General features: G+C 49.6%; 1 protein-coding gene and 1 long non-coding RNA gene across 2 annotated transcripts; both read left to right on the plus strand.

Moving 5' to 3' along the window:
• Positions 1-37,714: 37,714 nt before the first annotated feature.
• LOC127056661 (zonadhesin-like) lies at positions 37,715-112,716 on the plus strand. Its single transcript, XM_050964767.1, has 26 exons — positions 37,715-37,732; positions 38,160-38,234; positions 38,520-38,570; positions 40,099-40,346; positions 40,688-40,865; positions 42,708-42,816; positions 43,650-43,741; positions 44,052-44,228; positions 46,458-46,660; positions 77,145-77,289; positions 94,005-94,246; positions 95,010-95,174; positions 96,155-96,282; positions 97,003-97,271; positions 98,244-98,452; positions 99,199-99,343; positions 101,023-101,273; positions 102,675-102,804; positions 104,232-104,400; positions 105,842-106,021; positions 107,979-108,109; positions 108,379-108,578; positions 109,665-109,803; positions 110,266-110,394; positions 111,315-111,426; positions 112,450-112,716. The coding sequence occupies exons 4-26, from the start codon at positions 40,167-40,169 to the stop codon at positions 112,592-112,594; spliced, it is 3,828 nt and encodes a 1,275-aa protein (XP_050820724.1). The 5' UTR covers positions 37,715-37,732; positions 38,160-38,234; positions 38,520-38,570; positions 40,099-40,166; the 3' UTR covers positions 112,595-112,716.
• On the plus strand, positions 58,294-61,033 carry LOC127056690 (uncharacterized). Its single transcript, XR_007775873.1, has 4 exons — positions 58,294-58,355; positions 59,061-59,111; positions 59,702-59,752; positions 61,013-61,033. It is a non-coding gene; the product is annotated as an uncharacterized LOC127056690 (long non-coding RNA).
• Positions 112,717-115,240: the final 2,524 nt, after the last annotated feature.

The following is a 115,240-nucleotide window of genomic DNA, read 5'->3' on the forward strand; positions in this document are numbered from 1 at the left end:
GAGAGAATCCAGGTCTGTGGAAATTCTACATTGATCCAGATAGGGTGTCATCAGGAGGAGGGAGAAAACTTGTTCACCTTAGCCTCCAAAGATAGAACAAGAAGCAATGGGCTTAAACTGCAGCAAGGGAGATTTAGGTTGGACACTAGGAAAAAGTTCCTAACTGTCAGGGTAGTTAAACACTGGAATAGATTGCCTAGGGAGGCTGTGGAATCTCCATCTCTGGAGATATTTAAGAGTAGGTTAGATAAATGTCTATTAGGGATGGTCTAGACAATATTTGGTCCTGCCATGAGGGCAGGGGACTGGACTCGATGACCTCTCGAGGTCCCTTCCAGTCCTGGATTCTGAGCTAGACAGTCTTTCTCCATCTCTTGATGTCTTCAGATCAAGACTGGATGCCATTCTAGACAATATACTTTAGCCAAACACAAGTTATTGGGATCAGTGCAGGGGTAACAGGTTAAAATTCTATGGCCTGTAATGTGCAGGAAGTCAGACTAGATTATCTAATGATCTCTTCGGGCCTCTGCGAATCTGGCCCATCTGCCCTGATCCTGCAAGATTATGAGTATCATCAACTTCCATTGAAGTCAACATCTAGCTGAGAGCGCTTAGCAGCTCACCGAGTTGGACACGTAGGTCTCAGCGGGAGTTGAGGGAACCCCTTGCAGCATCAAGCCCTTGCTGAGTACTGAAACAGAAATGCTCAACACGTACCAGGTCTGACACTTATCTCATGTCAACACAGCTGTGATCCAGTTCCCGCTATACCACCAGCCTGCAGCCCTGCGCATGAGTATGAATATGAAGAATTCTGCAAAGTTATTTTGGCAAGTGGAGGGCCTTTCGAAGCTTGCCATTGGTATATCCCCCCTCAGCTGTACTTTGAGAGCTGTGTCTACGACCAGTGTGCCACAGGAGGAAATACCGAACAGTTTTGCTCATCCTTAGACGCGTATGCTGCAGCATGTGAAGGTAGAGGTGTAAGTCTGGGAGACTGGAGAAAAGAGACATTCTGTGGTAAGTAAAGAGGTGCTGTTAGAATGTATCTCATCGAAATGAACCACACCACATTTTAGGGGCATATATTATTTTCTTGATATTTCCATTCATGATTGTTTCATCTCTTAACGTGATTTTCTCTATTCCCATAGCAACCACCAATTCCACTGTGGAGCCTTCGACATCATTCACTACCACGGATGTGACAGGTGTGTAGCAAGTTTTTGCTCCGGGAGTTAGTGTTGGAAGACAGGGCGAACCCTCCTTTGGGATCATGACAGGAAAGATCACCTCTCTTCTGTTCCTTTTCCAGTTCCCTCAGCTCATTGTAACATGTCCTGTTCATTTGACACTGACTTCTGTAACTGGACACAGTCAGTCTCTGACAGCGTGGATTGGAAACGACACCGGGGGCCAACCTCCTCGGCAAACACAGGACCCTCGTACGACCACACTACAGGAGGTAGGGACTGCAGCCTACACCTAGCTCTGTTGTATAACGACGGGGCCGGCAGGAAAGCAATTCAGGAGCAGGCTGGAAGGGCCTTTGGGTCAAATACAGAGACCATGCCTCTAGGGGCAGATCCAGAGCCCAGTGGCGTCAATATGACATCACAAAAAATTGCCAACTTTCTTCATTGGAAGAGAGCGGATAATTTCTTTAGCAGAAACCGGCTCTTACAAGAAAAAAAAGGTCTCCCTGTAGGCTGCAAAGCAAGGAACCTAGTTGACTGGATAAACAAATAGAAAGGAACTAGCTGAGAGCACTGTCTGGAGTCTCTCATGGAGTTGTGTTTGCTTTCCTCAGACCCATTGGAAACAGAATTCCATATCGCTTGTGTTACCTTAAGGATCTAAATGTGCCTGTGGTGTTTATGCTGTTAGGAGTGTTGTCCTTGTTTGCCATGGCCTAAGGCATGTACATTGCTTTGTAACACACGGTTTGTTTCAGATGGTTACTTCATCTACCTGCAAGGAAGCCAGGCCAGCTCTGGAGCTGTGGCTCACTTGGAGAGTCCTGTGTGCAGTGCCAGTGGAACCCATTGTTTCCGCTTCTGGTATCACATGTACGGAGTGGCTCATGCAATGGCACTGAGAGTTTATGTCACTGAGGATGCAGCGCCACGTCTGGTCTGGTCAGAGACAGGAAATAAGGGCGATAGGTGGAACTTGGCAGCAGTCACTGTGTATAACAGAGGAGATATGCGGGTAGGTGAAAGCATTTGCCTTGGCTCTTATAATGAGAGGGCTTTGAATGATGAAGAACTAACGAATGCGAAACAAACTAACTCTGGCAACTTCCCCTTCCCCTAGATCCTCCTGGAGGGGGTGCGTGGTGAAGATTTCCGCAGTGACGTAGCAGTGGATGATGTATCTCTCGTAGACGGATATTGCCCAGGTACAGTGCATCACGTCAGAGTTCCTGTTTTTAAGGACAGGGCTACTTGGTAATAATGGTCAGCGTTACCATTGTCTGGACCAAGAAGATGTGAGTTACAGCAAATTTCTATAACATTGTCTCATTGTAGGCGATGGATCGACAACAACTGTGAGCTCCACATCAGTCATCACTCCCACTTCTACAGGAACCACCACGTCACCTCCGTTGCCAAGTTCAGGTGAATTTCTCTGACATAAATGACAATTAATTAGCATGTCACCCCGATCATCAGATTCCGCACAGCTCTTCTGCTCCTATTCGATATAAATGTGAGGGCAAAACATGTCCCAAAGGTGTAGAAATCATCTAGGTGAATAAGAGTGTGGTTGTAGCCGTCTCGATCCCAGGATATTGGAGAGACAAAGGAGGTGAGGTTATATCTTTATTGGACTAACGTTTGTTCGTGAGAGAGACGAGTGTTGGACATTTCAGCTTCTATTCTACAGTGACACTCTGAGCTGGTCTGGCAGAGCTGAAGAGAGCATTGTGTATACTCAAGATCTTGCCTATCTCTCACTGACAGAAGTTGGTCCAATAAAAGATATTATCTCACCCCTCTTAACATAAGCACGGCCATACTGGGTCAGACCAAAGGTCCATCTAGCCCAGTATCCTGTCTTCTGACAGTGGCCAATGCCAGGTGCCCCAAAGGGAATGGAACAGAACAAGGAATCCTCAAGTGATCCATCCCCTGTCACCCGTTCCCAGCTTCTGGCAAACAGGGTAGGGACACCATCCCTGCCCATCCTGGCTAATGGCCATTGATGGACTCATTCTCCATGAACGTATCTAGGTCTTTTTTGAACCCTGTTATAGTCTCGGCCTTCAAATCTTGTCTCTCTGGATGAATAGCATAATTCCTGTCAGGAAATGGAGGCAGCAGGTGCAATAGGAAGTATTCTAATCATGATGCCTGGTGGCCGGTGAAAAGCTCAGGCCTGGAACGAATGTTTCCAAACCAAGTTGTCCGACGCTAACAGGACAAGAAGCCATGGTGGAGGTGATTGAACTAAAGCTGTGATTTATTGTGCTTTGCATCCCCCCAGAAGAGTCCTGTGTGGTGTCAGGGGACCCTCACTACTACACCTTTGATAAACAAACCCATCACTTCATGGGGACCTGCGCCTACACCCTGTCCAAGCTGTGTGATGGGAACAGCACCCTGCCCTACTTCAATGTGGAAGCAGCGAATGAGCACAGAGGAGGCAACACTCGCGTGTCCTATGTCCAATATGTGGATGTTGATGTTTATGGCCTGAGGATAACACTAGAGAAAGGGGGAGTCGTGAAGGTAGGTTCAGGGAGGGGGGCCGAGTAGCTTGCTGAGAATGAGCTTGGAAGATCATTTATTTACAAGCAGGGCTTACCTTCTTCATGTCTAGGTAAATGGAAAGGGAGAGATCGTCATCCCCTTTGCCCCATCGTCGGGTGTGCAAATCTCCTCCAGCGGGCTTTATGTCGTGGTCAGCACAGACTTTGGGTTGACCGTGAAGTTTGATGGGAACCATCGAGTGGAAGTGACTCTTTGGAGCTCCTTCAAAGGAAAAGTTTGTGGGATGTGTGGGAACTACAACGGGAACGCAGCAGACGACTTTCTGAATCCAGATGGGGTGCTGGAGCCAGACTCTACCAGCCTTGGCAACAGCTGGCAGGTCTCCAATCACACCAGGTTTGTAGCTCTCATGGTGGAATTCTCTGATAAGTATCAAATGTCAAGGGAAAGCCACCCAACAAACCTAGGACTTCTCTCTTTTCTCTCAGTTGTCTTCCAGGAACGGGCCATGATCCAGTCTGCGACGAGAGTGATAGGCAAATCATTGCCAGCAGTGCTTTCTGTGGTCTCCTGACAGATGTGAATGGCCCATTTAAAAAGTGCCACCGCGTGCTAGATCCTACCATTTACTTCAGCGGCTGCTTTTATGACCAGTGTGAATTGCAAATGGATCCTGACTCCCTCTGCAAGAGTCTGCAGTCTTACGCGGATGCCTGTCGGTCCAGGGGAGCTGAGATAGATGCTTGGAGGAATGCTACCTTCTGTCGTAAGTACAAGCAAACGTGAGATTTTCCACTGTGAGTTTCATGGGCGTGGTTGGAACGGCTTTCATAGCTCAAGAAAAGAAATTGTTTGGAACCAGGGCAGTTGGAAAGCATTGCACACGCTGACTCATTGTTTTAGGTGTCACTGGGCATCATGCTCTTCCGCAGTTGCAGTGGAACTTTGAGATCTTTTACTTCCGAGAAACCAACACGGTGTCAATTGGTGCAGCTGATACTGTAACTAAGGAGAACTGAAGCTGGCACATCATCGCACTGCATGTGAAATAATTGGCATGTGATCAGAGGGCAAAGAGCATTGATTAGTATAATACTTCCTCGTGTAATTACAAAGCTTTTGTTTTCTGCAGCAATTGACTGTCCACCCAACAGTCACTATGAAGCATGCACAGCAGCCTGCCCTGCCACCTGTGTCAACCCGATGGCTCCTGCCAGCTGCAGCCTGCCGTGTGCGGAAGGATGCGTGTGCGACAGTGGTTATCTTCTCTACAACGATGGCTGTGTCCCCAGCAGTCAGTGCGGGTGCTGGCACAATGGCAAACACTACCCTATTGGCGCCGAATTCTGGACCGATGACACCTGCTCCTCTAAATGCACATGTCTCTCTCGGGGGAGCAAAGTAACCTGCTCTAACGCAGCCTGCCCAGCCGATTATTACTGTGGGGTTCAGAACGGGGAACCTGGCTGCTACCGTGAGACTTACGGGATCTGCCGAGTCCACAACGACCCTCATTACAACACGTTTGACAGAGAGACTCACCACTTCATGGGGGTCTGCACCTACACACTGGCCAAAGTGTGCACCAACTCCAGCTCTCTGCCTTATTTCAACGTAGAAGCCAAGAACGAGCATCGAGGGTACTCTGCAGTGTCCTATGTGCAGAAAGTCCTGGTGGAGGTTTATGGACAACACATAGAAATTCTCAGAAACCATCCGAGCCAAGTGCTGGTAAGGAGCCTTTCCTCAGTAGGGGGATTCCAGATCGGGATTGAGCTTTGTTCTGTGTCCTTCTGTACAGGTGACCGTGTGTCACTCTCCTCTGTTGAATAGGAATCCGTGACTCCTGGTCTTTCAAACTTTAGATGAATATTTGCAATGAATGAGTCAATTTGATTGCTAATTTCTCCCTTACAAGTGTCATAGAGCCTCACTCTGGGGAAATCACATGACATGTTTCCTTCCTTTTCCCATTAGGTCAATGAAGTGTTAACAACCCTTCCTGTCCGTGCAGCTGGTGGGTCAATCACAGTGAGCAGGAGCGGACGATACATTATGCTGGAGACAGATTTCAGACTGAGGGTTTCCTATGACACCGATCACTCAGTGGAAGTGAAGGTGCCCACCACCTATTTCAACAGGACCTGTGGCATGTGCGGTAACTTTAACAATCGGAGAGGGGATGACTATATGATGCCAGATGGGCAGCAAGCCAAGAACTCTAATGAGCTGGGAAACAGCTGGCGTGTCAAGGATGACGATCCTTCTTGTGATGTCATTGTCCCACCCGAACCCTGCCCTGCAGACCAGGAGAACCTCTACAGAACAGACAGATTCTGTGGCCTGATAACCAAGAGGCCTGGCCCCTTTGGGATCTGCCACTCCGTGATCAATCCTGAGAGCATCTTTGAGAGCTGTGTCTATGACCTCTGTGCGCTGAATGGGAGTGAGGCGCTCCTGTGTAGCGCTCTGGCGACCTACGCTGATGCGTGTCGGGAAGCTGGGGTGATGCTCCCCCCCTGGAGAAATGCCACCTTCTGCCGTGAGTAGCAAATCTGGCGCATCCAGTCCTTGTTCAGCAACCAAATTTGTTCTTTAATGACCTGAAGTGATTGTGAAGAACCCTTGTCACCGTGACTGTCTCCCTGTGGGGTGTGTTTCCAATGGGGCTTTGTTGGTTCTAATTCTCTTCCTCTTGTTACACTTGCAGCTCCCACGTGCTCTGCTCCCAACAGCCACTACGAACCTTGTATGACTGCCTGCCCTGCCACGTGTCTGGACCGCCTCACCCCCGAGAACTGCAGCAAGCCCTGTGTCGAGGGCTGCGCGTGTAATTCTGGATTTGTTCTCAGCGGAGGCGCCTGTGTGCCGGAGGCCAAGTGCGGCTGTATGTTCCAGGACAGATACTACAGCGTGAGTGAAACCACTGAGCTGAGTGCACTGGGTGGGAAACTGATATGCCAGCATCACCCTCTTTAATGGCATTCGTTTATGTATTTCTTGCGTGTGTCTCCCTGCAGGAAGGAGAGAGCGTCGTGACGGAGAACTGCACGAGCCGATGTGAGTGTCTGGGAAATGGCAACATGACGTGCAGTGAGCTGTCTTGTGGTCCAGATGAGATCTGCAAGATTCAAAGTGGCCTGCGGGGATGTTATCCAGCCGGCACCGCTATCTGCCACATCTACGGTGACCCACATTACACCACCTTTGATGGGAAACTTCACCACTTCCAGGGTGCCTGCAACTACACCGTGGTGGAGACCTGCGATAACGCCTCTGGCAGCTTTAGGGTTACCACCCGAAATGAACACCGGGGCAGCCCCAGCTGGACAGCCATTAACTCCGTCGCCCTCACTCTGGATGGCGTTCACATTGCGCTCGGGAAGAAAGGAATTGTCTACGTAAGCACCTTTCTCATCCTAATCCGAATGTATTCCATTTCATGTCATGTGAATCTGCTTTAACTGGCCTATAGTCTGTCTTAAACTCTCAGTGCCTTACAAGAAATAGACCCCTTGCTATCTTAGAATCCATGTCAGCAAATACTGTCTAGAGATTTGAATTAAGAACGTGGAGTCAGGAGTCCTGATTACTATCTGAGCTTGGGTGACCCGCTTACCCTCTCCGTTTCTCAGTGCACCTATCTGTACAGTCAGCGTAAAAATTCATTCTCCCCTCCCAGTGATTAGTGAAGTTCCGTGATTGGAGATTCATATTGCCTGAGAATAGTGAATTTCTTTCCAGGCCATTCATAACTAAAGAAGGTGTAAAAGAGCATGTACTGAGGACAAAGGTTTTTAAATCAGGAGGCCCTGATCACTTGCAGCCACGAGTTCTCAAATGGCTGGCAGAGATCTCTGGCCCACTGAGGTTCATTTTTAATAAATCTTGGACTACCAGGGAAATCCCAGAAGACTGGAAAGAGAAAAAGTTGGGCCAAGAGTTAAAAGTGACAAGTGGTGTGACCCTGGTAATGATGTGGGGAATCCTCATCATTTGGGGTTACATCTACTGGGGTTCTGCAGGGATCAGTTCTAGACCGGGCACTAATCAGAATTTCTATCAATGATCTGAAAGCAAATATAAATGGAGAGCTAGTTCAAATAGCGGATGATACGAAGATTGAGGACATAGTAAAATAATGACCGGGACAGCGCAGTCATACAGAGCCATCTGGATCCTGGTAAGCGAGGCCCACTCAGACAAAATGTAGTTTTGGGGACATACACACAGAGGGAAGTAGTGAGTTGAAGCAGGGAGGTGATTTTACCCGTGAGTGCGGCATTCCCGTGACTGATAGGAGAAGCCTGCGGACACCAGTTCTGGTGCTCACATTTTTAAAAGAATTTACAACACGGGGAGAGGGCGCAGAGAAGAGCCCCGAAAACGCCAGGGGGCTTGAGTGGTTTTGATGTGGTAAATATTTCCATAAATTCCAGTGCTTTTTAAAAGCCAAGAAATGTTCCACAAATGGTTTTTGTTTATATTTTTCATATGCCATGTCTAGAAAAGTCTGTGCCCCAGAATATTTTTCTTCATTCTGCACTATGTGCAAGATCCAAAAAACAAAGGGTCTTTGGGAACGTAACAGTGCAGAACATACACTTTTCACTTTGGCGCGTCTTCCCAGTTTCATTGTGTCGTTCTTTCCCATTCAGATTAATGGTGCCCTGGCCTCTCTCCCTGAAACTCCTCTTCCTGGAGTGAGCGTTTCACTCATCGGACGCCACGTACAAGTTACGACCAACCTGGGCGTCCAGCTGCAGTTCAATGGGGACCACGAGCTCTTTGTAAGAGTGACTGAGAAGTACAAAGGGAGACTGTGCGGATTGTGTGGGACATACACGGGGACCCAGCAGGACGACTTCAGGAGACCTGATGGGGTCGTGGTGGCAGACTTCAATGAATTTGGAGCCAGCTGGAGGGTGCCTGACGATGAGTGGCCGTGAGTAGAGGGATATATAGTATGGCCATATATTTAATTAGAAAATTAAGGGAACCTGCAGTCCTTGGAATCACTGAGACTTGGGCACGTATAATGGAATCAGCCATATACAATGGATACCAACCTGAACATTAATCCAGCTGGTAAACTTCACAAGGTGTAGGGGAGTTTGGATCCAGGGTTTTATTTTGGTCTCATCTCTAGTTTTATTCCATGAACACAGGTGTTTATGTTTTTGTTTTGTGTTAAGCTGGTAACTGGGTTGCTTTGCAGTAGCTGTGGCTGCCTGGTGTCCAATTCAGCCTTATCACCATCCCTGCGCTCTTCTGAGTATTTAACCCTTCTGCTTTTTGTATTTTAGTTGCAATTCAACTATCGTCCCGCCTGTACCGTGCGCTCCCTCCGAGCAGCAGGCAGCCGAGGAACGGTGCAGAATCCTAACGGACCGCGAGGGCCCATTCTCACCGTGCCGTTCTGCGGTGCCACCCGCCCTGTACTTTGAGAGCTGTGTCTATGACCAGTGTGCCACAGCAGAAAGCTCTGAGCAGCTCTGCAATGCTCTGGAATCCTATGCGGCAGCCTGTGCAGCGGCAGGAGTCGCTCTGGGAGAATGGGCGGCAGACACTATCTGTGGTAAATTTCAGCTGGTATCAGTTACAGTGACCAGACAGCAAATATGAAAAATCGGGACGGGGGTGGAGGGGTAATAGGAGCCTACATAAGAAAAAGACCCAAAATCGGGACTGTCCCTATAAAATCGGGACATCGGGTCACCCTCGTATCACAAGATGTGTATGTGCCAAATTCAACGCTCGCGGCATTCGTGGGGATGAGCATTTAGAAGGTAGAAGGTGCCAATTTTCTTGCCGATAAGAACATCTCGAATACAGTTGCACTGGCCGTACCCACAGGGGAGCAAGAAAAGCCCTTTACCAATGTTTTTCCTACGTTTCCTGTCTGGCTGCAGGTTTCTTCTGAGTGCTACATTTCCTGGCATTTTTGTACTGGCATATTAGCTATAGCTACTTCCACTTGGCAAATGCTATACTTTAAAATGTCTGTAGTCTGAGGGAGAAAGTTCTTTGGTTTTAATTGTTTCCTCGCAATACTCGCAGTTTATTGATTCGGTTTGAGAAGCTCTGTCTCTGATTTCCTGAGAGAAGCTCTGTATGATCCCTTTTCCTTCATAACAGATCTCTTACTTGTTAACAGTTTTTGTGACTTACTTGAAAGGCACAGCCATGGTGGGATATAGAACTATTTCATATTAACTGCAGTAATAGAATAATCTCCCCCCTCCCCCGATACTGCCACATGGGTACGATATGACATTACACACACATATGACATTGACGGACTGTTTGATCTCTGTTCCCATAGCAGCCACCACTTCCACTGTGGAGCCTTCGACATCATTCACTACCACGGACGTGACAGGTGTGTAGCAAGTTTCTGCTCCGGGAGTTAGTGTTGGAAGGCAGGGCGAAGCCTCCTTTGGGATCATCACAGGAAAGATCACCTCTCTTCTGTTCCTTTTCCAGTTCCCTCAGCTCATTGTAACATGTCCTGTTCATTTGACACTGACTTCTGTGACTGGACACAGTCAGTCTCTGACAGCGTGGTTTGGAAACGACACCGGGGGCCAACCTCCTCGGCAAACACAGGACCCTCGTACGACCACACTACAGGAGGTAGGGACTGCAGCCTACACCTAGCTCTGTTGTATAACGACGGGGCCGGCAGGAAAGCAATTCAGGAGCAGGCTGGAAGGGCCTTTGGGTCAAATACAGAGTCCATGCCTCTAGGGGCAGATCCAGGGCCCAGTGGGGTCAATATGACATCACAAAAAATTGCCAACTTTCTTCATTGGAAGAGAGCGGATAATTTCTTTAGCAGAAACCGGCTCTTACAAGAAAAAAAATGTCTCCCTGTAGGCTGCAAAGCAAGGAACCTAGATGACTGGATAAACAAATAGAAAGGAACTAGCTGAGAGCACTGTCTGGAGTCTCTCATGGAGTTGTGTTTGCTTTCCTCAGACCCATTGGAAACAGAATTCCATATCGCTTGTGTTACCTTAAGGATCTAAATGTGCCTGTGGTGTTTATGCTGTTAGGAGTGTTGTCCTTGTTTGCCATGGCCTAAGGCATGTACATTCCTTTGTAACACACGGTTCGTTTCAGATGGTTACTTCATCTACCTGCAAGGAAGCCAGGCCAGCTCTGGAGCTGTGGCTCACTTGGAGAGTCCTGTGTGCAGTGTCAGTGGAACCCATTGTTTCCGCTTCTGGTATCACATGTACGGAGTGGCTCATGCAATGGCACTGAGAGTTTATGTCACTGAGGATACAGCGCCACGTCTGGTCTGGTCAGAGACAGGAAATAAGGGCGATAGGTGGAACTTGGCAGCAGTCACTGTGTATAACAGAGGAGATATGCGGGTAGGTGAAAGCATTTGCCTTGGCTCTTATAATGAGAGGGCTTTGAATGATGAAGAACTAACGAATGCGAAACAAACTAACTCTGGCAACTTCCTCTTCCCCTAGATCCTCCTGGAGGGTGTGCGGGGTGAAGATTTCCGCAGTGACGTAGCAGTGGATGATGTATCTCTCGTAGACGGATATTGCCCAGGTACAGTGCATCACGTCAGAGTTCCTGTTTTTATGGTCAGGGCTACTTGGTAATAATGGTCAGCGTTACCATTGTCTGGACCAAGAAGATGTGAGTTACAGCAAATTTCTGTAACATTGTCTCATTGTAGGCGATGGATTGACAACAACAGTGAGCTCCACATCAGTCACCACTCCCACTTCTACAGGAACCACCACATCACCTCCGTTGCCAAGTTCAGGTGAATTTCTCTGACATAAATGACAATTAATTAGCATGTCACCCCGATCGTCAGATTCCGCACAGCTCTTCTGCTCCTATTCTATATAAATGTGAGGGCAAAACATGTCCCAAAGGTATAGAAATCATCTAGGTGAATAAGAGTGTGGTTGTAGCCGTCTCGATCCCAGGATATTGGAGAGACAAAGGAGGTGAGGTTATATCTTTATTGGACTAACGTTTGTTCGTGAGAGAGACGAGTGTTGGACATTTCGGCTTCTATTCTACAGTGACACTCTGAGTTAGTCTGGCAGAGCTGAAGAGAGCATTGTGTATACTGAAGATCTTGCCTACCTCTCACTGACAGAAGTTGGTCCAATAAAAGATATTACCTCACCCCTCTTAACATAAGCATGGCCATACTGGGTCAGACCAAAGGTCCATCTAGCCCAGTATCCTGTCTTCTGACAGTGGCCAATGCCAGGTGCCCCAAAGGGAATGGAACAGAACAGGGAATCCTCAAGTGATCCATCCCCTGTCACCCGTTCCCAGCTTCTGGCAAACAGAGGCTAGGGACACCATCCCTGCCCATCCTGGCTAATAGCCATTGATGGACTCATTCTCCATGAACGTATCTAGGTCTTTTTTGAACCCTGTTATAGTCTTGGCCTTCAAATCTTGTCTCTCTGGATGAATAGCATAATTCCCGTCAGGAAATGGAGGCAGCAGGTGCAATAGGAAGTATTCTAATCATGATGCCTGGTGGCCGGTGAAAAGCTCAGGCCTGGAACGAATGTTTCCAAACCAAATTGTCCAACGCTAACAGGATGAGAAGCCATGGTGGAAGTGATTGAACTAAAGCTGTGATTTATTGTGCTTTGCCTCCCCCCAGAAGAGTCCTGTGTGGTGTCAGGGGACCCTCACTACTACACCTTTGATAAACAAACCCATCACTTCATGGGGACCTGCGCCTACACCCTGTCCAAGCTGTGTGATGGGAACAGCACCCTGCCCTACTTCAATGTGGAAGCAGCGAATGAGCACAGAGGAGGCAACACTCGCGTGTCCTATGTCCAATATGTGGATGTTGATGTTTATGGCCTGAGGATAACACTAGAGAAAGGGGGAGTCGTGAAGGTAGGTTCAGGGAGGGGGGCCGAGTAGCTTGCTGAGAATGAGCTTGGAAGATCATTTATTTACAAGCAGGGCTTACCTTCTTCATGTCTAGGTAAATGGAAAGGGAGAGATCGTCATCCCCTTTGCCCCATCGTCGGGTGTGCAAATCTCCTCCAGCGGGCTTTATGTCGTGGTCAGCACAGACTTTGGGTTGACCGTGAAGTTTGATGGGAACCATCGAGTGGAAGTGACTCTTTGGAGCTCCTTCAAAGGAAAAGTTTGTGGGATGTGTGGGAACTACAACGGGAACGCAGCAGACGACTTTCTGAATCCAGATGGGGTGCTGGAGCCAGACTCTACCAGCCTTGGCAACAGCTGGCAGGTCTCCAATCACACCAGGTTTGTAGCTCTCATGGTGGAATTCTCTGATAAGTATCAAATGTCAAGGGAAAGCCACCCAACAAACCTAGGACTTCTCTCTTTTCTCTCAGTTGTCTTCCAGGAACGGGCCATGATCCAGTCTGCGACGAGAGTGATAGGCAAATCATTGCCAGCAGTGCTTTCTGTGGTCTCCTGACAGATGTGAATGGCCCATTTAAAAAGTGCCACCGCGTGCTAGATCCTACCATTTACTTCAGCGGCTGCTTTTATGACCAGTGTGAATTGCAAATGGATCCTGACTCCCTCTGCAAGAGTCTGCAGTCTTACGCGGATGCCTGTCGGTCCAGGGGAGCTGAGATAGATGCTTGGAGGAATGCTACCTTCTGTCGTAAGTACAAGCAAATGTGAGATTTTCCACTGCGAGTTTCATGGACGTGTTTGGAACGGCTTTCATAGCTCAAGAAAAGAAATTGTTTGGAACCAGGGCAGTTGGAAAGCATTGCACACGCTGACTCATTGTTTTAGGTGTCACTGGGCATCATGCTCTTCCGCAGTTGCAGTGGAACTTTGGGAGCTTTTATTTCGGAGAAACCAACACGGTGTCAACTGGTGCAGCTGATACTGTAACTAAGGAGAACTGAAGCTGGCACATCATCGCACTGCATGTGAAATAATTGGCATGTGATCAGAGGGCAAAGAGCATTGATTAGTATAATGCTTCCTCGTGTAATTACAAAGCTTTTGTTTTCTGCAGCAATTGACTGTCCACCCAACAGTCACTATGAAGCATGCACAGCAGCCTGCCCTGCCACCTGTGTCAACCCGATGGCTTCTGCCACCTGCAGCCTGCCGTGTGCGGAAGGATGCGTGTGCGACAGTGGTTATCTTCTCTACAACGATGGCTGTGTCCCCAGCAGTCAGTGCGGGTGCTGGCACAATGGCAAACACTACCCTGTTGGCGCTGAATTCTGGACCGATGACACCTGCTCCTCTAAATGCACATGTCCCTCTCCGGGGAGCAAAGTAACCTGCTCTAACGCAGCCTGCCCAGCCGATTATTACTGTGGGGTTCAGAACGGGGAACCTGGCTGCTACCGTGAGACTTACGGGATCTGCCGAGTCCACAACGACCCTCATTACAACACGTTTGACAGAGAGACTCACCACTTCATGGGGGTCTGCACCTACACACTGGCCAAAGTGTGCACCAACTCCAGCTCTCTGCCTTATTTCAACGTAGAAGCCAAGAACGAGCATCGAGGGTACTCTGCAGTGTCCTATGTGCAGAAAGTCCTGGTGGAGGTTTATGGACAACACATAGAAATTCTCAGAAACCATCCGAGCCAAGTGCTGGTAAGGAGCCTTTCCTCAGTAGGGGGATTCCAGATCGGGATTGAGCTTTGTTCTGTGTCCTTCTGTACAGGTGACCGTGTGTCACTCTCCTCTGTTGAATAGGAATCCGTGACTCCTGGTCTTTCAAACTTTAGATGAATATTTGCAATGAATGAGTCAATTTGATTGCTAATTTCTCCCTTACAAGTGTCGTAGAGCCTCACTCCGGGGAAATCACATGACATGTTTCCTTCCTTTTCCCATTAGGTCAATGAAGTGTTAACAACCCTTCCTGTCCGCGCAGCTGGTGGGTCAATCACAGTGAGCAGGAGCGGACGATACGTTATCCTGGAGACAGATTTCAGACTGAGGGTTTCCTATGACACCGATCACTCGGTGGAAGTGAAGGTGCCCACCACCTATTTCAACAGGACCTGTGGCATGTGCGGTAACTTTAACAATCGGAGAGGGGATGACTATATGATGCCAGATGGGCAGCAAGCCAAGAACTCTAATGAGCTGGGAAACAGCTGGCGTGTCAAGGATGACGATCCTTCTTGTGATGTCATTGTCCCACCCGAACCCTGCCCTGCAGACCAGGAGAACCTCTACAGAACAGACAGATTCTGTGGCTTGATAACCAAGAGGCCTGGCCCCTTTGGGATCTGCCACTCCGTGATCAATCCTGAGAGCATCTTTGAGAGCTGTGTCTATGACCTCTGTGCGCTGAATGGGAGTGAGGCGCTCCTGTGTAGCGCTCTGGCGACCTATGCTGATGCGTGTCGGGAAGCTGGGGTGATGCTCCCCCCCTGGAGAAATGCCACCTTCTGCCGTGAGTAGCAAATCTGGCGCATCCAGTCCTTGTTCAGCAACCAAATTTGTTCTTTAATGACCTGAAGTGATTGTGAAGAACCCTTGTCACCGTGACTGTCTCCCTGTGGGGTGTGTTTCCAATGGGGCTTTGTTGGTTCTAATTCTCTTCCTCTTGTTACACTTGCAGCTCCCACGTGCTCTGCTCCCAACAGCCACTACGAACCTTGTATGACTGCCTGCCCTGCCACGTGTCTGGACCGCCTCACCCCCGAGAACTGCAGCAAGCCCTGTGTCGAGGGCTGCGCGTGTAATTCTGGATTTGTTCTCAGCGGAGGCGCCTGTGTGCCGGAGGCCAAGTGCGGCTGTATGTTCCAGGGCAGATACTACAGCGTGAGTGAAACCACTGAGCTGAGTGCACTGGGTGGGAAACTGATATGCGAGCATCACCCTCTTTAATGGCATTCGTTTATGTATTTCTTGCGTGTGTCTCTCTGCAGGAAGGAGAGAGCGTCGTGACGGAGAACTGCACGAGCCGATGTGAGTGTCTGGGAAATGGCAACATGACGTGCAGTGAGCTGTCTTGTGGTCCAGATGAGATCTGCAAGATTCAAAGTGGCCTGCGGGGATGTTATCCAGCCGGCACCGCTATCTGCCACATCTACGGTGACCCACACTACACCACCTTTGATGGGAAACTTCACCACTTCCAGGGTGCCTGCAACTACACCGTGGTGGAGACCTGCGATAACGCCTCTGGCAGCTTTAGGGTTACCACCCGAAATGAACACCGGGGCAGCCCCAGCTGGACAGCCATTAACTCCGTCGCCCTCACTCTGGATGGCGTTCACATTGCGCTCGGGAAGAAAGGAATTGTCTACGTAAGCACCTTTCTCATCCTAATCCGAATGTATTCCATTTCATGTCATGTGAATCTGCTTTAACTGGCCTATAGTCTGTCTTAAACTCTCAGTGCCTTACAAGAAATAGACCCCTTGCTATCTTAGAATCCATGTCAGCAAATACTGTCTAGAGATTTGAATTAAGAACGTGGAGTCAGGAGTCCTGATTACTATCTGAACTTGGGTGACCCGCTTACCCTCTCCGTTTCTCAGTGCACCTATCTGTACAGTCAGCGTAAAAATTCATTCTCCCCTCCCAGTGATTAGTGAAGTTCCGTGATTGGAGATTCATATTGCCTGAGAATAGTGAATTTCTTTCCAGGCCATTCATAACTAAAGAAGGTGTAAAAGAGCATGTACTGGGGACAAAGGTTTTTAAATCAGGAGGCACTGATCACTTGCAGCCACGAGTTCTCAAATGGCTGGCAGAGATCTCTGGCCCACTGAGATTCATTTTTAATAAATCTTGGACTACCAGGGAAATCCCAGAAGACTGGAAAGAGAAAAAGTTGGGCCAAGAGTTAAAAGTGACAAGTGGTGTGACCCTGGTAATGATGTGGGGAATCCTCATCATTTGGGGTTACATCTACTGGGGTTCTGCAGGGATCAGTTCTAGACCGGGCACTAATCAGAATTTCTATCAATGATCTGAAAGCAAATATAAATGGAGAGCTAGTTCAAATAGCGGATGATACGAAGATTGAGGACATAGTAAAATAATGACCGGGACAGCGCAGTCATACAGAGCCATCTGGATCCTGGTAAGCGGGGCCCACTCAGACAAAATGTAGTTTTGGGGACATACACACAGAGGGAAGTAGTGAGTTGAAGCAGGGAGGTGATTTTACCCGTGAGTGCGGCATTCCCGTGACTGATAGCAGAAGCCTGCGGACACCAGTTCTGGTGCTCACATTTTTAAAAGAATTTACAACACGGGGAGAGGGCGCAGAGAAGAGCCCCGAAAACGCCAGGGGGCTTGAGTGGTTTTGATGTGGTAAATATTTCCATAAATTCCAGTGCTTTTTAAAAGCCAAGAAATGTTCCACAAATGGTTTTTGTTTATATTTTTCATATGCCATGTCTAGAAAAGTCTGTGCCCCCGAATATTTTTCTTCATTCTGCACTATGTGCAAGATCCAAAAAACAAAGGGTCTTTGGGAACGTAACAGCGCAGAACATACACTTTTCACTTTGGCGCGTCTTCCCAGTTTCATTGTGTCGTTCTTTCCCATTCAGATTAATGGTGCCCTGGCCTCTCTCCCTGAAACTCCTCTTCCTGGAGTGAGCGTTTCACTCATCGGACGCTACTTACAAGTTACGACCAACCTGGGTGTCCAGCTGCAGTTCAATGGGGACCACGAGCTCTTTGTAAGAGTGACTGAGAAGTACAAAGGGAGACTGTGCGGATTGTGTGGGACATACACGGGGACCCAGCAGGACGACTTCAGGAGACCTGATGGGGTCGTGGTGGCAGACTTCAATGAATTTGGAGCCAGCTGGAGGGTGCCTGACGATGAGTGGCCGTGAGTAGAGGGATATATAGTATGGCCATATATTTAATTAGAAAATTAAGGGAACCTGCAGTCCTTGGAATCACTGAGACTTGGTTACATGTAATGGAATCACCCATATACAATGGATACCAACCTGAACATTAATCCAGCTGGTAAACTTCACAAGGTGTAGGGGAGTTTGGATCCAGGGTTTTATTTTGGTCTCATCTCTAGTTTTATTCCATGAACACAGGTGTTTATGTTTTTGTTTTGTGTTAAGCTGGTAACTGGGTTGCTTTGCAGTAGCTGTGGCTGCCTGGTGTCCAATTCAGCCTTATCACTATCCCTGCGCTCTTCTGAGTATTTAACCCTTCTGCTTTTTGTATTTTAGTTGCAATTCAACTATCGTCCCGCCTGTAACGTGCGCTCCCTCCGAGCAGCAGGCAGCCGAGGAACGGTGCAGAATCCTAACGGACCGCGAGGGCCCATTCTCACCGTGCCGTTCTGCGGTGCCACCCGCCCTGTACTTTGAGAGCTGTGTCTATGACCAGTGTGCCACAGCAGAAAGCTCTGAGCAGCTCTGCAATGCTCTGGAATCCTATGCGGCAGCCTGTGCAGCAGCAGGAGTCGCTCTGGGAGAATGGGCGGCAGACACTATCTGTGGTAAATTTCAGCTGGTATCAGTTACAGTGACCAGACAGCAAATATGAAAAATCGGGACGGGGGTGGAGGGGTAATAGGAGCCTACATAAGAAAAAGACCCAAAATCGGGACTGTCCCTATAAAATCGGGACATCGGGTCACCCTCGTATCACAAGATGTGTATGTGCCAAATTCAACGCTCGCGGCATTCGTGGGGATGAGCATTTAGAAGGTAGAAGGTGCCAATTTTCTTGCCGATAAGAACATCTCGAATACAGTTGCACTGGCCGTACCCACAGGGGAGCAAGAAAAGCCCTTTACCAATGTTTTTCCTACGTTTCCTGTCTGGCTGCAGGTTTCTTCTGAGTGCTACATTTCCTGGCATTTTTGTACTGGCATATTAGCTATAGCTACTTCCACTTGGCAAATGCTATACTTTAAAATGTCTGTAGTCTGAGGGAGAAAGTTCTTTGGTTTTAGTTGTTTCCTCGCAATACTCGCAGTTTATTGATTCGGTTTGAGAAGCTCTGTCTCTGATTTCCTGAGAGAAGCTCTGTATGATCCCTTTTCCTTCATAACAGATCTCTTACTTGTTAACAGTTTTTGTGACTTACTTGAAAGGCACAGCCATGGTGGGATATAGAACTATTTCATATTAACTGCAGTAATAGAATAATCTCCCCCCTCCCCCGATACTGCCACATGGGTACGATATGACATTACACACACATATGACATTGACAGACTGTTTGATCTCTGTTCCCATAGCAGCCACCACTTCCACTGTGGAGCCTTCGACATCATTCACTACCACGGACGTGACAGGTGTGTAGCAAGTTTCTGCTCCGGGAGTTAGTGTTGGAAGGCAGGGCGAAGCCTCCTTTGGGATCATCACAGGAAAGATCACCTCTCTTCTGTTCCTTTTCCAGTTCCCTCAGCTCATTGTAACATGTCCTGTTCATTTGACACTGACTTCTGTGACTGGACACAGTCAGTCTCTGACAGCGTGGTTTGGAAACGACACCGGGGGCCAACCTCCTCGGCAAACACAGGACCCTCGTACGACCACACTACAGGAGGTAGGGACTGCAGCCTACACCTAGCTCTGTTGTATAACGACGGGGCCGGCAGGAAAGCAATTCAGGAGCAGGCTGGAAGGGCCTTTGGGTCAAATACAGAGTCCATGCCTCTAGGGGCAGATCCAGGGCCCAGTGGGGTCAATATGACATCACAAAAAATTGCCAACTTTCTTCATTGGAAGAGAGCGGATAATTTCTTTAGCAGAAACCGGCTCTTACAAGAAAAAAAAGTCTCCCTGTAGGCTGCAAAGCAAGGAACCTAGATGACTGGATAAACAAATAGAAAGGAACTAGCTGAGAGCACTGTCTGGAGTCTCTCATGGAGTTGTGTTTGCTTTCCTCAGACCCATTGGAAACAGAATTCCATATCGCTTGTGTTACCTTAAGGATCTAAATGTGCCTGTGGTGTTTATGCTGTTAGGAGTGTTGTCCTTGTTTGCCATGGCCTAAGGCATGTACATTCCTTTGTAACACACGGTTCGTTTCAGATGGTTACTTCATCTACCTGCAAGGAAGCCAGGCCAGCTCTGGAGCTGTGGCTCACTTGGAGAGTCCTGTGTGCAGTGTCAGTGGAACCCATTGTTTCCGCTTCTGGTATCACATGTACGGAGTGGCTCATGCAATGGCACTGAGAGTTTATGTCACTGAGGATACAGCGCCACGTCTGGTCTGGTCAGAGACAGGAAATAAGGGCGATAGGTGGAACTTGGCAGCAGTCACTGTGTATAACAGAGGAGATATGCGGGTAGGTGAAAGCATTTGCCTTGGCTCTTATAATGAGAGGGCTTTGAATGATGAAGAACTAACGAATGCGAAACAAACTAACTCTGGCAACTTCCCCTTCCCCTAGATCCTCCTGGAGGGTGTGCGGGGTGAAGATTTCCGCAGTGACGTAGCAGTGGATGACGTATCTCTCGTAGACGGATATTGCCCAGGTACAGTGCATCACGTCAGAGTTCCTGTTTTTATGGACAGGGCTACTTGGTAATAATGGTCAGCGTTACCATTGTCTGGACCAAGAAGATGTGAGTTACAGCAAATTTCTATAACATTGTCTCATTGTAGGCAATGGATCGACAACAACAGTGAGCTCCACATCAGTCACCACTCCCACTTCTACAGGAACCACCACGTCACCTCCGTTGCCAAGTTCAGGTGAATTTCTCTGACATAAATGACAATTAATTAGCATGTCACCCCGATCGTCAGATTCCGCACAGCTCTTCTGCTCCTATTCTATATAAATGTGAGGGCAAAACATGTCCCAAAGGTATAGAAATCATCTAGGTGAATAAGAGTGTGGTTGTAGCCATCTCGATCCCAGGATATTGGAGAGACAAAGGAGGTGAGGTTATATCTTTATTGGACTAACGTTTGTTCGTGAGAGAGACGAGTGTTGGACATTTCGGCTTCTATTCTACAGTGACACTCTGAGTTAGTCTGGCAGAGCTGAAGAGAGCATTGTGTATACTGAAGATCTTGCCTACCTCTCACTGACAGAAGTTGGTCCAATAAAAGATATTACCTCACCCCTCTTAACATAAGCACGGCCATACTGGGTCAGACCAAAGGTCAATCTAGCCCAGTATCCTGTCTTCTGACAGTGGCCAATGCCAGGTGCCCGAAAGGGAATGGAACAGAACAGGGAATCCTCAAGTGATCCATCCCCTGTCACCCGTTCCCAGCTTCTGGCAAACAGAGGCTAGGGACACCATCCCTGCCCATCCTGGCTAATAGCCATTGATGGACTCATTCTCCATGAACGTATCTAGGTCTTTTTTGAACCCTGTTATAGTCTTGGCCTTCAAATCTTGTCTCTCTGGATGAATAGCATAATTCCCGTCAGGAAATGGAGGCAGCAGGTGCAATAGGAAGTATTCTAATCATGATGCCTGGTGGCCGGTGAAAAGCTCAGGCCTGGAACGAATGTTTCCAAACCAAGTTGTCCAACGCTAACAGGATGAGAAGCCATGGTGGAAGTGATTGAACTAAAGCTGTGATTTATTGTGCTTTGCCTCCCCCCAGAAGAGTCCTGTGTAGTGTCAGGGGACCCTCACTACTACACCTTTGATAAACAAACCCATCACTTCATGGGGACCTGCGCCTACACCCTGTCCAAGCTGTGTGATGGGAACAGCACCCTGCCCTACTTCAATGTGGAAGCAGCGAATGAGCACAGAGGAGGCAACACTCGCGTGTCCTATGTCCAATATGTGGATGTTGATGTTTATGGCCTGAGGATAACACTAGAGAAAGGGGGAGTCGTGAAGGTAGGTTCAGGGAGGGGGGCCGAGTAGCTTGCTGAGAATGAGCTTGGAAGATCATTTATTTACAAGCAGGGCTTACCTTCTTCATGTCTAGGTAAATGGAAAGGGAGAGATCGTCATCCCCTTTGCCCCATCGTCGGGTGTGCAAATCTCCTCCAGCGGGCTTTATGTCGTGGTCAGCACAGACTTTGGGTTGACCGTGAAGTTTGATGGGAACCATCGAGTGGAAGTGACTCTTTGGAGCTCCTTCAAAGGAAAAGTTTGTGGGATGTGTGGGAACTACAACGGGAACGCAGCAGACGACTTTCTGAATCCAGATGGGGTGCTGGAGCCAGACTCTACCAGCCTTGGCAACAGCTGGCAGGTCTCCAATCACACCAGGTTTGTAGCTCTCATGGTGGAATTCTCTGATAAGTATCAAATGTCAAGGGAAAGCCACCCAACAAACCTAGGACTTCTCTCTTTTCTCTCAGTTGTCTTCCAGGAACGGGCCATGATCCAGTCTGCGACGAGAGTGATAGGCAAATCATTGCCAGCAGTGCTTTCTGTGGTCTCCTGACAGATGTGAATGGCCCATTTAAAAAGTGCCACCGCGTGCTAGATCCTACCATTTACTTCAGCGGCTGCTTTTATGACCAGTGTGAATTGCAAATGGATCCTGACTCCCTCTGCAAGAGTCTGCAGTCTTACGCGGATGCCTGTCGGTCCAGGGGAGCTGAGATAGATGCTTGGAGGAATGCTACCTTCTGTCGTAAGTACAAGCAAATGTGAGATTTTCCACTGCGAGTTTCATGGACGTGTTTGGAACGGCTTTCATAGCTCAAGAAAAGAAATTGTTTGGAACCAGGGCAGTTGGAAAGCATTGCACACGCTGACTCATTGTTTTAGGTGTCACTGGGCATCATGCTCTTCCGCAGTTGCAGTGGAACTTTGGGAGCTTTTATTTCGGAGAAACCAACACGGTGTCAACTGGTGCAGCTGATACTGTAACTAAGGAGAACTGAAGCTGGCACATCATCGCACTGCATGTGAAATAATTGGCATGTGATCAGAGGGCAAAGAGCATTGATTAGTATAATGCTTCCTCGTGTAATTACAAAGCTTTTGTTTTCTGCAGCAATTGACTGTCCACCTCAACAGTCACTATGAAGCATGCACAGCAGCCTGCCCTGCCACCTGTGTCAACCCGATGGCTTCTGCCACCTGCAGCCTGCCGTGTGCGGAAGGATGCGTGTGCGACAGTGGTTATCTTCTCTACAACGATGGCTGTGTCCCCAGCAGTCAGTGCGGGTGCTGGCACAATGGCAAACACTACCCTGTTGGCGCTGAATTCTGGACCGATGACACCTGCTCCTCTAAATGCACATGTCCCTCTCCGGGGAGCAAAGTAACCTGCTCTAACGCAGCCTGCCCAGCCGATTATTACTGTGGGGTTCAGAACGGGGAACCTGGCTGCTACCGTGAGACTTACGGGATCTGCCGAGTCCACAACGACCCTCATTACAACACGTTTGACAGAGAGACTCACCACTTCATGGGGGTCTGCACCTACACACTGGCCAAAGTGTGCACCAACTCCAGCTCTCTGCCTTATTTCAACGTAGAAGCCAAGAACGAGCATCGAGGGTACTCTGCAGTGTCCTATGTGCAGAAAGTCCTGGTGGAGGTTTATGGACAACACATAGAAATTCTCAGAAACCATCCGAGCCAAGTGCTGGTAAGGAGCCTTTCCTCAGTAGGGGGATTCCAGATCGGGATTGAGCTTTGTTCTGTGTCCTTCTGTACAGGTGACCGTGTGTCACTCTCCTCTGTTGAATAGGAATCCGTGACTCCTGGTCTTTCAAACTTTAGATGAATATTTGCAATGAATGAGTCAATTTGATTGCTAATTTCTCCCTTACAAGTGTCGTAGAGCCTCACTCCGGGGAAATCACATGACATGTTTCCTTCCTTTTCCCATTAGGTCAATGAAGTGTTAACAACCCTTCCTGTCCGCGCAGCTGGTGGGTCAATCACAGTGAGCAGGAGCGGACGATACGTTATCCTGGAGACAGATTTCAGACTGAGGGTTTCCTATGACACCGATCACTCGGTGGAAGTGAAGGTGCCCACCACCTATTTCAACAGGACCTGTGGCATGTGCGGTAACTTTAACAATCGGAGAGGGGATGACTATATGATGCCAGATGGGCAGCAAGCCAAGAACTCTAATGAGCTGGGAAACAGCTGGCGTGTCAAGGATGACGATCCTTCTTGTGATGTCATTGTCCCACCCGAACCCTGCCCTGCAGACCAGGAGAACCTCTACAGAACAGACAGATTCTGTGGCTTGATAACCAAGAGGCCTGGCCCCTTTGGGATCTGCCACTCCGTGATCAATCCTGAGAGCATCTTTGAGAGCTGTGTCTATGACCTCTGTGCGCTGAATGGGAGTGAGGCGCTCCTGTGTAGCGCTCTGGCGACCTATGCTGATGCGTGTCGGGAAGCTGGGGTGATGCTCCCCCCCTGGAGAAATGCCACCTTCTGCCGTGAGTAGCAAATCTGGCGCATCCAGTCCTTGTTCAGCAACCAAATTTGTTCTTTAATGACCTGAAGTGATTGTGAAGAACCCTTGTCACCGTGACTGTCTCCCTGTGGGGTGTGTTTCCAATGGGGCTTTGTTGGTTCTAATTCTCTTCCTCTTGTTACACTTGCAGCTCCCACGTGCTCTGCTCCCAACAGCCACTACGAACCTTGTATGACTGCCTGCCCTGCCACGTGTCTGGACCGCCTCACCCCCGAGAACTGCAGCAAGCCCTGTGTCGAGGGCTGCGCGTGTAATTCTGGATTTGTTCTCAGCGGAGGCGCCTGTGTGCCGGAGGCCAAGTGCGGCTGTATGTTCCAGGGCAGATACTACAGCGTGAGTGAAACCACTGAGCTGAGTGCACTGGGTGGGAAACTGATATGCCAGCATCACCCTCTTTAATGGCATTCGTTTATGTATTTCTTGCGTGTGTCTCCCTGCAGGAAGGAGAGAGCGTCGTGACGGAGAACTGCACGAGCCGATGTGAGTGTCTGGGAAATGGCAACATGACGTGCAGTGAGCTGTCTTGTGGTCCAGATGAGATCTGCAAGATTCAAAGTGGCCTGCGGGGATGTTATCCAGCCGGCACCGCTATCTGCCACATCTACGGTGACCCACACTACACCACCTTTGATGGGAAACTTCACCACTTCCAGGGTGCCTGCAACTACACCGTGGTGGAGACCTGCGATAACGCCTCTGGCAGCTTTAGGGTTACCACCCGAAATGAACACCGGGGCAGCCCCAGCTGGACAGCCATTAACTCCGTCGCCCTCACTCTGGATGGCGTTCACATTGCGCTCGGGAAGAAAGGAATTGTCTACGTAAGCACCTTTCTCATCCTAATCCGAATGTATTCCATTTCATGTCATGTGAATCTGCTTTAACTGGCCTATAGTCTGTCTTAAACTCTCAGTGCCTTACAAGAAATAGACCCCTTGCTATCTTAGAATCCATGTCAGCAAATACTGTCTAGAGATTTGAATTAAGAACGTGGAGTCAGGAGTCCTGATTACTATCTGAACTTGGGTGACCCGCTTACCCTCTCCGTTTCTCAGTGCACCTATCTGTACAGTCAGCGTAAAAATTCATTCTCCCCTCCCAGTGATTAGTGAAGTTCCGTGATTGGAGATTCATATTGCCTGAGAATAGTGAATTTCTTTCCAGGCCATTCATAACTAAAGAAGGTGTAAAAGAGCATGTACTGGGGACAAAGGTTTTTAAATCAGGAGGCACTGATCACTTGCAGCCACGAGTTCTCAAATGGCTGGCAGAGATCTCTGGCCCACTGAGATTCATTTTTAATAAATCTTGGACTACCAGGGAAATCCCAGAAGACTGGAAAGAGAAAAAGTTGGGCCAAGAGTTAAAAGTGACAAGTGGTGTGACCCTGGTAATGATGTGGGGAATCCTCATCATTTGGGGTTACATCTACTGGGGTTCTGCAGGGATCAGTTCTAGACCGGGCACTAATCAGAATTTCTATCAATGATCTGAAAGCAAATATAAATGGAGAGCTAGTTCAAATAGCGGATGATACGAAGATTGAGGACATAGTAAAATAATGACCGGGACAGCGCAGTCATACAGAGCCATCTGGATCCTGGTAAGCGGGGCCCACTCAGACAAAATGTAGTTTTGGGGACATACACACAGAGGGAAGTAGTGAGTTGAAGCAGGGAGGTGATTTTACCCGTGAGTGCGGCATTCCCGTGACTGATAGCAGAAGCCTGCGGACACCAGTTCTGGTGCTCACATTTTTAAAAGAATTTACAACACGGGGAGAGGGCGCAGAGAAGAGCCCCGAAAACGCCAGGGGGCTTGAGTGGTTTTGATGTGGTAAATATTTCCATAAATTCCAGTGCTTTTTAAAAGCCAAGAAATGTTCCACAAATGGTTTTTGTTTATATTTTTCATATGCCATGTCTAGAAAAGTCTGTGCCCCCGAATATTTTTCTTCATTCTGCACTATGTGCAAGATCCAAAAAACAAAGGGTCTTTGGGAACGTAACAGCGCAGAACATACACTTTTCACTTTGGCGCGTCTTCCCAGTTTCATTGTGTCGTTCTTTCCCATTCAGATTAATGGTGCCCTGGCCTCTCTCCCTGAAACTCCTCTTCCTGGAGTGAGCGTTTCACTCATCGGACGCTACTTACAAGTTACGACCAACCTGGGTGTCCAGCTGCAGTTCAATGGGGACCACGAGCTCTTTGTAAGAGTGACTGAGAAGTACAAAGGGAGACTGTGCGGATTGTGTGGGACATACACGGGGACCCAGCAGGACGACTTCAGGAGACCTGATGGGGTCGTGGTGGCAGACTTCAATGAATTTGGAGCCAGCTGGAGGGTGCCTGACGATGAGTGGCCGTGAGTAGAGGGATATATAGTATGGCCATATATTTAATTAGAAAATTAAGGGAACCTGCAGTCCTTGGAATCACTGAGACTTGGTTACATGTAATGGAATCACCCATATACAATGGATACCAACCTGAACATTAATCCAGCTGGTAAACTTCACAAGGTGTAGGGGAGTTTGGATCCAGGGTTTTATTTTGGTCTCATCTCTAGTTTTATTCCATGAACACAGGTGTTTATGTTTTTGTTTTGTGTTAAGCTGGTAACTGGGTTGCTTTGCAGTAGCTGTGGCTGCCTGGTGTCCAATTCAGCCTTATCACTATCCCTGCGCTCTTCTGAGTATTTAACCCTTCTGCTTTTTGTATTTTAGTTGCAATTCAACTATCGTCCCGCCTGTAACGTGCGCTCCCTCCGAGCAGCAGGCAGCCGAGGAACGGTGCAGAATCCTAACGGACCGCGAGGGCCCATTCTCACCGTGCCGTTCTGCGGTGCCACCCGCCCTGTACTTTGAGAGCTGTGTCTATGACCAGTGTGCCACAGCAGAAAGCTCTGAGCAGCTCTGCAATGCTCTGGAATCCTATGCGGCAGCCTGTGCAGCAGCAGGAGTCGCTCTGGGAGAATGGGCGGCAGACACTATCTGTGGTAAATTTCAGCTGGTATCAGTTACAGTGACCAGACAGCAAATATGAAAAATCGGGACGGGGGTGGAGGGGTAATAGGAGCCTACATAAGAAAAAGACCCAAAATCGGGACTGTCCCTATAAAATCGGGACATCGGGTCACCCTCGTATCACAAGATGTGTATGTGCCAAATTCAACGCTCGCGGCATTCGTGGGGATGAGCATTTAGAAGGTAGAAGGTGCCAATTTTCTTGCCGATAAGAACATCTCGAATACAGTTGCACTGGCCGTACCCACAGGGGAGCAAGAAAAGCCCTTTACCAATGTTTTTCCTACGTCTCCTGTCTGGCTGCAGGTTTCTTCTGAGTGCTACATTTCCTGGCATTTTTGTACTGGCATATTAGCTATAGCTACTTCCACTTGGCAAATGCTATACTTTAAAATGTCTGTAGTCTGAGGGAGAAAGTTCTTTGGTTTTAGTTGTTTCCTCGCAATACTCGCAGTTTATTGATTCGGTTTGAGAAGCTCTGTCTCTGATTTCCTGAGAGAAGCTCTGTATGATCCCTTTTCCTTCATAACAGATCTCTTACTTGTTAACAGTTTTTGTGACTTACTTGAAAGGCACAGCCATGGTGGGATATAGAACTATTTCATATTAACTGCAGTAATAGAATAATCTCCCCCCTCCCCCGATACTGCCACATGGGTACGATATGACATTACACACACATATGACATTGACAGACTGTTTGATCTCTGTTCCCATAGCAGCCACCACTTCCACTGTGGAGCCTTCGACATCATTCACTACCACGGACGTGACAGGTGTGTAGCAAGTTTCTGCTCCGGGAGTTAGTGTTGGAAGGCAGGGCGAAGCCTCCTTTGGGATCATCACAGGAAAGATCACCTCTCTTCTGTTCCTTTTCCAGTTCCCTCAGCTCATTGTAACATGTCCTGTTCATTTGACACTGACTTCTGTGACTGGACACAGTCAGTCTCTGACAGCGTGGTTTGGAAACGACACCGGGGGCCAACCTCCTCGGCAAACACAGGACCCTCGTACGACCACACTACAGGAGGTAGGGACTGCAGCCTACACCTAGCTCTGTTGTATAACGACGGGGCCGGCAGGAAAGCAATTCAGGAGCAGGCTGGAAGGGCCTTTGGGTCAAATACAGAGTCCATGCCTCTAGGGGCAGATCCAGGGCCCAGTGGGGTCAATATGACATCACAAAAAATTGCCAACTTTCTTCATTGGAAGAGAGCGGATAATTTCTTTAGCAGAAACCGGCTCTTACAAGAAAAAAAAGTCTCCCTGTAGGCTGCAAAGCAAGGAACCTAGATGACTGGATAAACAAATAGAAAGGAACTAGCTGAGAGCACTGTCTGGAGTCTCTCATGGAGTTGTGTTTGCTTTCCTCAGACCCATTGGAAACAGAATTCCATATCGCTTGTGTTACCTTAAGGATCTAAATGTGCCTGTGGTGTTTATGCTGTTAGGAGTGTTGTCCTTGTTTGCCATGGCCTAAGGCATGTACATTCCTTTGTAACACACGGTTCGTTTCAGATGGTTACTTCATCTACCTGCAAGGAAGCCAGGCCAGCTCTGGAGCTGTGGCTCACTTGGAGAGTCCTGTGTGCAGTGTCAGTGGAACCCATTGTTTCCGCTTCTGGTATCACATGTACGGAGTGGCTCATGCAATGGCACTGAGAGTTTATGTCACTGAGGATACAGCGCCACGTCTGGTCTGGTCAGAGACAGGAAATAAGGGCGATAGGTGGAACTTGGCAGCAGTCACTGTGTATAACAGAGGAGATATGCGGGTAGGTGAAAGCATTTGCCTTGGCTCTTATAATGAGAGGGCTTTGAATGATGAAGAACTAACGAATGCGAAACAAACTAACTCTGGCAACTTCCCCTTCCCCTAGATCCTCCTGGAGGGTGTGCGGGGTGAAGATTTCCGCAGTGACGTAGCAGTGGATGATGTATCTCTCGTAGACGGATATTGCCCAGGTACAGTGCATCACGTCAGAGTTCCTGTTTTTATGGACAGGGCTACTTGGTAATAATGGTCAGCGTTACCATTGTCTGGACCAAGAAGATGTGAGTTACAGCAAATTTCTATAACATTGTCTCATTGTAGGCAATGGATCGACAACAACAGTGAGCTCCACATCAGTCACCACTCCCACTTCTACAGGAACCACCACGTCACCTCCGTTGCCAAGTTCAGGTGAATTTCTCTGACATAAATGACAATTAATTAGCATGTCACCCCGATCGTCAGATTCCGCACAGCTCTTCTGCTCCTATTCTATATAAATGTGAGGGCAAAACATGTCCCAAAGGTATAGAAATCATCTAGGTGAATAAGAGTGTGGTTGTAGCCGTCTCGATCCCAGGATATTGGAGAGACAAAGGAGGTGAGGTTATATCTTTATTGGACTAACGTTTGTTCGTGAGAGAGACGAGTGTTGGACATTTCGGCTTCTATTCTACAGTGACACTCTGAGTTAGTCTGGCAGAGCTGAAGAGAGCATTGTGTATACTGAAGATCTTGCCTACCTCTCACTGACAGAAGTTGGTCCAATAAAAGATATTACCTCACCCCTCTTAACATAAGCACGGCCATACTGGGTCAGACCAAAGGTCCATCTAGCCCAGTATCCTGTCTTCTGACAGTGGCCAATGCCAGGTGCCCGAAAGGGAATGGAACAGAACAGGGAATCCTCAAGTGATCCATCCCCTGTCACCCGTTCCCAGCTTCTGGCAAACAGAGGCTAGGGACACCATCCCTGCCCATCCTGGCTAATAGCCATTGATGGACTCATTCTCCATGAACGTATCTAGGTCTTTTTTGAACCCTGTTATAGTCTTGGCCTTCAAATCTTGTCTCTCTGGATGAATAGCATAATTCCCGTCAGGAAATGGAGGCAGCAGGTGCAATAGGAAGTATTCTAATCATGATGCCTGGTGGCCGGTGAAAAGCTCAGGCCTGGAACGAATGTTTCCAAACCAAGTTGTCCGACGCTAACAGGACAAGAAGCCATGGTGGAGGTGATTGAACTAAAGCTGTGATTTATTGTGCTTTGCCTCCCCCCAGAAGAGTCCTGTGTAGTGTCAGGGGACCCTCACTACTACACCTTTGATAAACAAACCCATCACTTCATGGGGACCTGCGCCTACACCCTGTCCAAGCTGTGTGATGGGAACAGCACCCTGCCCTACTTCAATGTGGAAGCAGCGAATGAGCACAGAGGAGGCAACACTCGCGTGTCCTATGTCCAATATGTGGATGTTGATGTTTATGGCCTGAGGATAACACTAGAGAAAGGGGGAGTCGTGAAGGTAGGTTCAGGGAGGGGGGCCGAGTAGCTTGCTGAGAATGAGCTTGGAAGATCATTTATTTACAAGCAGGGCTTACCTTCTTCATGTCTAGGTAAATGGAAAGGGAGAGATCGTCATCCCCTTTGCCCCATCGTCGGGTGTGCAAATCTCCTCCAGCGGGCTTTATGTCGTGGTCAGCACAGACTTTGGGTTGACCGTGAAGTTTGATGGGAACCATCGAGTGGAAGTGACTCTTTGGAGCTCCTTCAAAGGAAAAGTTTGTGGGATGTGTGGGAACTACAACGGGAACGCAGCAGACGACTTTCTGAATCCAGATGGGGTGCTGGAGCCAGACTCTACCAGCCTTGGCAACAGCTGGCAGGTCTCCAATCACACCAGGTTTGTAGCTCTCATGGTGGAATTCTCTGATAAGTATCAAATGTCAAGGGAAAGCCACCCAACAAACCTAGGACTTCTCTCTTTTCTCTCAGTTGTCTTCCAGGAACGGGCCATGATCCAGTCTGCGACGAGAGTGATAGGCAAATCATTGCCAGCAGTGCTTTCTGTGGTCTCCTGACAGATGTGAATGGCCCATTTAAAAAGTGCCACCGCGTGCTAGATCCTACCATTTACTTCAGCGGCTGCTTTTATGACCAGTGTGAATTGCAAATGGATCCTGACTCCCTCTGCAAGAGTCTGCAGTCTTACGCGGATGCCTGTCGGTCCAGGGGAGCTGAGATAGATGCTTGGAGGAATGCTACCTTCTGTCGTAAGTACAAGCAAATGTGAGATTTTCCACTGCGAGTTTCATGGGCGTGTTTGGAACGGCTTTCATAGCTCAAGAAAAGAAATTGTTTGGAACCAGGGCAGTTGGAAAGCATTGCACACGCTGACTCATTGTTTTAGGTGTCACTGGGCATCATGCTCTTCCGCAGTTGCAGTGGAACTTTGGGAGCTTTTATTTCGGAGAAACCAACACGGCGTCAACTGGTGCAGCTGATACTGTAACTAAGGAGAACTGAAGCTGGCACATCATCGCACTGCATGTGAAATAATTGGCATGTGATCAGAGGGCAAAGAGCATTGATTAGTATAATGCTTCCTCGTGTAATTACAAAGCTTTTGTTTTCTGCAGCAATTGACTGTCCACCCAACAGTCACTATGAAGCATGCACAGCAGCCTGCCCTGCCACCTGTGTCAACCCGATGGCTCCTGCCAGCTGCAGCCTGCCGTGTGCGGAAGGATGCGTGTGCGACAGTGGTTATCTTCTCTACAACGATGGCTGTGTCCCCAGCAGTCAGTGCGGGTGCTGGCACAATGGCAAACACTACCCTGTTGGCGCTGAATTCTGGACCGATGACACCTGCTCCTCTAAATGCACATGTCCCTCTCCGGGGAGCAAAGTAACCTGCTCTAACGCAGCCTGCCCAGCCGATTATTACTGTGGGGTTCAGAACGGGGAACCTGGCTGCTACCGTGAGACTTACGGGATCTGCCGAGTCCACAACGACCCTCATTACAACACGTTTGACAGAGAGACTCACCACTTCATGGGGGTCTGCACCTACACACTGGCCAAAGTGTGCAGCAACTCCAGCTCTCTGCCTTATTTCAACGTAGAAGCCAAGAACGAGCATCGAGGGTACTCTGCAGTGTCCTATGTGCAGAAAGTCCTGGTGGAGGTTTATGGACAACACATAGAAATTCTCAGAAACCATCCGAGCCAAGTGCTGGTAAGGAGCCTTTCCTCAGCAGGGGGATTCCAGATCGGGATTGAGCTTTGTTCTGTGTCCTTCTGTACAGGTGACCGTGTGTCACTCTCCTCTGTTGAATAGGAATCCGTGACTCCTGGTCTTTCAAACTTTAGATGAATATTTGCAATGAATGAGTCAATTTGATTGCTAATTTCTCCCTTACAAGTGTCGTAGAGCCTCACTCCGGGGAAATCACATGACATGTTTCCTTCCTTTTCCCATTAGGTCAATGAAATGTTAACAACCCTTCCTGTCCGTGCAGCTGGTGGGTCAATCACAGTGAGCAGGAGCGGACGATACGTTATCCTGGAGACAGATTTCAGACTGAGGGTTTCCTATGACACCGATCACTCTGTGGAAGTGAAGGTGCCCACCACCTATTTCAACAGGACCTGTGGCATGTGCGGTAACTTTAACAATCGGAGAGGGGATGACTATATGATGCCAGATGGGCAGCAAGCCAAGAACTCTAATGAGCTGGGAAACAGCTGGCGTGTCAAGGATGACGATCCTTCTTGTGATGTCATTGTCCCACCCGAACCCTGCCCTGCAGACCAGGAGAACCTCTACAGAACAGACAGATTCTGTGGCCTGATAACCAAGAGGCCTGGCCCCTTTGGGATCTGCCACTCCGTGATCAATCCTGAGAGCATCTTTGAGAGCTGTGTCTATGACCTCTGTGCGCTGAATGGGAGTGAGGCGCTCCTGTGTAGCGCTCTGGCGACCTATGCTGATGCGTGTCGGGAAGCTGGGGTGATGCTCCCCCCCTGGAGAAATGCCACCTTCTGCCGTGAGTAGCAAATCTGGCGCATCCAGTCCTTGTTCAGCAACCAAATTTGTTCTTTAATGACCTGAAGTGATTGTGAAGAACCCTTGTCACCGTGACTGTCTCCCTGTGGGGTGTGTTTCCAATGGGGCTTTGTTGGTTCTAATTCTCTTCCTCTTGTTACACTTGCAGCTCCCACGTGCTCTGCTCCCAACAGCCACTACGAACCTTGTATGACTGCCTGCCCTGCCACGTGTCTGGACCGCCTCACCCCCGAGAACTGCAGCAAGCCCTGTGTCGAGGGCTGCGCGTGTAATTCTGGATTTGTTCTCAGCGGAGGCGCCTGTGTGCCGGAGGCCAAGTGCGGCTGTATGTTCCAGGACAGATACTACAGCGTGAGTGAAACCACTGAGCTGAGTGCACTGGGTGGGAAACTGATATGCCAGCATCACCCTCTTTAATGGCATTCGTTTATGTATTTCTTGCGTGTGTCTCCCTGCAGGAAGGAGAGAGCGTCGTGACGGAGAACTGCACGAGCCGATGTGAGTGTCTGGGAAATGGCAACATGACGTGCAGTGAGCTGTCTTGTGGTCCAGATGAGATCTGCAATATTCAAAGTGGCCTGCGGGGATGTTATCCAGCCGGCACCGCTATCTGCCACATCTACGGTGACCCACATTACACCACCTTTGATGGGAAACTTCACCACTTCCAGGGTGCCTGCAACTACACCGTGGTGGAGACCTGCGATAACGCCTCTGGCAGCTTTAGGGTTACCACCCGAAATGAACACCGGGGCAGCCCCAGCTGGACAGCCATTAACTCCGTCGCCCTCACTCTGGATGGCGTTCACATTGCGCTCGGGAAGAAAGGAATTGTCTACGTAAGCACCTTTCTCATCCTAATCCGAATGTATTCCATTTCATGTCATGTGAATCTGCTTTAACTGGCCTATAGTCTGTCTTAAACTCTCAGTGCCTTACAAGAAATAGACCCCTTGCTATCTTAGAATCCATGTCAGCAAATACTGTCTAGAGATTTGAATTAAGAACGTGGAGTCAGGAGTCCTGATTACTATCTGAGCTTGGGTGACCCGCTTACCCTCTCCGTTTCTCAGTGCACCTATCTGTACAGTCAGCGTAAAAATTCATTCTCCCCTCCCAGTGATTAGTGAAGTTCTGTGATTGGAGATTCATATTGCCTGAGAATAGTGAATTTCTTTCCAGGCCATTCATAACTAAAGAAGGTGTAAAAGAGCATGTACTGGGGACAAAGGTTTTTAAATCAGGAGGCCCTGATCACTTGCAGCCATGAGTTCTCAAATGGCTGGCAGAGATCTCTGGCCCACTGAGGTTCATTTTTAATAAATCTTGGACTACCAGGGAAATCCCAGAAGACTGGAAAGAGAAAAAGTTGGGCCAAGAGTTAAAAGCGACAAGTGGTGTGACCCTGGTAATGATGTGGGGAATCCTCATCATTTGGGGTTACATCTCTTGGGGTTCTGCAGGGATCAGTTCTAGACCGGGCACTAATCAGAATTTCTATCAATGATCTGAAAGCAAATATAAATGGAGAGCTAGTTCAAATAGTGGATGACACGAAGATTGAGGACATAGTAAAATAATGACTGGGACAGGGCAGTCATACAGAGCCATCTGGATCCTGGTAAGCGGGGCCCACTCAGACAAAATGTAGTTTTGGGGACATACACACAGAGGGAAGTAGTGAGTTGAAGCAGGGAGGTGATTTTACCCGTGAGTGCGGCATTCCCGTGACTGATAGCAGAGGCCTGCGGACACCAGTTCTGTTGCTCACATTTTTAAAAGAATTTACGACAAGGGAAGAGGGCGCAGAGAAGAGCCCCAAAAACGCCAGGGGGCTTGAGTGGTTTTGATGTGGTAAATATTTCCATAAATTCCAGTGCTTTTTAAAAGCCAAGAAATGTTCCACAAATGGTTTTTGTTTATATTTTTCATATGCCATGTCTAGAAAAGTCTGTGCTCCAGAATATTTTTCTTCATTCTGCACTATGTGCAAGATCCAAAAAACAAAGGGTCTTTGGGAACGTAACAGTGCAGAACATACACTTTTCACTTTGGCGCGTCTTCCCAGTTTCATTGTGTTGTTCTTTCCCATTCAGATTAATGGTGCCCTGGCCTCTCTCCCTGAAACCGCTCTTCCTGGAGTGACCGTTTCACTCATCGGACGCTACGTACAAGTTACGACCAACCTGGGCGTCCAGCTGCAGTTCAATGGGGACCACGAGCTCTTTGTAAGAGTGACTGAGAAGTACAAAGGGAGACTGTGCGGATTGTGTGGGACGTACACGGGGACCCAGCAGGACGACTTCAGGAGACCTGATGGGGTCGTGGTGGCAGACTTCAATGAATTTGGAGCCAGCTGGAGGGTGCCTGACGACGAGTGGCCGTGAGTAGAGGGATATATAGTATGGCCATATATTTAATTAGAAAATTAAGGGAACCTGCAGTCCTTGGAATCACTGAGACTTGGTTACATGTAATGGAATCACCCATATACAATGGATACCAACCTGAACATTAATCCAGCTGGTAAACTTCACAAGGTGTAGGGGAGTTTGGATCCAGGGTTTTATTTTGGTCTCATCTCTAGTTTTATTCCATGAACACAGGTGTTTATGTTTTTGTTTTGTGTTAAGCTGGTAACTGGGTTGCTTTGCAGTAGCTGTGGCTGCCTGGTGTCCAATTCAGCCTTATCACTATCCCTGCGCTCTTCAGAGTATTTAACCCTTCTGCTTTTTGTATTTTAGTTGCAATTCAACTATCGTCCCGCCTGTAACGTGCGCTCCCTCCGGGCAGCAGGCAGCCAAGGAACGGTGCAGAATCCTAACGGACCACGAGGGCCCATTCTCACCGTGCCGTTCTGCGGTGCCACCCGCCCTGTACTCTGAGAGCTGTGTCTATGACCAGTGTGCCACAGGAGGAAACTCTGAGCAGCTCTGCAATGCTCTGGAATCCTATGCGGCAGCCTGTGCAGCGGCAGGAATCGCTCTGGGAGAATGGGCGGCAGACACTATCTGCGGTAAATTTCAGCTGGTATCAGTTAGGATGACCAGACAGCAAATATGAAAAATCAGGATGGGAGTGGAGGGGTAATAGGAGCCTACGTAAGAAAAAGACCCAAAATCGGGACTGTCCCTATAAAATCGGGACATCGGGTCACCCTCGTATCACAAGATGTGTATGTGCCAAATTCAACGCCCGCGGCATTCGTGGGGATGAGCATTTAGAAGGTAAAAATTCAGGTGAATTTCTCTGATATAAATGACTCCTTAAAGGTCTGCAATTAATTAGCATGTCACGCCAATCCTCAGATTCTGGTCAGCTTTTCTGCTCCTACTCTGTATGAATGGGAGGGCAGAATATGTCCCAAAGGCTTCGAAAGGATCCAGGCAAATAGCAGTGTTGTTGTGTCCATCTCAAACCTAGGAAATTAGAGAGACAAGGTGGAGGAAGTAATATATTTTATTGTACATTACATATCAGCGATAGATAGTACTGCCCACTGTGCTAAAGCTTATCAAAGAGGTACCCCACCACAACCACCTTTTCCATCTATTTTGCCAGAGCAGTCCACATTTCCTGTGCTCTTGTCAAAATGCCAGAAAAGCCAAACCATTTTTTTATGTTGCCAAAATGTTTTGCTTTGTTTTGACTCAATTTTTTTCTACTTTTGGATTTGCTGAATTTTTTTTAATAACATTTTCAGTTCAGGCAGAAACAAAATATTGTTTCATTTGTATTTTTATTTTGGAATTTCCAGGGAATAAAAAAAAATTTTTATTTGTCCAGCTCCAACGATAATGCTCACTCAAAAGGGGTCTGAAGCAAGGTGGCAGAGACACTCTAAATATTGGCATTTTCCTAACTTTAAAGTGCTTGACTTTGGTATCTTAATGTTCTAATGTAATTTATTGTGTCTAACAATTATTTATATTGCAGTATTATATTTACAGGCCCTGATTTTGTTCTGTATGCATACATGCTCACAGACAATCCCTGTTAGAAGAAACATTATGATTAAAAGTAAAAAACAAAAAAAAACAACTTTTAGTGGCAATTAGGTTGCACCAGGACACAACTGTGCACTAAAAACCTGAAGAGAATGGAAGGAGATATATTAAGGGGAAAAAATTCCTTTCCACATTCAAATTGCCTAAAACATTTTCAAAAAAACTCCAACACTAACTTTAACATCCATCTCCAACAAAAATTAAAAAGCAGTATACATATGGCTTCATCAAATTTATACTCAGCATGAAACTTAAATACTTCTCTCATGATTCTATCTCAGTTATATCAGCGAGTATGCATACCTGACTGTAAGAAGTTTCAGACACTTAGGAATCAGAGGGGTAGCCATGTTAGTCTGTATCAGCAAAAACATCGAGGAGTCCTTGAGGCACCTTAGAGACTAACAAATTTATTTGGGCATAAGCTTTCGTGGGCTATTAGCCACTTCATCAGATGCATGGAGTGAAATTCACCCCTTCCTCTCAACAGTTGAGAATTGGCCACCTCCATTCAAATTAAATTGACCTTGTTAGCACTAACTCCCAACTTGGTAAAGCAACTCTCATCTTTTCATGTGCTGTATATTTTTATCTGCCTACTGAATTTTTCACTCCATGCATCTGGTAATTTACAGTCTAATAAAAAGCTATCCAAGGCTTATCCTATGAAACTTTTTGCAGAACAGAATGCCCAACCTCTAAATGTTTTTTCCTTTGTATATTTTGAGAGAAGTCCTGACTACTTTAAGTCCAACTACAGTAGGCACCAGTCCATCAGGTAACGTGGATCTCTCAGCGCTTTCTCAATCTCTTTGATATTTCCCGGTGGGCTGTGAACTTGGTGGCTGCTTTGAGATGAGGTTTCAAATAACGTAACAGCTGGTAGGCAGAATGGTTCATTTTGAAGAAGGGTATCCAGTTCTCCCCATATATGTTACTGAACCTCACACTGGATTCCTGATTCTCATAATAATAAGAGATATACCTATGTCCTAGAACTGGAAGGGACCTTCAAAGGTCATTGAGTCCAGCACCCTGCCTTCACTGGCAGGACCAAGTACTGATTTTTGCCTCAGATCCCAAAGTGGCCTCCTCAAGGATTGAGCTGGGTTTAGCAGGCCAATGCTCAAACCACTGAACTATCCCTCCCTGCTTGAGTCTCACTAACCAATCCTGTGATCATCTCTTGTTAAATTCTACAACAGTGCAAGAAACAACCCCTCCTTCAGAGACCACTCTGCCCCACACAATAGGCACCACAACAGAAGAAAGTACCACAGGTAAATCTGCTTGGAGACTGTTGCTGAGAATAAACCCTTCTCTTTGCTCACAGACTAGTACTTGGGGGGTGGGGGTAGAGACACATTCAATCTGTTTATTGTGAGGAGTTATTAGAGCTGTTGCTGTTTTGATAGATGCCATGTGCTCTGTGTTTCTAGAATCACCTTTCTCACACATGATATATTCCAGTCTAATAGAAAACTGTACTAGAGTTTTCCTATTCTACTCTGCACAGAACACAATGACCAACCTCTTAATGTTATTTCCTTTGTATATTTTGCCAGGAAAATCCTCGACCACTGCAACTCCAACTACAGTAGAGCCCTGTCAGACAGGTAACGTGGTTCCTCCAAATTGGACAAATCTCCTTCCCATTCACATGTGGGGTGAGAAATTGGTACCAGAATGCAGATTACGAGTAGACCAGTATAACCATTTGAAAACTCCACATTCCCGTTTTAGGAAGGCCAGTCCAACTGTAATGCAGACCAGTCCCTCGGGTAGTGTTATTCCATCGGTGCTACCCAAATCCTTTCCCCCTTACACATGGTAAAGCAACTGGTAGCTCTAGCCAGATGTGGAAGTAGTCCAGGTTTGTTTGAGCTTGTGAGTCTTGCTGGAGGACAACCTGGGGCCAGCCCTAGTGTTTGGGGTCAGACCGGACAAAGCAAAGTCTTGCAAACTCTTCTCAGAGGCATTTAAGCACATCGTATACGCTTCCATTTACTACGTCCCTTCCGGGTGTGGCTCCAATTTAGAACCAAAGCCGTAGTGTTGGAGCTGAGACTAGGTGATTCAACCTGTACAAAGAGTGCTCTTTTTAAAAATGATTGCTTGGTTCTGGGTTCTACATTTCTAGGTAATACAGTTTGAAAAATCCATAACATATTTCCAGAGGGTTTCATGCAACCATAATGCTTTTGTCAGTTTCCCATGTGTTCAGAGAACACATTGCTGGGTGTGGCATAAGAACATGAACCGCTTAAGTCTTAGAATCATCATGGTATTGGTTGTAAAGGAAGTGGTAATTTCTGACGAAAGCAGGAGACAGGGAATCAAGTTATCTTGTTATTTTAACTTGGAAGGCCAATGACTTGCATTGGAGCCTTGTGCTCGTCACTTAGCTACTCAAGTGGTGAAATGGGTTGTTTTACATGGGAGCTTCCTCTCAGTCTGGACAATAATGCTATTGTCAGTTTCCTGTGTGTTCAGAGATCACACTGCTGGGTGTGGCATAGGAACATGAAGAGCGTATGGATTAGAATCATCACTGTCTTGGTTGTAAAGGAAGTGGTCTCTTCTGGCAAAAGCAGGATAGGGGACTCGTCATCCTGTTACTATGCTGTGGGACGCCACTGACTTGCAGTAGAGCCTTGGGTTCGTCCCTTAGCTACTCAAGTGGCGAAATGGGTTGCTTTACATGGGAGCTTCCTCTCTGGAGTCTGCATTTACAGAAAGGAATGTGACCCACCAGTGACCACTCCCGGCTTCTTCCCAAGCCGCACTCCTGCTGTGAGTGCAGGGTTCAGATCTTGTCCCTGATCACAAGGGAAAATGAGTTTGGAAGGTCTCAGCCTAGTTTCCACGTCATCAGATCAAGACTCAAATCAGAGAGGATGACTTCCCTGAGTTTCCAGGGAGCCTCGCAGATGACTTCCCGTTACAGCACAAGGGCATTTCGGGATGGGGCACCTAGCCTGGCTCCTCCCCACTCTGTTCCCGGTTGATGCTGTTCCTGTTAGCTCAAGTGGCGTGAGCAGGAAGTGCACACCAACGTGAAGTGCTTGGTGCAGAGCAAGTGACAGCGCTGCAGTAACGGGGTAGGGATTTGCATGGGATTCATCCACATTTCTTCCTTTTAAGGCCGTGCCACCTGCAGTGCCTCCGGGGACCCGCATTACTACACGTTTGACGGCAGAGTTCACCATTTCATGGGAAACTGCACTTACACCCTCTCCAAAGTCTGCAACGACTCCAGGGGGCTTCCACCCTTTGACGTGTCCACCACCAATGAGCACAGGGGCTCCAATACCAAAGTTTCCTATGTGAAGGCAGTGCACGTGGATGTCTATGGAAGTCAGATTTCCTTGCTGAAGAACAGGAAAGTGAATGTAAGTGGCAGGTGATTTAAAAGGAGTATTTTAATCATCTGACGTCCTTCAACTGAGACCTGGAAAAAGTGAGACATGTGATTAGACGTATAGATCTCCTGGTGGGCTTCTGTTTTCTCGTTGGTTGGGTGGCTTCTTAGAAGTAGGCTTCCACTGAGAATACTCAGGATTGGCAGCTGAAACTTGCTTTCTGTGAACATTCTGTCATATTTCCTCCAAATTCCCAGTGTGAGTGAGAACAGTCCTGCCAGTGAGCTTGTTGGCTAGACTATTCGTGGGGGATTCACTGGGAATTATGGGGGTACTTAGTCATGACCAGATGTTTCCAACTTGTTGTACAGGTGAATGGCACCAGAAGGAACCTGCCTGTGGTGATTGAAAACAAGATCAAGGCCCAGATCAGCGGCGCCTACGTGCTCTTGGAAACTGATTTTGGACTCTGGGTCAGATTTGATGGAAATCACTACGTGGAAGTCTCAGTGTCCAGTTGTTACAAGGGGCAGCTCTGTGGTCTGTGTGGTGAGTATCCCTGTTCTTGAGAACGTCAATCATATGATCTGGAGCTTTTCAATTCATCATGAAGTTTGGGGATTGGTTGGGTTTTTTGTACGCTGTTACGTTTATCCCAGAGTAATCTAGTCTGTCTTGTATGGGCTGCGATTTCGGGCATTGGAGATAAGGAACCATCATTGTTCGGGTACCTGGCAATCGTAACTTACAAGAACTCTGGTTATACAGGAGTTAACTCGAGTGTCACAAATGACAATTGCAGATGTCATTCTTAGCAGGAGAGGTATCTTACATTCAAAACTACAATCTAAATATTATCCCAGTCCTACCCTGGATGCCTCTGGTCAAGGTCCCCTCATATCTTTTTTCTCTCACTTGCATCGCAGCGCGTCTGTCTCTCTTTGATTGGGACTATCTGGCCTAATCTATGCTTTTCCTTTCTTTAAACATGGAAGCGATAATAAAACTTTAAGGCCCTTCTTGTGGCTAAGGACAGATTTTCAAGTCACTGTTTACCGGCCATCCTGAGCTTTTGTGCTCTGCTGTCTTGTTCCTTGGCCTCGCAGATCCATACTGTCTCCGCACTGTCGTAGTTACAGTCCGAGCACAGGGAATGGCTCCTCTGATCACCGAGCCTTCTTTTTAGAGTTGCTGTTTGTTGTCCAGCTGCAGTAGAGGTGGGTCTGCTGCAAGACAAAGCATTAGAAAATATCCCCTAGGGAACAGTGCTGAAGTAGCCGAGGAGATGGACTAGATAACCCAGTGTACGTGTTTTTCATGTTGAATCTCCACAATTATTTGACATTCTTTGTCAAGCGCAACCAAATGTTGGGTTCTGTGCAGCAGGCAAACCGCAGCGAGCCCTTGAGAGTCCAGCAAGCCAGAATAGAGCAGATGCCAGACACAGGTCAGAGGCGTGTATTTGATGCATGTAAGAGACCCAGTTCTGATCCAGTGACACAGCAAAGGAGACTCCAGGTTATCGCACGTGGGTGACGAGTGAGAAACTCCCCTCTGGAGCGAGCAGAGAGCAGTTGGCTGGGAGAGAGAGAGAGGAGTCCTGCCCCGCCCTGCACTACAGGGCTACTGGGCCCGGGCCCTTACAGGGGCGGTGTCCTGGGTTTTCCCATCCAACTGCTCATTCCCTACGACCGCTGACTCTCTTCTGGCTCAGACCATCTCCTTTGCCTTTGTTCCTTCTAGTATTCCTGGAACGGGGTCTTCTGACTGCCTCTAGGCTTAAAGGGCCAGTGTACCCCGTCACATGGAATAACCATCCAGCGGCCCAGATGCTTATCGGACGCTCATCCACATTTCTCTGGGATGAAAATGGGGCTATGAATCTTGGAGTGCTAGAGTTGAAGCCAGAAGGGACAAACTACATCATCTACTCTCACCTCTTGTAGGTCAGGGGCCACCAACACCACCCAGCCACCTGCACATTAAACCCAACACCTGGAATTAGATTGCAAGAGCAGGTTGTGTTGTGAGGTGTCTGGTTCTCCCTGCATCTGGATGGACTGGAAGTTGCCCGTGGGATGACATTTCCTTGAGTGTTACCGACATGGCTTCTAAGCCTCAGAAATGATAGAGTTTGCGTGTAAGGGTGCAGGTTAGTTCCATTTCCCCAAAACCACAGACCCCTACCATTTAATCTAAAGTGGAATCTTCATCAGCTGTTCACAGCGCGGCACCTGAGAAGCGTAGGGAGTAATTCTTACTCCTTCTTGCAGAGGGCACTCGTGCACATACACCCTAGCCAGTTCCTTAAAATCTCTTTGACAACCTCATGACCGTGTGCATTCTGTGGTTGTGAATTTCACGTATTCTGCACATTTTTCATTTTTATAGGTAATTACAATGGTGATGCAAAGGATGATAACATAAAGCCGAATGGCAGCAGTGCAGGAGATTCCACTGAGCTTGGAGAGAGCTGGCTAGTGGCAGAGAATAACACCATGTATGTACAGAGGGGAGCTAATCAGTTGGTCTTTGCTACAAAAGCTCTAGGAAAGCGTGCTGCATACTCAGCCACGGGGCGCCCATCCATGACTCCACCACCCAGTCTCCTACTAGGGCTGAGCACAACTCCCATCCTGTCCGGTACACCCAGGAACCCCCTCTCCAATTGACCATAAGCAGGGAGTGAGTGGCTGGCCTGCTACCATCTGCCTTCAGGCTCTGCTGTCTCCCAATCCAGGAAGACCTGCTGGTGGGTGGGAGGTCACCTGCTGTCCCATTCAGGAGCCAGACAGATCCACTGGTTCCTGCAGCAGCTTGTTCCAGCCCCAGGACCGGCGCTAGGGCTTTTAGCACCCTAGGCGCATGGCAATTTCGCCGTCCCACGCCCTGGTCCCGCAGCTCCGGTGGATCTGCCGCAGTGGTGCCTGCGGGAGGTCCACCGGAGCAGCGGGAGTAGCTGACCGTCCGCAGACACCACAGCGGCAGCCCCACCGGAGGCACCTGCCGCCCCCTCCGGCAAAATGCCACCCACCAATAATTCTGGTGCCCTAGGCGATTGCCTAGGCCTCCTAAATGGGAGCGCCGGCCCTGTCCACCCCTAATTCAACTCCATCTGAGCTGTGAAACAGCCGAAAGTGCCCAGTGCAGATGTGGGAGCCCCCTCCTGTGTTGTGGGAGTGGAGGGCAGAACTCAGCCTGTCAGGGAGTCTGGATTCTGCTCTGTGGCTGTAGTAAAATGGTGCCTGCTGTGCAGACTTGGCATCGTCCTTTGCAGATCTGGCCTGAGGAAATAGAAAATCTTTTGATGTATGTTTCTTTATCTCTTGCCAGATGCTCCCCTGATGAAGTACTAGTCTGTGACCCCCTGCTGGAGAGTGAAGCGAGGAAGAACACAGCCTGTGGCATGATCACCGACCCCACAGGTACTATGGCAGTGGCTTAGTCCTGAGCAAATGGATTGAAGTCACTGCAAATTACAGCATGCACTTGCCTACACCTGGACCTGGCTCCCTGGGGCCCACAACACTGAGTCCCCTTTGAAATGTTTACAGCCCCTAATGCTAAAAGCTGCACTAGAAGCTCCAGGAGTTATGTTGAGTTACCTGCTCAGACTGGATCTTGCATTGAGATGGCACCAGGATGTGAAGATTATTTGGGAATTGCTCTTTGAGCTCAGATCAGCTTCGTCCATCTTCTCTTTCTGTGATTCTGTTTCTTTCTTGACTTACGTAGGTATCTTCAAGGACTGCCACGCCATAGTAGCTCCAGAGAAATTCTTGGAAAACTGTGTTTACGACATGTGTCACGCTAACGAGACGACAGTGTCCTTATGCAATGGGCTACAGGCTTATGCAGAGTCGTGCACAAATGCTGGGATCTGCAGAGAATGGAGACATAATACTTTGTGCCGTGAGTGTTGTAATTTATATCTTTTAATTTCTGGAATTCAACTTTTTTAATGCAAGAATTTCTTTAAAAATAGACCAGCAAAGAGTTGCTGCTTTTACAGATCCAGACTAACATGCCTACCCCTCAGATACTTTAAAAATAGAGCTTCCTGTATTTCCTGATGGCATGGACTTTCCTCTTCCGTAATGCTCTGAAGGTGGTCTCTCCTTTCTCTTTTCCTGAGTCTGGCCCAGTTCTACACTGGGTCCTAGAATCATGGAATATCGGGGTTGGAAGGGACCTCAGGAGGTCATCTAGTCCAACCCCCTGCTCAAAGCAGGACCAATCCCCAACTAAATCATCCCAGCCAGGGCTTGGTCAAGCTGGGCCTTAAAAACCTCTAAGGATGGAGATTCCACCACCTCCCTAGGTAACCTATTCCAGTGCTTCACCACTCTCCTAGTGAAAAAGTTTTTCCTAATATCCAACCTAAACCTCCCCCAGTGCAACTTGAGACCATTACTCCTTGTTCTGTCGTCTGCCACCACTGAGCACAGCTCAGCTTCCTCCTCATTGGAACCCCCCTTCAGATAGTTGAAAGCAGCTATCAAATCCCCCTCATTCTTCTCCTCTGCAGACTAAACAATCCCAGTTCCCTCAGCCTCTCCTCATAAGTCATGTGCTCCAGCCCTCCAATCATTTTTGTTGTGCTCCAGTTGCCCTGGACTCTTTCCAATTTTTCCACATTTTTCTGCCAGGTTTGATATAATGTTCAGACTGAATCTGATCTAGCCTCACAAAGCATCTGAATATTAATTTGTCTGAGTTTAGTGCTGGTAAAATCAGAGCGCCTGAGAGGCTGAAATCCTCTCTTTATATATAGAGCGTCCACAGTCTGAGGAGCTGCCGTGCAAGCTGTAGTACCCGTGACTTTAGTGAAACTCACCACAGTCCCTTCTGTTTGTAATTGTTAAGAAGGAATGTTAAGTCCTTGTGAAAGGTACTAGCCTGGAAGTTTAGAGGAGGAGGGTCTGTGTCTCCACTCACTTCCATGAGTGGGAATCAGCAGTAGCCCCAAAAGTCCATGGAGGTACTCCAGTGTAAAGCTGGAGTAAGCCAGAGGAGATTCAGGGCCACCGTTGCTCCAGTCCCCCATAGAACAGGTACTGCACAGGAAGCAGCAGGGCAACCTTCCCCCACCTTGTGTGCATGGGGTGCATCAGCTCTGTTCTGGAGAGATCCTATTGAAGTGCTAAGCGGTCCCCATTGGAGGGGCCTGGTAGGGGCCTTATTGGAACCTAGGGGCCTTATTGGAACCGAACCATGCACCAGCAAACTCAGGATCCTGGCTCTGACAGCGGCCATCACCAGCTGCTTCAGAGGAAGGTGCAAAAAACTCTGCAATAGGAAGATTTGGGGCATTCTGCCCCCACTAAAGTCTCCTCCTTACCCCTAAATTGTTTGTATGATTTGTTATGTATATTAGAGCAGCACCTACGGACCCCAGCTGAGATGGGGGCCCATTGCTCTGGGTACTGTATAGGCAGCAGAGGACAGCCCCTGCTCCAAAGCCCCATTCCACTCTGTCTAGGCAAGACTGGCACAGGGTGGGAGAGGGAGTAAGACACCAGGAGAGCGAGCAGGGGTCTGCATTGTAACCAGCATGGGCCTGCCGGGTATGGCTTGTTTGATTGGGTTTTTCGGGAGGGGATTAGCTGAAATAGAGGAGGAAGGGAGAGGGGACAGTGAAGCGAGGAAGAGGGGAAGACCAGGAGTGCGGAGGGCAGGGAAAGTGAGGACACTGGGAGGGAGTCCCAGCAGAAGGACAGGAATCTCCAGAGTCAGAGCGTGGAAAGCCACTGGACACTGATGACTCACCTACGCTACTTATACACGGGCCACCAGCCAGCTGTGCACTGCGAGAGACAAGCCACCGGAGCCACATTTCAGCTGATGTCCACGTCAATAGGTGAAAGGCTGGACTTGTATCCTGTTGCCTATTTCCGATACCTGGATACAACCGGTCCCCTACCAGGCATCATTTGTCTGTCTGCCTGTCTGTCTGTCTGTCATTCCCTGCGCAAAGGGTTTCCACTCTGTCCCTGGAGAAAAACCTCAGCACAGAGCAGTCACCATATGCAGAGTGTTCTGACAAGCCTTTGCTGTCCTGGAAGAAACAGGGGAAGTTTCAAGAGAATTGCTCTGGGATCTTTTCCTTTCAGTGGTCTGGGTTTTTCTTATCACTTGCAGCGATCTCCTGTCCAGGAGGAAGCCAGTACAAGAGCTGTGGGAGCAGGTGTCCTGCCACCTGCGTGATTCCCTCTACATTTAGCCCTTGCAGCTCCTTACCAGTGGAAGGCTGTTTCTGTAAGGAAGGCTACGTTCTGAGTGGAGACACCTGTGTGCCAGAGAGCAGCTGCGGTTGTGTGGATGGAAACAACCACTATCATCAGGCAAGTTACCCTAAGCACCTAGAAACAGAAACAGCAATCCAGATTCTTTCAGGGTCATTGCAACTGTTCATAATTAATGAACAGAGACTAGCTTCATCTGGGCTCAGGTCAGTGGTCTGTGTGGATCTAATTGTTCATGTAAATAATAACCATTCCTAGCTCTTCTCAAGAGCAGATCTCAAAGCACTTTACCAGGAGGTTGGTATCATTATCCCCAGTTTACATAGGGGGAAACCGAGGCACTGAGCAGTCAAGTGGCTTGCACAAGCTCATCCAGCAGGCCAGTGCTGAGAATAGAACACAAGTGTCATGTGTCCCAGTCCGGGACACCTCCTCCTTCTGGGCCACAGTGTCTCGCTGGGGATGGAGCTTGTAGCATAGACAGCATCAAAGGCATTTAACTGTTCCTAACTCCTTTGATTATCCAGTAGGGCAGTAGTTTTCAAACTTTTTTTTTTGGTGAGCCAGTTGAAGAAAATTGTTGATGCCCACGAGGCAATGGAGCTGGGGATGAGAGATTTGGTGTGTGGGAGGGGCTCAGGGCTGGGGTGGAGGGTTGAGGTGCAGGGGTGTCGCCAGGAATGAGAGGTTCAGGGTGTGGGAGAGGGCTCTGCTTGGGGCAGGGGGTTGTGGCGCGGGGTTGGGGCACGGGCTCACCTCCGGCGGCTCCCGGTGAGCAGCGCAGCTGGGGTGCAGAGGAAGGCTTCATGCCTGTCAGGGCACCATGGACTGCGCTGAACCCCAGAAGTGGCCAGCAGCATGTCTGGCTCATACGTGGAGGCATGCAAGCGGTTCTACGTGGCTCTCACCCACAGAACCCTCCCGCCCTCGCTCCCCCAGCTTCCGGGGGCACTGTGCAGTGTCGGAATACGTAGGAACTAGCCTGCCTTAGCTGGGAAGCACCATCAACAGCACTTTTAACAGCCCTGGTAGCGGTGCAGACCTGAGCTGCTGCGACTCAGTGCCTGACATTCCGCGACCCAGTACAGGGTCCCGACTCACAGTTTCAAAAGGACTGCACTAGGGTGACACTACTCGATAGACTTTATACTGTACTATTATATATTCAAGTGCTTCTCCTTTCTCCAACAGCTGGGTGAAAGCTGGTTCACCCACGACGCATGCATCGAGCGCTGCACCTGCAACAGCACAAACAACATCACGTGCAGAGGCTGGGAGTGTGGAGCGCAGGAGATATGCAGTGTTCAGGAAGGGGTGCTGGGTTGTTACTCCTCTGGTGAGTTCTCCCTGCGAAAAGTTCTAGATGTGAGTTCAGTAATTAGACCTTTCTGGTCCAGAAGGGCTTTCTCCAGATACCTTGTCCCTTATGCGATGGCACAGGAAGGAGCTGACGGCTGATTCTTGCCAGTGCTGAGAGACATTCAAAGACAAATCCCCTCTCTTGCAATCACTGAGCTCCCTCGCCTACAGTGGGAGTGGAGCTGGTGTAGATCCTTGCAGGGTCACTGGAGTTTGGCCTGAGTAGGGAATGCAGAATCAAGCCCGAAATCACCCAGTGCCACAAATGAAAAATCTGAACTCCAAGGGGTTGATTTAGGAAAATACCAATGGGGGTGTGTGTGTGAAACAAATTAAAAAATACTAAGCGTCTAAACTGCTCCTGCAAAGTCCTCGCACGCAGAGTAAACACAGGTCATCTGCACTGTGCAGAGAGCCCCCAGCAGCCGGAACATTTGCTCTTTTTCCTGGCACAGCTACCAGTTCGCAGGTATTTTACATAACAGGCGTCTCAGAGGATGACGTGTCCCTAGATCCTGGTTGATGTTTGGGTATATGTCATGTGCTCTGTGTTTCTAGAATCACATTTCTCACACATGATAATTTGCAGTCTAATAAAAAGCTATCCAAGGGTTATCGTATGGCACTTTTCATAGAACAGAATGACCAGCCTCTCAAAGTAAATTTCTTTGTATCTTTTTCCAGGAGAAGCCCCAATTACTTCAAGTCCAACTACAGTAGGCACCAGTCCACCAGGTAACGTGGATCTCTCAGTGCTTTCTCAATCTCCTTGACATTTCCTGGTGGGCTGTGAACTTGGTGACTGCTTTCAGATGAGGGTTCAAATAACTGAACAGTTGGGATGCAGAATGAAGGGTCCATTTCGAAGAAGAGTCCCCAGTTCTCCCCATGTATCTTTCTGAACCTCACGCTGGGTTCCTGGTTCTCACTAGCAATGCTGTGATCATCTCTTGTTAGATTCTACAACAGTGCAAGAAACATCCCCTCCTTCGGAGACCACTCCGCCCCACACCATAGGCATCACAGCAGAAGAAAGTAAATCTGCTAGGAGACTGTTGCTGAGAATTAACCCTTCTCTTTGCTCACAGACTAGTACTTGGCTGGGGGCGGGTGGGTAGAGACACATTCAATCTGTTTATTGTGAGGAGTTATTAGAGCTGTTGCTGTTTTGATAGATGCCATGTGCTCTGTGTTTCTAGAATCACATTTCTCACACATGATATATTCCAGTCTAATAGAAAACTGTACTAGAGTTTTCCTATTCTACTCTGCACAGAACACAATGACCAACCTCTTAATGTTATTTCCTTTGTATATTTTGCCAGGAAAATCCTCGACCACTGCAACTCCAACTACAGTAGAGCCCTGTCAGACAGGTAACGTGGTTCCTCCGTATTGGACAAATCTTCTTCCCATTCACATGTGGGGTGAGAAATTGGTACCAGAATGCAGATTACGTGTAGACCAGTATAACCATTTGAAAACTCCACATTCCCGTTTTAGGAAGGCCAGTCCAACTGTAATGCAGACCCGTCCCTCGGGTAGTGTTATTCCATCGGTGCTACCCAAATCCTTTCCCCCTTACACATGGTAAAGCAACTGGTAGCTCTAGCCAGATGTGGAAGTAGTCCAGGTTTGTTTGAGCTTGTGAGTCTTGCTGGAGGACAATCTGGGGCCAGCCCTAGTGTTTGGGGTCAGATCGGACAAAGCAAAGTCTTGCAAACTCTTCTCAGAGGCATTTAAGCACATCTTATACGCTTCCATTTACTACGTCCCTTCCGGGTGTGGTTCCAACTTAGACCCAAAACCGTAGTGCTGGAGCTGGGACTAGGTGATTCAACCTGTACAAAGAGTGCTCTTTTTAAAAATGATTGCTTGGTTCTGGGTTCTACATTTCTAGGTAATACAGTTTGAAAAATCCATAGCGTATTTCCAGAGGGTTTCATGCAACCACAATGCTATTGTCAGTTTCCTGTGTGTTCAGAGATCACACTGCTGGGTGTGGCATAGGAACATGAAGAGCGTATGGATTAGAATCATCACTGTCTTGGTTGTAAAGGAAGTGGTCTCTTCTGGCAAAAGCAGGATAGGGGACTCGTCATCCTGTTACTATGCTGTGGGACGCCACTGACTTGCAGTAGAGCCTTGGGTTCGTCCCTTAGCTACTCAAGTGGTGAAATGGGTTGTTTTACATGGGAGCTTCCTCTCTGGAGTCTGCATTTACAGAAAGGAACGTGACCTGCCAGTGACCACTCCCGGCTTCTTCCCAAGCCGCACTCCTGCTGTGAGTGCAGGGTTCAGATCTTGTCCCTGATCGCAAGGGAAAATGAGTTTGGAAGGTCTCAGCCTAGTTTCCACGTCATCAGATCAAGACCCAAATCAGAGAGGATGACTTCCCTGAGTTTCCAGGGAGCCTGGCAGATGACTTCCCATTACAGCACAAGGGCATTTCGGGATGGGCACCTAGCCTGGCTCCTCCCCACTCTGTTCCCGGTTGATGCTGTTCCTGTTAGCTGTCAAGTGGCGTGAGCAGGAAGTGCGCACCAACGTGAAGAGCTTGGTGGAGCGCAAGTGACAGCGCTGCAGTAACGGGGTAGGGATTTGCATGGGATTCATCCACATTTCTTCCTTTTAAGGCCGTGCCACCTGCAGTGCCTCTGGGGACCCGCATTACTACACGTTTGACAGCAGAGTTCACCATTTCATGGGAAACTGCACTTACACCCTCTCCAAAGTCTGCAACGACTCCAGGGGGCTTCCACCCTTTGACGTGTCCACCACCAATGAGCACAGGGGCTCCAATACCAAAGTTTCCTATGTGAAGGCAGTGCACGTGGATGTCTATGGAAGTCAGATTTCCTTGCTGAAGAACAGGAAAGTGAATGTAAGTGGCAGGTGATTTAAAAGGAGTATTTTAATCATCTGACGTCCTTCAACTGAGACCTGGAAAAAATGAGACATGATTAGACGTATAGATCTCCTGGTGGGCTTCTGTTTTCTCGTTGGTTGGGTGGCTTCTTAGAAGTAGGCTTCCACTGAGAATACTCAGGATTGGCAGCTGAAACTTGCTTTCTGTGAACATTCTGTCATATTTCCTCCAAATTCCCAGTGTGAGTGAGAACAGTCCTGCCAGTGAGCTCGTTGGCTAGACTATTCGTGGGGGATTCACTGGGAATTATGGGGGTACTTAGTCATGACCAGATGTTTCCAACTTGTTGTACAGGTGAATGGCACCAGAAGGAACCTGCCTGTGGTGATTGAAAACAAGATCAAGGCCCAGATCAGCGGCGCCTACGTGCTCTTGGAAACTGATTTTGGACTCTGGGTCAGATTTGATGGAAATCACTATGTGGAAGTCTCAGTGTCCAGTTGTTACAAGGGGCAGCTCTGTGGTCTGTGTGGTGAGTATCCCTGTTCTTGAGAACGTCAATCATATGATCTGGAGCTTTTCAATTCATCATGAAGTTTGGGGATTGGTTGGGTTTTATTTGTACGCTGTTACGTTTATCCCAGAGTAATCTAGTCTGTCTTGTATGGGCTGCGATTTCGGGCATTGGAGATAAGGAACCATCATTGTTCGGGTACCTGGCAATCGTAACTTACAAGAACTCTGGTTATACAGGAGTTAACTCGAGTGTCACAAATGACAATTGCAGATGTCATTCTTAGCAGGAGAGGTATCTTACATTCAAAGCTACAATCTAAATATTATCCCAGTCCTACCCTGGATGCCTCTGGTCAAGGTCCCCTCATATCTTTTTTCTCTCACTTGCATCGCAGCGCGTCTGTCTCTCTTTGATTGGGACTATCTGGCCTAATCTATGCTTTTCCTTTCTTTAAACATGGAAGCGATAATAAAACTTTAAGGCCCTTCTTGTGGCTAAGGACAGATTTTCAAGTCACTGTTTACTGGCCATCCTGAGCTTTTGTGCTCTGCTGTCTTGTTCCTTGGCCTCGCAGATCCATACTGTCTCCGCACTGTCGTAGTTACAGTCCGAGCACAGGGAATGGCTCCTCTGATCACCGAGCCTTCTTTTTAGAGTTGCTGTTTGTTATCCAGCTGCAGTAGAGGTGGGTCTGCTGCAAGACAAAGCATTAGAAAATATCCCCTAGGGAACAGTGCTGAAGTAGCCGAGGAGATGGACTAGATAACCCAATGTACGTGTTTTTCATGTTGAATCTCCACAATTATTTGACATTCTTTGTCAAGCGCAACCAAATGTTTGGTTCTGTGCAGCAGGCAAACCGCAGCGAGCCCTTGAGAGTCCAGCAAGCCAGAATAGAGCAGATGCCAGACACAGGTCAGAGGCGTGTATTTGATGCATGTAAGAGACCCAGTTCTGATCCAGTGACACAGCAAAGGAGACTCCAGGTTATCGCACGTGGGTGACGAGTGAGAAACTCCCCTCTGGAGCGAGCAGAGAGCAGTTGGCTGGGAGAGAGAGAGAGGAGTCCTGCCCCGCCCTGCACTACAGGGCTACTGGGCCCGGGCCCTTACAGGGGCGGTGTCCTGGGTTTTCCCATCCAACTGCTCATTCCCTACGACCGCTTCCTCTCTTCTGGCTCAGACCATTTCCTTTGCCTTTGTTCCTTCTAGTATTCCTGGAACGGGGTCTTCTGACTGCCTCTAGGCTTAAAGGGCCAGTGTACCCCGTCACATGGAATAACCATCCAGCGGCCCAGATGCTTATTGGACGCTCATCCACATTTCTCTGGGATGAAAATGGGGCTATGAATCTTGGAGTGCTAGAGTTGAAGCCAGAAGGGACAAACTACATCATCTACTCTCACCTCTTGTAGGTCAGGGGCCACCAACACCACCCAGCCACCTGCACATTAAACCCAACACCTGGAATTAGATTGCAAGAGCAGGTTGTGTTGTGAGGTGTCTGGTTCTCTCTGCATCTGGATGGACTGGAAGTTGCCCGTGGGATGACATTTCCTTGAGTGTTACCCACATGGCTTCTAAGCCTCAGAAATGATAGAGTTTGCATGTAAGGGTGCAGGTTAGTTCCATTTCCCCAAAACCGCAGACCCCTACCATTTAATCTAAAGTGGAATCTTCATCAGCTGTTCACAGTGCGGCACCTGAGAAGCGTAGGGAGTAATTCTTACTCCTTCTTGCAGAGGGCACTCGTGCACATACACCCTAGCCAGTTCCTTAAAATCTCTTTGACAACCTCATGACCGTGTGCATTCTGTGGTTGTGAATTTCACGTATTCTGCACATTTTTCATTTTTATAGGTAATTACAATGGTGATGCAAAGGATGATAACATAAAGCCGAATGGCAGCAGTGCAGGAGATTCCACTGAGCTTGGAGAGAGCTGGCTAGTGGCAGAGAATAACACCATGTATGTACAGAGGGGAGCTAATCAGTTGGTCTTTGCTACAAAAGCTCTAGGAAAGCGTGCTGCATACTCAGCCACGGGGCGCCCATCCATGACTCCACGACCCAGTCTCCTACTAGGGCTGAGCACAACTCCCATCCTGTCCGGTACACCCAGGAGCCCCCTCTCCAATTGACCATAAGCAGGGAGTGAGTGGCTGGCCTGCTACCATCTGCCTTCAGGCTCTGCTGTCTCCCAATCCGGGAAGACCTGCTGGTGGGTGGGAGGTCACCTGCTGTCCCACTCAGGAGCCAGACAGATCCACTGGTTCCTGCAGCAGCTTGTTCCAGCCCCAGGACCGGCGCTAGGGCTTTTAACACCCTAGGCGCATGGCAATTTCGCCGTCCCGCGCCCTGGTCCCGCAGCTCCGGTGGATCTGCCGCAGTGGTGCCTGCGGGAGGTCCACCGGAGCCGCGGGAGTAGCCGACCGTCCGCAGGCACCACAGCGGCAGCCCCACCGGAGGCACCTGCCGCCCCCTCCGGCAAAATGCCTCCCACCAATAATTCTGGTGCCCTAGGCGATTGCCTAGGCCTCCTAAATGGGAGCGCCGGCCCTGTCCACCCCTAATTCAACTCCATCTGAGCTGTGGAACAGCCGAAAGTGCCCAGTGCAGATGTGGGAGCCCCCTCCTGTGTTGTGGGAGTGGAGGGCAGAACTCAGCCTGTCAGGGAGTCTGGATTCTGCTCTGTGGCTGTAGTAAAATGGTGCCTGCTGTGCAGACTTGGCATCGTCCTTTGCAGATCTGGCCTGAGGAAATAGAAAATCTTTTGATGTATGTTTCTTTATCTCTTGCCAGATGCTCCCCTGATGAAGTACTAGTCTGTGACCCCCTGCTGGAGAGTGAAGCGAGGAAGAACACAGCCTGTGGCATGATCACCGACCCCACAGGTACTATGGCAGTGGCTTAGTCCTGAGCAAATGGATTGAAGTCACTGCAAATTACAGCATGCACTTGCCTACACCTGGACCTGGCTCCCTGGGGCCCACAGCACTGAGTCCCCTTTGAAATGTTTACAGCCCCTAATGCTAAAAGCTGCACTAGAAGCTCCAGGAGTTATGTTGAGTTACCTGCTCAGACTGGATCTTGCATTGAGATGGCACCAGGATGTGAAGATTATTTGGGAATTGCTCTTTGAGCTCAGATCAGCTTCGTCCATCTTCTCTTTCTGTGATTCTGTTTCTTTCTTGACTTACGTAGGTATCTTCAAGGACTGCCACGCCATAGTAGCTCCAGAGAAATTCTTGGAAAACTGTGTTTACGACATGTGTCACGCTAACGAGACGACAGTGTCCTTATGCAATGGGCTACAGGCTTATGCAGAGTCGTGCACAAATGCTGGGATCTGCAGAGAATGGAGACATAATACTTTGTGCCGTGAGTGTTGTAATTTATATCTTTTAATTTCTGGAATTCAACTTTTTTAATGCAAGAATTTCTTTAAAAATAGACCAGCAAAGAGTTGCTGCTTTTACAGATCCAGACTAACATGCCTACCCCTCAGATACTTTAAAAATAGAGCTTCCTGTATTTCCTGATGGCATGGACTTTCCTCTTCCGTAATGCTCTGAAGGTGGTCTCTCCTTTCTCTTTTCCTGAGTCTGGCCCAGTTCTACACTGGGTCCTAGAATCATGGAATATCGGGGTTGGAAGGGACCTCAGGAGGTCATCTAGTCCAACCCCCTGCTCAAAGCAGGACCAATCCCCAACTAAATCATCCCAGCCAGGGCTTGGTCAAGCTGGGCCTTAAAAACCTCTAAGGATGGAGATTCCACCACCTCCCTAGGTAACCTATTCCAGTGCTTCACCACTCTCCTAGTGAAAAAGTTTTTCCTAATATCCAACCTAAACCTCCCCCAGTGCAACTTGAGACCATTACTCCTTGTTCTGTCGTCTGCCACCACTGAGCACAGCTCAGCTTCCTCCTCATTGGAACCCCCCTTCAGATAGTTGAAAGCAGCTATCAAATCCCCCTCATTCTTCTCCTCTGCAGACTAAACAATCCCAGTTCCCTCAGCCTCTCCTCATAAGTCATGTGCTCCAGCCCTCCAATCATTTTTGTTGTGCTCCAGTTGCCCTGGACTCTTTCCAATTTTTCCACATTTTTCTGCCAGGTTTGATATAATGTTCAGACTGAATCTGATCTAGCCTCACAAAGCATCTGAGTATTAATTTGTCTGAGTTTAGTGCTGGTAAAATCAGAGCGCCTGAGAGGCTGAAATCCTCTCTTTATATATAGAGCGTCCACAGTCTGAGGAGCTGCCGTGCAAGCTGTAGTACCCGTGACTTTAGTGAAACTCACCACAGTCCCTTCTGTTTGTAATTGTTAAGAAGGAATGTTAAGTCCTTGTGAAAGGTACTAGCCTGGAAGTTTAGAGGAGGAGGGTCTGTGTCTCCACTCACTTCCATGAGTGGGAATCAGCAGTAGCCCCAAAAGTCCATGGAGGTACTCCAGTGTAAAGCTGGAGTAAGCCAGAGGAGATTCAGGGCCACCGTTGCTCCAGTCCCCCATAGAACAGGTACTGCACAGGAAGCAGCAGGGCGACCTTCCCCCACCTTGTGTGCATGGGGTGCATCAGCTCTGTTCTGGAGAGATCCTATTGAAGTGCTAAGCGGTCCCCATTGGAGGGGCCTGGTAGGGGCCTTATTGGAACCTAGGGGCCTTATTGGAACCGAACCATGCACCAGCAAACTCAGGATCCTGGCTCTGACAGCGGCCATCACCAGCTGCTTCAGAGGAAGGTGCAAAAAACTCTGCAATAGGAAGATTTGGGGCATTCTGCCCCCACTAAAGTCTCCTCCTTACCCCTAAATTGTTTGTATGATTTGTTATGTATATTAGAGCAGCACCTACGGACCCCAGCTGAGATGGGGGCCCATTGCTCTGGGTACTGTATAGGCAGCAGAGGACAGCCCCTGCTCCAAAGCCCCATTCCACTCTGTCTAGGCAAGACTGGCGCAGGGTGGGAGAGGGAGTAAGACACCAGCAGAGCGAGCAGGGGTCTGCATTGTAACCAGCATGGGCCTGCCGGGTATGGCTTGTTTGATTGGGTTTTTCGGGAGGGGATTAGCTGAAATAGAGGAGGAAGGGAGAGGGGACAGTGAAGCGAGGAAGAGGGGAAGACCAGGAGTGCGGAGGGCAGGGAAAGTGAGGACACTGGGAGGGAGTCCCAGCAGAAGGACAGGAATCTCCAGAGTCAGAGCGTGGAAAGCCACTGGACTCTGATGACTCACCTACGCTACTTAGACACGGGCCACCAGCCAGCTGTGCACTGCGAGAGACAAGCCACCGGAGCCACATTTCAGCTGATGTCCACGTCAATAGGTGAAAGGCTGGACCTGTATCCTGTTGCCTATTTCCGATACCTGGTTACAACCGGTCCCCTACCAGGCATCATTTGTCTGTCTGCCTGTCTGTCTGTCTGTCATTCCCTGCGCAAAGGGTTTCCACTCTGTCCCTGGAGAAAAACCTCAGCACAGAGCAGTCACCATATGCAGAGTGTTCTGACAAGCCTTTGCTGTCCTGGAAGAAACAGGGGAAGTTTCAAGAGAATTGCTCTGGGATCTTTTCCTTTCAGTGATCTGGGTTTTTCTTATCACTTGCAGCGATCTCCTGTCCAGGAGGAAGCCAGTACAAGAGCTGTGGGAGCAGGTGTCCTGCCACCTGCGTGATTCCCTCTACATTTAGCCCTTGCAGCTCCTTACCAGTGGAAGGCTGTTTCTGTAAGGAAGGCTACGTTCTGAGTGGAGACACCTGTGTGCCAGAGAGCAGCTGCGGTTGTGTGGATGGAAACAACCACTATCATCAGGCAAGTTACCCTAAGCACCTAGAAACAGAAACAGCAATCCAGATTCTTTCAGGGTCATTGCAACTGTTCATAATTAATGAACAGAGACTAGCTTCATCTGGGCTCAGGTCAGTGGTCTGTGTGGATCTAATTGTTCATGTAAATAATAACCATTCCTAGCTCTTCTCAAGAGCAGATCTCAAAGCACTTTACCAGGAGGTTGGTATCATTATCCCCAGTTTACATAGGGGGAAACCGAGGCACTGAGCAGTCAAGTGGCTTGCACAAGCTCATCCAGCAGGCCAGTGCTGAGAATAGAACACAAGTCTCATGTGTCCCAGTCCGGGACACCTCCTCCTTCTGGGCCACAGTGTCTCGCTGGGGATGGAGCTTGTAGCATAGACAGCATCAAAGGCATTTAACTGTTCCTAACTCCTTTGATTATCCAGTAGGACAGTAGTTTTCAAACTTTTTTTTTTGGTGAGCCAGTTGAAGAAAATTGTTGATGCCCACGAGGCAATGGAGCTGGGGATGAGAGATTTGGTGTGTGGGAGGGGCTCAGGGCTGGGGTGGAGGGTTGAGGTGCAGGGGTGTCGCCAGGAATGAGAGGTTCAGGGTGTGGGAGAGGGCTCTGCTTGGGGCAGGGGGTTGTGGCGCGGGGTTGGGGCACGGGCTCACCTCCGGCGGCTCCCGGTGAGCAGCGCAGCTGGGGTGCAGAGGAAGGCTTCATGCCTGTCAGGGCACCATGGACTGCGCTGCACCCCAGAAGTGGCCAGCAGCATGTCTGGCTCATACGTGGAGGCATGCAAGCGGTTCTACGTGGCTCTCACCCACAGAACCCTCCCGCCCTCGCTCCCCCAGCTTCCGGGGGCACTGTGCAGTGTCGGAATACGTAGGAACTAGCCTGCCTTAGCTGGGAAGCACCATCAACAGCACTTTTAACAGCCCTGGTGGCGGTGCAGACCTGAGCTGCTGCGACTCAGTGCCTGACATTCCGCGACCCAGTACAGGGTCCCGACTCACAGTTTCAAAAGGACTGCACTAGGGTGACACTACTCGATAGACTTTATACTGTACTATTATATATTCAAGTGCTTCTCCTTTCTCCAACAGCTGGGTGAAAGCTGGTTCACCCACGACGCATGCATCGAGCGCTGCACCTGCAACAGCACAAACAACATCACGTGCAGAGGCTGGGAGTGTGGAGCGCAGGAGATATGCAGTGTTCAGGAAGGGGTGCTGGGTTGTTCCTCCTCTGGTGAGTTCTCCCTGCGAAAAGTTCTAGATGTGAGTTCAGTAATTAGACCTTTCTGGTCCAGAAGGGCTTTCTCCAGATACCTTGTCCCTTATGCGATGGCACAGGAAGGAGCTGACGGCTGATTCTTGCCAGTGCTGAGAGACATTCAAAGACAAATCCCCACTCTTGCAATCACTGAGCTCCCTCGCCTACAGTGGGAGTGGAGCTGGTGTAGATCCTTGCAGGGTCACTGGAGTTTGGCCTGAGTAGGGAATGCAGAATCAAGCCCGAAATCACCCAGTGCCACAAATGAAAAATCTGAACTCCAAGGGGTTGATTTAGGAAAATACCAATGGGGGTGTGTGTGAAACAAATTAAAAAATACTAAGCGTCTAAACTGCTCCTGCAAAGTCCTCGCACGCAGAGTAAACACAGGTCATCTGCACTGTGCAGAGAGCCCCCAGCAGCCGGAACAGTTGCTCTTTTTCCTGGCACAGCTACCAGTTCGCAGGTATTTTACATAACAGGCGTCTCAGAGGATGATGTGTCCCTAGATCCTGGTTGATGTTTGGGTATATGTCATGTGCTCTGTGTTTCTAGAATCACATTTCTCACACATGATAATTTGCAGTCTAATAAAAAGCTATCCAAGGGTTATCGTATGGCACTTTTCATAGAACAGAATGACCAGCCTCTCAAAGTAAATTTCTTTGTATCTTTTTCCAGGAGAAGCCCCAATTACTTCAAGTCCAACTACAGTAGGCACCAGTCCACCAGGTAACGTGGATCTCTCAGTGCTTTCTCAATCTCCTTGACATTTCCTGGTGGGCTGTGAACTTGGTGACTGCTTTCAGATGAGGGTTCAAATAACTGAACAGTTGGGATGCAGAATGAAGGGTCCATTTCGAAGAAGAGTCCCCAGTTCTCCCCATGTATCTTTCTGAACCTCACGCTGGGTTCCTGGTTCTCACTAGCAATGCTGTGATCATCTCTTGTTAGATTCTACAACAGTGCAAGAAACATCCCCTCCTTCGGAGACCACTCCGCCCCACACCATAGGCATCACAGCAGAAGAAAGTAAATCTGCTAGGAGACTGTTGCTGAGAATAAACCCTTCTCTTTGCTCACAGACTAGTACTTGGCTGGGGGTGGGTGGGTAGAGACACATTCAATCTGTTTATTGTGAGGAGTTATTAGAGCTGTTGCTGTTTTGATAGATGCCATGTGCTCTGTGTTTCTAGAATCACATTTCTCACACATGATATATTCCAGTCTAATAGAAAACTGTACTAGAGTTTTCCTATTCTACTCTGCACAGAACACAATGACCAACCTCTTAATGTTATTTCCTTTGTATATTTTGCCAGGAAAATCCTCGACCACTGCAACTCCAACTACAGTAGAGCCCTGTCAGACAGGTAACGTGGTTCCTCCGTATTGGACAAATCTTCTTCCCATTCACATGTGGGGTGAGAAATTGGTACCAGAATGCAGATTACGTGTAGACCAGTATAACCATTTGAAAACTCCACATTCCCGTTTTAGGAAGGCCAGTCAAACTGTAATGCAGACCCGTCCCTCGGGTAGTGTTATTCCATCGGTGCTACCCAAATCCTTTCCCCCTTACACATGGTAAAGCAACTGGTAGCTCTAGCCAGATGTGGAAGTAGTCCAGGTTTGTTTGAGCTTGTGAGTCTTGCTGGAGGACAATCTGGGGCCAGCCCTAGTGTTTGGGGTCAGATCGGACAAAGCAAAGTCTTGCAAACTCTTCTCAGAGGCATTTAAGCACATCTTATACGCTTCCATTTACTACGTCCCTTCCGGGTGTGGTTCCAACTTAGACCCAAAACCGTAGTGCTGGAGCTGGGACTAGGTGATTCAACCTGTACAAAGAGTGCTCTTTTTAAAAATGATTGCTTGGTTCTGGGTTCTACATTTCTAGGTAATACAGTTTGAAAAATCCATAGCGTATTTCCAGAGGGTTTCATGCAACCACAATGCTATTGTCAGTTTCCTGTGTGTTCAGAGATCACACTGCTGGGTGTGGCATAGGAACATGAAGAGCGTATGGATTAGAATCATCACTGTCTTGGTTGTAAAGGAAGTGGTCTCTTCTGGCAAAAGCAGGATACGGGACTTGTCATCCTGTTACTATGCTGTGGGACGCCACTGACTTGCAGTAGAGCCTTGGGTTCGTCCCTTAGCTACTCAAGTGGTGAAATGGGTTGTTTTACATGGGAGCTTCCTCTCTGGAGTCTGCATTTACAGAAAGGAACGTGACCTGCCAGTGACCACTCCCGGCTTCTTCCCAAGCCGCACTCCTGCTGTGAGTGCAGGGTTCAGATCTTGTCCCTGATCGCAAGGGAAAATGAGTTTGGAAGGTCTCAGCCTAGTTTCCACGTCATCAGATCAAGACCCAAATCAGAGAGGATGACTTCCCTGAGTTTCCAGGGAGCCTGGCAGATGACTTCCCGTTACAGCACAAGGGCATTTCGGGATGGGCACCTAGCCTGGCTCCTCACCACTCTGTTCCCGGTTGATGCTGTTCCTGTTAGCTGTCAAGTGGCGTGAGCAGGAAGTGCGCACCAACGTGAAGAGCTTGGTGGAGCGCAAGTGACAGCGCTGCAGTAACGGGGTAGGGATTTGCATGGGATTCATCCACATTTCTTCCTTTTAAGGCCGTGCCACCTGCAGTGCCTCTGGGGACCCGCATTACTACACGTTTGACGGCAGAGTTCACCATTTCATGGGAAACTGCACTTACACCCTCTCCAAAGTCTGCAACAACTCCAGGGGGCTTCCACCCTTTGACGTGTCCACCACCAATGAGCACAGGGGCTCCAATACCAAAGTTTCCTATGTGACGGCAGTGCACGTGGATGTCTATGGAAGTCAGATTTCCTTGCTGAAGAACAGGAAAGTGAATGTAAGTGGCAGGTGATTTAAAAGGAGTATTTTAATCATCTGACGTCCTTCAACTGAGACCTGGAAAAAATGAGACATGATTAGACGTATAGATCTCCTGGTGGGCTTCTGTTTTCTCGTTGGTTGGGTGGCTTCTTAGAAGTAGGCTTCCACTGAGAATACTCAGGATTGGCAGCTGAAACTTGCTTTCTGTGAACATTCTGTCATATTTCCTCCAAATTCCCAGTGTGAGTGAGAACAGTCCTGCCAGTGAGCTCGTTGGCTAGACTATTCGTGGGGGATTCACTGGGAATTATGGGGGTACTTAGTCATGACCAGATGTTTCCAACTTGTTGTACAGGTGAATGGCACCAGAAGGAACCTGCCTGTGGTGATTGAAAACAAGATCAAGGCCCAGATCAGCGGCGCCTACGTGCTCTTGGAAACTGATTTTGGACTCTGGGTCAGATTTGATGGAAATCACTACGTGGAAGTCTCAGTGTCCAGTTGTTACAAGGGGCAGCTCTGTGGTCTGTGTGGTGAGTATCCCTGTTCTTGAGAACGTCAATCATATGATCTGGAGCTTTTCAATTCATCATGAAGTTTGGGGATTGGTTGGGTTTTATTTGTACGCTGTTAAGTTTATCCCAGAGTAATCTAGTCTGTCTTGTATGGGCTGCGATTTCGGGCATTGGAGATAAGGAACCATCATTGTTCGGGTACCTGGCAATCGTAACTTACAAGAACTCTGGTTATACAGGAGTTAACTCGAGTGTCACAAATGACAATTGCAGATGTCATTCTTAGCAGGAGAGGTATCTTACATTCAAAGCTACAATCTAAATATTATCCCAGTCCTACCCTGGATGCCTCTGGTCAAGGTCCCCTCATATCTTTTTTCTCTCACTTGCATCGCAGCGCGTCTGTCTCTCTCTTTGATTGGGACTATCTGGCCTAATCTATGCTTTTCCTTTCTTTAAACATGGAAGCGATAATAAAACTTTAAGGCCCTTCTTGTGGCTAAGGACAGATTTTCAAGTCACTGTTTACCGGCCATCCTGAGCTTTTGTGCTCTGCTGTCTTGTTCCTTGGCCTCGCAGATCCATACTGTCTCCGCACTGTCGTAGTTACAGTCCGAGCACAGGGAATGGCTCCTCTGATCACTGAGCCTTCTTTTTAGAGTTGCTGTTTGTTATCCAGCTGCAGTAGAGGTGGGTCTGCTGCAAGACAAAGCATTAGAAAATATCCCCTAGGGAACAGTGCTGAAGTAGCCGAGGAGATGGACTAGATAACCCAATGTACGTGTTTTTCATGTTGAATCTCCACAATTATTTGACATTCTTTGTCAAGCGCAACCAAATGTTTGGTTCTGTGCAGCAGGCAAACCGCAGCGAGCCCTTGAGAGTCCAGCAAGCCAGAATAGAGCAGATGCCAGACACAGGTCAGAAGCATGTATTTGATGCATGTAAGAGACCCAGTTCTGATCCAGTGACACAGCAAAGGAGACTCCAGGTTATCGCACGTGGGTGACGAGTGAGAAACTCCCCTCTGGAGCGAGCAGAGAGCAGTTGGCTGGGAGAGAGAGAGAGGAGTCCTGCCCCGCCCTGCACTACAGGGCTACTGGGCCCGGGCCCTTACAGGGGCGGTGTCCTGGGTTTTCCCATCCAACTGTTCATTCCCTACGAACGCTTCCTCTCTTCTGGCTCAGACCATTTCCTTTGCCTTTGTTCCTTCTAGTATTCCTGGAACGGGGTCTTCTGATTGCCGCTAGGCTTAAAGGGCCAGTGTACCCCGTCACATGGAATAACCATCCAGCGGCCCAGATGCTTATCGGACGCTCATCCACATTTCTCTGGGATGAAAATGGGGCTATGAATCTTGGAGTGCTAGAGTTGAAGCCAGAAGGGACAAACTACATCATCTACTCTCACCTCTTGTAGGTCAGGGGCCACCAACACCACCCAGCCACCTGCACATTAAACCCAACACCTGGAATTAGATTGCAAGAGCAGGTTGTGTTGTGAGGTGTCTGGTTCTCCCTGCATCTGGATGGACTGGAAGTTGCCCGTGGGATGACATTTCCTTGAGTGTTACCCACATGGCTTCTAAGCCTCAGAAATGATAGAGTTTGCGTGTAAGGGTGCAGGTTAGTTCCATTTCCCCAAAACCACAGACCCCTACCATTTAATCTAAAGTGGAATCTTCATCAGCTGTTCACAGCGCGGCACCTGAGAAGCGTAGGGAGTAATTCTTACTCCTTCTTGCAGAGGGCACTCGTGCACATACACCCTAGCCAGTTCCTTAAAATCTCTTTGACAACCTCATGACCGTGTGCATTCTGTGGTTGTGAATTTCACGTATTCTGCACATTTTTCATTTTTATAGGTAATTACAATGGTGATGCAAAGGATGATAACATAAAGCCGAATGGCAGCAGTGCAGGAGATTCCACTGAGCTTGGAGAGAGCTGGCTAGTGGCAGAGAATAACACCATGTATGTACAGAGGGGAGCTAATCAGTTGGTCTTTGCTACAAAAGCTCTAGGAAAGCGTGCTGCATACTCAGCCACGGGGCACCCATCCATGACTCCACCACCCAGTCTCCTACTAGGGCTGAGCACAACTCCCATCCTGTCCGGTACACCCAGGAACCCCCTCTCCAATTGACCATAAGCAGGGAGTGAGTGGCTGGCCTGCTACCATCTGCCTTCAGGCTCTGCTGTCTCCCAGTCCAGGAAGACCTGCTGGTGTGTGGGAGGTCACCTGCTGTCCCACTCAGGAGCCAGAGAGATCCACTGGTTCCTGCAGCAGCTTGTTCCAGCCCCAGAACCGGCGCTAGGGCTTTTAACACCCTAGGCGCATGGCAATTTCGCCGTCCCGCGCCCTGGTCCCGCAGCTCCGGTGGATCTGCCGCAGTGGTGCCTGCGGGAGGTCCACCGGAGCCGCGGGAGTAGCCGACCGTCCGCAGGCACCACAGCGGCAGCCCCACCGGAGGCACCTGCCGCCCCCTCCGGCAAAATGCCACCCACCAATAATTCTGGTGCCCTAGGCGATTGCCTAGGCCTCCTAAATGGAAGCGCTGGCCCTGTCCACCCCTAATTCAACTCCATCTGAGCTGTGGAACAGCCGAAAGTGCCCAGTGCAGATGTGGGAGCCCCCTCCTGTGTTGTGGGAGTGGAGGGCAGAACTCAGCCTGTCAGGGAGTCTGGATTCTGCTCTGTGGCTGTAGTAAAATGGTGCCTGCTGTGCAGACTTGGCATCGTCCTTTGCAGATCTGGCCTGAGGAAATAGAAAATCTTTTGATGTATGTTTCTTTATCTCTTGCCAGATGCTCCCCTGATGAAGTACTAGTCTGTGACCCCCTGCTGGAGAGTGAAGCGAGGAAGAACACAGCCTGTGGCATGATCACCGACCCCACAGGTACTATGGCAGTGGCTTAGTCCTGAGCAAATGGATTGAAGTCACTGCAAATTACAGCATGCACTTGCCTACACCTGGACCTGGCTCCCTGGGGCCCACAGCACTGAGTCCCCTTTGAAATGTTTACAGCCCCTAATGCTAAAAGCTGCACTAGAAGCTCCAGGAGTTATGTTGAGTTACCTGCTCAGACTGGATCTTGCATTGAGATGGCACCAGGATGTGAAGATTATTTGGGAATTGCTCTTTGAGCTCAGATCAGCTTCGTCCATCTTCTCTTTCTGTGATTCTGTTTCTTTCTTGACTTACGTAGGTATCTTCAAGGACTGCCACGCCATAGTAGCTCCAGAGAAATTCTTGGAAAACTGTGTTTACGACATGTGTCACGCTAACGAGACGACAGTGTCCTTATGCAATGGGCTACAGGCTTATGCAGAGTCGTGCACAAATGCTGGGATCTGCAGAGAATGGAGACATAATACTTTGTGCCGTGAGTGTTGTAATTTATATCTTTTAATTTCTGGAATTCAACTTTTTTAATGCAAGAATTTCTTTAAAAATAGACCAGCAAAGAGTTGCTGCTTTTACAGATCCAGACTAACATGCCTACCCCTCAGATACTTTAAAAATAGAGCTTCCTGTATTTCCTGATGGCATGGACTTTCCTCTTCCGTAATGCTCTGAAGGTGGTCTCTCCTTTCTCTTTTCCTGAGTCTGGCCCAGTTCTACACTGGGTCCTAGAATCATGGAATATCGGGGTTGGAAGGGACCTCAGGAGGTCATCTAGTCCAACCCCCTGCTCAAAGCAGGACCAATCCCCAACTAAATCATCCCAGCCAGGGCTTTGTCAAGCTGGCCCTTAAAAACCTATAAGGATGGAGATTCCACCACCTCCCTAGGTAACCTATTCCAGTGCTTCACAACTCTCCTAGTGAAAAAGTTTTTCCTAATATCCAACCTAAAACTCCCCCAGTGCAACTTGAGACCATTACTCCTTGTTCTGTCGTCTGCCACCACTGAGCACAGCTCAGCTTCCTCCTCATTGGAACCCCCCTTCAGATAGTTGAAAGCAGCTATCAAATCCCCCTCATTCTTCTCCTCTGCAGACTAAACAATCCCAGTTCCCTCAGCCTCTCCTCATAAGTCATGTGCTCCAGCCCTCCAATCATTTTTGTTGTGCTCCAGTTGCCCTGGACTCTTTCCAATTTTTCCACATTTTTCTGCCAGGTTTGATATAATGTTCAGACTGAATCTGATCTAGCCTCACAAAGCATCTGAGTATTAATTTGTCTGAGTTTAGTGCTGGTAAAATCAGAGCGCCTGAGAGGCTGAAATCCTCTCTTTATATATAGAGCGTCCACAGTCTGAGGAGCTGCCGTGCAAGCTGTAGTACCCGTGACTTTAGTGAAACTCACCACAGTCCCTTCTGTTTGTAATTGTTAAGAAGGAATGTTAAGTCCTTGTGAAAGGTACTAGCCTGGAAGTTTAGAGGAGGAGGGTCTGTGTCTCCACTCACTTCCATGAGTGGGAATCAGAAGTAGCCCCAAAAGTCCATGGAGGTACTCCAGTGTAAAGCTGGAGTAAGCCATAGGAGATTCAGGGCCACCGTTGCTCCAGTCCCCCATAGAACAGGTACTGCACAGGAAGCAGCAGGGCGACCTTCCCCCACCTTGTGTGCATGGGGTGCATCAGCTCTGTTCTGGAGAGATCCTATTGAAGTGCTAAGCGGTCCCCATTGGAGGGGCCTGGTAGGGGCCTTATTGGAACCTAGGGGCCTTATTGGAACCGAACCATGCACCAGCAAACTCAGGATCCTGGCTCTGACAGCGGCCATCACCAGCTGCTTCAGAGGAAGGTGCAAAAAACTCTGCAATAGGAAGATTTGGGGCATTCTGCCCCCACTAAAGTCTCCTCCTTACCCCTAAATTGTTTGTATGATTTGTTATGTATATTAGAGCAGCACCTACGGACCCCAGCTGAGATGGGGGCCCATTGCTCTGGGTACTGTATAGGCAGCAGAGGACAGCCCCTGCTCCAAAGCCCCATTCCACTCTGTCTAGGCAAGACTGGCGCAGGGTGGGAGAGGGAGTAAGACACCAGCAGAGCGAGCAGGGATCTGCATTGTAACCAGCATGGGCCTGCCGGGTATGGCTTGTTTGATTGGGTTTTTCGGGAGGGGATTAGCTGAAATAGAGGAGGAAGGGAGAGGGGACAGTGAAGCGAGGAAGAGGGGAAGACCAGGAGTGCGGAGGGCAGGGAAAGTGAGGACACTGGGAGGGAGTCCCAGCAGAAGGACAGGAATCTCCAGAGTCAGAGCGTGGAAAGCCACTGGACACTGATGACTCACCTACGCTACTTATACACGGGCCACCAGCCAGCTGTGCACTGCGAGAGACAAGCCACCGGAGCCACATTTCAGCTGATGTCCACGTCAATAGGTGAAAGGCTGGACTTGTATCCTGTTGCCTATTTCCGATACCTGGATACAACCGGTCCCCTACCAGGCATCATTTGTCTGTCTGCCTGTCTGTCTGTCTGTCATTCCCTGCGCAAAGGGTTTCCACTCTGTCCCTGGAGAAAAACCTCAGCACAGAGCAGTCACCATATGCAGAGTGTTCTGACAAGCCTTTGCTGTCCTGGAAGAAACAGGGGAAGTTTCAAGAGAATTGCTCTGGGATCTTTTCCTTTCAGTGATCTGGGTTTTTCTTATCACTTGCAGCGATCTCCTGTCCAGGAGGAAGCCAGTACAAGAGCTGTGGGAGCAGGTGTCCTGCCACCTGCGTGATTCCCTCTACATTTAGCCCTTGCAGCTCCTTACCAGTGGAAGGCTGTTTCTGTAAGGAAGGCTACGTTCTGAGTGGAGACACCTGTGTGCCAGAGAGCAGCTGCGGTTGTGTGGATGGAAACAACCACTATCATCAGGCAAGTTACCCTAAGCACCTAGAAACAGAAACAGCAATCCAGATTCTTTCAGGGTCATTGCAACTGTTCATAATTAATGAACAGAGACTAGCTTCATCTGGGCTCAGGTCAGTGGTCTGTGTGGATCTAATTGTTCATGTAAATAATAACCATTCCTAGCTCTTCTCAAGAGCAGATCTCAAAGCACTTTACCAGGAGGTTGGTATCATTATCCCCAGTTTACATAGGGGGAAACCGAGGCACTGAGCAGTCAAGTGGCTTGCACAAGCTCATCCAGCAGGCCAGTGCTGAGAATAGAACACAAGTCTCATGTGTCCCAGTCCGGGACACCTCCTTCTGGGCCACAGTGTCTCGCTGGGGATGGAGCTTGTAGCATAGACAGCATCAAAGGCATTTAACTGTTCCTAACTCCTTTGATTATCCAGTAGGGCAGTAGTTTTCAAACTTTTTTTTTTGGTGAGCCAGTTGAAGAAAATTGTTGATGCCCACGAGGCAATGGAGCTGGGGATGAGAGATTTGGTGTGTGGGAGGGGCTCAGGGCTGGGGTGGAGGGTTGAGGTGCAGGGGTGTCGCCAGGAATGAGAGGTTCAGGGTGTGGGAGAGGGCTCTGCTTGGGGCAGGGGGTTGTGGCGCGGGGTTGGGGCACGGGCTCACCTCCGGCGGCTCCCGGTGAGCAGCGCAGCTGGGGTGCAGAGGAAGGCTTCATGCCTGTCAGGGCACCATGGACTGCGCTGCACCCCAGAAGTGGCCAGCAGCATGTCTGGCTCATACGTGGAGGCATGCAAGCGGTTCTACGTGGCTCTCACCCACAGAACCCTCCCGCCCTCGCTCCCCCAGCTTCCGGGGGCACTGTGCAGTGTCGGAATACGTAGGAACTAGCCTGCCTTAGCTGGGAAGCACCATCAACAGCACTTTTAACAGCCCTGGTGGCGGTGCAGACCTGAGCTGCTGCGACTCAGTGCCTGACATTCCGCGACCCAGTACAGGGTCCCGACTCACAGTTTCAAAAGGACTGCACTAGGGTGACACTACTCGATAGACTTTATACTGTACTATTATATATTCAAGTGCTTCTCCTTTCTCCAACAGCTGGGTGAAAGCTGGTTCACCCACGACGCATGCATCGAGCGCTGCACCTGCAACAGCACAAACAACATCACGTGCAGAGGCTGGGAGTGTGGAGCGCAGGAGATATGCAGTGTTCAGGAAGGGGTGCTGGGTTGTTCCTCCTCTGGTGAGTTCTCCCTGCGAAAAGTTCTAGATGTGAGTTCAGTAATTAGACCTTTCTGGTCCAGAAGGGCTTTCTCCAGATACCTTGTCCCTTATGCGATGGCACAGGAAGGAGCTGACGGCTGATTCTTGCCAGTGCTGAGAGACATTCAAAGACAAATCCCCACTCTTGCAATCACTGAGCTCCCTCGCCTACAGTGGGAGTGGAGCTGGTGTAGATCCTTGCAGGGTCACTGGAGTTTGGCCTGAGTAGGGAATGCAGAATCAAGCCCGAAATCACCCAGTGCCACAAATGAAAAATCTGAACTCCAAGGGGTTCATTTAGGAAAATACCAATGGGGGGTGTGTGTGAAACAAATTAAAAAATACTAAGCGTCTAAACTGCTCCTGCAAAGTCCTCGCATGCAGAGTAAACACAGGTCATCTGCACTGTGCAGAGAGCCCCCAGCAGCCGGAACAGTTGCTCTTTTTCCTGGCACAGCTACCAGTTCGCAGGTATTTTACATAACAGGCGTCTCAGAGGATGACGTGTCCCTAGATCCTGGTTGATGTTTGGGTATATGTCATGTGCTCTGTGTTTCTAGAATCACATTTCTCACACATGATAATTTGCAGTCTAATAAAAAGCTATCCAAGGGTTATCGTATGGCACTTTTCATAGAACAGAATGACCAGCCTCTCAAAGTAAATTTCTTTGTATCTTTTTCCAGGAGAAGCCCCAATTACTTCAAGTCCAACTACAGTAGGCACCAGTCCACTAGGTAACGTGGATCTCTCAGTGCTTTCTCAATCTCCTTGACATTTCCTGGTGGGCTGTGAACTTGGTGACTGCTTTCAGATGAGGGTTCAAATAACTTAACAGTTGGGATGCAGAATGAAGGGTCCATTTCGAAGAAGAGTCCCCAGTTCTCCCCATGTATCTTTCTGAACCTCACGCTGGGTTCCTGGTTCTCACTAGCAATGCTGTGATCATCTCTTGTTAGATTCTACAACAGTGCAAGAAACATCCCCTCCTTCGGAGACCACTCCGCCCCACACCATAGGCATCACAGCAGAAGAAAGTAAATCTGCTAGGAGACTGTTGCTGAGAATAAACCCTTCTCTTTGCTCACAGACTAGTACTTGGCTGGGGGTGGGTGGGTAGAGACACATTCAATCTGTTTATTGTGAGGAGTTATTAGAGCTGTTGCTGTTTTGATAGATGCCATGTGCTCTGTGTTTCTAGAATCACATTTCTCACACATGATATATTCCAGTCTAATAGAAAACTGTACTAGAGTTTTCCTATTCTACTCTGCACAGAACACAATGACCAACCTCTTAATGTTATTTCCTTTGTATATTTTTCCAGGAAAATCCTCGACCACTGCAACTCCAACTACAGTAGAGCCCTGTCAGACAGGTAACGTGGTTCCTCCGTATTGGACAAATCTCCTTCCCATTCACATGTGGGGTGAGAAATTGGTACCAGAATGCAGATTACGTGTAGACCAGTATAACCATTTGAAAACTCCACATTCCCGTTTTAGGACGGCCAGTCCAACTGGTAGCTCTAGCCAGATGTGGAAGTAGTCCAGGTTTGTTTGAGCTTGTGAGTCTTGCTGGAGGACAATCTGAGGCCAGCCCTAGTGTTTAGGGTCAGACCGGACAAAGCAAAGTCTTGCAAACTCTTCTCAGAGGCATTTAAGCACATCTTATACGCTTCCATTTACTACGTCCCTTCCGGGTGTGGTTCCAACTTAGACCCAAAACCGTAGTGCTGGAGCTGGGACTAGGTGATTCAACCTGTACAAAGAGTGCTCTTTTTAAAAATGATTGCTTGGTTCTGGGTTCTACATTTCTAGGTAATACAGTTTGAAAAATCCATAGCGTATTTCCAGAGGGTTTCACGCAACCACAATGCTATTGTCAGTTTCCTGTGTGTTCAGAGATCACACTACTGGGTGTGGCATAGGAACATGAAGAGCGTATGGATTAGAATCATCACTGTCTTGGTTGTAAAGGAAGTGGTCTCTTCTGGCAAAAGCAGGAGAGGGGACTCGTCATCCTGTTACTATGCTGTGGGACGCCACTGACTTGCATTAGAGCCTTGGGTTCGTCCCTTAGCTACTCAAGTGGTGAAATGGGTTGTTTTACATGGGAGCTTCCTCTCTGGAGTCTGCATTTACAGAAAGGAACGTGACCTGCCAGTGACCACTCCCGGCTTCTTCCCAAGCCGCACTCCTGCTGTGAGTGCAGGGTTCAGATCTTGTCCCTGATCGCAAGGGAAAATGAGTTTGGAAGGTTTCAGCCTAGTTTCTACGTCATCAGATCAAGACCCAGATCAGAGAGGATGACTTCCCTGAGTTTCCAGGGAGCCTGGCAGATGACTTCCCGTTACAGCACAAGGGCATTTCGGGATGGGGCACCTAGCCTGGCTCCTCCCCACTCTGTTCCCGGTTGATGCTGTTCCTGTTAGGTGTCAAGTGGCGTGAGCAGGAAGTGCGCACCAACGTGAAGTGCTTGGTGGAGCGCAAGTGACAGCGCTGCAGTAACGGGGTAGGGATTTGCATGGGATTCATCCACATTTCTTCCTTTTAAGGCCGTGCCACCTGCAGTGCCTCCGGGGACCCGCATTACTACACGTTTGACGGCAGAGTTCACCATTTCATGGGAAACTGCACTTACACCCTCTCCAAAGTCTGCAACGACTCCAGGGGGCTTCCACCCTTTGACGTGTCCACCACCAATGAGCACAGGGGCTCCAATACCAAAGTTTCCTATGTGAAGGCAGTGCACGTGGATGTCTATGGAAGTCAGATTTCCTTGCTGAAGAACAGGAAAGTGAATGTAAGTGGCAGGTGATTTAAAAGGAGTATTTTAATCATCTGACGTCCTTAAACTGAGACCTTGAAAAAGTGAGACATGTGATTAGACGTATAGATCTCCTGGTGGGCTTCTGTTTTCTCGTTGGTTGGGTGGCTTCTTAGAAGTAGGCTTCCACTGAGAATACTCAGGATTGGCAGCTGAAACTTGCTTTCTGTGAACATTCTGTCATATTTCCTCCAAATTCCCAGTGTGAGTGAGAACAGTCCTGCCAGTGAGCTCGTTGGCTAGACTATTCGTGGGGGATTCACTGGGAATTATGGGGGTACTTAGTCATGACCAGATGTTTCCAACTTGTTGTACAGGTGAATGGCACCAGAAGGAACCTGCCTGTGGTGATTGAAAACAAGATCAAGATCCAGATCAGCGGCGCCTACGTGCTCTTGGAAACTGATTTTGGACTCTGGGTCAGATTTGATGGAAATCACTACGTGGAGGTCTCAGTGTCCAGTTGTTACAAGGGGCAGCTCTGTGGTCTGTGTGGTGAGTATCCCTGTTCTTGAGAACCGTCAATCATATGATCTGGAGCTTTTCAATTCATCATGAAGTTTGGGGATTGGTTGGGTTTTTTGTACGCTGTTACGTTTATCCCAGATTAATCTAGTCTGTCTTGTATGGGCTGCGATTTCGGGCATTGGAGATAAGGAACCATCATTGTTCGGGTACCTGGCAATCGTAACTTACAAGAACTCTGGTTATACAGGAGTTAACTCGAGTGTCACAAATGACAGTTGCAGATGTCATTTTTAGCAGGAAAGGTATCTTACATTCAAAACTACAATCTAAATATTATCCCAGTCCTACCCTGGATGCCTCTGGTCAAGGTCCCCTCATATCTTTTTTCTCTCACTTGCATCGCAGCGCGTCTGTCTCTCTTTGATTGGGACTATCTGGCCTAATCTATGCTTTTCCTTTCTTTAAACATGGAAGCGATAATAAAACTTTAAGGCCCTTCTTGTGGCTAAGGACAGATTTTCAAGTCACTGTTTACCGGCCATCCTGAGCTTTTGTGCTCTGCTGTCTTGTTCCTTGGCCTCGCAGATCCATACTGTCTCCGCACTGTCGTAGTTACAGTCCGAGCACAGGGAACGCCTCCTCTGATCACTGAGCCTTCTTTTTAGAGTTGCTGTTTGTTATCCAGCTGCAGTAGAGGTGGGTCTGCTGCAAGACAAAGCATTAGAAAATATCCCCTAGGGAACAGTGCTGAAGTAGCCGAGGAGATGGACTAGATAACCCAATGTACGTGTTTTTCATGTTGAATCTCCACAATTATTTGACATTCTTTGTCAAGCGCAACCAAATGTTTGGTTCTGTGCAGCAGGCAAACCGCAGCGAGCCCTTGAGAGTCCAGCAAGCCAGAATAGAGCAGATGCCAGACACAGGTCAGAGGCATGTATTTGATGCATGTAAGAGACCCAGTTCTGATCCAGTGACACAGCAAAGGAGACTCCAGGTTATCGCACGTGGGTGACGAGTGAGAAACTCCCCTCTGGAGCGAGCAGAGAGCAGTTGGCTGGGAGAGAGAGAGAGGAGTCCTGCCCCGCCCTGCACTACAGGGCTACTGGGCCCAGGCCCTTACAGGGGCGGTGTCCTGGGTTTTCCCATCCAACTGCTCATTCCCTACGACTGCTTCCTCTCTTCTGGCTCAGACCATTTCCTTTGCCTTTGTTCCTTCTAGTATTCCTGGAACGGGGTCTTCTGACTGCCTCTAGGCTTAAAGGGCCAGTGTACCCCGTTACATGGAATAACCATCCAGCGGCCCAGATGCTTATCGGACGCTCATCCACATTTCTCTGGGATGAATATGGGGCTATGAATCTTGGAGTGCTAGAGTTGAAACCAGAAGGGACAAACTACATCATCTACTCTCACCTCTTGTAGGTCAGGGGCCACCAACACCAGCCAGCCACCTGCACATTAAACCCAACACCTGGAATTAGATTGCAAGAGCAGGTTGTGTTGTGAGGTGTCTGGTTCTCTCTGCATCTGGATGGACTGGAAGTTGCCCGTGGGATGACATTTCCTTGAGTGTTACCCACATGGCTTCTAAGCCTCAGAAATGATAGAGTTTGCGTGTAAGGGTGCAGGTTAGTTCCATTTCCCCAAAACCACAGACCCCTACCATTTAATTTAAAGTGGAATCTTCATCAGCTGTTCACAGCGCGGCACCTGAGAAGCGTAGGGAGGAATTCTTACTCCTTCTTGCAGAGGGCACTCGTGCACATACACCCTAGCCAGTTCCTTAAAATCTCTTTGACAACCTCATGACCGTGTGCATTCTGTGGTTGTGAATTTCACGTATTCTGCACATTTTTCATTTTTATAGGTAATTACAATGGTGATGCAAAGGATGATAACATAAAGCCGAATGGCAGCAGTGCAGGAGATTCCACTGAGCTTGGAGAGAGCTGGCTAGTGGCAGAGAATAACACCATGTATGTACAGAGGGGAGCTAATCAGTTGGTCTTTGCTACAAAAGCTCTAGGAAAGCGTGCTGCATACTCAGCCATGGGGCGCCCATCCATGACTCCACGACCCAGTCTCCTACTAGGGCTGAGCACAACTCCCATCCTGTCCGGTACACCCAGGAACCCCCTCTCCAATTGACCATAAGCAGGGAGTGCGTGGCTGGCCTGCTACCATCTGCCTTCAGGCTCTGCTGTCTCCCAATCCCGGAAGACCTGCTGGTTGGTGGGAGGTCACCTCCTGTCCCAGTCAGGAGCCAGACAGATCCACTGGTTCCTGCAGCAGCTTGTCTGTCTTAACTGTGTCTGAGCTGTGGAGCACCCCACAGTGCCCAGTGCAGGAGTGGGAGCCCCCTCCTGTGTTGTGGGAGTGGGGGGCAGAACTCAGCCTGTCATGGAGCCTGGATTCCGCTCTGTGGCTGTGATAAAATGGTGCCTGCTGTGCAGACTTGGCATCGGCCTTTGCAGATCTGGCCCGGGGAGATAAAGAAACAAACATCAAAGATTTTCTTTCCCTTGCCTTGCCCAGATGCTCCCCTCAGCCAGTACCAGACTGTGACCCCCTGCTGGAGAGTGAAGCGAGGAAGAACACAGCGTGTGGCATGATCACCGACCCCACAGGTACTATGGCAGTGGCTTAGTCTTGGGCAAACAGATTGAAATCACTCCAAATTACAGCATGCACTTGCCTACACCAGGACCTGGCTCCCTGGGACCCACGGCGCTGAGTCCCCTTTGAAATGTGTACAGCCCCAAATGCTAAAAGCCGCACTAGAAGCTCCAGGAGTTGTGTTGAGTTACCTGCTCAGACTGGATCTTGCATTGAGATGGCACCAGGATGTGAAGATTATTTGGGAATTGCACTTCGAGGGCCTAGTTCTGCCGCTCCCACCTGCGCAGACCTTCCGTTGACTTTCACCCTGCTGCAGCAGAGACATAGTGCAGTGGTCCCCATTCCCCTCCTTTATTACAGGCCTATCTGAAGTGCTCTAGGCACTCCCTCCTCCAGAGACAGCGATATAGTGGGGTGTTGCTAGCTGTGTATGAAGAACAAGTGTATCCACTTTGAGTTTCATTGTCCTCACCCTGTAAATGGAAGGGACAGGCCTAAGCCAACCAGAGCCAGACCTCATCAGTGTTCGGCTGTATATAGCTCCAGGTTTTGGTCTGGCTGAATATATAGATGTGGTCAGCCTACACCGGCCCAGGAGCACTGACTGCTTGCCATGACAAGGGATGGTTAGTGGTGGAACTTGGCGTCTTCCATCTTTCTGTGATTCTGTATCTTTCTTGACTTACATAGGTATCTTCAAGGACTGCCACGCCATAGTAGCTCCAGAGAATTTCTTGGAAAACTGTGTTTACGACATGTGTCAGACTGAGGAACAGAGAGTGTCCTTATGCAATGGGCTGCAGGCATATGCAGAGTCGTGCACAAATGCTGGGATCTGCAGAGAATGGAGAAATAATACTTTCTGCCGTGAGTGTTGTAATTTATAACTATTGATTTCTGGAATTCAACTTTCTTAGTGCAAGAATTTCTTTAAAAATAGAGCGTCCTGTATTTCCTGATGGCATGGACGTTCCTCTTCCGCAGTGCTTTGAGGGTGGTGTAACAAGCCATTGCTCTCCTGGAGCAAACGGGAAGTTTCAAGAGAATTGCTCTGGGATCTTTTCCTTTCAGTGATCTGGGTTTTTCTTCTCACTTGCAGCAATCTCCTGTCCAGAAGGAAGCCAGTACAAGAGCTGTGGAAGCAGGTGTCCTGCCACCTGCGTGATTCCCTCTGCATTTAGCCCTTGCAGCTCCTTACCAGTGGAAGGCTGCTTCTGTAAGGAAGGCTACGTTCTGAGTGGAGACATCTGTGTGCCAGAGAGCAGCTGCGGTTGTGTGGATGGAAACAACCACTATCATCAGGCAAGTTACCCTAAGCACCTAGAAACAGAAACAGCAATCCCAGATTCTTTCAGAGTCATTGCAACTGTTCATAATTAATGAACAGAGACTAGCTTCATCTGGGCTCAGGTCAGTGGTCTGTGTGGATCTAATTGTTCATGTAAATAATAACCATTCCTAGCTCTTCTCAAGAGCAGATCTCAAAGCACTTTACCAGGAGGTTGGTATCATTATCCCCAGTTTACAGAGGGGGAAACCGAGGCACTGAGCAGTCAAGTGGCTTGCATAGGCTCATCCAGCAGGCCAGTGCTGATAATAAAACACAAGTCTCATGTGTCCCAATCCCGGACACCTCCTCCTTCTGGGCCACAGTGTCTCGCTGGGGATGGAGCTTGTAGCATAGACAGCATCAAAGGCACTTAACTGTTCCCAACTCCTTTGATTATCCACTAGGGTGGTAGTTTTCAAGCTTTTTTTTTTGGTGAGCCAGTTGAAGAAAATTGTTGATGCCCACGAGGCAATGGAGCTGGGGATGAGAGATTTGGTGTGTGGGAGGGGCTCAGGGCTGGGGTGGAGGATTGAGGTGCAGGTGTGTCACCAGGAATGAGAGGTTCAGGGTGTGGGAGAGGGCACTGCTTGGGGCAGAGGGTTGTGGGGCAGGGTTGGGGCATGGGCTCACCTCCGGCGGCTCCCGGTGAGCAGCGCAGCTGGGGTGCAGAGGAAGGCTTCATGCCTGTCAGGGCACCATGGACTGCGCTGCACCCCAGAAGTGGCCAGCAGCATGTCTGGCTCATACGTGGAGGCATGCAAGCGGTTCTACGTGGCTCTCACCCATAGAACGCTCCCGCCCTCGCTCCTCCAGCTTCCGGGGGCACTGTGCAGTGTCGCAATACGTAGGAACTAGCCTGCCTTAGCTGGGAAGCACCATCAACAGCACTTTTAACAGCCCTGGTGGCGGTGCAGACCTGAGCTGCTGCGACTCAGTGCCTGACATTCCGCGACCCAGTACAGGGTCCCGACTCACAGTTTCAAAAGGACTGCACTAGGGTGACACTACTCGATAGACTTTATACTGTACTATTATATATTCAAGTGCTTCTCCTTTCTCCAACAGCTGGGTGAAAGCTGGTTCACCCACGACGCGTGCATCGAGCGCTGCACCTGCAACAGCACAAACAACATCACGTGCAGAGGCTGGGAGTGTGGAGCGCAGGAGATATGCAGTGTTCAGGAAGGGGTGCTGGGTTGTTACTCCCCTGGTGAGTTCTCCCTGCGAAAAGTTCTAGATGTGAGTTCAGTAATTAGACCTTTCTGGTCCAGAAGGGCTTTCTCCAGATACCTTGTCCCTTATGCGATGGCACAGGAAGGAGCTGACGGCTGATTCTTGCCAGTGCTGAGAGACATTCAAAGACAAATCCCCACTCTTGCAATCACTGAGCTCCCTCGCCTACAGTGGGAGTGGAGCTGGTGTAGATCCTTGCAGGGTCACTGGAGTTTGGCCTGAGTAGGGAATGCAGAATCAAGCCCGAAATCACCCAGTGCCACAAATGAAAAATCTGAACTCCAAGGGGTTGATTTAGGAAAATACCAATGGGGGTGTGTGTGTGAAACAAATTAAAAAATACTAAGCGTCTAAACTGCTCCTGCAAAGTCCTCGCACGCAGAGTAAACACAGGTCATCTGCACTGTGCAGAGAGCCCCCAGCAGCCGGAACAGTTGCTCTTTTTCCTGGCACAGCTACCAGTTCGCAGGTATTTTACATAACAGGCGTCTCAGAGGATGACGTGTCCCTAGATCCTGGTTGATGTTTGGGTATATGTCATGTGCTCTGTGTTTCTAGAATCACATTTCTCACACATGATAATTTGCAGTCTAATAAAAAGCTATCCAAGGGTTATCGTATGGCACTTTTCATAGAACAGAATGACCAGCCTCTCAAAGTAAATTTCTTTGTATCTTTTCCAGGAGAAGCCCCAATTACTTCAAGTCCAACTACAGTAGGCACCAGTCCACCAGGTAACGTGGATCTCTCAGTGCTTTCTCAATCTCCTTGACATTTCCTGGTGGGCTGTGAACTTGGTGACTGCTTTCAGATGAGGGTTCAAATAACTTAACAGTTGGGATGCAGAATGAAGGGTCCATTTCGAAGCAGAGTCCCCAGTTCTCCCCATGTATCTTTCTGAACCTCACGCTGGGTTCCTGGTTCTCACTAGCAATGCTGTGATCATCTCTTGTTAGATTCTACAACAGTGCAAGAAACATCCCCTCCTTCGGAGACCACTCCGCCCCACACCATAGGCATCACAGCAGAAGAAAGTAAATCTGCTAGGAGACTGTTGCTGAGAATAAACCCTTCTCTTTGCTCACAGACTAGTACTTGGCTGGGGGTGGGTGGGTAGAGACACATTCAATCTGTTTATTGTGAGGAGTTATTAGAGCTGTTGCTGTTTTGATAGATGCCATGTGCTCTGTGTTTCTAGAATCACATTTCTCACACATGATATATTCCAGTCTAATAGAAAACTGTACTAGAGTTTTCCTATTCTACTCTGCACAGAACACAATGACCAACCTCTTAATGTTATTTCCTTTGTATATTTTTCCAGGAAAATCCTCGACCACTGCAACTCCAACTACAGTAGAGCCCTGTCAGACAGGTAACGTGGTTCCTCCGTATTGGACAAATCTCCTTCCCATTCACATGTGGGGTGAGAAATTGGTACCAGAATGCAGATTACGTGTAGACCAGTATAACCATTTGAAAACTCCACATTCCCGTTTTAGGACGGCCAGTCCAACTGGTAGCTCTAGCCAGATGTGGAAGTAGTCCAGGTTTGTTTGAGCTTGTGAGTCTTGCTGGAGGACAATCTGAGGCCAGCCCTAGTGTTTAGGGTCAGACCGGACAAAGCAAAGTCTTGCAAACTCTTCTCAGAGGCATTTAAGCACATCTTATACGCTTCCATTTACTACGTCCCTTCCAGGTGTGGTTCCAACTTAGACCCAAAACCGTAGTGCTGGAGCTGGGACTAGGTGATTCAACCTGTACAAAGAGTGCTCTTTTTAAAAATGATTGCTTGGTTCTGGGTTCTAGATTTCTAGGTAATACAGTTTGAAAAATCCATAACATATTTCCAGAGGGTTTCATGCAACCATAATGCTTTTGTCAGTTTCCCATGTGTTCAGAGAACACATTGCTGGGTGTGGCATAAGAACATGAACCGCTTAAGTCTTAGAATCATCATGGTATTGGTTGTAAAGGAAGTGGTAATTTCTGACGAAAGCAGGAGACAGGGAATCAAGTTATCTTGTTATTTTAACTTGGAAGGCCAATGACTTGCATTGGAGCCTTGTGCTCGTCACTTAGCTACTCAAGTGGTGAAATGGGTTGTTTTACATGGGAGCTTCCTCTCAGTCTGGACAATAATGCTATTGTCAGTTTCCTGTGTGTTCAGAGATCACACTGCTGGGTGTGGCATAGGAACATGAACAGTGTATGGATTAGAATCATCACTGTCTTGGTTGTAAAGGAAGTGGTCTCTTCTGGCAAAAGCAGGATACGGGACTTGTCATCCTGTTACTATGCTGTGGGACGCCACTGACTTGCAGTAGAGCCTTGGGTTCGTCCCTTAGCTACTCAAGTGGTGAAATGGGTTGTTTTACATGGGAGCTTCCTCTCTGGAGTCTGCATTTACAGAAAGGAACGTGACCTGCCAGTGACCACTCCCGGCTTCTTCCCAAGCCCCACTCCTGCTGTGAGTGCAGGGTTCAGATCTTGTCCCTGATCGCAAGGGAAAATGAGTTTGGAAGGTTTCAGCCTAGTTTCTACGTCATCAGATCAAGACCCAGATCAGAGAGGATGACTTCCCTGAGTTTCCAGGGAGCCTGGCAGATGACTTCCCGTTACAGCACAAGGGCATTTCGGGATGGGCACCTAGCCTGGCTCCTCCCCACTCTGTTCCCGGTTGATGCTGTTCCTGTTAGGTGTCTGTCACGGAGTGTGGGGAGTCCGGTCCTGCACCCCTCTTCCTGGGACCCACAGTGACTCTCAGCCAGTCAGTAAAACAGAAGGTTTATTGGACAACAGGAACACAGGTTACAGCAGAGCTTGCAGGCACAGTCAGGACCCCTCCACCGAGTCCTTCTGGGCTTTCAGGGTGCTTGGATCCTAGCTAGGATACCCTGAATTCCACCCACACAGCCCCAAGCCCAAACTCCAACTGCTTCCCTCCTGCCACTCCCTTCCTTTGTCCCCTTCCCGGGCAAAGGTGTTGACCTTTCCCCTCCCTTACCTAGCTCAGGTTACAGGCTCTGGCATCGTCCATCTCCTAAAGTCCTCCCCTGCTCTCCCACTCCCCACACAGACAGTCCCTACTGCATCACATCTCTCCCCCCTTCGAGACTGAACTGAGCGGGGTCACTCTGCCCAGTGACCTGGGGAAGTTCAGGGTCCCCTCTCCGGGACAACGCATCCGCTGTCAGGTTGGCACTTCCCTTCACATGGACCACGTCCATGTCATAGTCCTGCAGGAGCAGGCTCCACCTCAGGAGCTTGGCGTTGGCTCCTTTCATCTGGTGCAGCCAGGTCAGGGGAGAGTGGTCGGTGTACACGGTGAAGTGTCGCCCAAAGAGATATGGCTCTAGCTTCTTAAGGGCCCACACCATGGCCAGGCATTCCTTCTCGATGGCCGCGTAGCTTTGTTCCCGGGGTAGCAGCTTCTTACTCAGGTACACGATGGGGTGTCTCTCCCCCTTTTCATCCTCCTGCATTAACACCGCCCCCAGTCCCGTGTCTGAGGCATCGGTGAACACCATAAAGGGTTTGTCAAAATCTGGGTTTGCCAGAACTGGGTCGCTAACCAGAGCCTCCTTCAGCGCCCGGAAAGCCTCCTGGCACTGCTCAGTCCAGATCACCTTGTCTGGCTTCCCCTTTTTGCACAGTTCAGTGATGGGGCCGGCTATGGCACTGAAGTGGGGCACGAACCTTCGATAGTACCCCGCCATCCCAATAAAGGCCTGGACCTGCTTTTTGGTTTGGGGAGCAGGCCAGTCTCTGATCACCTCCACCTTGGCTGGTTCCGGCTTCAGGCAGCCGCTCCCCACCCGATGGCCCAGATAAGATACTTCAGCCATCCCCACCTTGCACTTCTCAGCCTTTACTGTTAACCCAGCCTTTCGGAGTCGGTCCAGGACTTGTTTAACCTGGGACACGTGGTCCTCCCAGGTCTGGCTGAAGACGCAGATGTCATCAATATACGCCACGGCAAAACTCTCCATCCCCCTCAGTAGCTGATCCACCAGGCGCTGGAAGGTGGCCGGCGCTCCCTTGAGGCCGAAGGGCAGGGTCAAAAACTCATAGAGCCCCAGAGGGGTGATAAAGGCCGATTTCAGCCTGGCATCTGCGTCCAGCGGCACTTGCCAGTAGCCTTTGGTAAGATCCATAGTGGTGAGGTACCGTGCACCTCCCAGCTTGTCTAGGAGCTCGTCAGGCCTGGGCATAGGGTAGGCATCAGATACGGTGATGGCATTGAGCTTTCGATAGTCCACACAGAACCGGATTGACCCATCCTTCTTGGGAACCAGCACTACTGGCGAGGCCCAAGGGCTGGAAGACGGCTGGATCACCCCCAAAGCCAGCATGTCCCTGACCTCTCTTTCAAGATCCTGGGCAGTTTTACCAGTGACCCGAAAAGGGGAGCATCTTATAGGGGGGTGTGACCCGGTCTCCACCCGGTGGACAGTCAAATTAGTGCGTCCAGGCTGGTTGGAAAACAGCTGTCTGTACAGATGCAGCACCCCTCTGATCTCAGCGTGCTGGGCCAGGGTCAGCTGATCAGAGAGGGGAATCGCCTCCGGGGGGAACCAGCTTTTGTCCCAGGGAATAGATCCACTAAGGGGTCATCTCCCTGCCCCTCCCAATGTCCACACACGGCCAACACCACATTCCCCCTGTCATAGTATGGTTTCATCATGTTCACATGGTACACCCGACGGTGATGTGCCCGGTTTGACAGCTCCACCACATAGTTTACCTCATTCAGTTGCTTGATAACCTTGAAGGGCCCTTCCCAGGCGGCCTGGAGTTTGTTTCTCCTCACGGGGATGAGAACCATCACCTGATCCCCGGTGGCGAAGGCACGGGCTCGGGCTGTGCGGTCATACCAGACCTTCTGCCTCCTCTGGGCTCGGGCCAGATTCTCCCTGGCCAGGCCCATGAGCTCGGCCAGTCTTTCCCGGAAGGTCAGGACATACTCCACCACTGACTCTCCCTCGGGAGAGGCCTTCCCCTCCCATTCGTCCCTCATCAGGTCTAGGGGCCCCCTCACCCGCCTTCCATACAACAGTTCGAAAGGTGAAAACCCAGTAGATTCCTGGGGTACCTCCCTGTACGCAAACAGCAGGTGAGGTAAGTACTTGTCCCAATCTTGCGGATGCTGGTTCATAAATGTTTTTAGCATCATCTTCAGCGTCCCGTTGAACCTTTCTACCAGCCCGTTGGACTGGGGGTGATACGCTGAGGCCCAGTTGTGCTGGACCCCACATTTCTGCCATAAGGACCGGAGCAGGGCCGACATGAAGTTGGACCCCTGGTCCGTTAAGACCTCCTTGGGGAACCCCACCCGGCTGAAAATTGTCAGCAGCGCATCTGCCACTGTGTCTGCTTCGATAGAGGACAAGGCCACTGCCTCGGGGTAGCGAGTGGCAAAATCCACCACCACCAGGATGTATTTCTTCCCTGACCGGGTCGTCTTGCTGAGAGGTCCCACTATGTCCATGGCCACCTTCTGGAAAGGTTCTTCTATGATGGGTAAAGGCCTCAAAGCTGCTTTCCCCTTGTCCCGGGCCTTCCCCACCCTCTGGCAGGGGTCACAGGATTGGCAGTACTGTCGGACATGGGTAAAGACCCCAGGCCAGTAAAAGTTCTGTAGCAGCCTCTGCCTGGTGCGCCGGATTCCCTGGTGCCCTGCGAGAGGGATGTCATGGGCCAGGTACAACAGCTTGTGACGGAACTTCTGGGGAACCACCAACTGCCTCCTGATCCCCCATGACTCTACTTCCCCTGGGGGAGCCCATTCTCGGTACAGGAACCCCTTCTCCCACAGGAACCTCTCCTTGCAACCTCTCCTCATGGTCTGTACCGCACTAAGGTCAGCCCGGTCCCGGTGCTTCCGCAAGGAGGGATCTTTCTGCAACTCGGCCTGGAACTCAGCAGCTGGGACAGGAATGGGGACCGGCTCTCTCTTGCTGGCTGGGTCTGAGGCCGCAGCCTCTCTGAACCGTGCCCCTGGGCGTTCCCCGCTCCCTGAGTTAGGGTCCTGCACCTCAGGTCGAGTACCTTCCCCGTTTTCGGGGTGCAGTGCCATTTGCCGACTCTGACTACGAGTCACGACCAGGGCACTCTGGGTGTTAGTAGGCCAGTCCTCAAGGTCCCCTCCCATTAACACGTCAGTGGGCAAATATTGGTGTACCCCCACATCCTTGGGGCCCTCCTTGGCCCCCCATTTCAGGTGTACCCTTGCCACGGGTACCTTGAATGGGGTCCCGCCCACGCCCATCAGGGTCAGGTAGGTGTCAGGCACCATCCGATCTGAGGCCACCACCTCGGGCCGGGCCAGCGTCACCTCTGCGCCCGTGTCCCAGTACCCAGTGACCTTCCTCCCATCCACTTCCAGGGAAACAATGCACTCTTTCCGGAGGGGCAGCCCCGCGCCCACCCGGTAAACCAAAAACCCGGAACCGGGAGCATCCATAGGTGGTATGTTGCCAACCCCCCTTTCCTGGGAATGTAGCCCCTCCTCCGATTGGGTTTTTACCCAGTCCACCCTCTGCGGGTTGGGTCTGCTTGGTCTGTCCCTGAGCTTGGGGCACTGGGCCCGTATGTGACCTCGTTGGCCACAGCGATAGCAGCCCATATCTCGTGGGTCCCCTTGAGTGGGTCGGAGGGACCTGCCGCTGGATGTTCCCCTTTTGGGGGGGTTCTCCATAGGCCCCCTTTGGGAGGTCCCATGTTGACTCTCTCTCTGCGTTGAGGCAGGCCTGCTCCTTCGAGACTCCTCCCTGCCATCCCCTGCCCGACTGTCCACAAATTGGTCAGCCAGCTGGCCTGCATGCTGCAGGTTCTCCGGCTTCTGGTCCATCAACCACAGCCTCAGGTCGGACGGGCACTGCTCGTACAGGTGCTCCAGTATGAATAGGTCAAGCAGGTCCTCTTTAGTTGGGGCCCCAGCTGTCCACTTGCGGGCATACCCCTGCGCCCGGTTGACCAGTTGTAGGTATGTGACCTCACGGGTTTTACGCTGGCTCCGGAACTTTTTCCGGTACATCTCAGGAGTCAGCCCAAACTCGCGGAGCAGGGCCTGTTTGAACAGTTCGTAGTCCCCTGCCTCCGCCCCTTTCAGTCGGCTGTACACCTCCACGGCTGTGGAGTCCAGTAAGGGGGTGAGAACTGCGATCCTGTCTGCAGGGTCAACCCTGTGCAGCTCGCAGGCATTCTCAAAGGCCGTCAGGAAGGTATCTATGTCCTCCCCCTCCTTACGCCGGGGCAGCAAGTGCTTATCAAAGCTCTTTGTAGGCTTGGGTCCCCCCTCACTCACCGCAGCTGGGGCCTCACTGCTCCTCAGCTGGGCCAGGTCCAGCTCATGTTTACGCTGTTTCTCCTTCTCCTCCCGCTCATGTTTACGCTGGTTCTCCTTCTCCTCCTGCTCACGCTGGCGCTGGTTCTCCTCATGTTCACGCTGTTTCGCCTTCTCCTCCAGCTCTCGCCTCTTTAACTCGAGCTCCTCCCGTCTCAGCTCCCTTTCATATTCCAGCCACATCCGCTCCACGGATGCCGAGCGTTGCCGGGAGGATCCCCTGCTGGGGGGTGGGCTTCGCCGGGCAGATCCCCTGCTGGCCGGGGGTGTCACGGTGCCCTCGGTATACACTGGGCTCCTCCCCGCCCTTCCTCTACGCCTAGGAAGGGGGGGTCTCGGGAAGCCCTCGTCCGCCGGCTGACCACTCCCAGCGGGGACAGACACTGGTGCCTGCGCTGCATCTGCTCGGCTGCTTCCCTCAGCGACAGGGCTCCGTTCATTCATGCGGTCTCCCTCCTCCAGCTGGGCAATCAGCTGGTCCTTGCTGAGCCTCCCTGGGTGCAGCCCCCGCTGCTTGCACAGCTCCACCAGGTCACCCTTGCGCCGCTTGGCATACATCTTCCTGCTGGCCACTCACAGGCCGGGGTGCTCGCCGCTCCCCACGGTTTCCAGGGGGACCCCTAGTGCACCAGCCCTTCTTGAGGTCACCACCTCTCTGCCAGGGTCGAGCTGCAGACTCCTCCGCCCCTGGGACCGCTCGCTGCAATCCCCCGGGGGACCCTGTTACTGCAAAGTCCTTCTCACTGGGCACACACTCCCAGGGGTTAACCACCCCTTCGTTTTACTGCTCCCCAGTCACTTACTGCAGGAAGCGCCGTCCACGGGGTGCAGTATCTCCCGCCGCTGCCACCAGTTGTCACGGAGTGTGGGGAGTCCGGTCCTGCACCCCTCTTCCTGGGACCCACAGTGACTCTCAGCCAGTCAGTAAAACAGAAGGTTTATTGGACAACAGGAACACAGGTTACAGCAGAGCTTGCAGGCACAGTCAGGACCCCTCCACCGAGTCCTTCTGGGCTTTCAGGGTGCTTGGATCCTAGCTAGGATACCCTGAATTCCACCCACACAGCCCCAAGCCCAAACTCCAACTGCTTCCCTCCTGCCACTCCCTTCCTTTGTCCCCTTCCCGGGCAAAGGTGTTGACCTTTCCCCTCCCTTACCTAGCTCAGGTTACAGGCTCTGGCATCGTCCATCTCTTAAAGTCCTCCCCTGCTCTCCCACTCCCCACACAGACAGTCCCTACTGCATCACAGTGTCAAGTGGCGTGAGCAGGAAGTGCGCACCAACGTGAAGTGCTTGGTGGAGCGCAAGTGACAGCGCTGCAGTAACGGGGTAGGGATTTGCATGGGATTCATCCACATTTCTTCCTTTTAAGGCCGTGCCACCTGCAGTGCCTCCGGGGACCCGCATTACTACACGTTTGACGGCAGAGTTCACCATTTCATGGGCAACTGCACTTACACCCTCTCCAAAGTCTGCAACGACTCCAGGGGGCTTCCACCCTTTGACGTGTCCACCACCAATGAGCACAGGGGCTCCAATACCAAAGTTTCCTATGTGAAGGCAGTGCACGTGGATGTCTATGGAAGTCAGATTTCCTTGCTGAAGAACAGGAAAGTGAATGTAAGTGGCAGGTGATTTAAAAGGAGTATTTTAATCATCTGACGTCCTTAAACTGAGACCTGGAAAAAGTGAGACATGTGATTAGACGTATAGATCTCCTGGTGGGCTTCTGTTTTCTCGTTGGTTGGGTGGCTTCTTAGAAGTAGGCTTCCACTGAGAATACTCAGGATTGGCAGCTGAAACTTGCTTTCTGTGAACATTCTGTCATATTTCCTCCAAATTCCCAGTGTGAGTGAGAACAGTCCTGCCAGTGAGCTCGTTGGCTAGACTATTCGTGGGGGATTCACTGGGAATTATGGGGGTACTTAGTCATGACCAGATGTTTCCAACTTGTTGTACAGGTGAATGGCACCAGAAGAAACCTGCCTGTGGTGATTGAAAACAAGATCAAGATCCAGATCAGCGGCGCCTACGTGCTCTTGGAAACTGATTTTGGACTCTGGGTCAGATTTGATGGAAATCACTACGTGGAGGTCTCAGTGTCCAGTTGTTACAAGGGGCAGCTCTGTGGTCTGTGTGGTGAGTATCCCTGTTCTTGAGAACGTCAATCATATGATCTGGAGCTTTTCAATTCATCATGAAGTTTGGGGATTGGTTGGGTTTTTTGTACGCTGTTACGTTTATCCCAGATTAATCTAGTCTGTCTTGTATGGGCTGCGATTTCGGGCATTGGGGATAAGGAACCATCATTGTTCGGGTACCTGGCAATCGTAACTTACAAGAACTCTGGTTATACAGGAGTTAACTCGAGTGTCACAAATGACAGTTGCAGATGTCATTTTTAGCAGGAGAGGAATCTCACATTCAAAACTACAATCTAAATATTATCCCAGTCCTACCCTGGATGCCTCTGATCAAGGTCCCCTCATATCTTTTTTCTCTCACTTGCATCGCAGTGCGTCTGTCTCTCTTTGATTGGGACTATCTGGCCTAATCTATGCTTTTCCTTCTTTATACATGGAAGCGATAATAAAACTTTAAGGCCCTTCTTGTGGCTAAGGACAGATTTTCAAGTCACTGTTTACCGGCCATCCTGAGCTTTTGTGCTCTGCTGTCTTGTTCCTTGGCCTCGCAGATCCATACTGTCTCCGCACTGTCGTAGTTACAGTCCGAGCACAGGGAATGGCTCCTCTGATCACTGAGCCTTCTTTTTAGAGTTGCTGTTTGTTGTCCAGCTGCAGTAGAGGTGGGTCTGCTGCAAGACAAAGCATTAGAAAATATCCCCTAGGGAACAGTGCTGAAGTAGCCGAGGAGATGGACTAGATAACCCAATGTACGTGTTTTTCATGTTGAATCTCCATAATTATTTGACATTCTTTGTCAAGCGCAACCAAATGTTGGGTGCTGTGCAGCAGGCAAACCGCAGCGAGCCCTTGAGAGTCCAGCAAGCCAGAATAGAGCAGATTCCAGACACAGGTCAGAGGCGTGTATTTGATGCATGTAAGAGACCCAGTACTGATCCAGTGACACAGCAAAGGAGACTCCAGGTTATCGCACGTGGGTGACGAGTGAGAAACTCCCCACTGGAGCGAGCAGAGAGCAGTTAGATTGTCAGCAGAGAAGCCTGGCAATACTTGGACTCAGCAGGGTCAGCAGGGATTGATCAGGGTAGCTGCCCCCTGAGCGCCCCCTTGTGGCTGGGCACACTCCCCTCCAGGGTTGGTTTCATAAGAAGAAACAGTGCAAAGCTCTGGCTCTTCTACCCCGCCCGGGGCTCTCCTTCTGTGCCCGTCTGCTCCTGGTGGAGCTGCCGCTCCCGGCCCTTCCCAGCTGGAGCTCAGCCTTCCTGCTTTGGCTTCCTTCTCCTGTCATCCTCTCCCCGTTCCGAGGGAGAAGGCAGCATATGCACTGCCCTCCTCGGGAAAGCTCCTCCCAGTTAGCTGGGAGAGTGAGAGAGGAGTCCTGCCCCGCCCTGCACTACAGGGCTACTGGGCCCAGGCCCTTACAGGGGCGGTGTCCTTTGTTTTCCCATCCAACTGCTCATTCCCTACGACCGCTTCCTCTCTTCTGGCTCAGACCATTTCCTTTGCCTTTGTACCTCCTGGAACGAGGTCTTCTGACTGCCTCTAGGCTTAAAGGGCCAGTGTACCCCGTTATATGGAATAACCATCCAGCGGCCCAGATGCTTATCGGACGCTCATCCACATTTCTCTGGGATGAAAATGGAGCTATGAAACTTGGAGTGCTAGACTTGAAGCCAGAAGGGACAAACTACGTCATCTACTCTCACCTCTTGTAGGTCAGGGGCCACCAACATCACCCAGCCACCTGCACATTAAACCCAATACCTGGAATTAGATTGCAAGAGCAGGTTGTGTTGTGAGGTGTCTGGTTCTCTCTGCATCTGGATGGACTGGAAGTTGCCCGTGGGATGACATTTCCTTGAGTGTTACCCACATGGCTTCTAAGCCTCAGAAATGATAGAGTTTGCGTGTAAGGGTGCAGGTTAGTTCCATTTCCCCAAAACCACAGACCCCTACCATTTAATCTAAAGTGGAATCTTCATCAGCTCTTAACAGCGCGGCACCTGAGAAGCGTAGGGAGTAATTCTTACTCCTTCTTCCAGAGGGCACTCGTGCACATAAACCCTAGCCAGTTCCTTAAAATCTCTTTGACAACCTCATGACCGTGTGCATTCTGTGGTTGTGAATTTCACGTATTCTGCACATTTTTCATTTTTATAGGTAATTACAATGGTGATGCAAAGGATGATAACATAAAGCCGAATGGCAGCAGTGCAGGAGATTCCACTGAGCTTGGAGAGAGCTGGCTAGTGGCAGAGAATAACACCATGTATGTACAGAGGGGAGCTAATCAGTTGGTCTTTGCTACAAAAGCTCTAGGAAAGCGTGCTGCATACTCAGCCATGGGGCGCCCATCCATGACTCCACGACCCAGTCTCCTACTAGGGCTGAGCACAACTCCCATCCTGTCCGGTACACCCAGGAACCCCCTCTCCAATTGACCATAAGCAGGGAGTGAGTGGCTGGCCTGCTACCATCTGCCTTCAGGCTCTGCTGTCTCCCAATCCAGGAAGATCTGCTGGTGGGTGGGAGGTCACCTGCTGTCCCACTCAGGAGCCAGACAGATCCACTGGTTCCTGCAGCAGCTTGTTCCAGCCCCAGGACCTGCACTAGTGCTTTTAACACCCTAGGCGCATGGCAATTTCGCCGTCCCGCACCCTGATCCCGCAGCTCCGGTGGTTCTGCCGCAGTGGTGCCTGCGGGAGGTCCACCGGAGCCGCGGGAGTAGCCGACCGTCCGCAGGCACCACTGTGGCAGCTCCACCGGAGGCACCTGCCGCCCCCTCCGGCAAAATGCCACCCACCAATAATTCTGGTGCCCTAGGCGATTGCCAAGGCCTCCTAAGTGGAAGCGCCGGCCCTGTCCATCCCTAATTCAACTCCATCTGAGCTGTGGAACACCCGAAAGTGCCCAGTGCAGATGTGGGAGCCCCCTCCTGTGTTGTGGGAGTGGAGGGCAGAACTCAGCCTGTCAGGGAGTCTGGATTCTGCTCTGTGGCTGTAGTAAAATGGTGCCTGCTGTGCAGACTTGGCATCGTCCTTTGCAGATCTGGCCTGAGGAAATAGAAAATCTTTTGATGTATGTTTCTTTATCTCTTGCCAGATGCTCCCCTGATGAAGTACTAGTCTGTGACTCCCTGCTGGAGAGTGAAGCGAGGAAGAACACAGCCTGTGGCATGATCACCGACCCCACAGGTACTATGGCAGTGGCTTAGTCCTGAGCAAATGGATTGAAGTCACTGCAAATTACAGCATGCACTTGCCTACACCTGGACCTGGCTCCCTGGGGACCACAGCACTGAGTCCCCTTTGAAATGTTTACAGCTCCTAATGCTAAAAGCTGCACTAGAAGCTCCAGGAGTTATGTTGAGTTACCTGCTCAGACTGGATCTTGCATTGAGATGGCACCAGGATGTGAAGATTATTTGGGAATTGCTCTTTGAGCTCAGATCAGCTTTGTCCTCTTCTCTTTCTGTGATTCTGTTTCTTTCTTGACTTACGTAGGTATCTTCAAGGACTGCCACGCCATAGTAGCTCCAGAGAAATTCTTGGAAAACTGTGTTTATGACATGTGTCATGCTAACGAGCCGACAGTGTCCTTATGCAATGGGCTGCAGGCTTATGCAGAGGCGTGCACAAATGCTGGGATCTGCAGAGAATGGAGACATAATACTTTGTGCCGTGAGTGTTGTAATTTATATCTTTTAATTTCTGGAATTCAACTTTTTTAATGCAAGAATTTCTTTAAAAATAGACCAGCAAAGAGTTGCTGCTTTTACAGATCCAGACTAACATGCCTACCCCTCAGATACTTTAAAAATAGAGCTTCCTGTATTTCCTGATGGCATGGACTTTCCTCTTCCGTAATGCTCTGAAGGTGGTCTCTCCTTTCTCTTTTCCTGAGTCTGGCCCAGTTCTACACTGGGTCCTAGAATTACTCCTTGTTCTGTCGTCTGCCACCACTGAGAACAGCTGAGCTTCCTCCTCATTGGAACCCCCCTTCAGATAGTTGAAAGCAGCTATCAAATCCCCCCTCATTCTTCTCTTCTGCAGATTAAACAATCCCAGTTCCCTCAGCCTCTCCTCATAAGTCATGTGCTCCAGCCCTCCAATCATTTTTGTTGTGCTTCAGTTGCCCTGGACTCTTTCCAATTTTTCCATATTTTTCTGCCAGGTTTGATATAATGTTCAGACTGAATCTGATCTAGCCTCACAAAGCATCTGAGTATTAACTTGTCTGAGTTTAGTGCTGGTAAAATCAGAGCGCCTGAGAGGTTGAAATCCTCTCTTTATATATAGAGCGTCCACAGTCTGAGGAGCTGCCGTGCAAGCTGTAGTACCCGTGACTCTAGTGAAACTCACCACAGTCCCTTCTGTTTGTAATTGTTAAGAAGGAATGTTAAGTCCTTGTGAAAGGTACTAGCCTGGCAGTTTAGAGGAGGAGGGTCTGTGTCTCCACTCACTTCCATGAGTGGAAATCAGCAGTAGCCCCAGAAGTCCATGGAGGTACTCCAGTGTAAAGCTGGAGTAAGCCAGAGGAGAATCAGGGCCACCGTTGCTCCAGTCCCCCATAGAACAGGTGCTGCACAGGAAGCAGCAGGGTGACCTTCCCCCACCTTGTGTGCATGGGGTGCATCAGCTCTGTTCTGGAGAGATCCTATTGAGGCGCTAGGCGGTCCCCATTGGAGGGGCCTTATTGGAACCGAGCCATGCGCCAGCAAACTCAGGATCCTGGCTCTGACAGCGCCCATCACCAGCTGCTTCAGAGGAAGGTGTAGAAAGCTCTGCAATAGGAAGATTTGGGGCATTCTGCCCCCACTAAAGTCTCCTCCTTACCCCTAAATTGTTTGTATGATTTGTTATGTATATTAGAGCAGCACCTACGGACCCCAGCTGAGATGGGGGCCCATTGCTCTGGGTACTGTATAGGCAGCAGAGGACAGCCCCTGCTCCAAAGCCCCATTCCACTCTGTCTAGGCAAGACAGGCGCAGGGTGGGAGAGGGAGTAAGACACCAGCAGAGCGAGCAGGGGTCTGCATTGTAACCAGCATGGGCCTGCCTGGTATGGGTTGTTTGATTGGGTTTTTCGGGAGGGGGTTAGTTGAAATAGAGGAGGAAGGGAGAGGGGACAGTGAAGGGAGGAAGAGGGGAAGACCAGGAGTGCGGAGGGCAGGGAAAGTGAGGACACTGGGAGGGAGTCCCAGCAGAAGGACAGGAATCTCCAGAGTCAGAGCATGGAAAGCCACTGGACACTGATGACTCACCTACGCTACTTATACACGGGCCACCAGCCAGCTGTGCACTGCGAGAGACAAGCCACCGGAGCCACATTTCAGCTGATGTCCACGTCAATAGGTGAAAGGCTGGACTTGTATCCTGTTGCCTATTTCCGATACCTGGATACAACCGGTCCCCTACCAGGCATCATTTGTCTGTCTGCCTGTCTGTCTGTCTGTCTGACATTCCCTGCGCAAAGGGTTTCCACTCTGTCCCTGGAGAAAAACCTCAGCACAGAGCAGTCACCATATGCAGAGTGTTCTGACAAGCCTTTCCTGTCCTGGAAGAAACGGGAAGTTTCAAGAGAATTGCTCTGGGATCTTTTCCTTTCAGTGATCTGGGTTTTTCTTATCACTTGCAGCGATCTCCTGTCCAGGAGGAAGCCAGTACGAGAGCTGTGGGAGCAGGTGTCCTGCCACCTGCGTGATTCCCTCTGCATTTAGCCCTTGCAGCTCCTTACCAGTGGAAGGCTGTTTCTGTAAGGAAGGCTACGTTCTGAGTGGAGACACCTGTGTGCCAGAGAGCAGCTGTGGTTGTGTAGATGGAAACAGCCACTATCATCAGGCAAGTTATTCCAAGCATCTTGAAACTGATTGAAAGAGTCTGGGGTTTGTTCTATGTCACTTGAACTGATAACAATTAATGAATACAGATTCACGTCAGCTGGGCTCAGATCAGTGGGTTCTGTAGATATATTTGTTCATGTAAATAACAACAATTCCTGGCTTTCACTGTATAAAGCACCGTTCAAGACCAGGTCTCAAAGCACATTTCAAAGGAGGTCTGTTTCATTTAACAGATGGGGAAACTGAGGCACAGAACGGTCAAGTGATTTGTTTAAGATCAACTAGCAACAGAGCCAAGACTAGAACCAATGTCTCAGGAGTCCCAGGCCTGGATACCATCTCCTAGGTCACACTGTCTTTCCATGGGGCCACTTAATGGCATGGAGAGTGTCACAGGCATTTAACTATTCCAAACTCCTTTGATATTCCACTAGGATGACATTAATTGATTGACTTTATACTATTATATATTCAAGGCCTTCTCCTTTCTCCAACAGCTGGGTGAAAGCTGGTTCACCCACGACGCGTGCATCGAGCGCTGCACCTGCAACAGCAAAAACAACATCACATGCACAAGCTGGGAGTGTGGAGCGCTGGAGAAATGCAGTGTTCAGGATGGGGTGCTGGGTTGTTACTCCTCTGGTGAGTTCTTCCTGTGAAAAGTTCTAGATGTGAGTTCAGCAATTAGACATTTCTGGTCCAGAAGGGCTTTCTCCAGATACCTTGTCCCTTATGCGATGGCACAGGAAGGAGCTGACGGCTGATTCTTGCCAGTGCTGAGAGACATTCAAAGACAAATCCCCTCTCTTGCAATCACTGAGCTCCCTCGCCTACAGTGGGAGTGGAGCTGGCGTAGATCCTTGCAGGGTCACTGGAGTTTGGCGTGAGTAGAGAATGCAGAATCAAGCCCGAAATCACCCAGTGCCACAAATGAAAAAACTGAACTCCAAGGGGTTGATTTAGGAAAATATAGAGAGGGAAGGAGAGATTAAAAAATAGCAAGTCTAAATTGCTCTTGTAAAGTACTTGCACTCGGTATGCACAGGTAATCTGCACTGTGCAGAGAGCCCACAACAGCAGTAACAGTTGGTCCTTTCACTGCCCAGCTACCAGTTTGTACGTTTTTGTGCAGATCAGTTGAGGCGTCTCATTCAAAAAATTTGCCCTGGAATGTGATCAGCCTTAATCTGGAATGTCTTCAGTGGAAATTTGCCTTAGTAAGGAGGGTCAAGATCAGGCCTTTGGAGCCCACTTCAGGTCCTTTCATAGTGATGACACCTGACATTAACAGAAGTCGTTAATTAAGTGAGGTCACTATAAAATCCTCCAAAGTCACTGGACATTTATTTGACCTTCAGGGAGAGCATCCTGTCAGGTGGCAGGAGATCCCCACTACTTCACCTTTGACAAGGTGATGCACACCTTCCTGGGCACCTGCACCTACACCCTGCTCCAAGTCTGCAACAGCAACAGTGTCATTCCAGTGACCATCAGTGGCAAAAACGAAGATCGAGGACAGAGAGGGGCCACGTATCTCAAAGAGGTTTACATTGACATCTATGGCAACCGAATCACCCTTCAGAAGAATAAGGCAATCCTGGTACGTAGTGGGACCGTTGTATTTTGAGAACAGATATCTTAAAAGCAGCACATAAAAATAGCCTTAGGAAAAGGGATCTTTATGTTTTACTAAGGGACAGGCATGCCTTTCGTTGCTAGCCAGGTGTCTATGCAGTGCAGTTGTCCAATGAAAGGTGTTGCCTAACCCACCACATGTATCCCAGTGTGGTGACACTGAGATATGAAGTAATTTCTCACAGCACCAGCTGCAAGAGGCACCTATTTTGAGTATGCTGCTGTACCAATGTCCCTGCATGAGTCATTGTCTACAGGACTTGATCCTAGAATCTCTGGATCTAATATAAGTTTCCACTGCCTGAACTAGCTAAAGAACCAGGGTTCACAGTCAAAAGCTATAGCTGACTTAAACATCTCTATATGGCTTAGACACTTGCAGTTATAGAGAGCCGCACCAGGTGAGACTGGATTACATTATTTTGGATTAGCTAACCAGGAACTGGGGCTTATATTGAGATGTATACTCAGCCCTGCAGGTGGGGGGGACCTCTGCCCCAACAGTGACCCTTCCAACGGCCTGGCTAAGGCAGGACACAGGAATTCTGTCCGGTCCTTGGCTGGAAGGGTGGTCACTGCAACCCATGAGACCGCAAAGGTTGAAAGTATAAAAGCGGCTAAAGTTCTGTTGGGGAATCTTCCAGACCCCTGGAGAAAATAAACTATGAGCAGAAAAAACTTTCCTAGGCGACTATGTTCTGTGCTGACAAATCGTCTATTGTCACCAGCTCAATAACGAGAGAGTCCGAACTCCGGTAAAGAACCGATTACGAGGCGTGTCCATAGGAAATGTGGGCATTTACATGGTAGTGGAAACTGACTTTGGACTGCTAGTGAAATATGATGGAAATCAGCACTTGGAAATCAGCCTCCCAGAATCTTACTTCTCCAAGGTGAGATTCAGTATGTTAAGAAAATAAAAGGCATCACTTCAAAGCATGGACTTTCCTCTTCTGCTTTATGGTGTGATTGGAATTTATTTTCTTCTCTTGCTTTATTATTACTGCTTGCAGCAATGCTGCCTGCACACACAAGCTGTTTTCTTCTTTTTTCCTTTTTACAACCACCTACAGCTGTTTCAAAGAGATAGTTACAGGAAATGACAGAACTGGGTGCATAGCTGACAGTTAGTTACAGAGACTACCCTTTGGGTTATTTAGGTATGTGAGGGTGTCTTCCCACCCCAAGTCCCCCACGATTTTAGTGGTTTACAGAGTCCTTCCCCTCTTTGTGGCACACAGGGGATTCTCCAAACAAAACAAACAAAAAGGCCCCTTTCCCTCTCCTTCCGTAACTGAGGGAGAATCAGAGTGAAAAAGGATCAGTTTCTGAGGCAGTCTGGCTTCTCTGATGGCTTAGTGCCTTTAATCGGGGTTAGGGATTGCCTCTGGCTCCTCCTTTTGGGTCACCCCCGCTTCACACTTGGTCCATGCAGCCGCAGGGGCAGCGAGGTCTGCGAGTGTTGTCCTCTTTGCTGATCTGTCCCTGTAGCCAGCAGTCTCTGGTCACTGCCCATGTCTATGGCAGGCTTTCCCTTTTTAAGCTTTCTCCCTCCAGGCTGCCCAACCCTTCCAGGTGTGACTAGTTAGTGCTGGCTCAGCCCAAAAGAGCTCGTTAGCCTCCTCTCTACTAGGGGGAGTGCATGCCCTCTCCCAAGGCAAATGCCAGGAAGTCCTAGGGAGCCACAGATATGTTGCGATATCATTTCATTTTCCCATTGGGGCATTAAGATTTTACAGTGACGGCTTGAACTGGGAAGTGCTGTGCAAGTTACTAACCGATTTCTCACAGTATTTGCCCATGTCTTTCCTTGGTCAGCAGCGGGGGTGGGATGAGACCCCCTGGGTTATGACATTATTCTCTTCTGTTGTAGGTCTGTGGCCTGTGCGGTAACTATAACGGCCAGCGTGGGGATGAGCTGCTCATGCCCAATGGCGTGCAGGCTAAGAACATCACACAGTTTGGAAACAGCTGGAAAGTACCAGCCGACAGTGACGCGGGGTAAACCTGGCTCTTTTTCATCCCCCCTCTTGTGTTGATTCAGATCACTTGCTCCCTTGCAGACATTTTAACCAGGTCCCTCCTTGAAAACATGCCAAGTAGAGGAAAATGCACTGGCCATGCTGCCTGGTGTATCTCCTGCACCTTCTCTGAGAACCTGGGATTCTGCTGGGGCTCCAGCAAAGGCCACTGCCCCAGAAGGAAAGAGGTTCTTAAGTCTCGAAGGTCACAGAGGCATAAGGTGAAAGCTTTTTTCCCCTCTGTTATGCAATTTAGTGAAATCTATTGTGTGTGTAGAGGTGCCTCAAGGATTTACCAATGAGCTACAGAACCACTCACCAGCATCTTGTCAGGTCAAATCCAGTCCAGTTCATTAACAATTGGAAGTCACTGCATAAGTGAAGTGAATTAGTGGTATCGGTTATTCCCTAATGGGCATCCCAGTTAGCATGAACTGGCAGTCCCAGCAGAAATGCCAAGATTGCATGAGTATTGCATCTGAACAACTCGAGGAGGTTGTCCCTCTGTGTCAGGGCTGAGACAGTCTGATGAGGTGGTGAAAGCTGGCAGTGCTGCTGGCATGTGGTGACTAGAGAGACCCCTGCAGCCTCCAGGACTATTCATTTGACTCCTCTCACTGGCAGCCAACATTCCAGCCTGGAGGTCAGCCTGTGTGTTCGTCTCCAAACTGAAACAAGCTGTGTTTGTGCTTTCTTGCAGCTGCTTGCCAGACACACGAGATGAGCTGGGCCCACCTTGCACCGCAGAGGAGAAGTCAGGCATTGAAAACCAGTGCAATGTTTTAAAGTCGGACACCTTCAAACCATGTCACCATCTGATCGAGCCTGACCTCTTCATCCAGACCTGCATCTATGACATGTGTAAATACAATGGCATGCTGTCCACTCTCTGTGCCATCACACAGGCCTACGTGGACACCTGCAAGAAGCAAGGAGTCATCATTAAATGGAGGACCAACACATTCTGCCGTAAGTAGATTCAAAGTAAACAGCATGGCGTTTGGACGGCTGACTCTGATGTGAGAATTAACTAGCGGTGTTAGCTGAGTGGTTAATTAACAAATCAAAGATGCTAGGAAGATACAGTATCATTAGCTGCAGTTAGGACTCTGTTACAACACTGGCTTGTGTTCATAGTTGGGCCAAATCCTGAACATTTGCATCTCCCACTGAAGTCGATGGGAGTTAAAAGTGATCAGCACTATTCACAACTAGGCCCACTTATGAAAAGCCACTCTGGGGTGGGTTGGTTTGAGCAGCCAAAAGAACATAGTTAGACATGGTAATGAGGCTATAATGAAGAAGGGAGTTAAGAAGACTAGAGAGCACTTGGAATCTTACAACTGCATGAGTCCTTTGGGCCTAGCAGTGCCGTCCTTACATGGCTTGGACTCATCCAAAACTCCTCTTGGCATCCATGGGAGCGTTGCCAGAGGAAGGACTAAGGACGGTCTGTGGCATATGAAAAGCCAAATTCACTGACATGCTCTGGCTAGCTTGTGCAAGAGACAGAAATACAAATGTTGCCAGTCAGTTAAACCATGATTCTGGCTGTTTTGCATCACCAGAGTAATGCAAAGCTGCTGGAGCACACTGGCAGATCTGGCCCTCACTCTTTTCTTGTATGTTTATTTTTTTGAATGGTGACCAAGACTAGATGTGATACTGAACTAGACTGAAGAAAAGCCCATCTCAGACACAATGCCCACAAACTCAGAGGTGCTCATGCTAGAATTGAATTGACAGCCTCTGAGAGGCTTACCTGTTTCTAACAATACATGAAGCCATAACTATGCCATCACCATCACATCCTAAAGAAGTAACCTTTACTGTTCTGTTGCCACCCAAGTCCTTCCAGTCAGCACCAGGCGTGTCTGCTTTGGAACATGGAAAAGTTCCCTTGCACTCTGTAATAAAGCTGTTTTTTTTCTCTTCACACAGCATTGCCTTGTCCATCCAACAGCTATTACACTGACTGTGCATCTTCCTGCCCAGCCACATGTAATAATATTTATGCGTCCTCCCTCTGTGAAAAGCCAACAGAATGCACGGAAGGTTGCGTTTGCAGTGAGGGTTACGTGCTCAGCGATGACCAGTGTGTACCACTGAGCGAGTGTGGCTGCAGAGACGATGAAGATAACTACTACAGTGTAAGTAGTTTCTGTACCAGGTGATTATCGTTTTTAACAGCTGTAAACAGCTGCTGGAGCTTCTGACTGCTGCCTGGTGGGTCAAATAGAAATAAATCTGCAGGGACTAAAGGGAGACCCCTTGGATTTGATTTGCAGAGCTTCTGAGCAGCCGCAGCTCTAGATGAAGCCAGTGGAAGCTGCAGGTGCTCAGCACTTTGGCAAATCAGAACCAAGGGGATCTCAGAATCATAGCAACGTAGGGCTGGGTGGGACCTCCAGTGGTCATCGAGTCCATCCCCCACACTAAGACAGTATCTTAGGTGGGGCCTCCAGAATCAGTGGCCCCTTTTGAAAATGTGGCTGCTGGTGATTTGCCAAAGGTCACTCTGGATGTTTGTCCCGATCTTTTTTTATGTCTAAATTAGCACACAAAAGGTAAAAAGACCAGCAGATCTCCAGCTTAGTTGTCACTGTGGTGTTGCAGCAGGGAGGGAAAAGACAAGAGGCTGTTGCAGTGAATCCAACGGTAATGTTGGATTTGTTTGTCAGGGCACAAGCTAAGCTCTCAAGATTTCTCTGTGGCCCCACTGCAGCCAGCGGAGTCTGGTATCCCCACATGAGCTCGCTATGAGACTTGGCCTTGATTAGGCAGCCAGGGAATGGCCTGAACACTAGATTTCAGTTCACTCCCTTTGCTGCTGACCTTGTGTTGCACAGCTGAAGAGCGATGTCCTGTATCATTAACACAGCGTGCATTCCCACAGGCTGGGGAGAGCTGGATAAAACCCCACTGCACCCACAAATGCACGTGTCAGAAGGACAATACCATCAAGTGCCAGGCCTATGGCTGTGATGCTTGGGAGGTCTGTTTCCTCAACAATAAGGGGAAATACAAATGTAAACCGACAGGTAGGTACGTCTAGGGCCTGGCAGGTGTGGGGGCTGGGGTGGGCACCAAGAGTCCATTCCACCCTCCAGTGTATCCAAGCAGGAGGCAGCCATTACTGGAGGGCCACTTACCAGTGCAAGGGAGCCTTAGCAGCAGAGGTAACAGTAACATGTGCCCACTCTAAGGCCCCACTACACTGCCACTGCAGTGCAAAGGGGTCCTAGTGTAAACAAGAATTGGCCCCTGGTGCTTTTGTAACAGAAAATTCACTTCTCATTTTCCAATGATGTGTTCTCCTAACAGAAACCAAATTTTTGGAAGAAAATGGAACAACAGATTTGAGATGTAATTTTTAAATAGAAACTAACCTGCTATTTAGTTGGTAACAAAGATGCAAAAGCCAATGAGTATCTATATTATCTCTGCCAAAGGTCAAATTCAGATTACAGCAGAGAATGAAGCATTAAAAAGAATGAAAGACTAGTGCCTATGAATCCATTGGCCAGAGGTTCTCAAACTGGGGGTTGGGACCCTCAAGGAGTCACGAGATTATTACATGGGAGATCATGAGCTGTCAGCCTCCACCCCAAACCCCGCTTTGCCTCCAGCATTTATAATGGTGTTAAATGTATAAAAAAGTGTTTTTAATGTATAAGGGAGGTCGCACTCAGAGACTTGGTATGTGAAAGGGGTCACCAGTACAAAAGTCTGAGAACCCCTGCCATTGGCAATTACTCCATTGTCCTCCAGTGCATGGCTAGCTTGAGAACAACAATGAAGAGAAAAAAAGCTGTCACAGGGATCAGAGCTGGACAAATGTTACTTGTGGAATGTGGCTGTTGAGGGATTGGGCTGTTTCTCATCAAATGCTTTTCAGGTGTCTGACCAGGTCTGCTAGAGACGCTCTTGTATTTCATTGCCAAGTAAATGATTCCCCAGCTGTGACTTGCAGAGCAGGGTGGCATATTTTCTGTGGTGCAGCTGACCAGTGCGGAGGGATGATAAAACTCTAGCCTCCTCCCTTCCCCATTTGAGCAGTCCTAGCACTCCTGTGGCCTGTGCTTAGGAGAGCCCTGGGATTTGGATTATGGCTGGCCCCTGCCCAGGCAGATTGAAGAGGGGAGAAGCCTTCTTGCTCCCCTGTCCTTCCCCTTTGTGTGCTTTCATGGGGATCAGCCTCATCCTACCCCTTCATTGCTTTTATCCAACACATTAAAAACTGGTCGCAAGGTCTCGCAAACACAGTAATAAATACAAAGACCTCAGAGGTAGGTGAGAGGTGGGTCAGAGCCGGATGAAGGGTTATTTCAAACATAGACACAACCTGTAAAGGCCCCAACATTGCGTTGCAACTTATTGAAATTCCCCTGTTGGGCAATGCCCGAACTGGCACTTCTTAGAGGCCATTTTAAGCCCAATGCATTGTCCCAGTGAGACTCACCCTCTGCAGAGGAGCTGTATGTGCCATGCACATCTCACAAGGCCTGTGAACCACTCAAACCAGAGGACTTCCATTGGCTCTCGGCTCAGGGATGAGTCTGTGTGTCCGTCCTGTGGTATCTGAGCACCTAGCGTAGCTTTCACAGGAAAGCATGTCACAACTCACCAGCCCTTTATTAAACTGAGTCACAGCACAGACTCAGCCCTGTTCAGCTGGCCTCTGCATACACCTTGGAGGCTAATGTGACTTCTCTACTAGGCTTTGGGAAGTGCCTCGTCATTGGAGATCCACACTACCTGACGTTTGATGGCTTGATGCATCACTTCCAAGGCAAAGATACGTACATGCTGTCTCAGACTGTCTCCAGCATCCCCGACCGCCTGCCATCCTTCAGCATTGAAGGAAAGAACAAGCTTTTCCCTAGAGTGTCCCACATTTCTTTCCTCCAGGAGATCCGTGTCAGTGTTTACAATCACACAGTGTGGTTCAGGCAGAAGAAGCAGCTTGTGGTAAGAAGTGCATTAAGCTGCACACTCCTAGCGCTCATTTGTTTTTCCTGTAACATCAAAAAATGTGGAGTGATCGACAGGGATTCCTGACCATGTATAAGGTGTGCTGATTATGTCATTTAGGGTTTCTAGACTGCAGCAGAATGTCTTGTGGTCTCCGAAGGGACCTATGAAGATCATAAATGCTGCTGTCTGGTTCCAAAATGGACTTTAAGTGTAACCACTGGAATCTCTGTCTCATGTTTGCTCAGAGTGAAGTCTGAGGTTGGCCTCAGGAACAATGTCTGAGTGCAGATGCGGGGCTGTATTTAAATAGGCATTTCACAGAATACGCACCACTGCATTCGAGCCTTTTCTGAAAACTAGCACACAATGCTTCTCAGTGTCTCAGCTTCTCCTCATACTTTGCAAAGATTAAGTAAGTATCTCTCACAGCTGCCTTGTGAAGTAGGTAAATATGGATAACGATCCCCACTTTACAGATGGGGAAACTGAGGTGCTGAGAAGCCAAGGGACCTACTGACGAGATCAGTGTCAGAGCTGGGTTTAAAATCCCTGAGTTCCTGGCTCCCAGTCTCGCTCAGGCAGGTCAATAAACAACACTGCACTCTGAACCCAAGTCACTCTGAACTCAAGTCAGCTATTCCCAACAATGGATCGCATTTCTGCCTGGCACAGTGTGATGCGCTTATCCAACATGGAATCACTAATGGCGCAGGAGAGAGGAGAATAGCGGCAGGACGGCTAACCTCAAGTGTGCAGAAATCAGGGATCAGGCCCCAGAAATCACATGATTGGCTTAAAAATCAGAGTAGTTTGAAAAAATAATAAATTTGGGGTTATTTTGCTTTGCCCGCTCATTTTTAAGATTTAGGGGTCACATTTTCAAGATTTTCTCCAGGGGGATGCACATGTACTTCTTTATTTGTTACTAAAAGCAGAGGTTCCCGTGTGCTTACCTGCCCCCTGGAGCTTGGGCTTCGAGAACACCAAATATCGTGAGATTCACAATAACTCAGTGAAATCTGGTGTCACTAGTAAGGGAGAGAAAGCACATAAATGATGCTGTAATCATTATATTGCCTTCCTCACATTATCATCATCATGTACTAGTACACATATTGCTCATGTAAATATAAGTCAACGTCTTTTCTAGCCAAAAACCAGAGGGCTCCCAGAGTGGTGGGAAAATATTGAAATTCATATCAGTCCAGCTTCTTTCCATAGAGCATTTAGCTACAGTGAGGAGACGAACATCTGTTGTTTATGGTTATCGCTGTCTGAAAATTTCATTATAAAACCTGAAAACAGGAAAGGTTAACTGGGTGTGACACACCTCCACTGGGAGCAGGTCTGAATTTTATCTGTCCACTGAGTTGTACATAATTCTGTCTCTGTTAGGTGGATGGAGTGAAAACCATCCCCCCTGCCCAGCCTCATGAAGGTCTTCGCATATACCAGAGACCAACAAGAATTTACATGGAGACAGATTTTGGCTTATCGCTCAGCTATGATGGTGCTGAAAACTTAGGTAAGAATGACCAAGAGAACTCACTGTAGAATGCGTTGAATCCTATGTCCTGTAGGAGATTTCAGTCCCAGAGGAAATTATGAACTTGCATTGTCTAACTGCATGATTCTTCTCTGTAATATGAAATCCCAGATAACTGGTGACAAATTATTTCCCAGGAACTAGAGAGACAGCAAAACTGTCACCTTCTGTCTGGATCCCCCAGAACATCATTGGTTTGGATAGAATGGAACCTGGATCCAGATTGTTCCTAGTTTTGTTTATTCAAAACCGAAACCTGACTGAGAAAGTTTAGCAAAAGAAAACTCACCGTAGTTTGCTCATTAGAGCAATGGGACAAAGGCTGGACCTGCCCCCTCGCTGATTTTCCAAAACGCCAGTGAAGTTTTGGTGCTCTGCCCCAAGCTACAGGACTGCAGTGTGGGTCCATCACTACCTGTCCCCTTCTCAGCAGGCTCTCCTTAATTGTTCTCTAGGTCCTTCTCCCTTACACCCATTTTACAGGAATATAACTCCATTGACTTGAACATCTTTACTTCTGATTTGCAGCAGGTGTAAGGGAGAGCAGAATCAGACGATATTATTTTAGTGAGGCATTCAGGGAATGTGTGTCTCTGGTGGGGTGTTTATACACATAATCATAGTCCCAAAGCCTTAAAATCCCAGCTGTCCTGCAGGAAAGGAAGGTTAGTTTTCCAGGAACTCAATGATATTCAATAGAATTCTCCTTGCAGGGCAGGAGATCCCTTAGGTTACATCTGCTCTGCAATAAAAAACCCATGGCACTGAGCTTCAGAGCCTGAGTCAGCTGACTTGGGCTCATGGGGCTTGGGGTGCAGGGCTAAAAATAGCAGTGTAGACGTTCGAGCTCAGGCTGAAGCCCCGGCTCTGAGACCCTCCCTCCTCACAGGGCCTCAGATCCCAGGCTCCAGCCCGAGCCCGAACATCTGCTCTGCTATTTTTAGCCTGGCAGCCCAAGCCCTGCAAGCCTCATTCAGCTGACCTGGGCAAGCCGTGCCCATGCTGCAGGTCTTGTATTGCAGTGTAGATGCACCATTCCAGAGCAGGTGGACTGTATCGGAGAGGTGAGTCGAGGGTACATGTCAGTCTGCAGGATGTATGGGGGAGAAAATGAGATGTGCACACAAGTATGTGGGATGTGTAGCAGCCCTTGGGTGGAGGTTCCCTATAAATAAACGTAATTATTATTAACGAGCAGGGATTTCCTATATGTAGCCCGTATAAGTGGGCCTAGCCCTGCAGGAGTTGTGAACGCAGGTCTGTCTCCCATGCACAGGGCACCTGCCATATCAGCAGCCTATGGAATGGCTCCTGCTGCGGGGCTGCTTGATATTCCATTCCATATCCCCTGTGCACTTGTGGCTACAGGTTTCTTTCTATCCGCTTTTCCTTCTGGCCCCCATTAGATATAACCCTGGCCAACACCTACAAGAGCAAAGTCGAAGGCTTGTGTGGCAACTTTGATGGGAAGTATAAGAACGACTTTACCAAGCCGGATGGCACTCGCGTGCGGGACGTGGATGTGTTTGGGGAGAGCTGGAAAGTCCCCGTCAGAAGAACAGTCTCCCGGCGCAGGTACTGGCCCTACATAAATACAGACCAGACTTGGCTCCTGAAAGGTAGTTCATTAAACCCTAGTTAATCTTCCAGGAGGCAATGCACTGCGTAGTGCATCTCTGATCTTTCTTCTCCCTCTCTGGGTCCACTTATGTATTTGTCCTGCTTACTGCTAAGGTAAGGAAGTGACAGCACCGTTGGGTGTGGAGAGCATGGGCCTGAGGCATCACTGCATTGGTCCAGTTTCATGCCATTGACTTCCAAGGAGTCAACCCCATACACCCAGAGGAACAGAGAGGTGACTCAGACCCTGTGTCCAACTGGACTCTCAGGCCTTTCTGCAGGAAAGTGTCAATTACTTTTCCATGCCTGTTGGGCAGGATGACCCAAGGGAGGGCAGGCACCATTGCCACCATCTGCCCTCCCTCTGGGATTCTGCCAAAGGACGCTGCTGTGGAGATTGTGTTAATTCATTGCACCTCCTCACTTCCCTAGCTAGGCTCCCTTCCCAGCCACGTGGATGGTGCTGACCCACCGTTAAGTCCCTGATCCACAGGATTTTTTCCCCTGATAGTCAAAGAGCAGATGGAATGAGTTAGAGCATTGCTTGTTGCAGCAGGCTGTCTGGTAGAACATAAACAAACAATATATAGGCCAAGGGTGATGCAAATGTGTCCCAGGAGTCAGATACACAGAGTCAGGTTGGCCTTCAAGCACCTGCCAATGGTCCATTAGCACCTTGGCACTGAAAAGTGATGGTACCTTTTGAGATACAGTTGTCCTAGTTCAGCTGTGTCATTGTGGCCACCACTTGAGAGGCATCTAGTGGGTTGGAGGCAGGAGTTGCTGGGTGAAATCTCTGGCCTGTTGTAAGCAGGAGGTCTAACTAGATCAGGGGGAGGCAACCTATGGCATGGGTGCCGAAAGTGGGATGCGAGTTGATTTTCAGTGGCACTCACACTGCCCAGGTCCTGGCCACCAGTCCAGGGAGCTCTGCATTTTAATTTAATTTTAAATGAAGCTTCTTAAACATTTTAAAAACCTTATTTACTTTACATACAACAACAGTTTAGTTATATAATATAGATTTATAGAAAGAGACCTTCTAAAAATGTGAAAATGGATTATTGGCACGTGAAACCTTAAATTAGAGTGAATAAATGAAGATTTGGCACATCATGTCTGAAAGGTTGCCGACCTCGGAACTAGATGGTTGTAATGGTCACTTCTGACTTTAAAATCCAGGAACCTGTGAGATCCTGGGAGGCGCTATAATACTCCTCTGATGTTGTGTTCATCCATCTCCTTCAGCGCAGGTGCCAGGATCCTAGGTCTACCTGCTTAAACTTGGATCTGCCCATGGCATTGCACTAGCTCACTGTATTACCAAGAGCGTATTCAGGTGACTGCTGGATATACCAAGAAAACGGATGGTCAGCTAATCTGTTCTTTATTGCAGGCGAGAAGTCATTTCAGACGAGGAGCTTGACAATGTCGAGTTAAACACAGGGCTCGCCAGTGGCTGCAATCCCAGTGAGCTGAGCCTTGTGAACTCCACTTCTAAGTGTGGGATTCTTACCGATCCAAAAGGTCCCTTTGGAAAGTGTCAGTCCAATGTCTCCGTCGAGTTCTTCCAGATGTGAGTACCTTAGAGACACCCACGCTGTTCTCCAGGTATTCTCTCCGTATGTTTTCAGAGAGATTCCATAATCATTCAGGGCCTGATCCTGGGAAGCGCTGCCAGTGTATTCCTTGGAAATTGAGGGCGACTCAGGATCTTGGAGGATCAGGCCCAAATTTTGCACTAACAAGAGCTAAGATTCTGCTTGAGCATTTTTAAAGGGTGTGTTTGTGTCTCTGTCGGATGAGGACTTTGCACTGTAGCTAGCTCTGAAAGGGAGCCTTCCCCTTTCCTTGCTCAGACACATCTGCATGGTAACCCCTACGCTCGCAGGCTGGATTTCTGAGAGACAAGGTGGGGCAGGAGATATTTTTTATTGGACCAACGTATTTGGTGAGAGAGAGAAGCTTCTGAGCCACACACTTCTTCAGCTCTGTATGGCTCAACGGCTTGTCTTTCTCACTAGCAGACATTGGGCCAATAAAAGATACTACCTCACCCACCTTGTCTCTAGTGTCCTGGGCCCAATACGGCTACAACTACATGGCATACAAGATGGATTTTTCAAAGGAGCCAAAGGAATTTAGGAACCCTACTCCCATTACAATGCAGTGAGATTCGGGTGTCTAACTCCCATAGGCCCCTTTGGAAATTCCAGCTGTAATGTTTAGTCACTTGTAAAATGCAGCCTTTATGCTCCTGCCAAAAAGGCTGAAACTGTCAGTGCCACTTCTTGACTGCACCACGCAGGCGTCTCCCAAACAGCAGAGTCATTTGCCCTGTTGGCTACAATGAGAACTTCCTCGGTTATGTTTCGGGCCTCCGCTAGCATCCTGCAGTTTGCAGGTAACTCACTTGAAACCTCTGGGGACCCTGTTGATTCATCCCATCACAGGTATGGACACAGGCCTGCCAAGTCTCCTGCAGTTGGGATCCTTCTGTCAGCGCATAAATGTCATGGGACCCACATCTACCACAACACTGCATATGCCCGATGTGCAAACACAGTTAACACCCACTTTATGCTGCTGGAGTGGTGTGAAGGGGCCTTAGTTCAAGGAGTCAGGCCCCCTATTCATTTGCTAACGAATAATGAAATCCTCACTCGGCACCTTAGAACTTCCCTGGGTGGTCTGCTCTGTGTTCTCAGTCAGAGCCTGATTTGTAGGGCTGTTCAGCATCTGCCCCCACCGCCACTGAAGTCAGAGGAAATTACAGGCATTAGACAACTCTGAAAATCAGGCCAATGCTCAAGATTATGAGGTCAGGTGACAGGGTCACAATTTCTGACCATCAGATAATCAATAAACTAGACCTCTGGATCAATGTTAATGGTGAGTGCATATGGGATGGGTCTTGGGGGTGTTATGAGGTCAGGTCTACACTATAAACTTAGATCAGTACAACTACATCACTGGGGAGTGAAAAATCCACACCCAGAGCAACATCGTTATACCCACCTAACCCCTGTGTAGACAGCGCGATACTGATGGGAGAGTGTCTCAAGTTGACATTGCTACTGCCTGTCCTGGAGGTGGATTAACTACGCTGAAGGGAAAGGCTCTCCTATCCCGTCGGAACAGTTGCATCTTCACTGGGCCAGTGCAGCATTTAGACCTGCCCTGAGTGTGTGTATGAGTGTGTTCTCTCAAACACAGCTGCACTAGGAAATCCTTTGTCTCCCATTAACAATCTGAAACAGTTCGGTCACCCAACAGGAACAGAGGCTGAAGGAATAACCCTTCTCTGAAATACTCACGTCTCTGTTTCTTGCGTGGGTGTATGTGCATATATTGCATATTAGCAGCAGCCACTCTAGAACAAATTACCTCATCTTCCCAAGGCCCCACTATTTTTTCCTCTTGCATGTTACTCAGCCGTGCCCAGGGAGCTGTTTGCAAGGGCCCCATCTGGAACCCGGGGGAAAGCAGTAACTGCTGTATTTGGCATGAATGCTTTCTCATGTTGCACACAGGGGCTGTGTCTTTGACCTGTGTATGGAAGCTGACAACAACGCTGTGCTGTGTCGGCACCTGGGGCAGTACGCGCTGGCCTGTCAGGAGAACGGGATCGCACTGGAAAACTGGAGAGCACAGACGCCTTGTGGTGAGAATAGAAGAGCCCTTTATAGGACCCAGAAATCAGGGCTTGCCGTTTCGTCTAAAACATATATGGACCATTTTCACCTACCTCATGCAGCCACCTCTAGGGTGGGAAAGGCAATATATAAATAACACATAGCAGTGGTTCAGGACTGAGGAGGAAGGACGCCTTCTCTAGCTGAAAGCACAGTGGGGTTTTTCACGAGACTCAGCATATGCCCCCCGTGTTAATAATGCCCTGATATAATTTGATTCTCCTGATTTTTCTTGCAGAGATGCAGTGTCCCACAAACAGCAAGTACAGCAGCTGCATGACTGCATGCCCCGATTCCTGCAGCAACCTGGCAGCCTCCTCCGAGTGCGAGTCACCCTGTGTCGAAGGCTGCGAATGCCTCCCTGGATACGTTCTCAGTGGCTATGACTGCGTGCCCTACAAGGAGTGTGGCTGCAGCTTCCTCAACACATATTATAAGGTACGGTAGGAAGTGCCTGAGGAACACCAGGGGTGATCAGCACCTGGCATCAAGCATTACTCTCCTCATTAGCGATTTCCATTCCTTCCCGTTCCCGTCAGCATGCTGTTCTTGGCTAGCAGCACCAGCACTTCATGCCCTGACATTCTGGGCCCTTGAGAGAGGGGATTGCAAGCACTGCCAGGTTCCTCTGACACGCTGTCTGCGGGCAGCATGCGGAGCAGTGCAGTGAGAGCGCGTCCTTTGGGATCCCATGTGCTTGTGTGTGAAGTCCATGTCCATTCTGCCCCATTGTTGTTCTGAATAATTACCCCTGGGAATCCAAGGGTAAGATTACCCCCTGGGGTTCCAGAGATGTAAAAAAACAGTTACGAAAGTCTGAATTAGTACCCTCACTGTGGGCCCGATCCTGTGAGTTGGCGCTGACATGGGATGTGCTCAAAATCTTGCAGAACTAGACCCTGCATGAAGATTTCTGCAAATAGGGCCTGACCCTGCGAACTGAGGTGAACCCTCTAGTTCTGTGGGAGGCTTAGACGTCCTGGAAGCTGCTTCAAAGCTTGAAGTTGAAATGCTGTAGCTCTGATGTGCACAAGGACTCAGCTGGAACAGATCACTATTCAAGCCAGCTTTTTGTGCGGGTCACAGGAACATGGCGGGTGCTCGCCAGAGGCGTGGCACAGAGCTACGGGCCATAAGCCCCCATTGGATAGGAGCAAAGCAGGCTGCAGCTGCTGCTATCTCTGGTCCCAAGCTCTAATTGGACGTTGCCTGGCTGCACAGGGTGCTGAGCTGGGGTGAGGGTCCATCACTCAATCTCAAACCCTTGGGGGCCCTTTTTCCTTGGGCTCTCCTTGTGTCCTTAGGAGTAGGTCAAGGGCTCCCAGGCTACTGGGGATCCTAGGCTGCTAGTTTGCTTTCTGCACGTACCTTACCCAGCTGCACAGGGCCCACTTCTGCTCATTCTCCCACCGAAGCAAACAGGACATTTGGTATAGATTTACTGGGAACAGGATTGAGTACATCCTTCATATTGTCCTGGCTGATTTGATTAGATGCCTTTAATCCGTAGCTGTTCTCTTCCAGGCTGGAGAAACGTTTGTGACTGATGACTGCTCTCAGACTTGTGAGTGCACAACAAGTTCCAGCGTTGCGTGCACCAGGGCAATGTGTACACGCAGCGAGATCTGCGCCATCGCTAACTTCACTCGCGGATGCTACATACGTGAGTCAATTACTAACCGCGTTGCTTGGTCTCCGGTGCTGTGAGTCTTTGCTGAGTGTTTGTCCAACAGCGAAATGCGTCACTGTGTGGGGTTCTTGTAGCTGTGCTGGTCCCAGGAGAGTAGAGAGACAAGGTGGGTGAGGTCATATACGGGAAGAAGACCTGAGGAAGAGCTCTGTGTGGCCCAAAGCTTGTCTCTCTCACCCGTAAAAGCTAACCCCTCCCCCACCTTGTCTCGCTGTGTGGGGACAGGGGCACCAGCCTTGTACAGAAAAACCATTGTGACTGGCGCACAGGACAAGCACCCTGAATTGAGCTGATATGGGATGGCAGGCACCAAAGGGAAGTGCCCTAAAAATACAGGGCTGATTCAGTAGGGCTGGTTGCTGGAACCTACAGCAGAAAGCGTCACCAGGGTCAGCAATTCTGAGATGCTGACCTGTTTCTCTCTCACTTCTCCAGCTGGCCCGTGTCTGCAGAATCTTTGCGAGAATGATGGGACTTGTATTGAGGACAGCAACAGCTCTTCCAACTTCAGCTGTGTGTGCCCTGAAGGATACGAGGGGCCTCTCTGTGAGGCTGAAACACAGGGTAAAAAAGCTATTTTGAATGTCATTGGAAAGGTTAAGTGTTCCAGCAGCAAAAACCTGTGCGCTGAGTGTGGGCAGTGTGGCCCAGAGGTCACAGAAAGGCCCCGTGACAGGACACACAACTCTCAGTTACACTTGTGCAGATCAGGAGTTGTTCTGCTGAAGTCAGTGGAGTGAGGCCACATGTTTTAGGGCACTAGATTTAATCACACTGGGCTACGGGCCCAATTCTGCAAATCCTTGCTCATGTCAGTAGTCCCACTGAAGCCCTTTAGGGTACTCCCGTGTGTAAGGGCCTGCAGGATCGGGCCTGGCGTCATGGTCTCCTGGAGGTCAATGAGAGGGCTGCCATTGCGTGGAGCAGGACGCATGCTCTGCAGTGCTTGGTGGAAGCGTTCCAGCCGAAGGGCTGCTTAGTAGAACAGCTCGTCGCCATTGGCTGGGCTCGCAGCGCCACACCCTGCTGGGTTTCAGAGGGGCCTTGGCACACCTGCTTCTGGGTGGCATCACAGCGATGGGGCTCCAAGTCTCCTTGCCAGGGAGCAGTTCACGTCATGCCCAGGTACCTGTGCTGCTGCGCAGGGTTATGCAGCGCCCTGCCTCGGTGGCTGCGGAAGGGGTGTGCGCCTGATTACTGTGGTGCACACGTGGGTGCTCTGTTTGGAGGGAAGGGAGTTAGATCTCCAAGTGGGGAACAGCTGTTAGCTCCGGTAGCTCACTGGAGAGATGCTCCAGCCCAGTGCTGGGCGGCAGTGGGCATGGATCTCTCCCAGGCTTGCATTCCAGAAGCCCATCTGCACAATGTCAGTCAGTCAGACAGATACATTTGCTGTTTGCATCATGGAGCTGAGATGGAATTTCCACGATTTTTCCTTGTGTTCCTCTCCTGTGTACTAAACCGGGCTCCTATTTCTCACTCAGACAAGTCAATGGAATCTGACGACTCTCTGGTCTACATCATTGTGGGAGTTTTAGCAGGACTCATCGTCCTCGCTGTGATCGTCTCCCTGCTTGTGTGCAGATCCAAGTTAAGGTAGGGCATTTCCCAGCTGTGCTGCAGCTCAGCAGGGCTGAGGGGCATATCCCCCACTTCAGGGTTTGTCAGCTGTCAGAGCAGTCACACTACTTACATTGGGGTGGGCAAACTCCGGCCCGCAGGACTGTCCTGCCCGGCCCCCGAGCTCCTGCCCTGGGACTCTCGCCCCGGCTCCCCCTGCTGTCCCCCTCCCCTGCAGCCTCAGCTCACCCCACTGCCGGCACGATGCTCTGGGCAGCGGGGCTGTGAGCTCCTGGGCAGCACAGCTGCAGAGCCCAGCCTGACCCGGTCTCTGTGCTGTGTCATGGCGTTGGCATGGCCGGGCTCCAGCTGGGCAGTGCGGCTGTAGCGCCGCCAGCCACCGGTACTCCAGGCAGCGCGGTAAGGGGGCAGGGAGTGGGGGGAGGGGTTTGGATAGAGGGCAGGGGAGTTCAGGGTGGTGGTCAGGGGGGAAACAGGGTTGAATGGGGGCAGGGGTCCCAGGGAGCAGTCAGGAAGGCGGGGGGTTGGATGGGGCGTCAGGGGGCAGTCAGGAAACAGGAAGTGGGGGGTTGGATGGGGATGGTGGGGGGTAGTTGGGGCAGGGGTTCTGGGGGTAGTCAGGGGACAGGGAGAAGAGGTGGGTGGATGTCAGGAATGAGAGGAGGGGTTGGATGTGGCAGCAGAGGTCCAGGGGAAGCCAGGGGACAGGGAGTTGGGGTGTGTGGATGGGGCTGGGGTCTCAGAGGGGCTGTCAGGGAACGGTGTGGGGGAGGGGAGGTTGGATGGAGCAGAAGTCCTGGGGGGGGGGAGATAGGAGGTGGGGGCTGGGCCATGACCCCCTCCCCTAACAGGCCCTCCATACAATTTACGAAACCTGATGTGGCCCTCAGGCCAAAAAGTTTGCCTGCCCCTGACTTGCATCATGCCTGAAACCCAGAGCAGCCAGGAGTGGGCCAGACTATGGAAGGCACTATTTTAAGCCATGCCGTGTGAGAAGAGGAGTGCAGCTTTTTACTTCTCGTTAACTTTCCTTTACAGAATGAACAGGAAAAAGTCACTGGAATTCCCCAGAAGGAGGAATTCGTCTTTGACCCAGTCTAGGGATGCGCTGGGCCAGAACCCATACGTGCCAGACTCCAGCTTCGTGATCAATGCTGCATTTGATCGGGATGAAGATCAGTAACATTTTAATTAGTGGCATTTTTTAATTCCATCTGATTTTTTTTTTGCTGTTCTAGTCTAATAAGTGTTTCTAACCCTTTCCTAAGCAATAATAATTTATAATAAATCACTGTACTTCCTGAATGCTCTAATATGCTCTGTTCTTCCTAAATGTCTCCTGCAAACCCTTGTTGAAGCAATATAGTCCTGACTCACACTAGAGATCCCGCCAACTTCGGTGGCACGGCCGAGCTGAGCCGAGACTGGGTGGAATTCACCCCGCACAAGGCCAAGCAACAAATACTTCCCACCTGGTCTAGCCACCACCAAGGCCCCACGTCAGCCCAGCCTGGTGCTGGCTCTGTATGATTCTCCACTGATGTCAGTGGGTTTCCTTGACTACGCCAGGCATTTTTGATCAGGATCTATTTGCTGGTCTTCCATTGAACTTCGGGTTTGCTGTTGATTATAGAGGGGATGAGCAATATTTAAGTCTCTCCTTTGTTCCTGCTGTAATATTATTTACTATTACTCTAAAAACCATTACGCTGCCCCCTCATGTGTGTGCACACACGCACACGCTCTTATGTGCTGATTCATTCGCATCTCATCAGCAGGGCCGGATTTCCAGTTAGGCTCAGTGGGAACGTGCCTAGCGGCGACTGCCTCTCTAAAACTGTGTGCACCAGGAAGGCCAGCTGTAGGTGGGGGAGCACTGAAGATGCTGTGCCTCAGGGCTGCCCAGAGGGGGGGGCAAGAGGGGCAATTTGCCCCAGGCCCCGGGCTCCGCAGGGGCCCCCATGAGAGTTTTTTGGGGCCCCTGGAGCGGGGTCCGTCACTCGCTCTGGGGGGCCCGGAAAACTCTTGCAGGGCTGGGCCCCGGAGCTTCTTCCGCTCTTGGTCTTCGCTAGCGGGGTCCTTCTGCTCCAGGGCGGAAGGACCCCCCGCCAGCGAATTACCGCCGAAGCGGGACCTGCTGCTGAAGTGCAACCCGGTCTTCGGCGATAATTCGGCGGTGGGGGGCCCTTCAGTTCTGGGACCCGCTGCCGAAGTGCCCCAAAGACCCGCGGCAGGGGTCCCCCGCCACCGAATTACCGCCGAAGAGCGGGCTGCACTTTGGCGGCAGGTCCCGCTTCGGCGGTAATTCGCCGGCGGGGGGCCCCCGCTGCAGGTCTTCGGGGCACTTCAGCGGCGGGTCCCGGAACAGAAGGGCCCCCCACCGCCGAACAGGGCCGGCTCTAGACATTTCGCCACGTGGGGGGCGCCCTGCCGCTTGCCGGTCCCGCGGCTCTGGTGGACCTCCCACAGGCGTGGCTGCAGATGCTCCATCGGAGCCACGTGACCAGCGGACCCTCCGCAGGCACGCCTGCGGGAGGTCCACCGGAGCTGCCTGCCACCAACGGCCCCAGGCCCCCGGAATCCTCTGGACGGCCCTGCTGTGCCTAGGGGCACGTAAGGGGTAAATCTGGCCAAGTCCATCAGCCACGAGAGTATTTGGAAGCTATGTGAAGGTCTGGGTGGATGAAAAGTGCATTGTTCTGCCAGTGCAGTCAAGAACATGGCCATTGTCTGTACGTTCAGAATGGGCAGCTACTGAGGAGGGAAGTGGATGTAAATGGCGGGGGAAGCTTTATACTTCTTATCTAAGGAAAACCAAACCAAACAGAGTTAGGGACCTGCTCTGGCAAACAAGCACTGTTGCCAACGGAATGTCATGGCAGTTATAAAACCTCGGTTTTACCTGCTCCACAATAGCTGCCTGTTGACAATGATCAGACTTTTTCTCAGACATGTTAAAGCCCAATCCTGCAGAGTTCAGAGAGCTTCCATAAGGCGCTGAGCACACTCAGTGCCCAGTGCAACCAGAGGGAGCTGAGGGAACTCAGGATCCTGCAGGATCCAGGCACAGCCTCCCTGAGCTGCCAGGCCTGTATTTGCACATTTCGAGAGTTCTGGGTTTCCATGGATTCGTACGTTTCCCCACTTGATTGCAGTGAGGATTCCCTCGCTTTCCCACTCTAAGCCTTGTCAGCAATTCAGACCTGAACTGATGCCACAATACGCAGCACAGCAGTGTCCTGTGCCACTGAATGAACTAGTCAGCAGTGCCCCTTCAAAATGACACTGTAAAAAGTATTATTGTTCTCCCTCTCCTATCGGCCCCACGATCCTCTGACCTGAGCTGCCGGACGCTTTGTGCTTGTGTCGTTCCGAGCTGTTTGCCTTTAATCTCTGATCACATCAGAGTGAGCTGGATGCCGGGTGCAAAGCCGGCTTCCCCCACGCAGCTTCCCACTGTGTCCACAATGAACCTGTTCCCACTCTCCTGTCGCAGGCCACAAAGGCCTGCTGGACACGGTCAGCTGAGAGTATCAGACTCGTTTCACTAGTAGAACGTTAACTGATATTAAAAAAAACCAAGAACCAAACATGCGGCTGCAGGGGAGGAGATTCTGTGCAGTTCCCCTGCCAGAATCCCCCCGATCGTTCCATCACGGGGTGAAGGGGCGGATGGAACGTCAGCACCCCAAGGATTAACCCCATCCCCTTTCTCTCCCCGTGGCTGAGGCGGAACGTACTGAACCAGTGTCACCCTCTCCCTTCCAGGGCTTCTGACTCCCAGCTCCTCAACAAGGAAAAGAGCTCCCCCAACCCCAGCCAGCTGGGA

This window comes from Gopherus flavomarginatus, chromosome 8 (assembly GCF_025201925.1).
Source record: "Gopherus flavomarginatus isolate rGopFla2 chromosome 8, rGopFla2.mat.asm, whole genome shotgun sequence".
NCBI classification, from domain to species: Eukaryota; Metazoa; Chordata; order Testudines; family Testudinidae; genus Gopherus; species Gopherus flavomarginatus.

Coding starts and splice junctions, on each gene's coding strand:
- LOC127056661 (XM_050964767.1), top strand. CDS start 40,167: ATGGGAAACTGCACTTACACCCTCTCCAAAGTCTGCAACGACTCCAGG. Junction 43,742..44,051: donor CATGATCACCGACCCCACAG/GTACTATGGCAG, acceptor TGACTTACGTAG/GTATCTTCAAGGACTGCCAC. Junction 99,344..101,022: donor ATACAAATGTAAACCGACAG/GTAGGTACGTCT, acceptor CTTCTCTACTAG/GCTTTGGGAAGTGCCTCGTC.